The following is a 139,755-nucleotide window of genomic DNA, read 5'->3' as shown; positions in this document are numbered from 1 at the left end:
AGATACTATAAAATATTGGCTATATTACCTGTGTTGTGCAACATATCATTATAGCTTATTTATTTTATACATAGTAGTTTATACCTCTTAATCTGCTACCCTTATCTTGCCTTTCCTCTCTCCCCCCCTTCCCACTGGTAACCATGATATTGTTCTCTGTATCTGTGAGTCTGTTGTTTCTTTGTTGTTATACTCACTAGATTGTTTTATTTTTTAGATTCCAAATATAAATTATAACATACACTGTTTGTCCTTCTCTGTTTTATTTCGATAAGCATAATACCCTCCAAGTCCAACCATGTTACTGCAAATGGCAAAATTTCATTCTTTTTAGTGGCTGAGCAGTAGAATTCCATAGTGTGTATGTATATATATATATGTGTGTGTGTGTGTATATATATATATATATATATATATATATATATATATTTCACATCTTCTTGTCCATTCATCTGTTGCTTTCATATATTGGGAATTATAAATATTGCTGTTATTATTATTATGTTATTATGTTCTTATTAGTGTTTTCACTTTTTTCAGATATATACTCAGGAGTAGAATTACTGGCTCTATGTTTTTTTATTTTTAGTTTATTTAGGAACTGCCATACTGTTTTTCACAGTAGCTGCACCAATTTACATTTCTGCCAGCAGTGTAATAGGGTTCCCTTTTCTCCACATCCTTACCAACATATGTATTTGTATTCTTTTTGATGATAGCTGTTCTGACAAGTGTGAGGTAATATCTCATTGAGGTTATAATATGCATTTCTCTGATGATTATTGATGTGCCTATTGGCCATCTGTATGTCTTCTTTAGCAAATGTCTATTTAGTTCCTCTGCTCATTTTTAAACTGGGTCGTTTGTATTTTTGATATTGTGTTGTATGAATTCTTTATGTTTTAGATATAACCACTTATGGATATATATATATCCTTTGCAAATATTTTCTCCCAATAAGTAGGTTGTCTTTTCATTTTTTTGATGGTTTCCTTTGCTGGGCAAAAGTTTTTAAGTTCAATTTAGGTCCAGTTTGTTTTATTTTTGCTGTTATTTCCTTTGCTTTAGGAGACATATCCAAAAAAATATTGCCGCAATTTATATAAAAGAATGTTCTGCCTTTGTTTTCTTCTAGGAGTTTATGGTCTTACATTTAAGTCTCAAATCCATTTTTTTGAGTTTATTTTTGTGTATGTTATGAGAAAATGTTCTAATTTCATTCTTTTTTTTTTTGTCTTTTGTCTTTTTTGTTGTTGTTGTTGTTGCTATTTCTTGGGCCACTCCCGTGGCATATGGAGGTTCCCAGGCTAGGGGTTGAATCGGAGCTGTAGCCACCGGCCTACGCCAGAGCCACAGCAACGCGGGATCCGAGCCGCGTCTGCAACCTACACCACAGCTCACGGCAATGCCGGGTCCTTAACCCACTGAGCAAGGCCAAGAATCGAACCCGAAACCTCATGGTTCCTAGTCGGATTCGTTAACCACTGCACCATGACTGGAACTCCTCATTCTTTTTTTTTTTTTTTGCCTTTTCTAGGGCTGCTCCCGAGGCATATGGAGGTTCCCAGGCTAGGGGTCTAGACATCCAAGCTATAGTCTCCAGCCTACACCACAGCTCACGGCAACACCAGATCCTTAATCCACTGAGTGAGGCCAGGGATCGAACCCACAACCTCAAGGTTCCTAGTCAGATTCGTTAACCACTGAGTCCACGACAGGAACTCCTCTAATTTCACTCTTTTACAAGTAGCTGTCCAGTGTTCCCAGCACCACTAATTGAAGAGATCATCTTTTCTCCATTGCCTATTTTGTCATAGATTAATTAAACATTTTGTGTGGTAGTTACAATATCACCATACAAAGATATTATATAATTATTGACTATATATATATATATTATATATATATATATATATATATATTGGTTTTTTTGCCTTTTCTAGGGCCGCACCAGCGGCATATGGAGGTTCCCAGTCTAGGGGTCTAATCGGAACTGTAGCCGCCGGCCTATGCCACAGCAATACTGGATCCTTAACCCACTAAATGAGGCCAGGGATTTGAACCTGCAACCTCATGGTTCCTAGTCGGATTTGTTATTCCGACACTTTATAATTCATACATATGTTTCATTTATTTTGCAACTGAAAGTTTATACCTCAACTCTCTTCACTTATTTCTTTGGTCACCTACCCCATTTCTTCTGACAAACATCTGTTCATTGTCTGTGTCTTTGGCTCTGTTTCTGTTTTGTTATTTTTTTTTTTTTTAAGATTCTATATATAAGTGAAATCATACAGTATTTGTCTTTCTTTGTCTGGTTTATTTCACTTAATGGACTACTCTGTCAGTCCATCAGTGTTGTTGCAAGTGGCAAGATTTCATTTTTTAAGGCTAATATTCCATTGTGCATATATACCACATCTTCTTTATCTGTTCTTCTCCTGATGTGCCCTAAGGTTGCTTCCAAATCTTGGATATTGTAGGTAATGTTGCAGTGAATATGGGAGCACATATATTTTTGAATTAATTTATTTTGTTTTCTTTGGATAGATACCCAGGAGTGGAATTGCTGGATCATATGGTAGTTCTGTTTTTTTTTTTTTTTTTTTTTTGTCTTTTTGCTATTTCTTTGGGCCGCTCCCGCGGCATATGGAGGTTCCCAGGCTAGGGGGTGTATCAGAGTTATAGCCTACGGCCTACACCACAGCCATAGCAACGTCAGATCCAAGCCACACCTGCGATATACACCACAACTCACTGCAACACCAGATCCTTAAGCCACTGAGCAAGAACAGGGATTGAACCTGCAACCTCATGGTTCCTAGTTGGATTAGTTTCTGCTGTGGCACAACAGAAACTCCCTAGTTCTGTTTTTAATTTTGTGAAGACTCCCTACTGTTTTCCATAGTGGCTGCACCATTTTACGTCTCACCAGCAGTGTACAAGTTTCCCTTTTCTCCGTATTCTTGCCAACACTTGTTATTTCTTAGCTTTTGGATAAGAGCATTCTGACAGATTTGAGATGATATCCCATTGTGGTTTTAATTTGCATTTCGTGGGAGTTCCCGTCGTGGCGCAGTGGTTAACGAATCCAACTAGGACCCATGAGGTTGCGGGTTCGGTCCCTGCCCTTGCTCAGTGGGTTAACGATCCGGCGTTGCCGTGAGCTGTGGTGTAGGTTGCAGACACGGCTCGGATCCCGCGTTGCTGTGGCTCTGGTGTAGGCCGGTGGCTACAGCTCCGATTCGACCCCTAGCCTGGGAACCTCCATATGCCAAGGGAGTGGCCCAAGAAATAGCAAAAAGACAAAAAAAAATAATAATAAATAAATAAAAATAAATAAAATAATTTGCATTTCGTGATGATTAATGATGTTGAGCATCTTTTCATGTGCCTATTGGCCAGCTGTATATCTTCCTTGGAAAATGTCTATTCAGATCCTCTGTTCATTTCTTAATTGGGTTCTTTTTTTTGACATTGACTTTTATGAGTTCTCTATACATTTTAGATATAACTCCTTACTGGATATATTATTTACAAATATCTTCTCTTATTCAGTAGGTGGCCATTTCCTTTTGTTGGTAGTTTCCTTCACTGTGTAACGGCTTTTTCAATTTGATAAAGTCCTATTTGTTTACTTTTGCTTTTGTTATCTTGCCTGAGGAGACATATCTAAAAAAAGTAATATTTTATTTTACTATTTTATTATAAAATATAAATATTTAAATAATTTAATATTTAATGTAAAATATTAAATAATTTAAATTAAAATAATTTAAAAATATTAAATAGAAATAATATATTTTATATTAATATTTTAAGACCTTACCACCTTGTGTTTTATTCTAGGAATTTTAATGTTTCAGGACTTACATTTATGTTTTTAATCCATTTTGAGTTTATTTTTCCACATAGTGTGAGAAGTAGTCAATCTGATTATTTCGTACGTAGCTGTCCAGTTTTCCCAACACCACCCACTGAAAAAGCTATCTTTTCCCCATGTATGTTCTTGCCTCCTTTGATGTAGATTTGGGTTTATTTCTGGGCTCTCTATTCTGTTTCATTGATCAATGTGCCTGTTCTGTGCCAGTATCATACTATTTTGATTATTGTATCTTTATAGTGGAGTCTGAAGCCAGGAAGCATGATACCACCTGCTTTGTTCTTCATTCCAAGATTATTTTGACCATTAGGGGTCTTTTTTGTTTCTATACAAATTTCAGAATTTGTTCTAGGTCTGTGAAAAATGCTATTGGTATTTTGATATAAGTAGCAATGAATCTATAGATTGCCTTGAGTATTATGGGCATTTTAACAATATTAATTATTTCGATAAATGAGCATAGTATATCTTTCCATTTCTTGTGTCATCTTCAATTTCTTTCATCAATGTCTTATAGTTTTCTGAGTACATCCTTAGATTTACTCCTAGGTATTTTATTGTTTTTGATGGGATTACAAATGAAATTGATTTCTCAATTTCTTTGATAGTTTCTTGTTAGTGTATATAAATACAACAGATTACTGTATTAATTTTGTATCCTGCGATTTTACTGAATTCATTGATGAACTGTAGTATTTTGTGGCATCTTTATGATTTCCTATATAGTATCATGTCATCTGCAAACAGTGACAATTTTACTTCTCTTCCAATTTGGATGGCATTTATTTCTTTTCCTTGAGTAATTGCTGTGGCAAAGACTTTCCATGTTATGTTAAATGAAAGTGCTGAGAGAGTTTGTCTTGTTCCTAATCTCAGAAGAAAGCTTTAAGATTTTCACTATTGAAATGGTAGCTTTGGGCTTATCATATATAGCCTTTATGAGGTATGTTCCCACTATACTGACTTTGTTGACAGTTTTTATCATAAATGTTGTTGAACTTTGTCAAATGCTTTATCTGCATCTATTGTCGTAATATGATTTTTATTCTTTAATCTGCTTCTGTGGTGTATCACACTGAATGATTTGTTAGTATTGAATCATTCTTGCATCCTTATGATAAATCTCACTTGATTATTGTGTATGATCCTTTCAATGAATTGTTGAATTTAGTTTTCTTTTTTATTTTTATAGGGTTTGTTTGTTGGTTGGTTTGTTTGTTTATTTATTTATTCATTTATTTATGTCTTTTCTAGGGCCGCCCCTGCTGCATATGGAGGTTTCCCAGGCTAGGGGTCTAATCAGAACTGTAGCCGCTGGCCTATGCCAGAGCCACAGCAATGCCAGATCCCAGATGCATCTGCAACCTACACCGCAGCTTATGGCAACGCCAGATCCTTAACCCACTGAGCAAGGCCAGGGATGGAACCTGCAACCTCATAGTTCTTAGTTGGACTCATTAACCACCAAGCTACGACAGGAACTCCCTTTTTTTTTTTTTTTTTTGTCTTTTTAGGGCTATACCAGAGGCATAAAGAAGTTCCCAGGCTAGGGGTCAAATCAGAGCTGTAGCCACTGGCCTATGCCTCAGCCACAACAATGCAGGATACAAGCCATATCTGTGACCTACACCACAGTTCATGGCAATGCCATCTTTTAACCAACTGAGCCAGGGATAGAACCCACGTCCTCATGGATGCTAGTTGGGTTTTTTACCACTGAGCCAAAACAGAAACTCCTGAATTTGGTTTTCTTTTCTTTTGTTGTTGTTGTTGTTGTTATTGTTGTTGTTGTTGTTGTTGCTATTTCTTGGGCCGCTCCCTCGGCATATGGAGGTTCCCAGGCTAGGGGTCGAATCGGAGCTGTAGCCACCGGCCTACACCAGAGCCACAGCAACTCGGGATCCGAGCCGCGTCTGCAACCTACACCACAGCTCACGGCAACGCCGGATCGTTAACCCACTGAGCAAGGGCAGGGACCTGAACCCGCAACCTCATGGGTCCTAGTTGGATTCGTTAACCACTGCGCCACGACGGGAACTCCTGAATTTGGTTTTCTAATGTGTTGTTGAGGACTTTTGCATCTGTGTTCCTCAGTGATGCTGGCCTGTAATTTTCACACCACAGCTGGATCCTTAACCCACTGAGCAAGGCCATTGATCGAACCTGCAACCTCATGGTTCCTAGTCAGAATCATTTCTATTGTGCCACGATGGGAACTCCAAGATAAGCATTGTTAATTCCCTCCCCACATTTTGCGTTTTTGATATCATATTCTACATCTTCATGTTTATGCCTATAATGATTACTGTAGTTTTAGTTGATTTTAGATTCTTTTGGTCTTTTAATCTTTATACTAGCTTATTTAAGAGGTTGAGCCACAGTCTTTTTTATATATTTTTGCCATTATCTGTGAATTTTTCCTTTTTTATGGATCCTTACTTCTTCTTATAGCATTTTCTTTTCCACTTAGAGAAGATAATTTACCATTTCTTTTAGGTAAGTTTAGTATGGATGAACCTTTTAATTTTTACTTGTCTGAGAAGTTTTTTCTCTCTCTTTCAGTTCCTTTTTATTTTTGGCTGAGCCCACAGCATATGGAAGTTGCTGGGCCAGGGAGCAAACCCATGCTACAGCAGCAACCCAAGCCATTGCAGGGACCACCTCAGATCCTTAACATACTGCACCATAAGGGAACTATCTCTCCTTCAGTTCTAAATGATAATGTTGCTTGGCTTTGGCTGTGGCAGGTGCTGGGGTAGTCTCAGGAAACTGGCCAGCATCCTGACCTCTATATCCTGTTTAGAGATTAAGCATGTCTGTGCTCCTGGAGTGGAGTCTAGGCTTCCTTCACCCCCTCCTGTTAGTCCCAATAGCCTTCAACTAGCTAAAAAGACCTGTGTTCCCAGTGCCAGATCCCAGGGTTGGAGTGCCTAATATATGGCTTGAACCATTCTCAGCCCAGGAGGATCTCCTCTCGTGCAGTCAGCCTCTTCTTCTCATTCTCCTTCCAGGGGCACAGGTCCCAACCTGCTCCTTCTCTTCCCTTACTACCTGAATCTGTGTAGAACTTTCTTACAGTCTTGGTTGTACAGGAGACTTTTTGCTAGTCTCTAGTTAGTTTTCAGTGAGAATCGTTCCACATGTAATGTAGTTTTGATTGTTCAAGGGGGAAGGTGATTTCTACTTCCTCATACTCCATCATCTTGATTTCTTCCCCAATGGGACCATAGAGCTTTAATACAATAATTTAAACAAGCTAGTCAGCCTGAGGTATCTGGGATAGTATGACCAAAATTTGAGTAGCATCCTAAAGGTTGAATGGGAGTTTTTCAGGTGAAGAAATGGACAAAAAGCTCTTTCAGGTAAGTGGCACTGCATGAGCAAAGAAATAGAATTATAAAAGGATGTGGAAGGAAGATTTGGAGAAGTTACTATGGCTATAGTTAGAGGACTGAGAGTGGTGGCTGCTATTATATTGGCTGGTCATAATTCAATTGTTAATAGCTATTATAACATGTTACTTCCATTTATGATAATGCAAGACTGGAATGTAGGTTGAGAAACAGTGAGAGAGAAAATTTCTATATATGATAGAGGTTATTAAGATAAAATAAGGAGTTCTATAGAGAATGATATAACCAGGTTTATTATTTCCAGAGTTTAAGGAAATCTCTACAACAAAGAGATAGCCAAATGGATTATTTCTCCCTGAAACAGCAGTGGCAAGTGCTTTTTTGAAGACCAGATGAAACTCTGAGAAACTGGAAGCAAAATATCATTGAATAAACAGAAAAATTTGTGCAATCCTCCCGGATTTTCTTTAAAGAATATGTCTAGGGAAAAGAGTATGGCATTTGAATTTGAAAATCAGGTTTGAATTTTGGCTTTGCAGTTTACTAGCTGGTGGCTGTGGAAAACTATCTTCCAGAAGCCTCGGCTACTTCACTTGGAAAATGGGGACTGAAGATGTGCCTTGCAGAAATAGTGCAATAAAAGGCCTAGCACAGTTCTTGGCTCATGATGTGAACACTCCAACAAGACAGTTGTTATTGCTGTGATCTCAGGGGTATTGCTTTGACATATAGCTGAATTTGCTACTTTCTTTGAAACAGCTCTAGAGTAAACCCTTTGAAATAAGCTATGTTCACCATGAACCATCTGTGTAGGGGAGTTGTATTTGGAGGATGTTTGTCTATGGATATGTGAGCAACTGCGAATGAACTTGGGATGAATACATCTGTTGAAATTGGCATTCGATGTTTACTAATGCTTTGACCTAAGATCTCTACAAGTATTTGCTTGTATTTTACTTTTGTGGGTGGTGTTCGAGCCACCTGGGACAATCCTTGTCAGTCCACATTCTTCTTTCAGAGCACTTTTAGAAGTAGACCTTCTTTTCTTTAATTTTTGTAGCATTCTAGGCCAAATAGCAAATATACGGAGTTACAGCTTTCTTGGGCTGGTCGTGAGTATATACATTCTGCTTCTTTAGCTGTGGTGCCAAGTTCTTCAGGTAGAAACTAAGAGCAGTGCTGGGCCCATCTAAAATGTTTAAGAGAGAGTTTTTCATTGAAATAGTTTTAAAACAAAGAAAAGGAAAATTCTACTTTACACAGTGGGTGAATGTCAACTATGACGTGAAGCTTTTTACCACTTGATGTTATATAGTGACTGCTAATTCTTAGTGAAGTCACAAACGCTGTAAAATGTAAGCCCCACAAGGGCTAGGTCATCTTCATCTTGTTCATCGTATCCCTCCTGCTGAGCACTGTATCTGACACATTGCAGGCGCCAAATAAATATCTGTTGAAGGAAGAAAGGAATAGTATTGAATGGTTCAGTATGATGAGCCTTAACATAACCCAAGGGAAAGTTGATAAGTATTTTGCAGATATACTGGCTTCTTTATGTTGATGCTGATGTAACAACTGTCATACCATCCCACTAAATATTCCTAGTACTATTTTCAAAGAGAATATTTCACTGGATATTTCATCCTTGAGCAGACGAAGTTCTTAGAAATTCCAGGTGGGTACATTTATAGTTTGCATCTGAATGGACATGGTTATACAAAAAGATTGAAGGAAGGAATCGAAATGATAGTGAGGCTTTACACTCCTTTGACATGAAACCTAAGAACCTTCAGACTTCTGTACTCTTTTTTTTTTCTTTTGTCTTTTTTGTTGTTGCTGTTGTTGTTGTTGTTGTTGCTATTTCTTGGGCCGCTCCCTCGGCATATGGAGGTTCCCAGGCTAGGGGTTGAATCGGAGCTGTAGCCACCGGCCTACGCCAGAGCCACAGCAACGCGGGATCCGAGCCGCATCTGCAACCTACACCACAGCTCACGGCAACGCCGGATCGTTAACCCACTGAGCAAGGGCAGGGACCGAACCCGCAACCTCATGGTTCCTAGTCGGATTCGTTAACCACTGAGCCACGACGGGAACACCAGACTTCTGTACTCTTTTACATTTTCAGCCACAATAGATAGATTCTTTCTACATCTCTCAAAATTTCCCATTTGTTGCCTAATTTAGGAGCCCCCCCTCAGAGCTTGCCTTGTTGTTAAGCAGAAATGACCAAAGGTGATTTTTTTTCTGTTTAATGCAGAGCTTGGAAGTTACCAATTGATCCACAAACAGGGCTGAAAGACAAATGCTGGCATCATTTTCAAGATTTTTTTTCCCCCTCTAATTCCTGTCTCTAAATGTTAGCCTTTCAATAGCAGCCGGTTGATAACTAAGGTGGGATCATGTGCATTGGTAATATTTCTTTAGAAGACAAAAATAGGCTTTTATATTTTGTTTTCATGACATTTAAGAAAGAATGCTTCACATCCACATAAACAAGTAAATCCGGAAATTCCATCTTGGAGTTTCCTATTCAAAGTGTCATGGCATCTTTTTTCACTGTAAGAAATCTCTGATGAAAAATACCTCTGCAAATTTAAGAGGTTCTGGTCAGTATGCAATTTTGATAACATAATTTTCTAGAATGACATCTGTTTTCAGTGATATTTCACTGTCAATTTTCTCAATCTCAAATATATCTTACATAATGATTTAGAGCATGTTTATACCATCCCATTTAAATTTTATGAGGGGCAAAGGATCTGTGGATATGGGCTTTCCTGGGGAAGGGGGTGTTACTTTGGGTTTATGGCTTTCTTTAGCCAAAGGCAAGTCCCAAAGAGGGACTCAGCCAAGAGATGTTGGTTGCAAACCTGCCAGGAGCCGGGAGTGTGTGCTTCAGATTCAGGGTGGGGGATCTTGCTGGCAAATCGTGGCCTTTACTAGAGATGGAGGTGAGGAAGTATGTTTGACTACTGATAGCTCTGGCCCCTTTCACTTTTTCTTTTTTCTTTTTCTTTCTTTCTTTCTTTTCTTTTTCTTTTTTTTTTATCTTTTTAGGGCTGCACTCATGGCATATGGAGATTCCTAGGCTCATGGATTCGTTTCCACTGAGCCACGATGGTAACTCTCCTCTACACTTTTTGATCATGGCAGTCCATATTTAATTTTAAGTTAGTAAATCACAGAGTTCCCGTCATGGCGCAGCGGCAATGAATCTGACGAGGAACCATGAGGTTGCAGGTTCGATCCCTGGTCTCGCTCAGTGGGTTAAGAATCCGGCGTTGCCTTGAGCTGTGGTGTAGGTCGCAGACTCAGCTCAGATCCCACGTTGCTGTGGCTGTGGTGTAGGCTGGCAGCTGTAGCTCCAGCTGGACCCCTAACTTGGGAACCTCCACATGCAGTGGGTGCGGCCTAAAAAAAAAAGTAAATCATGACATAAACATACTAGAGAACGTATAAGACATGTATAACCAATAGACCATTTCCAATACCTTGGAAGCCTCCACGAATCTCCTTAATTGTTTTCTTTCCAGAGGTAACTGCTGAGTTAAGTTCAATGTTAATCATTTACTGGCTACTCTGCTACTCTTCATGGTTTTTTATTTTAAAGATTGGGTTAGGGTAGTCGTTCCCGTTGTGACACAGTGGTTAACGAATCTGACTAGGAACCATGAGGTTGCGGGTTTGATCCCTGCCCTTGCTCAGTGGGTTAACGATCCGGTGTTGCCGTGAGCTGTGGTGTAGGTCGCAGACGTGGCTTGGATCCCGAGTTGCTGTGGCTGTGGTGTAGGCTGGCGGCTACAGCTCTGTTTCGACCCCTAGCCTGGGAACGAACCTCCATATGCTGAAGGAATGGCCCTAGAAAAGGCAAAAAGACAAAAAAAAAAAAAAGATTGGGTTAGGGTATACAATTTAGTCTACAACAAGATTTTTTCTTTCTTACAAACATCTTTGTTACAAGTATTCATAAACACTTCTCTGCATGCATTACAGATGGGCCGTCACTTCCATTCATAATATAAATTGATGCAGCAAGCAAGTAGCTCTCCTACAAACATCTTTTTCACGTGTTAAACACTTCTCTGAATGTTTTCTTTTTATAGCTTTTTAAAGCCACATTAAGTATCTATTCCTCAGTAATATATTTTTAAATTTAGTTTAGTTTTTGAACTTTATATAAATGGAATCACCCCACTGTATGTTGTCCTTGTAAAGCTAGTCTTTTTCTGCTTAACGTGATTTAATTTAGGTTTATTTTCATGGATGCTTGTAGCTGTTGTTCATTATTATTTATTGCATATCATTTCATTGTATGATGGTTTATTATGTTCTGTCATTGATTTGTTTCATACGGCCTTCTGTTGTTGATTGGACTTTTGGTGTTACCTTTCCTATGGAAGTTTGTATTTTAAGAGATTCTATGTATAACCAATGCCTTAATCTGTAATTGTTGACTTCCAGGCACTGTGACAAACCAGATATAAATTTCTTATTCAAGTAGGAAACTTTTTAATAGAAATACCCTTAGTCAGACTCCTCTGGCCCACAAAGGATGGCTGGTTTATGTCAGGTTACAGTTAACATTATAAAATTCAACACTTTCAACTGTGACTCTACAGTTGAAAGACTCTATTAGGTTATACTGTTTTTTAAAAATGAGATCAAAAGGGTAGCAAAGAGTCAATCAATAACTGTGGTATATAGAAAAAAAACTTTGTGTATGGGCACCTCATGAACAACCCTGAACATCATTTCTGAGTTTTATTGCTATGATTGTCAAATGTTTGGTCTTAGCCCAGAGCACATCTATTCAAAATAATGAATCATGGGCAGTGAATCAAGAAATGTTGAACTTCAGCCCACAGCTCTAAGAATGAGGAATTCTGCTAATTGCTTGGGTTTTTATATTGTACTTGCCAAGGTTAACATTGCTGGAAATGGCCTTTCTGTATTGATTTTCCTGATGCAGAAGAAATTCTGACAGGAAAACTTGGCCTTCAGTGTAATTTCCAATAGCTAAAGGCAGAACAAATTAATGGCTTTAATTACCTGGTCACCAAAATTTAATCAAAACTTAAAAGCAAAACCCGCAGTAGAGGCTTGTTCAAAAATGATTTTAAACCTCTAAAACTTCTAAATATTCTTGATCCAGGAAAATCTTTTTGAAGTAGGATATTAAAAAATATATACATCCTTTATAAAAAGAAGTAATAAAAATTTATAATTTAATTTAATTTTTTATTAAAAATTTATACTTTTTAATAAAATATAAAAAATAAAAATACAAAAATATTTTACTAAGTAGGATATATACCTTTGATTTCCCATGAGCTCAACTCTAGTAAGCTCTCGGGTACAATGGTTTTTACTCAGGAGGGAAAAAGGAAAGCTTTTTGTTTTGCTTTTCCTTTTTTTCTTTTTAAGGAATCTTGTTCTCTAATTTTTAATTATTTTAAACTTTTTAAAAAAATCAGGGCCAAAATTCAGCAATGTCTATGTGATTTTAAAAAAATATCTGTGTCTATGTGACAAAAAAAATGGTGGCTAAAGATAGAGGTAATAGAATAAAGCATAAGAACATTAATCACAGAGTTCCCGTTGTGGCGCAGTGGTTAACGAATCTGACTAGGAACCATGAGGTTGCAGGTTCGATCCCTGCCCTTGCTCAGTGGGTTAACGATCCAGCGTTGCCGTGAGCTGTGGTGTAGGTCGCAGACGTGGCTCAGATCCTGCGTTGCTGTGGCTCTGGCGTAGGGTGGCAGCTACAGCTCCGATTTGACCCCTAGCCTGGGAACCTCCATATGCCTCGGGAGCGGCCCAAAGAAATAGCAAAAAGACAAAAAAAAAAAAAAACAAAAAAAACACTATGTATGTGTTTCCTTACAGAGTTCAATTAACTGTAATCAGGAAGGAAAGAGATTTGCAGTCTTGCTTGGTGTGCATGATTGTGTATGTGTATGTGTATGAATAAAGAATTCACCCCATCTAAGACAATAAAATGTTAGAAATTGGGTAATGGGTCTAGGTAGCAAGAAAAAGCATGTGCTCAAAATTCCTACACTCTAAGAAGGATAATCTGTGAGAAAAGGCAGGGGGCGGTAATCTGTGGTCTGTGAGGCTTGGGTGGAATCAAATGGAACCAGAGCCCGGACTCCTTGTCTAGATCTGGAATCTCTGACTCTAACCAGATTAGAGATGGCATTTTGACCTCAAATTTCATACCAAATGAACTGAGCTGTCTTGAAATGGTAACTCTGCTTTTCTTAGCTGCATAAGTGACTTTGTACCCTGCAAAGACTCAGAAACTAGCATAGAAATGATGATATAAATCAAAATAATAATTTTATACTTTAATTCTTCTATGTGTACCTGGAAGTAAATTTTAAAATCACCATTATAATCTGCCTATATTTTCTATTTAACACATTTAATCCATTTAAGAGAAGCTGACATTTTTTACTCATGATATTTAAAATAATTTTTATGGCTGCACCTGCAGCTTATGGAAGTTCCTGGGCCAGTGATTAAATCTGAGCCTCAGTTGAGACCTATGCCACAGCTGTGGCAACACTGGATCCTTTAACCCCACTGTGGCAAACTGGGGATTGAACCTGCTCCTCTGCAGTGATCTGAGGCACTGCAGTCGGATTCTTAATCCATTGTGCCACAGCAAGAACTCCTATACTTGTGATTTTAATTTGAAATATTTAATTAATATTAGTCTTGTGATTTTTATGAAAAAGATATTTGTTTTATTTAGTTTATGCATTGTATTTGAATGTCTAAAGAAATCAGATATTTTAAGTCTCATGTCCAGGTTTCTAAGCACCGTTTAACAACTTAGGAAAGTTTAGTTTGCTAAATATCTAGGTCTACCCTGTTAGATATATGGAGGCCCTGAAATACATTGATATTTTGGGATTACAGTTTACCATGATTAACTAAATATAATTAATTAAGGTGTTAATTAGTTGGGATTAATTATTCTATTAAACTTATTAGTCATTAGAATATTAATCAAAAATCAATTAAATGCTTATAGAAAAATTACTAGATTTATATTGAAAATGACCAAGATATTTAATTATTCTTATGTTTAAGAAATACAAATCTGGAATTCCCCGGTGGCTCAGCAAGTTAAGGATCTGGCATTGTCACTGCTGTGGCTTGCGTTCAATCTCTAGCTCGGGAACTTCCACATGCTATGGCTGTGACCAAATAAAAAACCAAAAAAAAAAACAAAAAAAACAAAACTTTATGATTTATGACATACACTTTTAACATTCAACAACTCCGTTGACAAAATTAGGCTCTTCTGGAAAATGAATTCCCCCAATTCTTAGAAAACTAAGTGATTGGAATACTATATCAGGGTTCGGTTCAGAAAACAGAATTCGCTCTAGCTATTTGAGTAGAAAGGACTTAACACAGGAATTTAGGTATTTATACAGTTGTGAAAGAGCTGGAGGAACAGAAATCAGGAGACCAGCTGCCATCACATCTGTTACTGTCAGAGGTGCCAACCCATAAAGTGGTGACTAGACACTGGTACACCTGCTAGGACCTGCTTGACCACAACAAGAGCAACTGGAAAACATCTCCGCCTTCCTGCCCAACTATATCATCCTTGTAGAACCTAAACTGTATCCAAAATCCTAGCTATAAGAGAGTCTGAAAGATGCAGTTTTTTTGTCTTGCAGCTTGTATGATACAGGAAAGAATTCAAAAGAGGTGGGACCGGGTGCTGAGTCCCTAACGATAAGACCCATGAAGCAAAAATTCCACAAACCCATTTGGTCTATTTATTATTATGACTTGGTAATGTTTCCTCAGTACCATGATACGTAGGTCAGAAATTGGATACCTTTCATCAAATAGAGCCCCTGTGAGATACATGGTATTAGGCAGCTGTGGATGGTTTTCCAGTTGACCTTTTAAATATGCTTACGACTTAAGTTAGGTGTCGACTTAAGGCTCTTTTCATTACTTAGAAACTGTTTTCTCTTGACATTTGCCAGCAAATACATTGTAGAAAGTAGGCTTTACTAGTCAGATTTGTGGATTGTACTTCAGGCACTACATTCCCCCCTAGGCAATATGCTCCTGTGGAAATCTAACACAATAAGGTCAAGCCAGAGCCTTTATTTATTTTTCAATTGGGTAGAATTAATTCCACAAGATGGCTGAAGGGGTGTGAAGTTCAAAATTAACTCACTGAATTCACTTCCCTTTCTCTGTACTTCGTTTTTGTTTGTTTGTTTAGGGTTGCACCTGTGGTGTACGGATGTTCCCAGGCTAGGGGTTGAATCAGAGCCACAGCTGCTGGCCTACACAACAGCCACAGCAACTAGGGATACGAGCTGCATCTGTGACCTACACCACAGCTCGTGGCAACCCTGGATCCTTAACTCACTTATCGAGGCCAGGGATCAAACTAGTATCATGGATACTAGTCAGGTTCATTTCTACTGAGCCACAAGGGGAACTCTTTTCTCTGTATTTTTGCTAGCAGTTTAACCTTGTAGTTTGCATTTTGATCTAGGACAGAAGCATTTTATCTTTCAGTTTGAACTTTTCTTTCTTTCTTTTTTTTGACCATGCCTTCAGCAAGCCCATTCTTGGGCCAGGGATTAGACCCATGCTACAGCAGTGACCCAAGCCACAGCAGTGGCAACGCCAAATCCTTAATCCACTGAGCCAGCAGAGAACTCTGAAATTTTCTTTTTTAAAATTTTATTTTGCTCTAGATAACAATGTCAAGAAATAATAGCTAGAATTAAGTTTGTAAGTTATAAAGACTAAAATAATGGCATAAACCCCAGACGATTCTGTTTTTCTCTCACGTGGGCAGTGTATGAATGTAAGAGATCTAGAGCTGGTGTGATCAGGTTCCATTCAGGTCACTGTGCTGCCACACCAGGGTGTGGCCTTCATCCTTGTGGTCCAAGTGGAGAGCATCAGCCTTCCAAGAAGACTGGATAAGGGGGACAAAAAGAAGGTAAAAGACACATGCCCACTGATCCTTAAGGTTTTGAGGAGCTGTTGGATTACACTTCACTTACTTTCCACTGGCCAGCACTTAGTTGCAAATGAGGCAGAGAAATGTGGTGTTTATGCCAGGTACCACGTGTCCTGTTAAAAATCCTACTGTGTTGGAAAGAGGTGAAGAAGGGTAGAGTGGGTGATGAGCAGCCTGTGCTACACCCAACTTGCATTTCCCTTTTTTTTTGCTTTTTAGGGCCACAGCTGTGGCATATAGTTGTTCCCAGGCTAGGGGTTGAATCAAAGCTGCAGCTGCCGGCCTACACCACAGCCACACTGGATCTGAGTCGCATCTGCTTCTGCCTCATCTTAGCTTGGGGCAATGCCGGATCCTCATCCCACTGATCAAGGCCAGGCATTGAAACTGAGTCCTCCTAGATACTAGTCGGGTTCTTAACCCACTGAGGCACAACAGGAACTCCTGAACATTTACTTTTGAAGGGTATCAGAATACTGTCCAAAAAAATCACTTTTTTTTCACAGAAAGAAATTAAGCTTCACTGTTTGACTGACCTGACACATTATTTACCCTGGGTTGAACAAATTATTTTCATAGAAAAACATTCAGTATTTCCCCTTGGGTTAAGAACACATTGTCTCCTGTGGCAACCCAAGCAGCAAAGAGAGGAGTCATTTCATTTTGTGCCCCTGGAGGTCTCCCCTAATTTGAGTGCCTCGGGAGGATGGAAGTGTGGTATAAAGATGGGCAGAGCAAGGGACTGTGGGTTGGGGATTTCAGGTCTGCAGAATAACTGAGCAAAAGCTGGAGGCAGGAGTAGAGGCTGGTGGGGGTACGGAGACTCAGCAGATAGGTTTGCCTTCCTCTCTCTTACACCTTCCTGTTTTACCACTACAGAATTTTCTTTCCACTCTAAGGTGATCCCCGGGACACTGTGACAAGCAGAGGAATAAAAATGAAGGCAGAAACTGAAGACTGGCTACCTCTAGGCAGCAGCCAGATCTACAAGAGGGAGGAAGTAATTGCTACCTTTAAAAAAATGCCTAGGAGTCAGGCATTTTGAAAACATCATCTCATTTTATTCCCTCGACAATCCTGTAATCAATAATTATCAACTCCATTTTACTAGTGAGGTAATACTCAGAAAGCTAAAGTAACTTCCCAGGAGTTCCTGCTATGGCACAACATGATCAGTGGCATCTTGGTGGTGCTGGGACTCAGGTACCATCCCTGGCCTGGTACAGTGAGTTTGACCCTGTATGGCTGAAGCTATGGCTTAGGTTGCAACTATGGCTTGGACCTGAGCCCTGGCCAGGAACTCCATATGCTATGGGGTGGCCAAAAAAGAGAATAATAAATAAACAAAGTATCTCTCCAGAGTCACACAGCTATTGAGAGGTAAATTCAGAAGCCAAACTCCATTTTCTCTATGCAGCTAAACTGATATCTCATTGAAGTGACTGGACATTATCCAACAACCTCAAGCTCACTTTCTTCCAAGATAATGTAGTCAGTGAAGTACAACTCGTGTTCCATAATTAGTAGTTGAAGGTGAGGAATGGAAGATGTCAAGAGAAGGAGCTGCAGTAGTTTCTTTTTTTTTTTTTTTCTGCAGTAGTTACTGAGATGATTTTATTCCACTCCTATTGTTCAATTGAGCATCATCTTTTTTTTTACTATTATTTTCCTAGAAATCATGATTATTGGCTTAACTGCAGTTCTTAGCTCTCCCATGATTCTTTAACCATAAACTTTCATGGACTTTGTCCTAATTGCAATGCAACGGCCATCGTAGGAAAACTTGCTCTTTCATTTGCAGCATTTTAAAGAACAGTTGTCTTTAAAACGCTGGTGAATGCCACGTGAAACCAGTATGCTAAAAAACGTTGAGTTCTTTTTTTTTTCCCAAGGGTCTCTACATAGGGCAGGCAATATTGGCTAACTATTCTGTAGCCTCCCTGCCCTTTACCTTGCTCAAGAAAACCCTGACTCTGTTCAACCATCCACCATTCCTGAGTCTTACAGAAGGCAGCCCCAGCCTTGGGTGAAATATGATTGGTGTAAGAAAGGAATAGTAGTTTTGTTTTTCTCACTAGAATTGATTTGGGAATGGAATTGATATAATTCTGGCAATATGAAATGAGGGCTGTCTGGCAGAGGCATCTAGGAAATTTTTCATTATTTTTAAAAGGATGAAAAAAGGAATGTTTACTTTTCTGGGCTTTAGACATGGCTCTGTGAATGTTTGGATGTTTGGAGATATTGCAACCATTTTGTCAACATGAAGAAGTCAACCTGGGGATAAAACCCAATATGGTGAAGATGACAGAGCAGAGAGATGCAATGAATCTGTGTTCTTGATGACTTCAATGAACTGCTAAAATAACCAAATCTGTGCCCAAACCTGGTGTTCATGAGATACATGAGATAAAAACATTTATGGCCTAAGCCGTTTTGAGTTGAACTTTTTGTTAGTCAAATGCAAAAGAAGCATCTTAAGTGATAAACTAAAACAGGAGAAATAGAACATGAGATGAGGAATTAGGTCACTTGAGGTATGAGCCACCAAAAGTGGGAATGTGTTAATATGCTATTTAATATATTCACACATGATTCTTTTAAAAAGCCACTTTGACAATACCAGGAAAATAGATTACTCATATTCCTCAAATTAGGAAATGCAAAAATCTCCAATTAGAGCAAAGGGTAAAAGAAACAAGTTCCTGAGGAAAATAAATTCTGTCAATTTTCTAAATATTAGAATTTTCATGCACTCTTATTACAGGCTGTCAATTCTGACTTAAGTCCTTCTGGCTAAAAGTGAAGGTATCTCCTTAATCATTCTGTTTCCCACTCTAACCATTTCTTTTTATAAGAGATGTCTATTCTGGAGGACTTGTATCAGTTGAGAGTGACTTAACCCTCACCACACAGTTCATGACTTTATTTCCTAGGTGAAGCAAGGGCCAGTGTAAGCTGTGACAGTGTTGCAGTGAAGTCAGTTTCATGAAGAGCTGTGACTGCTTCCTCAGAAAGATGCATCTCATGTGTCCTCAGCTCTAGGAATAAGTGCTTAATACATATATGGTGAAAGATATCCAAATTGAAGATGGAAATCTCTTAACTTCTTTTCTAAAACAAGAAAACACCCAAAGGTCTCATTGTTACTGGGAAGAACATCCTGCTATGATGCTAGGAAAACCTGCAACAGTTTGGGCTTATTTTTTAGTCCTTGCCAGCTGTATTGGGTGTTAGCAGCTTACAGGTGAAATTCAGGCTCCTGAGAGATTTGGCTGTGGCTTGAAGTGGGATTGATGAAGAGATCTGATCAGCCAGATGTGGGAATGTCTGTCACTGCCTCGACTTGCTCCTCTGGGCTGATACTTCCTCCTTAGTTATCATCCCGTCTGCAGATGAGCAGCACTCCACGTAGGAATGAGACAAATGTTCAGGAACCAGTCCTGAATCTATTGAAGTCACTGATTTTCAGATTTTACTAAATCATGACTAAGCCCAGGTTGGTTTACTGGTAGTCCAGGCTTTAGCAGGATGACCTGGACTAGACTGTGAATAAGACAAACACTTTTTGTTCTCTTGTCTGTGGCTTAGATCACTGATGATCACAGTGTTTTCAGCAGAAGCACAGTTTCAAGAGTCATCTAGGAAAAAAGGGGTTTATTGATTCAAGCAAAAGGCTTGTGACATGTAGCATACTCTTTCCCTGTTGATTTCACCATGCACACTGCATATTAGGGACTCTGAGGAGTCTCGTAATCCAGATCATTTCAATCTTTGTATAACACAATCCTCGAATTTATGTGAGTATGGAATATTTATTTTCTCTTATATAAATACCCCCAAAAAACTTATGTCTGAGGAAGAGACATTCAGAATCACTTGTTTCTACCTGGCCTTCTTTTACTTTTATTTTTTTTATATTTTTGGCTGCCCTGTGGCATGAGTTCCCAAGCCAGCAATCAGATCTGAGCCAGAGTTGCAACCTACACCACTACTGCGGCAACATTGGATACTTAACCACTGTGCCAGCCAGGGATTGAACCTACATCCCAGCACATGAGAGATGCCGCTTATCCCACTGAACCACAGCGAGAATTTCTCTACCTGGCCTTCTGAGGGATGGGTCAGGTGTGTGTGTGTGTGTGTGTGTGTGTGTGTGTGTATAAAATGGTGACCAGGGGGAAGATTGTGGGTATTAACTAAACCAACCATATCTGAAAAGAGAATTTCAAGAGATGGGTTTAAAAAGAAAAGCAAAGGCCCCCAAACCAGGGAACTCCAAATAATTTAGTCAACATTTATTTTTTTGGTTTTTTGGCTGCCCCTGTGGCATGTAGATGTTCCCAGGCCAGGGATCAAACCTGCACCACAGCAGCAACCTGAGCCACAGCAGTGGCAACGCCAGATCCTGCACTGCAAGGGAACCCCTAGTCAACATTTATTGAGTATATTGTTAGGCACTGTTTTAAGTGCTTTATAATTATGAAACCATTCAATCCTTAAAACAACCCAATAAGGTAACTACTACTGTCATTCATGTCTAGCAGATATGGGAAGCTGAGGCCGAGAGAGTAAGAAACTTACCCCAGCTAGTAAGTAGAGCAGTTACAACTTGAGGTCAGGCTGGCTGGTTCTAGAATCAATCCTCCTAACCATTATGTCAGATTGTCCTCTTAACTCTCCAAAGAGAGATAAGCCCAAGAGATCCTCACATTTCCCAGCACGGAGACACAGGCCCTCCATTCCTGGCTCCTGGGGAACCCCAGTGAGAAGCCATCCCACCTGGGATCCCCATGCTATGCAACTTCGGAATGTGACTTAACCTTTCTCTGCTTCATCACTTGCAAAATGGAAAAAAAGGAAAGAAAAGAAAAAGACAAAAGTGTATACTTCATGAAGAGGCTGTGAGAAGTGCTCAATATAAGTCCATTCTTATTCAGTCAAAGCCAATCAGACAAGCCTACACCCACTGACCCTGGTCTGTCCTTTACCATCAAAGGAAGACCGGGTCATCATCTAGGCTGGGGTCTTTCAGATATTTAAAGACAGGTAACATGACACCCTTCTCCAGGCTGAAGATTGCTGGGTTCTTTAACTGTGTGTCCCAGACTTTTTACATGCCTCCTCTTGTTGTATTTAAAATAACTCCTAAGCTATCATGTAGCATTTTGGTCTCTTTCCTGAATAGATCATGAAAAGAGTTTTTCTTTTAATTTAGTCCTTAAAGGTTTGAAGTTCATTTAGTAAGAGATGCAACTGTCTGCACCACCATAAATAAAATGTTAAATCTAAAGCATAATTTTACTTCGTAAAGTCTGTTTCCTTTTTTATCTGTTTTCACTCTCACAACAAATACTTTAAAATGCAACAGTTACTGAGTCATATAATGGGCCATTTACACCATCATGTTGGGCAATAGTTGAATGAATGATTGCATATTTTTCTTCTTTGTCACTTTAATAAGAACTGTCTTTTCTGATACGATACTTTAAAGAGGACTTGACCAGATGCCCTCTAAATTCCCTCCTAATCCTCAGTGATTTGAGGCTTCTGCAATTTTGTTCAATGTACACACATACTGAAGTCCTCCTCATTCCAGTACAGTGCCTTCATTAGACACTGTATTTAGAGGAAATTTCATTTGTAACTATAGTATATAAGTTATATAATTATACATAAATTATATAACCTATGTATATATAAAGATACACACACATATTTTTTTCCCTAAGGAATTGCTTCTTCATAGGGTGATTAAATTGGTTTTAAAGTGGTTTATCTACCCATGCTGCTTATTTTCCTATTTGACATGTTAATCTCCTCTCTATCTTCAGATAACCCTTTGGTTATTTCCATCAAGTGTAAACAAAGTTTCTAGCTGATAGAAATCCAGGGCAGCAATCGCCCATATTCCAGAAGACCATTAAGAATTCTTGACAGGGCAGCAAGGCCTTTTGAACACTGAGCACAAACGCATGCAAAGGCCCAGCTCAGCCTGTCTGTTCCTTTGATAACATGGGTACAGTCTGGGACACAAACAGAAAAGAAAAAAAGATTTGTGTATAGACCTGTGATCAAAACTGATTCTCAACCACATAAGGACCTCACTCAGAAGTGTTCACAGATATTCAAGTAGGTTTTTATAAACAGATTGGACAAAGCAGGACATGGGAATCAAATGTAGTCTATCTTTTCATGGTCAAAGACCCACTCAATTTACTGAAATCTAACAATGACTAAATTTGAATGTCTCTCCATTTTTTACATGTTTTAGTTATTAGCTAATCCCATCTTTCTTATAGAAAGTGCTTCTTGGTAAAAAATTTAGGACTAATTTGAGAAGAAATATAGGCAATTATAAAGCATTAAACCGATGGAACCAGAGACTCTCATACTAAGTGAAGTTCAAAAGAGAAAGACAAATACCAAATGATATCACTTATACCTGGAATCTAATATACAGCACAAACTTTTCCACAGAAAAGAAAATCATGGACTTGGAGAACAGAATTGTGATTGCCAAGGCGGGGGAGGAGGGAGTGGGATGGACTGGGATTTTGGGGTTAACAGATGCAAACTATTGCCTTTGGAATGAATGGATAAGCAATGAGATCCTGCTGTATAGCACTGGGAACTGTATCTAGTCACTTATGATGGAGCATAATAATGGGAGAAAAAAAAATGTATATGTGTGACTGGGTCACCTTGCTGTATAGTAGAAAATTGACAGAACATTGTAAACCAGCTATAATGGAAAAAAATAAAAATCATTAAATAGAAAAAAATATAAAGCATTAACCCTTAGTAATTAAGGGTGATTTTTTTTTTTTTTTTAAGGGCCATTCCTGTGGCACATGAAAGTTCCCAGGCTGGGGGTCGAATTGGAACTATAGCTGCTGGCCTATACCACAGCCACAGCAATGCCAGATCTTAGCCGAGTCTGCTACCTACACCACAGCTCACAGCAGCGCTGGATTCTTAACCCACTGAGTGGGGCCAGGGGTTGAATCCACATCTTCATGGATACTAGTCAGGTTTGTTACCACTGAGCAATGACTGGAACTCCTAAAGCTGACATTTATAAGGTCAAATCCTCAAATGTCATGTCAATCATAACACATATACCAAGAAAAACAAATATATCAGATATACACAGATACCAATGCAGGCAATATTTTTGCCTCATTTTGTGTTTAATATTGTTGAAGCCTCTACTAATGCCTTAAAAACACAGAAATTTCTTGAATATACATTAATTATCTGGAGGAATAAATATACTCCAAATGCTTATCATCAGAATTCTAGAAAAAGATATAATTTCTCTCTTCAAAATTATAAAAATTAGTACCTAAATAATTTCATTTTGAACTAGGTTAGTAACCTAAGCCTTTTTTATTGAGCTTTGAAAACTGAAAAAAACTTTTTTAAGTTCCAAACAAATCGTACATATCGCAACACAACAATGGGAGGAAAAATTATGCATACATGTATGTGTAACTTGGCCCCCATGCTGTACAGTGAGAAAAAAAACCCAAAACTTAAGTACACATTCAAATTCAAAATGGCAATTTATTTCCTATTACACTTTTCTGGCCAAAAGGAGTTGAAGGATTTTTTGTTGTTGTTCTTACTTTCTTATAACAAATATTTTTTAAAAAAGCAAAATATAACAATTATAGTTAAGAAGACTAAATCTATATGAATGACATGAATCACACCCCAGTTAAAATAACATTTAATATAGATTCACTTCAATAGATGATGTTTTCAACCTTTTTTTCTTTCTTTTTGGCTGCACCCATGGCATATGGAAGTTCCCAGGCCAGGGGCTGAACCCATGCCATGGCAGTGACCCAAGCCACTGCAGTGATAACATCAGCTCCTTAACCCCCTGCACCACAAAGGAACTCCATCAACTTTTAAACAGTATTTCTTATATCACTTCTGGGTGGTCTAGGCACATTTTTCTCAATATATCTTCATTTTTTTTTTCCTAGTATTTCCTTGACTTAAAATAATGACCTGAGGAAGATCACATGAGATTTAGTGGTTCTGTAGGTTTTTTTTTTTTTTTTTTTTTTGCTTTTTAGGGTTATACTGTGGCATATGGAGGTTCCCAGGCTAGGGTTGAATCAGAGCTACAGCTGCTGGCCACAGCAATACAGGATCTGAGCCGTGTCTACCACCTACACCACAGCTCACAGCAATGCTGGTCCCTTGATCCACTGAGCAAGGCCAGGGATCTAACCCGCATCCTCATGGATACTAGTTGGATTTGTTTCCACTGCACCACAATGGGAACTCCCAGGATTTTTTAAATGTTGGGCAAAGTAGGGCTAGTTGATAATGTAATTCATTAAAATGAGCTGTGTTTTCAGGGTCCTGGCTAGTGCAGCAGTCTGAGAGGCTGGGTTCAAAAGTAGCCAAATAGTCGAGTCCATTCTTCCACCGGCCCACTTCAGTGGCTGAAGAAGTCCAGGAAATAGATTACACTGCATGCTACTGTCAGAAGAGATTTGCATTTAATGGTGTTATAGGTAAAGCACTTCCTTGAGCAAAAATCCCATTTGCTCAGGGTTTTACAGGAAACACTGAATTTCATAACCATAGGTGCCTTAAATTTTGCTATGATCACTTTTCATTTTTACTTTTTTGGCTCCCCCGAGGCATAGGGAATTCCCAGGGCAGGGATCAGATCTGAGCCACAGCTGAGGTGGCAACGCCAGATCCTTTAACCCATTTTGCCGGACCGGGGATCCAACCTGTGTCCTCATGCTGCAGAGATGCTCCCATTCCATTCTGCCACAGCAGAAACTCCGATTACTTCTTTTCAATTTCTTTTGATTACAGTCATGCATGCTCTGTGATCTAAATTTCTTAAGTTCATTGAAAATCAGAGAAAAAAATTTCAAGAGTATAAAAACAAGCACAAAGTAAACAAACAAGGAATTCTGCCATTAAATTTTTTTTCTGGATAACTCCATAAATATTTCTTGTTGTTTCCATTCTGTTTCAGCACTGCAGAACAATATACTCATGGCTCAATGGTGAAGCATCATGCATGTGAGTGACAAAATATGGAAACCAGAAAAGGAACACAAATGAAAATCAAACTTTTAAAATCCTAGTAATATGAGAGCTTCCTTCCTTATTCATTCTGTTAATGTCCATTCCACAGTAATTCACATTTTGATTCCAGGAGGCCATGCCCTGTCAGCCCTGATCAAAAAGACCACTATTTGTAGAGGGTAAAATCGAGCCTGTTGCCAGTATCTACTGGTGGCAAACTTGCAGAAGTCTTCTGGAAGACTTAAAAAATTACATTCTGCTTATGTGTTTTCTGGATCCTGGGGACTATGGAAATAGAAAAGGATAGAAACAGGGCATGCGTTTTTAAGGTTTTTTGGGCTGGGCAGTAGAAAAATAGGTGTTTTCCTTTGGGGCTTTTTGGGACTGAGAATGATGAAGTTCATGTTTCTGAGAGCACTTTTTCATCCATGTTCTTCAGTCTTTCAGGGAGTGGTAGGCTTTGGCCGTCCGGCTGTTGACAAAATCTGTCTTCTTAAATTGAGCCTTTGGAATAAGCAAACAGAAATGTGAAAGGTAAAAACATTTTCACACAAGAAAATGCAGTTTTTAGTGATTTCTCACCAGGGGTCAAGTGGAACATTATTATCTAGCTCTTTTTTTTTTTTTTTTTGCATTCTTACCTTCTTATAGGCATTATGGAGCTCTGTGTGCGTCCATAGAGAATATAGGAGAACAGAGGCAGCTTTACTTGCTTTGTTGGAGGAATAGCTGAAAAGATAGAAAAGGACATTTTCCCAAGATCAGTGAGAACATCTGAGGCTTCCGGATGCTGTCTTTGGACTGTCCACACATCTTCTTTAATTGCTTTTGCTCAGGAGCCATCAATTAAGTCAAGCCACTCACCATGACAAGAGAATTAGACTAGAACTTTTGGAAGCCAGAGGCCATGGTGGCATTTTTGTTTTGTTTTGTTTCTTTTTCGGCTATCTCTGTGGTATACGGAAGGTTCCAGGCCAGGAATCGAATCCAAGGCAGAGCTGTGACCTAAGCCACAGCTGCAGTGACTGTGGATCCTCAACTCATTGCACTGGGCTGGGGATCAAACCAGCGCCTCCAAAGAGGCAAGCCAGATCATTAACACACTGCACCACAGTGGGAACTCCTGGTTTTGGTTTTTAAAAAGTCTTTTTTTTTTTTTGTCTTTTCTAGGGCCACTCCTGCGGTATACGGAGGTTCTCAGGCTAGGGGTCCAATTGGAGCTATAGCTGCTGGCCTGCACCACAGCCACAGCAACGCGGGATCTGAGCCATGTCTGCAACCTACACCACAGCTCACGGCAACGCTGGATCCTTAACCCACTGAGCAAGGCCAGGGATTGAACCGGCAACCTCATGGTTCCTAGTTGGATTTGTTAACCACTGAGCCACAATGGGAACTCCAGTTTTTTAAAAAGTCTTTTTAAGCTACTAGCCAAGTGCTAACAAATAAATAGTTTGAGAAGTAAATTCCTGATATTTATAAGGAATATATCCTTATAATTTTATAAATCCTTGAATTTATAGAATAAAATTTATAATTGTACACTTATGTTATATATTTGTAAAATATAATTGTATATTTATAATACGTATTTATTGAATACAAATGCTTGAAAGTATTACTGAAAATATATATATACCTCTTAGACCTTGTAACTCCATGAATGTAGGAGTTATGTAGCTTTTTCAAATAAATTCTTGTTGGAGCATTTGTTAAAACAGTTTAAAAATTTCTTTATGTTTTTGTATGTAACAAATGGAAAACATATTGCCATGACAAATCTGAGGCACAAGTGAACTTGACATTGTACTTAGTTTTTGATGCTCTGCTTTAAAATGTGTTGCAAACTTCCTATTTTTGGCTAAGGATCAGTGCTTCCTTAGAGTTCTTTCTCTTCTATCTCTTGAGTTAGCACACAGCTAAATTTTTTTTCTTTTAACAAAGAAACAAAAATTTTATTTTTCATGTCTTAGGAGTTTGTAAGCATGCAACCAAAAATAGAGGATGCAAAGCTGTATGGTAAAGCCCACACTGGGTTCATTCGTAAGCTAAAAGACTTTCTCTTACATACCAGCATTGTAGGGAGGGTAAGTCAAATCAGCACCCTGTACATTTTTTAGTGCTGGAGGGACTTTCCAGAGTCACTTGCTATTAACTGAAGTACTTATAAATCCATGAAAGTTATGGGTCTCATATTCAAATTGGAAAAAGTTCTTAAATTGCAGGGGTGTTTGTTCTTAAATTGGTTGCTGAGCACTTGGAACTCATTTATTCAAAGATGAAATGTAAACGGTGATTGGTTATCAGGCTAGCTCATAAATTATGGGTTAGATATACAACACACAAGTAAGGAAGGGGTATAGGAACAATTGGTAGACTGGCTCCTTGTTGACCTTTTTTTTTTTTTTTTTGAGACAGGGCATGGGAGGACTGGCTTACAAATGGACATTCAGTACAAGAAAAAAGCAACAGAAAAGTGCACCTCCACAATTTGCTAGGCTACAAGAAGTTTCCAAAATTGATGGCATATTCCCATATGCTTATTACATCTGAACACTGGAATAATTACTTTCACTGTCTTATGGAGATTTACTTAGAAGTCTGGATGACTACTTAGAATAGTCATTTCTGCTTTGCAGCAATAATTCACTCTTTCCACAAAGGCTAAACGACTGTTACCTGGGAAGAGGTGAATAAAATATTCCCTGTTCTTGGGAAACTTACATTCTAACTAGCGCTCCTTTTAGTCCTGTGACTCTGAATATAGCCCTCCTTCCCCAGGGGCTTTGCCAGAGGGGAATTGCAGAGCACAAAGGACCTAAATTGGGTGGGGCTGTGGGGAGGGGAGGACTTCTTTCCAGGATACTAGAGATCCCACTGCCAGCCTTGGAGCAGCGAAGCACACAACTGTCTACTACAAGTGAAGCCTGTTTGCTTTGCAACTCATTAGAACTGGGCTACAATAACATTTCTTTTTGGCTACTTATCAAACTAACTTAGGTCAAAGGACTCACAGATGTATAAAGAGAAAAAATAAACTTTGTATCCCCTTCAGATCACATCACTCTAAATGAACAAATAGTAACCATTTGGTTACCCAATGTTTTTCATTCTCATCTTCACCTTTTTTTTTTTTTAAATGGGGAAATTGTGAAGACACAGAAACAGGGATGTGGAATGACTTATATGCATTAAACCTTCTATTCTCAAAAGAGAATACGAGGTGGAGGAGGTGTGATAGAGAAAACAGGAATTTCTTGTTATGCCGCCTCTTCCTTCTCCTTGGTGCTATTACCTGGGGTGACATCAGTTTCACATATTTAAGTGCGGAGAAGGGCATTCTTTGTCCACAGGACTCCAATTTACCTACATTCTTCTCTTCTTAAATCATAACTGTGGCTCTGGGAAACATTAGGTCAATAAAGTGCTGGAATGCATGACCCAGTGTTTGCCTATAGCGTTTGACTATTGCTGGATATTTTAGACTAGAAGGAGCAGCTATTTGGCTTAGAGGATCAGTTTTTCACTTGCGGATCCCTGGATCCCCAAGGACTGGATCAGATGATCTGGTCCAGTTTTATAATCTTATTTTTGGCCATAGTACCCATGCCCACAGTACTCAATGACTGGACATTCACAACTGCATTATTTACATAAGGGACTGGTGATGGGGAAAGGGGAGAAGGCTGACAGGCAGATGCTAAAGGACTTACCTGTCACCAGTGCTTATGGTCATAATTTTCTGTAGGCCTCCAGTGTTTAGAAGATCCCGTGCATTCTGGTAACTATTTTGGATTATGTTATTCAGTGTGTAACAGGCAGAGGCTGTAGTTTCAATGAGAAGGTCAGTACTTGGGACTGTGTCGGGAATTATGGAAACCAAATCAGGCAGAGTTTCTTTGGCTACAAAATGAAAGAAAAAAGAATACTTGATTAAAAAGATTATTTAAGATCAAGACCCCCAATAACATTTTGGCTAAAGAACATTTAAAAAGAAACATTTGGTTAACAAACATGGAAAGATGTAAACTCTCTAATACTTAAAAAAAAAAAAAAGGATTTTTAAAAAGATAAGTGCACTGGAAATCTTTCCAGAAAGCAATTTGACAGAAATGTCAAAAACTAAATTTTCACAGGAGTTCCCCTCATAGCTCAGTGGCTAACGAATCCAACTAGGAACCATGAGGTTATGGGTTCAATCCCTGGCCTTGCTCAGTGGTTTAAGGATCCAGCATTTCCATGAGCTGTGGCAAAGGCCAGTGGCTGCAGCTCTGATTGGACCACTGGTCTGGAAACCTCCATATGCCAAGGGAGCGGCCCTAGAAAAGGCAAAAAGGCAAAGAGACAAAAAAAAAAAAAGAAAAAGAAAAAATTAAAAAAACCCCACAAAACTAAATTTTCACAATCTTTTATTCAATATTTCCACTTCTGAGAATTCATCCTGAAGACATAACTTGAAAAATGGAAAAAGCAGATCTTTATTATAGTATTATTTATAGTAGAAGTTTATAAAAAGCCTAAACATCCCAATAGGAATATAATTAACTAAAACTCATCTGCAAAGAGTACTATATACCCCAAAACATATCTATGAAGCATTATATAATAACAAGAAAATATTTGTTAATATTTAACATATGTTAATATTAATGTGAAAATAACTGATATACTTAAAAAAATATACACAAGAAACCTGAGAAGAAATACACTAAAATATCAAGAGGATTTGTTTTTCTACAACAGTATTGATGGTGACCTAAAAATAAACAAGAGGTGTTAATATTTGATGATGCCATTACAAATTATCCTATGGTATATATTTTAGGCAATATGAATTTGTACCTAATATTTTACAAAAATTCTTTTCATGTGTGGTTTCTTCTTTTTTCCTCTAATTAGTTTGGACCTAAAAGATAGTGTGCTTCTATTGCTTTTGTTTTTCCTCACAGCTCTTGAATACAATGTTGCATTTACATGGTTGTACAAATACTTCTGCCTAATTTTACTGTTTCTTCATCTGAGTTTATGCAGCACCATGAATTGCATTCTCTCTCTGACACTGGATTCTAATTATGTGCCTGTCTAAATTCCAAATGGGGCTGTGAATTCCCTGAGGACAATTAGCGAACTTGTTTCTGGATTTCCAGCATTGATCGCTATGCCTAAAATAGAAAGGTACTCAATAAAAGGGGCTGAATCATCTCTCTTCCTTTGATAACACCTGGACCTGACTGACAGGAAAGACATACCTTCTGCTTAAAGGCCTGAAGATTGCCTTTTTTTCTTGTTGTCTAGGTGTTATAGAATAGTGTTAGCAGCTTACAGCTCAGTCTCTGAAGCTACACTTTTTTAGTTTTAGTCCTGTCTCTGCCACTTAATGGCTGTGTGGCCTGGGCCAACTTTTTTATACTGCCTTCCCCCAATCTGTAAAATGGGATATTTGGGAGTTCCCGTTGTGGCTCAGTGGGTTAAGAAACCAACTAGTATCCATGAAGTTGCAGTTTGATCCCTCACCTCACTCAGTGGGTTAAGAATCTGGTATTGCTGTGGCTGTGGTATAGGCTGGCAGCTGCAATTCCAATTCAACCCTTAGCCTGGGAACTTCCATATGCTGCTGGTGTGGCCCTAAAGAGAATAAAATGGGATATTTACTTCACAGGACTGTTCTGAGGGATTAAATGAGTTACTATGTGCTAACTATTGTATCACAGTACCCAGCACAGATGTGAGTTATTACCAGAAGGTTTTTAATGCAAACCACAGAATTAAAGGCCTTTGAGAACCTGAAATTTCCTTTTGTTGCATTTTGGTCAACAGCAAGAAAATAAGTCTGAGACCATCAAAAAAGAAAACGCCCAATCAATCTCTCTGCAGGATGCAGCAATGGCTGGCTGAGACCAGGCAGCCCCCACTGACCCCACTGAGAGTTCCGTCTCTCCTCCCTCTGCACGACCAACAATTCTAGATCAATTTTAAGGTTGAAACTTCAGGCTATGTCTGAGGAGGAGTAAGAATTAGAGAAGTTAAGAGACTTTAATATTTCATATATCATGTTTGTTTTTCTTAGAAAAACTGCATATATAACTGTTGACATTGACAAAATACTACAGTAGAGTAGGGGAGGGTCATTCAGTGTCGCTCTCTGCACACACACACACTGTGGGCCTGAACACATTTGCCTTGAGACACTTAAAATTAGATCTTTAACAGTGAAATATAAAATTATAGGCCCTATCTTGATATTGGAAGGTTATAGCTCAATGTCATATGGTTGAGGGAGATTTTATTTAATGCTCATGCTTGCACATATATTACATTATCTGACCCCTGGAAAAACACTGTTAGGTAGTGATAACTAACACTTGGTTTAGAGCAGTTAGGTGACTATCCAAGGTGACATGAAGCAAAGCAGCATTGTAGGATGCAGACCAATGTCTTCTGCATGAGACCTATTATTCTGTCCCCATGCTAAGTTGGCTATAATCAAATTTTTAAGAAAATATAAGTTTCAAGTTTATTTCTATGAATCTAAGGAAAATGGGATGGTCAACACATGACCTAGAAATCTCTCATGAAAAACACAAAGCATATATTTCAAACTGATTTTCATTTATTTCCAGCTATTAAAACCCTGAGTCAAGTGACTGGGACACCTTGCTGTACAGTAGAAGATTGATGGAAAGCTGTAAACCAGCTATAATGGAAAAAATAAAAATCATTATTAAAAAAATAAACTTACATATATGGGAAAAAAAGGCACTTTCACTCAAATTAAATATTTGACAGAACGCCCGTTTGGAATTCAAAAATTGTATTTATCTTGCTGAAGCCTCTTCTCACTATTGTCCTTAACATGAGGTGAGATTTATCAGTGAAACCATCTTCTGTAAACAGTGGGGCTGTACAGCTGTACTGTCCCAACACCTGGAGGATGCAAGAGCCCTTGACAACTACATTTATGCCCTGAAGGCACAGGTGTACCAGGTTAGAGTGCAGCTCCTCTCATCAGCCATGTTCCAAAGAGGGAGTCAACACTTCATTTGAGAAAAAAAAAAAAACAAAAAACCTCAAAGGATAATGTACCTGACTGAAGCATAGCACAGTCCATGAAAGACAATGAGGAGAACCACTTTCATAATTTTGAGACAGTGCCTTTGGCAAGGTTTCTTTCAGATTCACTGAAAAATTTCCAGGCTCTCTGTATTTATGGGCACAAAACCATTGTGTGAAATGTCCCATTCAATGCTGTGCTGTTGGCTGTTGGAAATGACATTATTAAAACATAACCACGGACTTCTGGACTGTGTGTGAGTGTGTAGGTGTGAATTCCAAAATAATCCGATCCACTCAGAAAGGAAAAAAAAAATTAGCAGAATTTTGTGAAAACCTTTTTTTTTTTTTTGGCTTTTTAGGGCCACACTCATGGTATATGGAGGTTCCCAGGCTAGGGTTTGAATTGGAGCTACAGCTGCCGGCTTACACCATAGCCACAGCAACTTGGGATCTGAGCCATGTCTGGGACCTACACCACAGCTCACAGCAACACCAGATCCTTAACCCATGGAGCGAGGCCAGGGATTGAACCCACATCCTCATGGATACTGGTCAGATTCGTTTCCACTGCGCCACAATGGAAACTCTATAAAAAACTGAATTTTAAATGGTCAGAAATGACCAATTCATGGAGCGTTAGGAAGCATGATTAATTTTAGCATTATCTTCCTATTATTTCATAGTTTTAATTCACACTTAGATATGTCTAGGTACAAAGAAAGTGAATGAAGAATTATGTTACTTGATAGTGTAAAACAGTTATCATCTTTGTCAATAATATAGACACAAAAAAGAGCAAGTATGTTTCATCATATTTATTCTAAAACCATTTATACCAAATCTGCTATGTTCAGTGATTCCTTCTTTTTGTGATTATCTGTCCATCCACTTTTTTTCTAACACAACAATGGCCATACTTCTGAAGTGAACAAACCATGTCTCTGGGTTTGAAGTTTTAGAAGAGTGGTGCTCAAGCAGGCCATGCGGAGAACACTCTGAAAAGGCTACACTGGATGGGCTGCACTGGATGGCACAGCTGAGGGCTGAGAAATATCCTGTTAATTATTACTGTGGTCCAATATTTCCCATCAGAAGGAATTGGAACAACAAAAAAGCTGGATATTAAGAAAAACCCTATTTGAAACAAGGAAGCCTATCCTTGATGTCTAGGTATACAAAAACCTGTTCCCTTTGTCATATGTTGCCCTTTATTCACACTTGCAGTTCATCACTGTAAACAGAATGTGATAAGGACAATGCTGTATTTTCAACATATGCACGTTACCTGCAGACACTTAGACTGACTTACCAATTTCATTCTGCAGAGTAAGATTCCGAGACAGATTCCTCAGCAGGGAGACTGCAGTCTTTTTCACACTTAGATCACCAACATGCAGCATCTTTCGTGTGTGCTGAAGGCCATTTTCCTTCTGGACAACTGTCTGAGCTACCGACGTTGGCATCTGTTTTGTGAGACATGTCCTGTAAATTCTACTGTATTTTGCTTTGTGGTAAAATTCCTAAGTTTCTATAGATTATTAGAGATTGAGCAAGATGTTTTAAAAATTAGGGCTGTTTTCTTTAAATTCTTAGGCATTCAATTTAATTACTGGATAAAAACATTTCATTCAGTATTTTAAAATAAAATATTGCATTTGGTTAACTACTATGATTTTGCATTTGTTTATACATAAAATGGGTCTGTCTTTTCCTTTCTTTTTATCATTCTGATTTTTATTCACATTTTCAATTCACCACTGTGAAAAGAACGGTGTTTTAAAATCAAAGTTACACTAATATCATACAGTTTGTTGAATAAGTGGTTTTCCTTTTTCTACTTTCTTAAACTATTTGTGTAATACAAGAATAATCTCAGCTTTGTGAATTTGGTAGAATTTAGCTGTAAAGTCAACTGGGTTGAGAAAAATTTTAAAGGGAGGCGTCTTTGATTACTATGTCAATGTATTTACTGGTCATTGGCTTATCTTTTGTTTTACTCTTCAGGTTTTGTAATACATATGACATTTTACATATTGTAATACACTTATTTATTTCTAAAAAGCTAGTTTATTCTGAAAAAGACATTGAGTTTTTAAAGAAAGGAATGTCTGGCTGGTCAGCTTAAGTCTGTAACCAGAGGCTGCATGTGCAAGTTGTTGGTCCAGGTCTGGGTTCACCAGAGGCAAATTTTATTTGGAATTAGGCTGGCTACCTACTTTCACGGGGTGTGAGTACCAACTAAGTACTGAGTTCCTAGCATCAACAAAGCTGTAATGATACTGGGGCCTTAGCTTGTGTCTGTAACTTTACATATATACACCACAGCCACAGCAACGTGGGATCCGACCCATATCTGCGACCTACACCACAGCTCATGGCAATGCCAGATCCTGAACCCACTGAGCGAGGCCAGGGATCAAACCCGCAACCTCATGGTTCAGAGTCGGATTCGTTTCTGCTGAGCCACAATGGGAACTCTGACTTTACATATTTTTATTTGAAACTAGTAGGAAGCCTCTGTGCCAAAGATCCATATATTACTAACCATTCTTCAGAATCTTCTATCTTCTCTACCTCATCTAAACACTGCTTGCTTCCCCTACCTCCTGCAGATTGCTCTCCTTACATTCTCCACTGCACCTTCTAGAGAAGGGTTCTTTTTCTTTGGCTTCTTAGGGCTGCACCTGCAGCATATGGAGGGTTCTCAGGCTAAGGGTCGAATTGGAGCTATCTATAGCTGTCGGCCTACACCACAGCTACAGCAACTCAGGATCCGAACCACGTCTGCGTCATAGCAACACCAGATCCTTAACCCACTGAGCAAGGTCAGGGATTGAAACTGCATCCTCATGGATACCAGTCAAGTTCATTAACTGCTGAGTCACAAAGGGAACTCCCTAGAAAAGGGATCCTTGATATTGGGTCCAGGAAAGGTTCAGGGAGGGAATGAGAGGTCCTTAAATTTTTTTTTTTTTTGGTCTTTTTGCCTTTTCTAGGGCCACTCCCATGGCATATGGAGATTCCCAGGCTAGGGGTCTAATCGGAGCCGTAGCCACTGGCCTATGTCAGAGCCACAACAACGCAGGGTCTGAGTCCCGTCTTCGACCTACCCCACAGCTCATGGCAACACCGGATCCTCGTCCCACTGAGCAAGGCCAGGGATCGAACCCACAACTTCGTGGTTCCTAGTTGGGTTTGTTAACCACTGAAAGACGATGGGAACTCCTATTTTTGTGTTTATAATAATCTTTTCTCAGGGAAAGAGTCCATGATTTTTATTAGATACTCAGTGTCAGTGACTCAAAGAAGTTGAATAGTCACTGTTTTGGAATGTTTGTTTTATTTGTAAACAAGTTATACTTTGTCTTTCACTACTTGGCAGAACATTCCATTAGACTTCTCTCCTCTGAGAATTCTTCTGTAGCCATTCTCTACAACCATTCCGTGCCCTAAACATGGAGGCAGGCTTAGCATTCCTTTCTCTTCCTAAAGACTCATCTAGGTAATCATGTCTTCCCTCATAGGAAAAGCTGTGTTCTTCTGAGTCACTGCCATTCAGTTCTATCACTCCCACAGCACTATCTTTGTCATCTCAAGGCCTATTATATATAACAATGATCCCTGGAAATAGGAATTCTGATTCTCTGAGGAAAATGGGAGAGGCTGATGTGGAATGGTCTTTGGAATTTGCTCATTAGGAAAAATAAACAATCAAGTTTACCAAATAGAGATTTCATATTCCACCTTTAGGGGAATTGTGAGAATGACTGTTAATTAGTCAACTATTCACAAATAGCACTTCCAGTTTATAGTGTCCTGATTATTAATAAGATTGAGTACCTTTTCAAATGCTTAATGGACATTTCTGTATTATCTTTTGAGAAAAGGGAACTCTCCTGCACTGTTGATAGAAATGGAAGTTGGTACAACCACTATGGGAAACAGTACGGAGGTGCCACAGAAAACTAAAAATAGAACTACCATATAATCCAGCAATCCCACTCCTGGGCATCTGTCTGGAAGAAAACATAATTTGAAAAGATACATGTACCCCAACGTTCATTGTAGCATAATTTAGAATAGCCAAGCCGCAGAAACAATCTAAATGTCCATCTACAGAGGAATGGATAAAGAAGATGTGGTACATAGATATAACGGATGTTACTCAGCCATAAAAAAAAGAACGAAATCATGCCATATGTAGCAACATGGATGGACCTAGAGATTGTCATACTGAGTGAAGTTAATCAGACAGTGAAAGACAAACATCATATGACATCACTTGTACATGCAGAACAGAAACAGACTCACGGACACTGAAAACAAATTTTTGGTTACCGAAGGAGACAGATGGTAGCAGGGGATGGACTGGGGGTTTGGGATTGGCATATGCACACAGTGAAATATGGAATGACTGGCCAATGGGAACCTGTTATATAGCACAGAGAACTCTACCTATTATTCTGTTATGATCTATACTAGAAAATAATCTGAAAAAGAATGGATGTGTATACATGTGTAACTGAGTTTATTTGCTATACAACAGAAATTATCAAAGCATTGTAAAACAACTATACTTCAATAAAGTTTTTTAAAATGAAAAAAAGTATGTGGTGTGTGTCTGTGTGCATACAATGGAGTATTACTCAGCCATAAAAAAGAACGAAATAATGCCATCTACAGCACCATGGATGGACCTAAAGATTATCATACTAAGTGAAGTAAATCAGACAGGCAGACAAATATCAGATGATATCACATATATTTGGAATCTAAAAAAAAAAGATAATATGAATTTATTTATAAAAAATGAATTTATTTACTCACAGATATAGAAAATAATCTATGGTTACCAAAGGGGAAAAGGGGGGAGAGATAAGAGTTTTGGATTAATAAATGCACACTACTATATATACAACAGATCATCAAAAAGTATATTAAAAAAATGGGATTCCTGCTGTGGCACAGTGGGTTAAGAATTCAACTGTAGTGGCTCGAGTCACTGTGGAGGCACAAGTTTGCGCCCCAGCCTAGAACAGTGGGTTAAAAGGATCCAGAGTTGTCACAGCTGCAGTGTAGGTTGCAACTGCAGCTTGGATTTGATCCCTAGCCTAGGAATTTCCATATGCCATGGATGTAGCCATAAAAAATGAAATAAAATGAAATAAATGAAATAAAATAAAATAAGGACCCACTGTACAGCACAGGGAACTATATTCAATATGTAGTAATAAACAATAATGGAAAAGAATATGAAAAAGTATGTGTGTGTATACTTGAATATACATATATATACTTGAATCACTTTGCTGTCCATCTGAACCTAACACAATATTGTAAACTAAGTATACTTTAATTAAAAAGTAGCAACATAGATGATTTTAAAATGAAAGGATGAAAAAAAGTAATAATGCAAATAGAAACAAAAAGTTAAATCATGACTCGAAAAGAGGTATGTACTCCAATGTTCACTGCAGCACTATATGCAATAGCCAAGACATGGAAACAACATAAATGTCCATTGACAGAGGAGTGGATAAAGAAATGTGGTACATATACACAATGGAATATTACTCAGCCATTAAAAAGGAAAGAAATAATGGTATTTGCATCAACATGGAGGGACCTAGAAATTATCATGCTAAGTGAAATTAGTCAGTGAGACACCAATGTCATATGCTATCACTTACATGTAGAATCTAAGAAAAGGACACAGTGAACTTTGCAGAACAGATACTGGCCCACAGACTTTGAAAAACTTACGGTTTCCAAAGGATACAGGTTGGGGGGTGGGGGATGAATTGAAGGTTTGGGATGGAAAGGCTATAAAATTGAGTTTTGATGATTGTTAGGCAACTATAAATGTAATAAAATTCACTGAGTTAAAAAAATAAAAAAATAAAAATGAAAGGATGATGAAAAGTAATAGAATAGAAACAAAAAGTAAAGGAAGAAATACTGAATTTCAAAGAAATGATAATTCAAGACAAATCATTAAGATAATTTTAAATCAACAAGTATGGTTCATAATGATGATATAATAGTCATGAACCATCTTAGAATATATAACCTTAAAATATTTCGTGTAAAAAGGTGTTAGGAATATACAGATGATTTTATAGAAACAATAATTGTGGAATATTATAAAATGCTCACCTAACTAAACAAGTTATACCCAAAGGCCAGATATTTGTATAACAAAGTCAATCATTTTAAAACGTGTATACATTTAAAAAATAAGTTCCTATGCACAATCACCTAAATTACTTTTGGATGTAAAATAAAATAAAATCCAAACTAATCGGAGCTGTAACCGCCGGCCTACGCCAGAGCCACAGCAACGCAGGATCCGAGCCGCGTCTGCAACCTACACCACAGCTCACGGCAATGCCAGATCCTCAGCCCACTGAGTAAGGCCAGGGATCGAACCCGCAACCTCATGGTTCCTAGTCAGATTCGTTAACCACTGCGCCCTGATAGGTACTCCTCCCTGAATTCTTAATGGAGCTATTGGGAAAATAGTAGTTTCTTGTGGGGACATAGGGCTGGATAAAAGGAAAGCCTGAAGTCATTGGTGGTTATCTTTGCTGTAATAGGAGGACAACCTTTGAAAATGAATCCAACAGAGGAAAATAGAGTGCAGAGAGAGTCATAATTATAATCATGGGGGTATCTTTATCCCACATGACAGAAGACTCACCCTGGACTTTTCAATTCTATGAGCCACGAAATTCTTCCTTTTTTTTTTTTGCCTAGGCCAGTTTAGGTACGATTCTGAGACTTGTAACTAAAAGAGCTCTGACAAATACTCCTAAATACCAATGCATCTTTCACTCACAGTTTGACTTGGCGTTGCAGATGCTGAGGCTGGAAGTTCTGGAAAGCTGGAACTCTGGCAATTCCTTGACTGAAGCAAGAAGACTTTTGTTCTCCCTTCACTGTCATTTCTGAACTTAAGATAGGTGTGTCTATAATGTCACTATTTTATTTATTTATTTTTTGGCTGTGGTGTACAGTGGCTTCATGTGGGATCTCAGTTCTCAGACCAGGATTGAACCCAGGCCACGGTGGTGAAAGTGCCAAGTCCTAACCACTAGACTACCAGGGAGCTCCCTGTTATTATTTTTAAAAGTGGAAGAACAGGCATGATACTTACTGGTCCACTTCCTGCTGTGAGATTCTGGAGAGCTCCCAAAGATGCTTCCTGGGTGTAGTTTCGGGCGCTCTTGGCAATCAAGGACAAATACATCCGTATCACAATGGAGTGCCACAGCCACTCCACACCCTTGGGGTTGCTCTTTTCCTCTGGCATTGGCATGTCTTGGTACTGCTAACCACACACATGATGAAATCCAAAGTTAATACCTTCAAGTGATTTCTACAAATCCACACCCAAACCAAGAGATCAGAAGAATTGTCTCGTCTAGAGAGACTTATAATCTACATAAGAAAAAGCTCTTAAAGTAAACATGAAAACGCAAATATGTATGATTTCTAGTCACTTAACTTCCAGCCCATGATGATTATTTCTCTCTCACAATACCCCGTACTCAGAACTTTATATTTCATAGTGAGAGAGAATGCAGAGAATTAAGCATAGCCTGTTATAGAATAGTTTTCAGGCTGCTGTTAAGCTAAATTAGTCACAACTGCTCTGAAGATAAGACTTTTCGCTCAGAGTCTAGTGAAATTGTCCAGGATAGCATCAGGATTCTAAATTTACCAGTTGTTCTCCAAGTCCACAAACACCATGATACTCTGAGGAGTAGGAGAGGTCACATTCCTCCAGTTTTCATGAAATGCCAGTATGGACAGTAGTCCTTCCTATGGGGTTTGTTTTTAGAATGTTTCAAGCTGAATATGAGAGCGGCTTTTAATGTGAAGAGAATGCCATACCACTAACGATGGGACATCAAGCTTATTTGCTACTCTGTAGGGCAGAAAGCAGTATGGTTTGATGGCTAACAATATAAATTGGGCCAGAATGCCTGGGATTGAATTCTATCTCCTCCACTAATTTGCTGAATCACTTGGGGAAAATTAATTAACCTTTCTGTACCTCTATTTCCTTCAATAAATGAGGGTGTTAATAATCTCTCATAGGGTTAATATAAGGATTAAAAGAACTTAAAATAGATTTTGTCATATACTAGTACTCAGACACACGCACGCACGCACGCACGCACGCACATTCTTTCAAAGACCTCCCAATATACCTCTTTTACTTTCCGGCTTCGACTGCCAAAACACCCAATACTTTTGTTGTTGTCAGGCTGGATATTCCGGTTTTGAATATAGATACTCTGGGAATATTTTTCTGGGAGCTCTGCCTCCAGCTGGTAGGAGAGGTTATGAAGAATGCACACACAGTTCTCTGTGGCCTGAGAAAACAGGACATGAATACTGATCATATATATATAGATATCCCTTTGCAGGTGTATTATCATAGGACTTCTTAGGCTTTCCATCTTAGAAGGTTAACTGGACGTAACAGAGTGTGTCTGGACTGCAGGGTGCCTGGAGGTGTGCAATGAGTATGGCTAGAAAGGCTATGGCTAAATCATAAGTGGTCATGAGCACAATGCTAAAAAGTACAGGCTGAATTTTTTAAAAATATTGGAGAGTCTTTCTAGTTCACTTTTTAAAGAATGTTCAGAATGACTCTTTGTCTTAGTAGATATGTTACTTAGTAACCATGTGGAAGTGGAATATAGGAGGAGATTTGCTTATAGGGACCAGTAAGCAATCAAATCTAACAGTCAGTATGAAAGATGCACAACTAGGACAGCAGCAGTAGCATTAAAGAGGAGTGGTTAAACTAAAGGGCATTTTGGAAGTGGAATGCATGTGATTTGTTGCCCAGTGGATGTGAAATGTGAAGGAAGGAGGGCAAGTTCAAGATTACTCAGATTTCTATTTTCATTTACTAGATGGTAATGATTATTAAGTAGGATTATACAGAGGAAGAGCAAGTATTGGGACGAGGGAAGAGATGAATTTCACTGCTGAACATGTAGCACTTAGGCTCCTTCCAAATATCCATGGAGTGGTTAAACAGTTCGAAACTCGGGTCTGGAAAGTAGAAAGCAAAATGGGACTAGAGAGATTTTACTATTTACAAGCATATATGGGGAATTCCCATTGCGGCTCAGGGGTAATGAACCCAACTAGTACTCATGAGGATGCGGGTTCAACCCCTGGCTTCACTCAGGGGGTTAAGGATCTGGTGTTGCTGTGAGCTGGGGTGTAGGTTGCAGATGTGGCTCGGATCTTATGTTGCTATGGCTGTGGTGTAGGCTGGCAGCTGCAGCTCTGCTTTGACCCCTAGCCTGGGAACTTCCATATGTCACAGGTGTGGCCCTAAAAAGACTATATATATATATATATATATATATATATTCGCTATATATATATTCGCTATGCATGTATATATATGCATATATGGAAATCTTAAGCCCAGCAAATGAGTTAATGAATAAAGCCAAACCTAAATAGCTACTTCAGGAATATTTGAAGAGTCTTAGTAAGACAGAATAAGTAATTAAATATGTGAGATTAATTCTTGAATCACCTTGTCATCTGGCTGGTAATCTGCAATAGTTCCTCTGACATAATGGACCAGTGAGTCAATCAGTCCTTCACACCTTCTCATCACTTTCCTCCCTTCAGGGCCAGCTGAACTCATGTTTCTATCAGGAAAAACAAACAACAAACAAAAATTCATAAGACTTAGGCTATGTCTCTAGTAGGTTTTCTTGTTTCAACGCTTCTTCCAAGGGTTTGGAAAACCAGCAAATATGTCAATATAATAGACCTGTCCTGGGGTCAATAAATCATCAATAGCCTATGGTCACCAAATCTGGGCACAACTTGGAGTTCCCATCATTGCTCAGCTGTAATGAACCTGATTAGTATCCATGAAGATGTGGGTTTGATCCCTGGGTTTGCTCAGTGGGTTAAGGATCTAGGGTTGCAATGAGCTGTGGTGTAGGTCACAGACTTGGGTCAGATCTGGTGTTGCTGTTGGTTGTGATGTAGGCTGGCAGCTGCATCTCAGATTTGACCCCTAGCCTGGGAACTTCCATATGGTGAGGGTATGGCCCTAAAAAAAAATCTGGACACAACTTATAAATATATTCATAACATATCATTGTCTTAATGAAAGTCTTCTACTTTATTCCAAGTACCATGGTCACAGCATTATTTACTTAATCTTCACTCCATTTTTGAAAGAGTATTGAGGATAACATTTTGCAGTTAAAAGGAGAATGAATGGCACATTAGACATAGCAATACACTAGATGTCCAAATCCCTACCAGTTCCATGCCTTAATTCCAACAAACCTAAAGTTACTTAAATTTTCTGGGCCTCAGTTTCCTCATTTGTAAATACCGGTGTGAGGCTGCAGTATTTGGAGGTTTTTGTAGGTTTCATCATACATTGCTATTGATAAATATTAAACCAAATATTCTAAAATGTGATGATTCTATGATTAAATGGCAGAGAGATATAACAAAAAATGCAGTTTCACAGTGTGTAAGACCTAAATTAAAAGCAAGACCTATAAATATCTTTGCACTTAGTCTATTTCTAATTTGGCTAAGCCATGACACCTTTCTATAAACAGTGACTAAATCTACAAGTGAAAGTTGCTTCCTGATAGAGAATTGAAGCTTATTAAATACAGCAAAGTATTGCATCTGGGGATCTTGTTTCAGATTCAGATCATGTTCATATTCTGGCATTATTATTATTATGTTCCTTTGCAGTACGTTTTTCTTAACCATTTAAAAATATTTTCCCCCCAAATGTTAACAGCTCTCTCAACAAGAATGGCAAAAGAACAATGCCTTCAGGTTTTTAGAATTTTGAGAACCACCTTTATTCCCTTTTGCTAATTTAACTTGCTAAGAACTATTCTTATAAAATTTAACAGACCAGTTCCTTTCACTGGTAGGTGGAACATTCAAAGCAAATTTAAGATAATTTAAGTCTTCTTGTATTTAATGTCTCCGTGTCATACTGAACATCAAAAGAACTACAATTCTGAAATTCCCTCATGGCTCAGCAGGTTAAAGATCTGATATTGTGACAGCTGTGACTCTGGTTACAGCTGTGGCAAGGGTTTGATCCCTGGCCTGGGAACTTCGGTATGCTGTGGGCATGGCCAAAAAAAAAGAAAAAAATTACAATTCTGAGAACTTTCTGGATCATACTTTTTCATCTTTAAAGTAACATATTGCACTGACTTAAAGAAGCCTTTCTTTCCCCAAATACTGCTTTTAATGTGTACTGTCAAAGAGCAAATGTGCCCAGCATTCTATCAAGATCTGCACGGAGCAAGGGGGAGGTACCCAGCACTGCACTCTGATCTCAGAGAGATTACATCTGTAATAACTGACTATTTATTTTTTATTTTTTTGGCATTTTAGGGCTGCACCCATGACATGTGGAAGTTCCTAGGCTAGGGATTGAATCGGGGCTGCAGCTATAGGCATATGCCACAGCCACAGCAATGCAGGATCTGAGCTGCATCTGTGACCTACACCACAGGTCACGGCAATGCCGGATCCTTAAACCACTGAGCATGGATACTAGTTGGATTCGTTACCACTGAGCCACAATAGGAACTCTCTATAACTAACTGTTTTTAACCTATGAAAATGCAATGTTATAACCCAACCTAATAGTTGAGGTGATAAGACAAATACACCTAAAACTAAGGCTATACTAATAAGTTAATGGTTGCTGAACTGATACAATGAATTTATTTATTTAATCTTTTTAGGGCTGTACCTGTGGCACATGGAGGTTCCCAGGCTGGGATCTAGACCACAGCCCACGGCAACGGTGGATCCTTAACACATTGAGTGAGGCCAGGAATCGAACCTGCGTCCTCATGGATGCTAGTCAGATTCACTTCTGCTGAGCCACGATGGGAACTCTGAATTTTTTATTTTAACAAAATCCCTTCTACGACTTTGGTTCTCATTTGATGCTTCTAATGTAATTAATAAATTTAATTTCCTTATTTAATTTTTACTGTACCTGAAAGACTTTAACACTTTGTCCATTGAAAAAAGATAATAGGCTCATAAACTGTAAATAAAACCTAGAGCTTCTTTTCTCAAGAAATAATCATTTGAACCAAGAACCTTGATCTCTCTGAGTAGATCATGGGATCAAAAATACTTGACAAAACTGAAAAAGCATCTTTTATGGTCTTATTTTACACATGGAAAAACTGAGGACCAAGGAGTTTAAGCTACTTTTCTTGGGGAGATTAAATGAGTGGAAAAATCAGGAGAGAAAAGCTGTTCTTTTTTCTGTGCTGAGGGCAAACCTCACCTAACATTCATTCGGTCTGCCATTTGCTTAGCAAGTACCATATGTCTCCCAACTCCAAGACAATGTTATCGCATTTTAAAGCTTCCCTTTGACCTTTTCAACCTCTGGCTTGGAGAAAGGGCAGTAGTTTAGTTACTTCCCTAGTATGCCCACTACAGACCTTGCAGATGGATGACTCAGCTTTGTTTAACTTTAGGCTATTTATTTTGGGTGAGAATTCAATTTGGCAGTACTGCCTGTTCACACACACTAACTGTTGTCCTGTAGTTTGGTATTATCCAGACTCTACTGGCTTGAAATGGACTTATCAGGGGTTCCTGGCAGTTGATACCTTTGCTGACAGAAAGTGCACGGAACCCCACTGCTTCAGTATTTGCTCTTGCATATCAAAAATAGTTCCCACCTTACTCAACTACCCAGAAATATAAATAATAAGGGTGGATTATTTTACAGCAATACATCCACAAATAGAGGTCACTAATCAAAAGGAATTTGTTACTGTATCACTCTGAAAATAACCACTAATTTTTAGAAAATGATACTTCCATCTTAAATACTTTTCAACCACTAATACTTAAGTTTGTGGGAATCAGAGAATTAACATGGCTAATCTTAAGCAGAACTGATCCTTTTTCCTCAGTCCTGAGAAATATTTATCTGTAATGGTTTCCTGTATGTAGCCCAATAGAGGTTTAATGTAGAAAATGATCTCAAAACTATACATGAAATATATCAAAACAATTATCTTGTTGAAAAGAAAAAAGAGAGCATGCAGACCACAATAGTTACTCAATAAAAGTTCATTATCAGAGTTACCAATGACATTGGAAATGTTTAATTTAGTGTCTAGTTTGAATTTGATTAAATGATCTTTATTTCCCTGGTATAATCTAGCAGAAGTCTGAGTACATCTGTGAGTAACTTTTGGGAAATTAAAACTGCATGCTTTGTATACTGAAATTTTAAAATAAGGTCCTTGGGGCCTCAGGAAAAAGTGGATAGAGGAGGGCAAGGACTACTCTAAACATAAAGACAGGACTGTTTGAGGTTCTTCACTTCCACTGGGCCTGAGTGGGAGGATGCCAGCTGGAACTGTGGCTTGTGTTTGATATTCGCAAGAATTTTTCTGGTGATATGACTTTGAAGGTGTGTTAAAAAACAGAATCTGAACCTCTGTATGTCTCCAAACAAAATTTCACATATTTAGGAGACTTCAGGTGCTTTATCTTAAAGCAAATCAGTGATTCATGACTCTCCGGGACCACTTATCTCATACATTCCTGCGTGTCACAATGAAAAGGAGAAAAGAAAACCAAACATTCTGGACTTTGCTAGAATTAATAAAATTGTCACTGTTAAGATTAATGACAGTGTGACTAAACTTTAAATTCATATGGTAAACCAAAGAATGAACAGTGTCAAATGATAAAAATAACTGCAATTTAGCCTATGTGCTAGACTGTTTGCAGATAATGTTTTCACAAAATTCCTGGAATTAGGATATGCTAGAATCTCATTGAGAATCCTAACCTGTGACTGTTGTTCAAAATCAGAATTACCTGCTTCTAATGGGATTTTAAATGACCCTGCCATAAAAATTTATCTGTGTGTGGCTATGTGCAGGAATACTGTCAAAATACAGCTAGTCTGCCAGCAGTGATAGGAAATTTGTTACAATATGGAATGCCCAAACTCGGTGTAAGGACAACTGGCCTGGGGAAATGATGAACTAATATGCAATGTTTAAAGTAAAAGACTATAGGTTAGTTACCAGGGCATGAGAATGGCAGGCAGTAATAGGGTAGGAGTGAAACTTTTCAAGACATTTTAGCAATAAGTCGATCTGAGAGTTAGAGGTTTTTTTGTTTTTTCTTAAATGGGGCTATTTCTACTAACACTATTTATTAAAGTATAGTTGATTTACAATGTTGTGCCAATTTCTGCTGTACAGTAAAGTGACCCAGTCATACCATATATACATTTCCTCTCTTACATTATCTTCCATCGTGGTCTATCCCAAGAGACTGGATATAGTTCCCTGTACTAACACATAATTTATATGTGCATTATATGTAAGACCTACTGCCTATGGAGCCAGTCTTCAGGGTCTAACCAGCATATTGAGATAGTGATCACCACAATGGTTTTTTAAAAAAACTGTGGCTGCATCTTCATGTTTACCAACAATTAATTACAGGCTTCCTAATACTGTGTGTTGTAAATTATACCCTAAGTGGTACCAGTCAATTAAGTGCTGGGTCTGAGTCCATTTTAAGATCCAATAGGCACTTGATAAGACATCGGCTGATAAGGAGGCATCCTTCTTCCTCTTGTTATTCGAGATTTAGGTCTGGGCTTTTGTTGAACTCTCAGCTGACACATATCAAACAGTGGGGCCTTGTCTGTGATTAACCTAGAGAAAGCCAGAGGCACCCTGTGGTTGCACAAAACAAAAGAGGAGCCTCATTTGAACTGGCAGAGGAACAAAAACTCTGTGCCAAAAGAAGGGCTTGTTTGTTACTCTGAAGTCAACATCAGATCCTGCAGGTATCCGCAAATATCAGCCAAAGTCAGCTGTTCATTCTGCAAACAGAAGCAACATTGGGAGTAGAACAAAGCTCACAACCTACACGTCTTATTGCTTCCAGGACAAGGAACATTAACTGAACAGAGATATGTCAGCATCTATTACGCATTAAGACACTAGAAGGTGGAGGAGGAGAAAACCTATCCTTAAAAATCCTTCAGTTCTGCATTCCTACATTTTCAGGTCTTCCAAAAGCATTCTAAAGAGTCAGTTCAGCCAGAGATCCTCTGGTTGACAGGCAAAAGTCATTTCCTCTTGATTTAGGCTGTTCAAGGTAGAGTGCCACATTCCATTTTAAATGAATTATAGACAGCAAACTAATTTAAACAATATGCCCAGGAGCCACTGGAACTTGAGCAGACATTCTTAACAGCTAAAAGAGAAGTTTGAGATGGCAGGCCATGATGGATGAAATGCTCAAGACCTAGAGGAGCATAATACTCTGTTAGGTGCTCAGATAGCCTGTACCTCCAAGATAGCATACATTTTTAAAAATTTATTTTTTATTGAGGTAACACTGGTTTATACCAGTATAGAAGTTTCATGTGTACAACTTATACTTCCACTTTTCTACTTCTATATACACTACAGTGTGCTCACCAACAAAATTAGGTTTTCATCCTTCATACAGTTGACCCCCTTTATCCATCTACCCTCCCCCATTCCCTTCCCCTCTGGTAACCACTACTCTGTACTCTGTTATCTACATGCTTGATTTGTTAGGTTTGGTTTGTTCACTTATTTCGGGGTTTTTTTTTGGTCTTTTTTTGTTTTGTTTTGTTTTTTTGGTTTTTTTTGGCTGCACCCGTGGCATGTGGAATTTCCTAGGCCAGGGGTTAAACCTGAGCCACAGCAGTGACAATACCAAATCTTGAATTGCTAGGCCATCAGGGAACTCCCTGTCTGTTTTTAGTTTTTCAGCTGAACTCATGGCATATGAAGGTTCCTGGGTCAGGGATCAAATTCAAGCTGCAGCTGCAACCTATGCCACAGCTGCAGCAACACTGGATCCTTAACCCACTGCGCATTACTGGGGATTGAACCCGTGCCTCAGCAGTGACCCAAGCCACCACAGAGACAACACTGGATCCTTAATCCCCTGTACCATCACAGCAGGAACTCCCTCCTTGTCTGTTTTTTATGAGTGAAATCATATTCCACATATAAGTGAAATCATACAGTTCTCTGTCTGACTTATTTCACTTAGCATAATACCCTTAAAGTCCATGACAGGCATAAACTTTAACCACAAGATAGCAATAAAGTCATCAGTGGCTTTATCCAAATATATCAACTCATTTAATTTTTTTTGATTATGAATTAAAAAAATTAATAGTAGTTCCAACTATGATGAAGATAGTATTATTATTTTTTTTTTGGAAAAAGACTTTGTCATAAGATACAGCTAATAAAGCACTACCTCCAATTTAAGACATGCACATAACTTTTAAACATGAGGATGCAATTAAAAAAAACCTCTTGCAGGAGTTCCCATTGTGGCTCAGCAGTAATGAACCTGACTGGTATCCACAAGAATACAGGTTTGATCTCTGGCCTTGCTCAGTGGGTCAAGGATCTGGTGTTGCCATGAACTGTGGTGTAGGTTGAAGAGGTGGTTGGGATCCTGAGTTGCAGTGGCTGTGGTGTAGACTGGTAGCTGCAGCTCCAATTCAACCCCTGTCCTGGGAACTTCCATGTGTGGGCGTGGCCCTAAAAAAAAGCAAAAAAAAAAAAAGGAATTTCTTTGGCTAAGGGAAATGCCATATAATTTCTGTGAAGTACAACTTTTAATTAGAGTCCATCTGTTAAGGGAACAAATAAGATAGTGGAAAATTTAGTCACAAGAGTGTGTGGGGGATGCTTTGCAAGGGGACTGCTTAACATTTCCATTGAGATACCCTTCAAAATGCTGGGTTCAGGGAGACCAGAGAAGGGTGACCAGGTAAGCCTGACCATATTTGCCTTCTCTGCTTGCTTTGTCTGCTTTAACAACTTAATTATTGTTGAGAGATTTAAAAATAATGACCTAAAACCCATGAGGCTTAGTTTATAAAACAATAATTTAAAAAAATCACTTCCACCTTTTAAAATTACTTAGAGAAATTTACACAACAATTTAACTCATTAAACCACACATTTGTTTGTATATCTCAAATACTGAACACATCAAATATGATTATGATGAATAGAATAACATTACTAGAAATATTACCAATTCCATTATTTATGGACTTTATATTGGCTATGTTTATACATCAAATGCAAAGGGTTTAAATAATTAACCAAGTAACTGAGGCTGAAGTTGATAATTCAATTGCTTTTATATTTCTGGAAAAATCATTCTCCAGAATGAACTATTTGGATACTTCTATCAGGTTTCTCTGTCATTTTTACTGTCTTAGCTAACAGTCTTCTAGTTTATGTTAAATTATTTTCTAGAAGTACATAACCACATTAAGATTGTGGTTTTAAAAATAAGTTCTAGCTTGCTTTTAAATCTAGCCTTACAAAAAAGAAAAATAGTTACTTGATACCAGGGGAATTTAGACCCTCATATAATTATCAAGTTCTTAATTATTTAAATTGGATTATGCACAGAAATAGACCAAATAAATCCTTTTCTGTCAGGAGTATACAGAATAAGGGATACTTGAGCAAAGGTAAATATAATGAAAAGCATAATTAAGGAAGTACAGGTTCAGCAAAGTTCTGAAGTTTGATATCCAGACATCCATAAAAAATGAAATTCAGGAAACAATGATATGTTTTATTACATAGGAATAGATAGATATAATTGAATATACTAAAATTTTACATAGAAATATTCTTTTTTCAGAGAGTAGCAAAAAAACTTGCCCTTAATGCAGAGGCTCATCAGGAATAAGACTGATAATTATAACTTTTCTTCCTAAAGGTACAAGTTGCTTCCTCTGACCACCTTCTACGTCAGCTAGATTTACAGTGATAAGTGACAATGCAAGTTTCTTTCAAGAGAGTCATAAATTTTAGTACAAATCATCACATCATATATTCATCAAATCATGTGTAGGGAAGAGTGAAGTTTAAGTCACTTGGAGGAGAACTGCATTACCATTTGCTTTTCCTCTTTAACTGGTATAAACTATAATTAAGAAAAAGAAATATGTTTCATAATGTGCTATAGTAATATTTTGTCATTTTGTCCTATTATCGTAAACACAACAGCAAATTCTGGGGTGGCCTTTCCAACACAGAAACAGTCTTTTCAAACCTCTTCTGTATTTCTTATCATGTGGATTGTGATTATCTTTTCCGGTGCCTTTCTCCTACTAAACCTGGAGTTTCTTTGAAATTTCCGAGATTTAAATAGTGCTTTGGATGTAGCAAGCACTTGGGGCCTGGATAGGATTGGATAAGGACAAAGAGAAAAGACAGACCAGAGTAAAATCCCAAGAGGGCTGGATTAGCTGCTTTTCTGATAACTGCTCCTATCACTATGGAAGAGTCACTGGCACTTAATTTCTTCAACTGAAGAATGAGAATGTAAACAGAGGCTGCCTGAGAAGAGTCTGGGATTGGCCTGAAGTGTTTTCCAAAATTTTGAATCTCACTGCTTTGAGGGTAAACATTTCTTTCTCATTCTCTAGTCTGATAGCAACCCTGACCATAGTCTCAGAAGGTCCACTTAAGTGCCTGCCTGACCCCTGGAGGCATTTTAATTTTTGACCTCTAACCGGTTTCCACCTTTAAGAGAACAAAGAAGATTGAGGGGAGTGGAGGGAAGAAAGGAAAGAAGGAAAGAAAGAGAAGGAAATAAACTATGGGGGAATGGAGAAATAATGATAAATCTTTAGTAGAAATTTTGAACATATACCCTGATAAGGACATTTGTTTTATTTATGTCACATCCAAAAGTTTTCCAAAAATGTGGCGATCAGTGAGGAAGAACACAGAGATTTGAGAGCTAGGCCATACCAACTCCCAATGAGTTACCCATACTAAACAGGAAAGCAGGGGCTCACAATAAGTGTGCGTGTAGGAGGGGTGTGTAATCAAAGAAGGCAGCTAATGCTTTTTGGTAGTCACAGTTCTCTGTCACATAAATATTTTGGAGTTTGAAATATTGGGAAGAGTATCCTACTAGTCACAACAAATTGCTAAATATTTTGACTGTTATAATTCTTGCCCTAGGTAAATGAAAATAATTTTGAAAAAGGGAATGGGGCATTAAAATGCTAAAGCAGGTTTTTAGCCATTAAAAAAGAAAAAGAAAAAAAAAAGGAAAATGTTGAAGCTTCCTTCAACATAATACCTTCCAAGAAAAGAAAATAATGATTTTTTGAAAAGGAAAAATACGCTTTACCCTAATTATCCACATCTTGATGTTAATCAACTAGTGGAAATTCAGTGCCAGTGGTGTGTTGGTTTAACAACCAGCTTTCTGGAGGGTGGAGGAATGGGGAGAGCTCTGATTTGCAGCATTTGCCAACTTCTATGGTGTAAATACTTTCTTTGACCATGGCTGATTTAAACTACCAGCAGGATGTCATTTTCTGTGGTGTAAATCCTTCCACCTTGGCTAATTTCAAGCTACCAGCAGGATGTCACTGCATTTTGAGGTATAAAGAGATGCTGACAATTGCTCTTGCTGGCTCCAGCACAAGCTAGAGTGTATAAATTTACACTTGATCTTAGCCAAAAGGCCGAGAAGCAGTGGAGTGTATAAACTTATTTTTCCTCTCCTAATTTGGATTTTGCTTTTCCTTTTGCCAGTATAATATTGTTTAATAAAAAAATTGAAACTTGCAGTGAAGATTGTTTTCCCTATTGCAAAATGTGCATCACTTATTAGTGAGAAACTTCAGTCATGAAATGTATGGAATTCCAAAGGGACCTGAAGAAAGCACCAAGGCCCATGGTAAATGCTGCTGCAGGCAAATGCTAACTAATCCTGAAACAAATAATCTGATACCTGACAGATATGGTGTACCTGACAGTTTCTGAAGGATAAGCTGTGCATGTTCTCCTGCCTGAATGTGATCTCACTGCAGCAGCCCCTAGAATGGGCAGAACTGGAGTCACTGCCACAAGTTTGTTAGTGAAACAAACATTTTACCTACAGAGCAGATTCACTTTGCACCATTGCTAAATAAAGACCAGGGAAGACCCTCTCAGAACTGATCTCACTGTCAAGTCAGTAAAGGGACAAAGTGACTGGTGATGCAGAAGTTTTACTCCAAAGCAGACTTAAGGAATTTAGATACACTAACTAGCCTAACTCAATCACAATGCCAAAACACTACTCATGTTGCCAATTCTTTATTGACTCTAAACCCAGTGGGGGAGATAATACCTCCAACGAACTTGTAGCAACCAAGATATCTGCTAACATTTATGACCTTTTTCTGTAGTTAAGATTCGCTCTTATTAGAAATAGTCAAAACCTGTCTTAAAATCTTTTTAGAGTAGCCTGGACTCATAAATATGCAACTATTCAGAAGACAGATCTATTGTCACAGAAACAAACTATTGGATTGCAGGTTCCTTATAGGTCTTTTATTTTTTTTCCCTTTTAGGGTCACACTTGAGGCATACGGAAATTCCCAGGCTGGGGTTGAATCAGAGCTACAGTTGCTGGCCTATGCCACCACCCCAGCAACGCCAGATCTGAGCTGTGTTTGTGATGTACACCACAGCTCACAGCAACACTGGATCCTTAACCCCCTGAGCAGGACCAGGGATTGAACTGGCATCCTAATGGATAACAGCAGGGTTCATTTCAACTGAGCCATAATGGGAATTCCCAGCAATAAAATATTTTTAAATTAAGGTATGCATATTGATTTTTTTAAAGATATAATTCCATTGCACACGTAATGGACTGTAGCATAGTGTAAACATACTTTTATGTGCACTGGAAACCAAAAAACTCATGTTACTCACTTTAATGTGATGGTCTAGAACCAAATTCACAATATCTCTTAGGTTTCCCAGTAAACAGAAGGAGACCAAGGGGCAGGGATGCTTAAGTTTTTGTCCCAGTCCTTGAGGCCATAGTTGCTGGTGCACTTCTTTCACATCCACAAGTGACTATCAACATTTCAGCCATATGAGCCACTTGGATTAAGCAAGTTTTTTTTTTTTCCTTTTTTCTTTTCTTTTCTTTTCTTTTTTTTTTTTTTTAGGGCGGTACTCATAGCATATGGAGGTTCCTGGACTAAGGGTTGAATTGGAGTTACAGCTGCTGGCCTATGCCACAGCCATAGCAACGCAGGATCCAAGCTGAGTTTGCGACCTACACCACAGCCCATGGCAACACCAGATTTTTAACCCACTGAATGAGGCCAGGAATCAAACCTGCAACTTCATGGTTACTTGTCGGATTTGTTTCCACGGTGCAACAATGGGAACTCCTGGATGAAGCAAGTTTGAGTTGTGTATCTGCCATTCTCAAACGAAAGAGTCCTGACTGATATATCTGCCACACTAAGATGCACACGGTAAGTTACAGAAAAATTTTAAGATGCAAAATGTTTTTAATGAATCAAAAATACATTAAAAAGCAGTTCCAGTGCACTGAACAGCAGATATGTTTCAGGGGATACCATTTAGAGAATTTCTGACTGTTGAAACGGTCCACCAAGGCCAGTTCATTTGGCACCTTCGATCCCACTCAGCTGGCATGAATGGTCCTTTGTTCTGCATTTCTGCAGCACTTTACTTGTTCCACTGACACGTGGTCCTGAAACTTCGGCATGCATCAGAATCACTTAGAGGGCTTGTTAAAACTACGTTGCTGCGCCCCACCCTGAGAGCTTCTGATTTAGTAGGTCTGGGGTAAAATTCAAGAATTCTAACAAGTTCCAGGTAGTGTACATGCTATTGGTCTAGTGGCCACTCTTTGAGAACCACTGCTCTAACATATTTCATTGTACTCTGGTTCATTTGCTCATCTGCATCCACTGCTATATTGAAAGTTCCTTAAGAATCTTCTTCATAAAACTCTCAGTGGCTAACATAATGCTTTATAAAACAACTGGCATTTGATATCCATTATTGTATGATTAACTATAGAGACAAGATAAACATTTAACTATAAGGAATTCCCTCTGTTATCATCCAAACAGATTCCCTCAAAAAGTGAACTGTGTAACAAAAACAAAAAAACTAATATTTCTTCCTCCTGCATGTATTTCTATTTCCTCTCAGTTTAGCTGGCATTTGACAGCCCAGGGGAGGAAACAGTGCAAGTATTTTTTCAACCCAGTATTTAGAAATGCTGATCAAACTAACTTCTTTTGTAGAGGTACTTATAGAAAGACATTCTGTTCCTTTAGGCTTTCTTGTCTAATTAAAAACACCAGGTTGCAAACTAATTTTTAAACCACATCATTAAATTATATTTTTGTGAACTAAAAAAGCATGAAGCCTGGCTTAAACCCTGTGAGATGGGTAAGGCCATCTGCATGGACTTCTAAGTATTCAGATTGGATTTCTAGTTTCTCTACGGGAGCTGACATGCTGTCTCTCACAAGCTAATGGGGATGCCTTCTGGAATCAAACATGTCTGGAGAAAAACACTCCATTGACATTTGACCTTTCTCATGGTGCTTCTAGTATTTAGAGTGATCTTTATAATTCTTACAATATCTCCAGGTAATTGGGTAGAGTTTTAGACCCAACTACAGTAGTTCAGGCATGTAGAGAAAAGGTTGGGGGTGGGGGTTGTAGAGTATTACCTTAGGCATCCTGTGACATTGTAGAATATATCAAAATCAAGCAAACCATTCGCTTTGGGGTAGTCTCCTTCTGGCCATCCCGAAAAGGGGATGATGATATTCTCAGTCATGGTAAGCAAGGCTTCTGTTATCATGAGATTCTTAAGTTTGTCGTTAGAGGACAAATTCCACAGCAAACCTAGAAAAGCAAAGAGTATCATCAAAACAGTGCATGGTTGGGTCAAAACAACTGCCAAAAGATCAGTTAAGACTATCATTCTCAGAGCTATGCCTAGTTATAGAAAGAAAAAAAATAAGGAAGGGGGAAACAGCTCTTTTTTCAGCAGAAGGAACGCACTTGTATACATGTGTGTATATATGTGTGTGTATACACACACATATATACAAGAGAAGAAGAAAATTTACAATGTAAAACTATGCAGGTTTACATTAGTCAAGAATGTGAATGAACACCAGAAATCCTTATTGCTGTTTCTCTTAAAAGACCCTACCACAAAGCTGACCTCATTGGTATAATAAATTCTGGGCTCACCAACAGGAAAGCTTGAAATGATCCTACTGTAACTAAGACTTCAACATTTTTTCTGGCTAGGCCTGTGGCATGCCTAAATTCCAAGGCCAGGGATGGACCTGGGCCACAGCAGTGACCCAAGCCACAGCAGTGACAAGGCCAGATCCTTAACTGCTAGGTCACTGGGGAACTCCAAGACTTCAACATTTTGAGCAACATATTTTTCCCCTTAGTTACATGGAGAGAATATCTCTGTCTGCCTCCTATTCCCCACCTCCTACTACTCCCACCTGACATTTATCTTCCAATAACAGTAGCAAGGGTCTGTAGAAAGCCTTTGCCTATGCCTGCTAACAGCAGGCTGATCAACATCACCAATTAATATTTATTTATTTATTTACTTACTTATTTTTGTCTTTTTGTCTTTTCTAGGGCTGCTCCCACAGCATATGGAGGTTCCCAGGCTAGGGGTCTAATCGGAGCTAATCGGAGCTACAGCTGTCAACCTACACCATAGCCACAGCAACGCAGGATCTGAGCTGAGTCTGCAACCTATACCACAGCTCACGGCAATGCTGGATCCTTAACCCACTAAGCAAGGCCAGGGATCAAACCTGCAACCTCATGGTTCCTAGCCAGATTCGTTAACCACTGTGCCACGATGGGAACTCTCAACCAATTAATATTTATTAACTCCTACCCAATGACAGACTTTATGTCCTTGAGAATTTATGCCACCTATTTCTTATATTCCAGTTTGGCAGAGATGGAGAGATAAAAGTATTTTATCTGCCAACTTGCATGGTCTGAGAATTGTTCTAAGACTGCTACCACATTTGCTCAACTTTCCCTTTTCTTCTTGAATCCTCTCCACCCCTTTCCCCAACAATTAAAGAGAAAGGCCATATAAGTCAATGTAGGAAGACATTAAGAGAAGAGAATACTGTACTTTATCAGGGCATTTGTGAGACTGTGACTGAAGTTGGGAACTGAGAGAATACAAAGTGCCATATACATTTAGTATTTGGTTTTCTCACAAATTTGGTCCTCAAACACTTTTTTTTTTTTTTTGGTCTTTTTAGGGCCACACCCGAGGCATATGGAGGTTCCCAGGCTAGGGGTCTAACCAGAGCTGCAGCTGTGGGCCACAGCCAAAGCAACACCATATCCAAGCCACATCTGAGGGCAATGCTGAGCAAGGTCAGGGATCGAACCTGCAGCCTCATGGTTCCTAGCCAGATTCATTTCCGCTGCACCACAACGATGGGAACTCCTCAAACACTTCTGATTCAGTGGAAGGACTGTATACCTATTGCTTGCTATTCTGTGACTCCCAGCAGGAGTCAAACTGTTCTGTCATCATTCCTCAGTAAGTTAATTCTAACTCATTATCATCCAGGAAAGGAGAAAGAGAGGGGCAGGAAGAGATGGGATCTTTATTTCTTCCTATTCACACCCTCACCCCACCCCAGTCAGTAATTCCTACTTCTTTAATTTCCTGCTTTGTCTGCTTGAAGGAAAGAGGAGCACAGATATACAGGATGTGAAAAATGCAAACTTGGTGGTCTTGGGAGAATTATGGGGCAGGTGACATCACCTCCCCTGATTTTAATGACAGAAATAATAATCTGAATGGTTAAATCTGGGTAATTACTCAACAATACTTGTATTTGGCTCATCAATTAGAACACTGTAGGCCTGATGCAGTCTTTGGGGCTTAAACAGTTTACTTTGGCTGTGTACAAGTAACTAATTTTTTCCTGTTAATATGTCTTTTATTAGTTTAATTCACAGGTCCCCAGTATAGAACGTGAGGTAGAGGAAAAGGTTTTCCTTCCCAACACATGAATTCACTCATTTAATTCTCCTAACAACCCTACTAAGGTAGGTGCAATTATCTTAATTTTACAGAGGAGGAAGCAGGCACACAAAGAGGTTGTGTAATCTGCCCAAGGCTGCATGGCTGGTAAATTGTGTAGCTTGTGAGATTTAAACTGCTCAGGCATTCTGATTCAGTGGTTCATGCTCTTAGCCTCTGCTTAATGGTAAGTAGTTTTTACATTAGCTAACAATAAACTGTAGTTATTTTCAAGGTTAAGAATCTATACCTTTGTTTACCTATTTATTTTTATAAAAGTATAGTTGATTTACAATGTTTCTTCAGTTTCTATTGTACAGCAAAGTGCTAATTTTTTTAAATAATCACATTTCCACTGCAGCCTACACCCACCTTCTATTACCTACAACAATGCTGGGTCTAGTGTCTAGATTCTGGCTGATGAGGAAATAACTGGCATTTGGGGTAGTCATGAGCAGTGTCCCTCAGCCACAGATTTTGCAACACAATGACTTCATTGGCCTTGGAAGGGGGAGAGACAGAATAAAACTCCAAAAAACTCCTAAGGTGGTTGAAAACAATTTTAAGGCAGGTCTGAGGTTGAGTTTTGGTTACTAAGCTACAAAAGAAAGCAAAAAGAAAAGAGAGAAAAGGGGGGAAAAAAGCTTCCTGTTCTAAATAAGCAAACAAATTAACAGTCTCTGCCTGCCAGGGGCTTAAAAATGTGAAGCATAATGACATTTCCTCTCTTTAAAAAGGACCACACAGAGCACTCAAAGGAAAAGTACACCTTACAATAAAAACCAAAGAGGATTAATTTGAACAAAGGGTGTGGAATTTTCCTTCAACAGTCAATGTCCTTTGTAGCTTGGCATGCTATATTATTTCCACAGAAGTATAAGGTTTGGGAAGTTTTACTGTAATTTTTGAATTTTTAATGTAGGATACTGTATAGAAATGTCATGCCTGCCAAATTTCTCTATGGTACAAAGCTAGGAAAGAGCTTAAATGTTCACTAGAGATTTGGTCTTATATATGCTTATACACACACATCCTCACACATATGCACAATAAAATCAAAATGGCCAATTACAAATTGGGACAATGTGATGCCAATATGGGACAAGGGGTTAATGCTCTTCTTCTTTTTTTTTTTTGTCTTTTGGCCTTTTCTAGGGTCACTCCCGCAGCATATGGAGGTTCCCAGGCTAGGGGTCAAATTGGAGCTGTAGCCTACGCCACAGGCACAGCAACGCCAGATCCGAGCTGCGTCTGCAACCTATACCACAACTCATGGCAATGCTGGATCCTTAACCCACTTAGCAAGTCCAGGGAGTGAACCTGCAACCTCATGGTTCCTAGTTGGATTCGTTAACCACTGTGCCATGACAGGAACTCCATAATGCCCTTAATATGTAACAGTTCTTATAAATTATTAAAAATTCAAAATTAACCCAAAGCTTAAAAAGTCTAATATACACAGGAATGCAGGCTCTCTAGTAACTAAAGAAATGAAAATTTAGCAGCTACATATCATCTTCTGCGGAGGCAAAACCAGAACCAATGATTGGAAATTCTAGGGAAGATTTTTGGCTCCCTGAAAGTATAAGCTTCTAAGAGAACTTTGAAGAAAACAGAAAGATCAGTTGTATGATCTAATACTACCTCTAGAGCCAATAAAAATGAGTTCACCTTTATCGAAAAATCGACAAAGGGTTTATCTTGAAACTAGAGTGTTAGATGAGACTAGTAGTTTCTTTTTTTTCTTTCTTTCTTTTCTTTCCTTTTTTGCTTTTATGGCCTCACCTGCAGCATAAGGAAGTTCCTGGGCTAGGGGTGGAATTAGAGCTATGGCTGCTGGCTTACACCATAGCCACGGCACCACCAGATCTGAGCTGCATCTGCAACTTACACCACAGCTTGCGGCAATGGGATCCTTAACACACTGAGTAAGACCAGGGATGGAACCTGCATCCTCACAAACACTATGTCGGGTTCTTAATCTGCTAAGCCGTAATGGTAACTCTGAGACTAGCAGTTTCCAAATGAGCCTAGCGGCAAATCAGAATCACATATTCCTGGCCACAACCCAAATTTACTAAAAGCCTGACTCTCAGGATGGGTTCCAGGAATTTATATTTTTAAAATGATTCCCATTTATGGCATTGAGAAGTTGATGATATAGATAATCCTAAATAGATAGATGTCCCTTTCAATGACTAGATTTATATTCCCTGATAGACTATTTAGCATTTAGGTTTTCATTTATCTCACCTTTAATTTCTGATCAATTTATTTATAGTGCCTAAATTTCTATTATGGTTCTTTGTTGTAGCTGTTCTGTCTGTAATTTCCTATCACTAAGCTCTCATTCTGGCCAAAAAAGAAAGGGAACTGGTTTCTGGTATGGGATATATTTTGAATAATCAGCAATTATAAGAGAGAATTATAACTGCATTATGCAGGAACTTATTGCCAATTGATATTCACAAAATATAGCTTCCTAGTAAAGGAATCTTACAGATATTAAAACCCATGTTTTATTAATATTGTCCTTTAGAGCTAAATCAACTAAATCTTCATAATGTTTAGTAGCAAAACTCGTAAATTTTGTGATTAAATGAATCCTTATCTTCAGTACAGATGGAGGAAAAGGAGGAGCAGGAGGAGAAGAAGGAGAACTAGTTCTTTCTTTCTTTCTTTCTTTTTTTTTTTTTTGGTCTTTTTAGGGAAGCACCCAAGGCATATATAAGTTCCCAGGCTAGGGGTGGAATCAGAGCTGCAGCTTCCGCCTACAGCACAGCCACCAGCAATGCAAGATCAGAGCTGGGTCTAGGACCCACACCACATGGCAATGCCAGATCCTTAATCCACTGAGCAAGGCCAGGGATCGAATGCATATCCTCATGGATACTAGTCAGGTTCATTACCGCTGAGCTACAATGGGAACTCCCCACACCACCTATTTTTGTATGGTCTGTGAACTATGACAGGAACTTCAGAACTAGTTCTTTTCAATTTCATTGATCAAAGTGATTACAGAGCAGGAGGAGTATGTTTTTACAATTTCTCTTGAACGGACATACTTACTCCTCTTTTCACCCAGAATATTATATTATAGCAAAGGCCATTTATTCAAAAGTTATAAATAAACCCAAAAAGAACTTGTTGCACCATTACAAATGTAGAATAAAATAATATACATTTAAAGAACATGCATGGAATTCCCGTCATGGTGCAGTGGAAATGAATCTGACTAGGAACCATGAGGTTGCAGGTTCCATCCCTGGCCTTGCTCAGTGAATTGAGGATCCAGCTGTACTGTGAGCTATGATGTAGGTCGCAGACGCAACTCGGATCTGGCATTGCTGTGGCTGTGGCATAGGCCGGCGGCTGAAGCTCTGATTGGACCCCTAGTCTGGGAACTTCCATGTGCTGTGGTTGCAGCCCAAAAAAAAAAGACCGGAAAAAAAAAAAAAAGGACATGCATAATGAATATTTTACATAGTAAAATGTTTTTAATATTTTATGAAAATATAGAAATTCAATGAAATAATTCCATAAAATATGCAGAGATCAATTTGCATTTTCAACAAATTTCACTGACAATCATCCCTGACTCTTCTTTGTGCCAACTGCAGAAGAGGGACGAAAATCCCCTGCTTCATTCTTATCATGACCTGTTTTAACCCAAGGTGGAACCCTACTCACTCCAGTAAGTGCTCATTTTCAGTGACCTGAAAGATGAATTTCTGAGACTAGTAAGTACTATTCTCACTTCAGCTAAAGAAATTACCACATTCACTTTGGTAAGGGAGGGGGAACAGTCTTTGATCCTGAAGTCTTTGCATCAGAAGAGGGAAGAGTTTTCCTCCTAGGCTGATACTGAAAATGCTGGAAAAACGTTTCGGGAGTTAACCTTCTTTTCCAGTGAACAAAGCTCTGGTGCTGAATTTCTTATGCATATATAGAAACACATATTTTTTTAAGTATCTTGGCCAGAAACATAAGGGTCTTATGTGAAAACACACCCGATTTTCTTATGTGTGTAGTTTAGATATTCCTAGGCCTTAAATCTCTCTCTCTCTCTCTCTCTTTTTTTTTTTTTTTGGTGCGGGGGAAGTCTGCATCCAAGGCATTGTAGAAGTTCTGGGGCAAGGGATTAAACCTGCACCACAAGCCACAGCAGTGACAACACTGGACCCTTAACCTGCTGAGCCACCAAGGAACTCCTAAGTCTCTCTTTTATATTCAGTCAGGAATCCGCAGCTGTTGACAATTTACATGAAGAACCACAGTTATTACTGGAATTACATACTAGCGTGAAACTAAGTGGCAACAATAATAAAGGATGCAAAGGTAGTTCAGGGAAGCCCTTTTCTTCAAAACTCTGCTGAGAGGAGGTAGGGGACTTCAAGCAAAGTACCAAAGGATAGTATTAGAAAATGTTTCAGGAGTGCCTGTCATGGCTCAGTGGAAATCAATCTGACTAGCATCCATGAGGAAACAGGATTGATCCTTGGCCTTGCTCACTGGGTTAAGGATCTGGCGTTGCTGTGAGCTGTGGTATAGTTCGCAGATGTGGCTGAGATCCAGCATTGCTGTGGCTGTGGTGTAGGCCAGCTGCTACAGCTCTGTTTCAGTCCCTAGCCTGTGAACCTCCATATGCAGTGGGTGTGGCCCTAAAAAGACAAAAGACAAAAAAAAGCTTCAGAAAGAAGTCATATTTGAGCAGCTATTGATGAATGGGAAGGTCTACCAGGTAGTCTAGGTGTGGTAAAGGGTTCCACTCCAAGATAACAGCAGAGACAAAGATACCAAGACAGAAGAGACATGGAACAGACCAATAAATTCTTTAGGATTTCAGAACCTGGGCTAGAAGGGGATGAAAAGAGACACTGCTGCCAATGGTCACCACTCACATCATAAAATCTTTGTGTGGGATGCTACAGAGTACAGGTTTTGGGAGTTCCCGTCGTGGCTCAGTGGTTAACAAACCTGACTAGCATCCATGAGGATGCAGGTTCGATCCCTAGTCTCTCTCAGTGGGTTAAGGATCCAGCGTTGCCTTGACCTGTGGTGTAAGTTGCAGCCGAGGCTTGGATCCCATGTTACTGTTGCTGTGGCATAGGCCGGTGGCTACAGTTCCCACTGGATCCCTAGCTTGGGAAGCTTCATATGCCTCGGGTGCTGCCCTAAAAAAAAAAAAAAAGAGTACGGGTTTTAACTATAAGCTAATGGGGAACATAATGGGACACTATTTTTATTTTAGGAAGAAATCACTAGAAGTGGAGTAGTGGATAGATCGGGAATGTGCATCACTGAAGGACAGAGCCAGGCACAAAGTACTACAAGAGTAGACTAGGGTGGGGAAGAGGGTTTGAACTAAGGCGGTGGCAAAGGGAGAGAGAGCAAGGGCTGAGGAGGAAGAAGAGAGAGCTCTTTGATCTGGCATGAAAAAGGCGAGCCCTTTGCCAGGGAAGTGTAAAATGAGTAACTCTCTGCCCCAAAAGTAGGAGGTAGGAGCCACTCTGATATAGCAAAGCACTCAGACAACACTTAGTTCAAACTTGGGCTTTATTTTTTGCAACCTTTGTGCAACTTTGGGTAATTCACTTAACCCTCCACCCCACTAAGCCTCACAATGATCACATGTAAATAATTAATAATAGCATAACTTATGGAGGTGTCAGGAAGAACAGAGATAAAATATAGAAAGCCCTAGCTTATGACTAGCACTAGCCTAAAGGCTCAATAAAAAGATGTTTACAAAACAGGCAAGAAAAGATTCACATATAGGGTTACTTGTTTTGTGTTTCTCAACAAAGTTAAACACATCTAATGGAAGCATCCTAAATGTCCATCCACAGATGAATGGATAAAGAAGATATGGTACATATATATGATGGAATATTTTTCAGCCATAAAAAAGAATGAAATAATGCCATCTGCAGCAACATGGATGGACCTAGGGATTATCATACTAAGTGAAGTAAGCCAAAGACAAATATCATATGATATCACTTATATGTGTAATCTTAAAAAAATGGTACAAATGAACTTATTTACAAAACAGAAATAAACTTACACTGAAAACAAACTTATGAATATCAAAGGGAAAAGGTGGATGAGGTAAGGAATACATTAATTAGGAGTCTGAGATTAACATACACATTATTATAGATAAATAACCAACACGGACCTACTGTATAGCACAGGGAACTATACAGTATACTCAATATATTGTAATAACTCATAAGGGAAAAGGATCTGAAAAAGAAAAAAAATATATATATATAAAACTGAATCACTTTGCTGTATACCTGAAACTAACACAACATTGTAAATCAACTATACTTCAATTTAAAAAAAGATATAGGAGTTCCCATTGTGGTGCAGTGGAAATGAACAACACGACTAGTACCCATGAGGATGTGGGTTCAATCCCTGGCCTTGCTCAGTGGGTCAGGGATCTGGTGTTGTTGTGAGCCGTGGTATAGGTTGCAGATGCAGCTCAGATACTGCATTGTTGTGGCTGTGGTGTAGGCTGGCAGCTGTAGCTCTGATTCGACCCCTAGCCTGGGAATGTCCATGTGCTGCAGGTACGGCCCAAAAATCAAAAAATAAATACATTAATAAAAAGACATAAACAAACATATCTGTATTAAGTAAATAATTTATTTCTGAGGCCTATAAAGCACTTCTTTTAGTGCTTCTATCAATAAAGTTATTTAGAAGGATTTGTATCAAACATTCATGTATTGACTCAATTCAATTAATATGTAATGAACACCCTCTGGTAGGGATGTTTGGCTTGTACTAGGAATCCTGGGAATTGTACAATCAACCTCCATTTATCAGCTCTGTAGATTACCTAAAGATGACTGAATGGTTTCTATGGCATCAATACAATAGAGAATTCTCTCTTCTTGTTTCCTATTGCCTATACAAAAGAAGAGCAAGTTCATAAACAATGGATTATTTCCTTGACACACACCCACACATTCTCCCAAGCTTTCTAACCACCACACACTCTAACATCAATCATTTTATTTCCCAAGTTTCCTCTAAATGATCAGTAGCTTCTTTGCTTTGCTGATGATGTATGTTCACTTTGTTGGAAGTACTTTCATTCTCCTTCAAAATAGCAATCCAAAGCCTAACTCTCTTTTATGGTCCACTTTGAAACTTATCTCAATAATAAAGTCCTTTCTGACTGTAAAACAGGATAGTGTTTCTCTTTTGTGGTTCATCATTGTATTTTAATGAAGAAAACATTAAGTTCTAAATGTGAGGTTTGGTTGCTATTTTTTGTTTTGTTTTTAAATGCCAAGCATCACATGGTTTGCAACCAATCATTCATGTTTCAGTGGATGGAAAATAAAATGTACATCCTCCTAGACTATGATTCACCCTACTTGGCACTTGGAGGCTGCTCTGAAAATGTTGGCTGAATAAAGGAATGAATAAATGAGATCACTCTTAATTTCTACAGGTATTTCAATATAAGTCATAGATATGAAAGGAAATCTCTCATGGGACATGGCATCATGGTGGCAGAAGGGTAGTATTGTGCCACTCTTCATATACTTTTATAAAATTGAAATATATCAAGGTAGAAACTCAAAATGGCTTAAACACTTAAACGTAAGATAAGACATCATAAAACTCCTAGAGAAGAACACAGGCAAAATATTCTCTGACACCAACCATACAAATGTTTTCATTGGTCAGTCTCCCAAAGCAATAGAAATAAAAACAAAAATACACTAGTGGGACCAAATCAAATTTACAAGCTTTTGCACAGCAAAGAAAACTATATATAAAAAAAGATAACCTACAGAATGGGAGAAAATAGTTTCAAATGATGCAAACGACGAGGGCTTAATCTCCAAAATATACAAACAACTCATACAACTCAATAGCAATAAAACAAACAACCCAATTGAAAAATGGGCAGAAGATCTGAATAAACATTTCTCAATAGAAGACACACAGATGGTCAACAGGCACACGAAAAAATGCTCAACATCACTATTAGAGAAATCCAAATCAAAATTACAATGACCACTTCACACCAGTCAGAACGGCCATCATTAGTAAGTCTACAAATAACAAACACTGGTGAGGGTGTAGAGAAAAGGGAACTTTCCTACACTGTTGGTGGGAGTGTAAATTGGTACAACCACTATGGAAAGCAGTATTGGAAGTGCTTCAGAAAACTAAATATAGAACTACCATATGATCCAGCAATCCCACTCCTGGGCATATATCCAGACAAAACTTTCATTGAAAAGACACATGTACCCCTGTGTCTCACTGCAGCACTATGCACAAGAGCCAAGACATGGAAACAACCTAAATGTCCATCAATAAATGAATGGATTAAGAAGATGTGGTACTGGAATTCCTGTCATGGTGCAGTGGTTAACGAATCTGACTAGGAACCATGAGGTTGCAGGTTTGATCCCTGGCCTTGCTCAATGGGTTAAGGATCCGGCGTTGCTGTGAGCTGTGGTGTAGGTTGCAGACACGGCTCAGATCCTGCGTTGCTGTGGCTGTGGCGTAGGCTGGAGGCTACAGCTCTGATTCCCCCTAGCCCAAGAAATGGCAAAAAGGCAAAAAGACAAAAAAGAAGAAGTGGTACAAATACACAATGGGATACTATTCAGCCATAAAAAAAGAACAAAATAATGCCATTTGCAGCAACCTGGATGGAACTAGTGAACTAGTCAGAGAAAGACAAATACCATATGATATTACATATCTGGAATCTAAAATATAGCACAAATGAACCTATCTACAGAAAAGAAACAAATTCATGGACATGGAGAACAGACTTGTGGTTGGTTGCCCAGAAGGAGGGAGAGGGAGAGGAATGTTCTGCGAGCCTGGCGTTGGTAGATGCAAACTATTGCATTTGTAGTGGATAAGCAATGAGTTCCTGCTGTATGGAACAGGTAACTCACTGTTACCTGTTGTAACACTTGTGATTAGATATGATGGAGGATAATGTGAAAAAGAGAATATATATATAGAACTGGGTCACTTTGTTGTACAGCAGAAATTGACAGAACATTATAACAAAAATTAAAAATAAATAAATAGCTAAGGCAAAAAAAGAAAAAATATGATAGTTTGGGATATAAATGGATAGAGAGGATATAATGACATTTTTTTTGGCCACTCCTATGGTGTGAGGAAGTTCCTGGGGCAAGGATCAACCCACACCATAGCAGTCCCAAGCCGCAGCAGTGACACCTAAGCACCAGGCCACCAGGGAACTCCCAATGACAACATTTTATAGAAACAAAAGAAAACTGTTGGATAACATAGGATGGCAGAAGTGCAACACATATTCAATTCAATTTAAAAGAATATTTATGGAGTACCTCTTTTAAATAAGTATGAACACTGTCTACTATTACCATCGAAAATAACTTTTATATGATATATTAAAAGGGTTAACTTCCACGGACCTTATTTCCTCATCTATAAAACTGACATCTAATACCCAATAATACCTAAAAAAACCCTCAAAACCTAAGGTTTTTGTGAGAATAAATTAAAAATGTCTTATCACCTGGGATACTGAAGATACTTAGCAAAAGTTTCCCCCAGACAATACCACTAATGATTACACTCAGTAATGCTTTGCGTACTCTTTGTAACGTGTTCAGGGAGCTTTAGCAGAGAGGTGATGAACCATTTTCATTTCATTTTCAATGAACCACTTTCTCTCCACCACATGCACTATTTGTTTAAATGAAACCTGGCCTCCTTCCTCATGCTTCAAGAATTACTAGATAGAACCATTGCTTTAGTTCTATCTGAATATTTTATTTTTCCAATCCATGGACAGAGAGGAGATACTTATTTGTTCAAATTAGATTTGAACAGAAATATGAAGTGGAAACTGAAAAACATATTCAGTATGCTTTTTTTGGGGGGGAGTGGAGGGACAGGTGAGCTAAGGAGCTGGTATTGAGAGGGTTCCAGGTGATGGAAGGTACACAGAATTTCCAATTAAAAATATTAACCAAAAACCTCAGAATAATTTCCCCTTCAGAAAAAAAGGAATTCAAACTTGACTTGAATCTGGGGTCTAAGCCAGCAGTGCTAAGGCTCCTTGAAAGCCATCTTTCAGATAACAATGAGCCCATCCATCATTTGTTCCAGGAAACTTTAGAAAAACTGATGATACAGCACATGTGGCTGGGGTGCACAGTGCCATGCCCTGTAATAGTCATTAAGCACTACCTGTTATCTGCTTCTTAGTCTCCAAGTCTCTGGTTTGCTTCAGCACCTGGAGCAGCCGAGGTACTCCATTGAGCTCAGCCACCTCCAATTTGTTGTCATTGTCTTCAAACACCAAGTTTCTCAAGGCCCCACACACAGCTCGCTGGACATCTTCATTTTGAACTTTTAGGAGCTGTAGAAGCTTGGGGATGCCATGAAGCTGATTAACCTAGGGAAGACGTAGATGCATATTTCAGATATTTATTAATTTTGATGTGACATTAAAGGTATTCAAATAACATGAACAAGCAGATGAAATTCACTGATTTTGATGCTAAGTCCTATCAATCAATGTGTAGCGCAACCTGAGACTCAATATATAATACATCCTGCTATAAGGCAGTATCTGTCATCAAGGAGCTTAGAATAAACCTGGGAAGTAGGGAGTTCCCGTTGTGGCACAGTGGATTAAGAACCCGACATAGTGTCCATGAGGATGTGGGTTCCACCCCTGGCCTCACTCAGTGGGTTAAGGATTTGGTGTTGCCACAAGCTGCAGTGTAGGTTGCAGATTTGGCTTAGATCCATTGTTGACTTGGCTGAGGTGTAGCACCAATTCGACCCCAGCCCAGGAACTTTCATATGCCACAGATGCGGCCCTAAAAGAAAGAAAAAAAAAAAAAAAAAAAAACTCTGGGATGTTAAGACTGAAACCTATGAAAAAACTGAAGGGCTAAGTTAAGTGAAAAAGGGTGGATAAGTGATAATTAAGTGAACAGAAAGAGTTAAATTAATAAAAACCTTAATCATAAGAAAGATGAAGAGAAGAATGTATATTTTCCACTTTGGGGATGGAAGGTTCTATAAATATCAGTTAAGTCTATCTGGTCTAGAGTGTCATTTAAGGCCTGTGTTTCCTTGTTGATTTTCTGTCTGGAAGATCTGTCCATTGATGTAGGTGGGCTGCTAAAATCCCACACTACTATTGTGTTACTGTTGATTTCTCCTTTTATGGCTGTTAGCAGTTGCCTTATAGAATGTGATGCTCCTATGGTGGGTGCACCCTATGTTCATTGCAGCACTATTCACAAGAGCCAAGACATGGAAACAACCTAAATATCCATCAACAGATGAATGCATGAAGAAGATGTGGTACATATATGCAATGGAATACTACTCAGCCATAAAAAGGACAAAATAATGCTATTTGCAGCAACATGGATGCAACTAGAGATTCTCACACCAAGTGAAGTCAGTCAGAAAGAGAAAGACAAATACCACATGATATCACTTATATGTGGATTCTAAAATATGGCAAAATGAACCTCTCTATAAAACACAGACTTACGGACATAGAGCAGACCTGCAGTTGCTGGTGGGGAGGGGGGAGGCAGTGGGGTGGACAGAGAGTTTGGGGTTAGTAGATCAAACTATTACATTTAGAATGGATAAGCAATGAGGTCCTATTGTACAGCACAGGGAACTATGTCCAATCTCCTAGGGTAGGACATAATGGAAGACAGTATGAGAAAAAGAGTATATACATACACACACACACACACACACACACACACACACACACACACACACACATATGGGACTGGGTCACAAAGCTGTATAGCAGAAATTGACACAACATGGTAAATCAACTATACTAAAAAAAAAGAAAAAAAGATGAAGAGAACTGGGAATCTGAGGAATAAAGGAAATTTTATGGAAGAATTCTGTATTACATGAGCATTTTTTTCTAGGACAGAACTTTATAGTCAATATAAGCTGAACAGACACCACCTTCATCAATAGTAGAAATAAAAATTCATTTAACATAGCAATTGTAGTAGCAATGCAAAACTAACCCTAAATGCAAGCTATTTTTTAATTGAGGTATAGTTGACATATAACATTTTAATACTTTCAGGTATAAAACCTAATGATTCATTATCTGTATATATTGTGAAATGATCATAACGTCTACTCAATATCCATCATCATACACACCTACAATTTTTTTTCTTGTGATGAGAATTCTTAAGATCTATTGTCTTAGGAACTTTCAAATATCCAAGACAGTATTATTAACTACAGTCACCATGCTGTACAGTACATTCCCATGACTTATTTATTTTATAACTGGAAAAATGCAAGCTATTTTTATGATCAATTTCTTTGAATATTTAAAAACAGTTAAATAAATTATGCAAGCAGTTCATGTAGCTTAACTTTACACTTTTTAATGTGCTATTTAAAAAAATTTCTTCTATACAAATATAAGGAAGGGAATGCTATTGGAGAAAGAAGCACAGGGTCAGAATCAAACAAAAAGTAAATGGTTTTTGACTCTGAGACCTATGGCTGTTTAAGAAGAGGCCAAATAATGGCAGTCTGACTTTGTGTCTTAGCCTGAAAATATTATCAAAAGAAATCAGGAGGTGGATGTAGCACTGCTGAAGAGAATTGTTAAGTTGCAGACTGAGGGCTTTTTCTCTCAGAGGCTTTCATTAGCACCTGATTAAATTTTTTTTAACTTGATAAGTGATTTTTGGTAAAGATCTCAGTCATTTTCACCATCTTAACACAGAAATTTTTAGGAGTTGCCATGAATGAGCAAAACTTTCATATTCAGATGAAGGTCATCACTTATGAATGATACCCTGACTGCACAACAGCTCACTGCACACCTGGTCCAGTGGCACATTTCACATTTTCTATGTATCTCATAGACAGATAAATGCAATTTAAGATACTGTCTTCCAATCTTACATCTTCCTTTGTTAGGACGGGGAGTAAACTAACAAGTTAGGAATAAAAGTCAAGGTTGTAAGGTAACCTACATAGTAAAAAAAATAACCATAATAATAGTGATAATCACAATAACAATAATAAAAATAACAACTCTTGCTCCCACTTCTACCATTAGGTGGTATTGATATATATTATCTAATCAATAGCTTGCAAGAACCTGAAGAGGAAAGTATTCTTTTGGTCCCTTTAAGGATTCATTGGCAGCAATAAGGAGAAATACCTCCACTTGCAGCTCCCTTCAGAGCATATATTTGCAGAACAAGGAGACCGGCTATAGCAATTTTGTTGGGTTATGGCTAAAGCTATTCTAATGTATTTGTATGAAAAAGCTATGAAAGATATCAATTAAATCTGGTCCAGAAGATCATCTATCTGATCACTTCATCTATTCCTATTATTATACCTCCCTAAAAGCAGAAAGGCACAACTTATTTGAAAACAGCCTGTAACTCACGTGTTTCCCTAATTCTGTCAATTTCTATTTCATAGTTAGCTTTTTAAGTTCAGCCTTTAGCTTGTTTATTTATTTATTTACTCACTGGCCATGCCTGCAGCAAATGAAAGTTCTCAGGCCAGGGATTAAATCTGCATCACAGCAGTGGCCCAAGCCACTGCAGTGACAATGATGGGTCCTTAACCCACTGTGCCACCAGGGAACTCTCTGTAGTTAGCTTTTATGACAGTTGAATTCATACTCTATAAACTTCATAAAGAGAAGCTAGATTATGGAAATATCTTAATATTTAATTTATATTTATATTTATTGGCTTCTTCAAAACATGATGTGGTATGGCTTACTGGCCAAAAGGCATTTCCAACTGTGATGATAGCATGAGTGAGAAGTGGACACACAGAAGCCTCCACTGCCCTGACTGGGAAGCATGAATGGCCAGCTTCTACTAACAGACTTTTGCTTTGACCCATTCCCTGACCCTGTCACCTTTATCCCTAGTGGCTTTCAGCACTTGCTCCAGTTGGGAAAGAAGGAACTGCAGACACACCGTACTCAGATAAATGCTGAAATTCAGCTATAACTCTACTCGAAGTAGAATTTGACTCCCTAGTGTCTGGCACCTGCCCCACACTTAAAAATAGATTTTATATATCTTTATCCATTTTATCAAACAAATGGATATAAATCATATTAAATGCAAGACATTGATGATATCCTCCTCACTACCTATGACTAGGGCAACTGGTAATGCCTTTTGTATGCATTTGGTCCAAATATGTTGTTTCTTGCCCCTTTAAATTCAGGAAAGCAGGTGGGACCAGAGAGGTTGTATGTGTTCCCTCTATACTGAATCCTCAGGGGATTTATTTCTCCTTTGAGGAAAGGAAAAAAAAACAAACAAACAGATTAACACGAACACCTCAGAACTTCAAAAAAGCTTCATTTGAAATAGTTTCTAAATATATGAAAGGACAGAATCACATATTAGAATTTTAACTTTCTCCTTTATTATCCTAATTCTTTTCACTATCAACTCTAAAAGAATTAAATGGTGAGGGCTTCTGGTGGCAAATAAGAAGAGAAAACAGACCAACTCTGTTGGGACACAAAGGTGCCTTCGTACCCTGGTGCCTTTGCTCTCCCTTCCCTTCCTGTCTGGAGTGCTCTGCTCACTCTGCCTTTCTTCTGGCAAGCCCTACTCATTCTGCATAAGCCAGTTCAAATGTCACCTCCTCTATGAAGTGTCACTGCCTTTCTCTCCATTCCCTCCCATCAGAATTAATCACTCCCAGTAAACTGGCATAATCTTTCAGGAAGGAAACTGGCAATACGTGTTATAAACTCTTTAAAATGTTCACTTTTGGTGAACTTCATTAGGAAATAATTTGAAATGCAGACACAGCCTAACATGACAATAGCAACTATATTATTTATAATACTGAAAAATAAGAAACCATAAATTAAGATGGGGGAGGGCTGGTTAGTGATTGTCACTTAGCCATATATTGAGGTATCCACGTGAGAGGCAGAGCAATGTTTGAACTAAGAGACATTTTATTAGTCATACAGTTCCCTCAGCAGTCAAATCAGGATTGTGTAAAATCAGCAATTGCATGCTAGACCCAGAGTAGTCATTCAACACATGGTAGCTACTAGCCTATGCTGCAGCCACAGCTTGTGGCAACATCGGATTCTTAACCCACCGAGCAAGGCCAGGGATCGAATCCACATCCTCATGGACACTATGTTGGGTTCTTAACCCATCGAGCCAAAATGGGGACTCCTGTATTTTTTTTAAACAACAAGCATGTACTTATGCATGCTTTTTAAAACCAAACAAAAAAATCCCCATAAACAAAGCTACATATTCAATTTGACTACAGTTATGTATATGTATGCATTAAAAAAAAAATCAGAGAAAAAACCAAAATGATAACAATAGAGGGATTGTGGATCTTTTCTTTCTTAATCTCCCAAATTTCTTATAATAAATTTGTATTAGTTTCATAATAAGATTTTACAAGACAGTTATGGTAGTCACTGCTTCAGGGATGAGATCTGAAGCAAGTATGGAAATAAAACCAGCTCAAGAAGGGTCTTGCAGATTAAATTAAGGGATTTGTCTTTTATACTGCAGGCAAGGCAGGTGGGGCAGGCAGCTATGGGAAAGGTCTCACTGGGTGCTGTGAGGAAAGTGGATTGAGCCTGGGTAAGAAAGGAGGCAGGGAGATTAACTAGCAGGCAGCTGGACTAACAGAGAGCATGGTGAAAGGGATCAGCACAGAAGTACTGGGTAGGGAGGGAAAGATGTGGGTAGATTCAGGACACTGTTTTTTTCCTTTTTACAGCCACAGCTGTAGCATGTGGAAGTTCCCAGGCCAGGGGTTGAATTAGAGCTGCAGCTGAGGCCAAAGCCACAGCAACCCTGGATCTGAGCCTATATTGCAGCTTGCAGCAACTCGATCCTTAACCAGCTGAATGAGGCCAGGACACTATGTGGTGTAGGCCACAGCAGCTACAGCTCTGATTTGACCCCTAGCCTGGGAACTTCCATATGCCATACCCAAGAGCCTTAAAAAATATATATATATATATGTAGTATTTAAAAATTTTCCTTTTGATATATGCAAGTTCTGTAGTGATATTCCCTCTCCCACCCAGATGTTGATAATTTGTGTCTTATTTCTTTTAAAAATTTTTTTAAATTTATTTTTTATTATTTTATTTTCTTCTTTTTTTTGTTGTTAGTCTTGCTAGAGGTTTGTCAGTTTTTTTAAATCTTTTCAATAAAGATCAACTTTCCATAAAAAAAGAAGACTATGACAGTAGAGAGAAAAAAAAAAGCAAAGAAGATAATGTATTCTTTTTTAGATAAGTTGATAAGTTGATAAGTTGATAAGTTCAGCAGGATGTCCAGGAAATAGCTGGACATGTGGGTTGGAACCTGGGGGAAAGATAAGGGCTGGAGATGCTGTGAGTCGTTGGCACTGAGATCACACATTAGTGGAAGCCAGGAGGGATGGGTGGGTGGGTGAGGTGGGTGAGATGGTGTCCGATAAGAAAAGTCCCAGGAAAGCATGTAAGGAACATAAACATTTAAGGGACAGGTTGAGGATAATTTTTTTTGTTGTTAAACAGAAGGAACCTAAAGGAGCCAGAAAGATGAGAAAAGAGCCAGGAGATTCTGGGCCAAAAGAGGTTTCAAAAAGGAACAAGGGATTAACAATGTTAAATGCTGAATCTTAAATCAAATAAGGATTGAAAAGTTGTCATTGGCTTTAAAAGTTCATGATTTAAAATTTTGATCTTAATATCCAAATTATAATTGTTTTTTATACACTCATTAAAAAACTATGGTACCACTGTTAATATTAATTGGATTTTGACACTGCCCTTGGGTTATAATATCACAGTTCTTAGATTTTCTACCAAGCATATGTGTGTTTAGGTTTCATATAATTTTCATGTTTCATTATTCTTAAAACCAGTCTTTGTTCTAGCTTTATCACACCAAATAAAAGCTAAGAAGGCAAGCACAGGTTTAATCCTATATAAGCTAAATGATATATATGTTCAAACTAGTAATTTAAAAGATAGTGGAAATCTATCCCAATTTGGGTAACAAGGAGAATTTCATGTAATTCCACATTATAAAATTGAAGCACATATCAAAATGCCCAGTTTAGGGAATTCCCGTCATGGCGAAGCAGAAGCAAATCTGACTAGGAACCATGAGGTTGCGGGTTTGATCCCTGGCTTTGCTCAGTGGGTTAAGGATCCAGTGTTGCTGTGAGCTGTGGCGTAGGTCACATATGTGGCTTGGATCCTGCGTTGCTGTGGTATAGGCTGGAAGCTCTAGCTCTGACTGGACCCCTAGCTGGGGAATCTCCATATGCTACGGGTGCAGCCCTACCTAAAAAGCAAAAAAAATTAAAAAAATTAAAAAATTAAAATGCCAAGTTTAAACATCTATCTGATTTAGCCAGAAAAGCACTAATTTTAGCCCAATTTTTCACCTCTATATATAAAGAAAGTTTATTACTAGCTAAATATATTATTTTTAAAAGTCCTTACTTCTTTCTTCCGTGGAATAAATACAGGCAAAGGGTCACAAGAATTGTGTAATTTTAAAACTAAAAAAGATGTGGGCACTTTACTGTACAGCTGAAATTGACACAACATTGTAAATCAACTATAATAACAAATTTTAAAAAAGATATGGGGAGAGGTCTTTCGAAACAATGCATAAAATTGATACCATGAAGAAAAATGTTGACAAATTTAATTCACAAGAATTTTTTTTTTTTTTGTCTTTTTGCCTTTTCTAAGGCCACTCCGGCGGCATATGGAGGTTGCCAGGCTAGGGGTCGAATTGGAGCTACAGCTGCCGGCCTACGCCAGGGCCACAGCAATGCCAGATCCAAACTGCACCTGCGACCTACACCACAGCTCACGGCAATGCCAGATCCTTAACCCACTGAACAAGGCCAGGGATCGAACCCGCAACCTCATGGTACCTAGTTGGATTCGTTAACCACTGAGCCACGACGGGAACTCCCTCACAAGAATTTTTAAATCATGCATATGAACGATATCATAAAGTCAGAAAACAACATTGCCACACGTGTAGCCATGGATTCATATGTATAATTGATAAAGAACTTCCACAAATAATTAAGACACATATCTTACAAAAAAGTCAATGAATTTAAAAAATGACAAGTGACTGAATAAATACAGTCAACAAAGTACCAAAAGATGCTCATCTTTATGAATAATTAAAGAAAGGCAAATAAAAAAAAACCAGTGGAAGCTCTTTTATCTGACTAATTGATCTGCGAAATCTTTTCCTCTGTGAAATCTTCTGATTTTGAAAACTATCAAAACTGGTAGGTTACTATACATTGGCCTTTGCACTCTTCTTTCTTCTAGTTTACCAAGAATAACTTAGGTTTGTCAGCCAATACATTTATGTCAACCCTACGTGTTACTATAATTGTGTAATTTATTTACTTATTTACTGAAAAAGCTCTGTCTCTTTGAAAACTTTTTTAAATGCTTTAGAAAGACCTGATAAAGGTGAAGAGTTTGTAACAACTCTGTAATGAGTTGTAAAAGAAATTAATCTAAAAGACTAGGTGAAATATAAGAATCTAGAAGGATGTGAACTCAGATGAATTAGTGCCATTATGTTCTCATTTCGCTCCAAAAAAACTTAAAACTAAAAACGGCAAATGAGGAGTTCCTGTTCTGGCTCAGAGGATTAAGAAACCGGCTAGTATCTATAAGAATGTAGTATCTATAAGAATGTGGGTTCGATCCCTGGACTCGCTTAGTGGGTTAAGGATCCAGGGTTGCCACAAGCTGCAGTGTGTGTCACAGATGTGGCTTGGATCTGGTGTTGCTGAGGCTGTTGCATAGGCCTGCAGCTGCAGCTCTGAATCAACCCCTAGCCTGGGAACTTTCATATCCCGTGGGTGTGGCCCTAAAAAGACAAAAACAAACAGTTGCCTTATATATTGTGGTGAACCTATGTTGGGTGTGTAGATATTTAAAATTGTTATATCTTCTTCTTGGATTGATCCTTAGATCATTATGTAATGACCTTCTTTGTCCCTTAAATATTCTTCATTTTAAAGTCTATTTTGTCTGATATGAGTATTGCTACTCCAGCTTTCTTTTGATCCCCATTTGCATGAAATATTTTCTTCCATCCTCTCATTTTCCATTTGTATGTGTCCCTAGAAGTGAAGTGGGTCTCTTGAAGACAGCATATATATGGGTCTTGTTTTTGTATCCATTCAGCCAGTCTATGTCTTTTGGTTGGGGCGTTCAGTCCATTAACATTTAAGGTAATTATTGATATGTATGTTCTTATTGCCATTTTACTAATTGCTTTGGATTTTTTTTTTTTCTGCTGTGTAGGACCACACCTGAGGCATATGGAAATTCCCAGGCTAGGGGTCAAATTGGAGCTACAGCTGCTGCCCCACACCACAGCCACAGCAACTCAGAATCTGAGCCACATCTGTGACCTATATCACAGCTCACTGCAACACTGGATCATTGCAACACTGGATCCCTGACCCACTGAGCGAGGCCAGGGATCAAACTGCCAGCATTCTGGATACTAGTCAGATTCATTTCCACTGCACCACAATGGGAAATCCCCAGACATATGTTTATACAATGGTTTATAGAAAAAAAAGAATCTGAAAAGAATAGATATGTTTGTGCATATAACTGATTCACTTTGCTGTATACCTAAACTAACAGAGCCTTATAAATCAACTATACTCCAATAAAAATTTTTAAAAAGACCTAAAACCATAAAGATCCTAGAAGAAAACATAGGCTGTAAGCTCCTTTACATTGGTCTCAGTGATATTTTTTTGGATTTGACATCCAAAGAAAAGGCAACAAAAGCAAAAATGAGTAAGTGGGACTATATCAAACTAAAGAGCTTTCGCACAGCAAAAGATGTCAACAAAATGATAAGGCCACTTACCGAATAGGAGAAAATATTTGCAAATCATATATCTAAGGAGTTAATATCCAAAATATACAAAAACTCATATAACTCAACATCAAAAAAACCCAGGAGTTCCCGTCGTGGCGCAGTGGTTAACGAATCCGACTAGGAACCATGAGGTTGCAGGTTCGGTCCCTGCCCTTGCTCAGTGGGTTAACGATTCGGCATTGCCGTGAGCTGTGGTGTAGGTTGCAGACGCGGCTAGGATCCTGCGTTGCTGTGGCTCTGGCGTAGGCTGGTGGCTACAGCTCCGATTGGACCCCTAGCCTGGGAACCTCCATATGCCGTGGGAGCGGCCCAAAGAAATAGCAAAAAGACAAAAAAAAAAAAACCCAAAGGGACCTGATTTTAAAATGGGAAGAGGACATGAAAAGAAAGAAAAGAAAGCATGCAGATGGCCAATAAACACATGAAAAAGATGTTCAACATCACTAATCATTAAGGAACTGAAAATCAAAACCACAATGAGATTATCACCACACACCTGTTAAAATGGCTATTACCAAAAACACAAGAAATGACAAGCCTTGGCAAGGATGTAGAAAGAGAAAACCCTGTGCACTGTTGGTGGCAATATAAATTGGTGCAGCCACAATGGAAAATGGTTTGGAGGTTCCTCAAAAAATAAAAAATAGAACCACCATATTACCCAGCAATTCTACTTTGAGGTATTTATCTGAAGGAAACAAAAACACTGACTCATAAAGATATAGGAATCTTCCATCTTCACTGCACCATTATTTATAAGAGCTAAGACATGGAAACAACCATGTCTGTCCGTCAATGGACAAATAGATAAAGAAGTTGTGGTGTGTGAGTGTGTGTGTGTGCGTGTGTGTGTATGTATATAATGGAATATTTACTTGGCCATAAAAAGGAAGGAATTACTGCTATTATGACAATATGGATGGACCTTAAAGGCATTATGCAAGTGAAATAAGTCAGGCAGAAATAGACAAACACCCTACGATCTCACTCATGTGTGGAATCTAAGAAACAAACAAAAAACCAAACCAAAACAAAAAAACTGAAATCAGAGGTACAAAGAAGAGATTGGTGGTTGCCAGAGGTGGAGTTTGGGTGGGGGGATGCCGTGGATGAAGGGGGTTAAAATGTACAAACTAACAGTTATAAAATAAATAAATCCTGGGAATGTCACAGCATGGTGACCATTGTTAACGATACTGTATTAAGTTTGGAAGTTGCTAAGATAAAGGATCATAAAAAGTTCTTATCACAAAAGAAAAAAAAATTGTAACTATTTGTGATGAGGAATGGTACCAGACTTATTGTGATGGTCATTTCACAATATATACATATATCGTATCGTATACCTGAAACTAATATAATGTTATATGTCAATTATATCTCAATTAAAAAACAAAAGGCAGGAAAAATGTTGTTAAATATACTAATTGTAACCTTTTTTCATTTCTTCCAAAAAATAAGAAAAGGAAAAGAAAAACCATAAATATTCCCCATATTAAATACCTCAAAAACAAACAAAAAAGCCTTATAGGTAGCATCATACTTAATAATGAGAGCATGACTGAATGCTTTCCTCTAAGATAAGAACAGGACAACATGTCCACTCTCTAACGTCTTTTTAACATTGTACTGGAGGTTTTAGCCAATGCAAAAGAAAAAAAAGAAATATAAGTCATCCAGATTGGGAAGGAAGAAATAAAACTGTTTTTATTCACAGATGACATGACTGTCTATGTAGAAATGTGATGAATCTACAAATATGCTCTTGAGCTAATATCACAGATATAAAATCTGTGTAATATCACAGATACAAAATCAATTTATAAAAATGAACTGCTCTACTGTATAGCACAGGAAACTATATCTACTAACTTGTGATGGAAAATGATGGAGGATAATGTGGGAAAATGAATATATATGTACACACACACATATGTACATGACTGGGTCACTTTGCTGCACAGCAGAAATTGACAGAACATTGTAAATCAACTATAATGGAAAAAATAAAAATCTTAAAAAAATTGACTGCACTTCTACTTACTATCATTGAGCTATCAAAAACTGACAAAAAAAACCCCCTCTAATCATTTATAAAGTAGACCTAAATAAATAGTGAAATATACTATGTTCAGAGGTCAAAAGACTCAATGTTGTTTAGACATCGATTCTCCACATATTGATCTATAAATTCAATGCAAACTCAAAACAAAATTGAGACAGCTTTTTAAAATATAGAAATTTTTTTTTTGTCTTTTTAGGGCCACACCCATGGCATATGGAGGTTTCCAGGCTAGGGGTCTAATCGGATCTTTTGCTGCCAGCCTACACCAGAGCCACAGCAATGCCAGATCTGAGCTGCATCTGCAACCTACACCACAGCTCACAGCAACACCAGATCCTTAACCCACTGAGCGAGGTGAGGGATTGGACCTTCGTCCTCAGGGATACTAGTCGGGTTCATTACTGCTGAGCCACAAGGGGAACTCCCCCATAGCAGCTTTATTTGTAATAGCCCAAACTCAAATGTCTACCAACAGGTAAATGGATAAACACATTATGGTGTATCCATACAATGAAACATAACTCAGCCACACACACACACACACACACACACACACACACACACCCTTTTGATACATACAACATGGATAAATCTCAAAAGATTTAAGCCCAGTAAAAGAATCCAGACAAAAAAATGCACACATACTCTATGATTCCATTTATATTCAATTCTAGAAAATTCAATTAATCTATAACAGAAAGCAGGTCATTGGCTGCCTGGGGACTAGACATGGGTTGGGGAGGGGTGGGATGTTCTGATTACCAAGGGGCACAGGGAAACTTTGGAGGCAGTGGATATGCACATTATCTTGATTGTGATGATGTTAAAACATACATCAAAACTTTTACATTTTGTACCTTAATAAAACTATTTTAAAAATGAACAAAACTGGTACATTTGTACAAGAGAAATCTAAGCAGTAATTTTATTTTATTTAATTTATTTTTTTGCTTTTTAGGGCTGCACCTGCAGCATATGGAGGTTCCCAGGCTAGGGGTCGAATTGGAGCTACAGCTGCCAGCCTACGCCATAGCCACAGCAACGCCGGATCCTTAACCCACTGAGCAAGGCCAGGGATCGAACCTGAAACCTCATGGTGCCTAGTCGGATTTGTTTCCACTGCACCACGACGGGAACTCCTAAGCAGTAATTTTAAAGAATGAAGTAAGGCGAATATGTATGGAAGATTTCCAAGATGCAGTGTTAAATGAAAACGAAGAACTGTAAGTAACCTGCTACCATTTGTGATTTTATTTTAAACAAAAAAGGATATTCAGCTAACTCATCCAATAGTTGTTTCTACATGCATAAACTATCTCTGAAAGATACCCTCAAACTGATGAGAGGGACAGAGAGACAGAGAGAAAAGGAGGAAGGGAGGGAAGGAGGGAAGGAAGGAGGGAGAATGTGAGGTGGAGAGAGAAAGAGGAAGATGGGTGGACTGCGGTCTGTGGCAAGAGAGAAACTTACTTTTCACTGGACACTTTTTGAATTATGTTTTTCAAACAAGTATACGACTTTTTAAAACAAACATAAAGTGACCTATTTGGAGGATCTATCCTATAGGAACACCTGAGGAAATGCCAAAAGACATACATACAAAGCTGTCCATTGAACCATTGCTATAATATGTTAATGAAACTGTTAAATGAAAACAAAAACTGGAACACACTGCTTACATTTAATATAATTTTTAACTATTAAAAAAATAGCCTAAAATGAATACTCACTTTCTCTCTCAGAAAAATCTGAAAGTACAGACTGTTATAAACAATTATCTCTGGAGATGGTTCTAAAGGGAGAGGTCAGATAAAGAAGGGAGAGGTTTGTGTAGTGATTTATTTTCTAAGTTTCTGGATTGCGAGAAATTTTTTCATAACGAGTGTGTATTTCCTTTAAAAAAAAAAGGCTCAGTAAAGATTTTTACTTTATTTTATTTTATTTTTTCGTCATTTTAGGGCCACACCCTCCCAGGCTAGGGGTCAAATTGGAGCTGCAGCCTCTGGCTTATAGCCACAGAAACACGGGATCCGAGCCTCATCGGCAACATATACCACAGCTCACGGGCAACACCAGATCCTTAACCCACTGATCAAGGCCAGGGATCGAACCTGTTGTCCTCATGGATGTTAGTCAGATTCGTTAGCCAAGAAGGGAACTCCCTATTTAATCAAATTTTAAATTGAGTTATGATTGACATAACTCCATAAAGATCTTCAAAAATTAAAATCGGTTTTGGTTTGCAGGATCACCATAATAGACGTGTAAGTGTGCTAGTTTTGCACTGGACTTTAGATGATATACTCACCCTTTTCCGTGCTTCAGATTTCTGGAAGCACTCATGCTGTATGAAAGTGGCTGCAGCAGAAATCCTGGATGGTAGCGTGTGGTCTGCCTCAAGCATACTCACTGCTCGCTCCAGAGTCATCTCCACGTCTGCATTCCTAGACAAACAGTCACAGATTCAGCAAAATTCCAAACTTGCTCCTTCTTGCCTGTCAACCTGATCCTCTAGAGATGATTTAGCTAATATTGGAAACCACCTAAACATCTAAGCCTTGGCTCCTCTTTAGCCAAAGGAAAATCAGCCTCTGAGGTTAGAAGGTATAAGAAGGTAGTGGCAGAAATACTCCAGTCCTGGTCAGACCAGCCTCTGGAGGTACCACTGAATTGAGAGGAAACTTAGCTCTGTTTAAGATAAATATGTATAGAACAATAATTACATCTTATAAAGTAATTTTTAAGGTACAGTAAGACTTTACATGGAATTTTAAAGGAAATTTGGTCACAAAAACTAAAAATTATTTCTACCCTGGTAAATGCCACACCTGTTAGGTTAAACGGTTTCCTTCAAAAATCATTAGATTTTCCTAAAGCTGTTCCGAATCTGTTATTTCACCTGAAAATAGGTTTTAAAAGCAATATTGTAAAAGTGCTCTTATTTTATGAATATAGTCATATGTAAACAGTAAAAGACAGGAAAATGAGTTTGGCTAAAATAAGTCATGCTGGTGTGGCAGAATCCATCAGGAAAGGTAATGATTAAATGCAATTATAAAAAGCCTATTTTTTAAAAATAATTTTAAACACATTCTGTTACTGTTTGTTTTGCCATTGTGACATTCAGTTTATGTCTATCTAGTAGCATTCTTTGTCCTCTACCAACTGCAGGTACGTATAGAGTTGATGAAATCTGATTCAGTTTGATACAGGGGACAAATGAAATTGCTACGTGTAAAACAATAATTCCCAGAGTTCCCATTGTGGCTCAGTGGTTACGAACCCTACACTTGTATCCATGAGGATTCGGGTTCCATCTCTGGCCTTGCTCAGTGGGTTAAGGATCTGGCATGGCTGGCTGTGAGCTGTGGTGTAGATTGCAGATGTGGCTTAGATCTGGCATTGCTGTGGCTGTGGTGCAGGCCAGCAGCTGCAGATCCAGTTCTACCCCTAGCCTGGGGACTTCCATATGCTGAGGGTGCAGCCCTAAAAGCAAGCAAGCAGACAAACAAACAAACAAATTCCCAAATGCCTCACAGAGCTGGCATTTTTTCCTCGCCTTTACTTCTGCCTAGAGGGTAACTGGGTTAGGTAGCCTATTACCAAGGTGGATGTTAGCACATTCACACTTCCTTAAGTATAGCCTCAGAGAAACCATACCAAGGGTGGCTAAGGACATGCCTTAAAGGTGAACTACGGCTCTTTCTGGCTTCAAAGAGGTTAACACCTGATTCATGCCAGGTAATGGAGATTCAAAAGACATTAAAGGAGGGTGTTTTCCAGTATCTGCTAGTAAGCACCATGAGTCAATTCTTTCTTGTGTCAGGCTACCCCTGACATACACACCGTGTACAGAGCTGAGCGTGTATATGTTGCAAAAGGCATGTCTGTGTATGGGTGGATGTGGCACATGTTCAAACATAGAAGTGTTACCTCATGAATATAAGGGTATTAAAAATGAAGCAGAACAGTTCTGGCATCTATATGGAGAATTATATAATGATCTCATATTTTAAAATGTTGTGCCTCAGGAGTCAATTTAATTGGTAGAAAAGTAGGCTATTACCATTAAAACCAGAATTTGAATCACTTGAATTTAATATAAACACCCTTTTTAAAAGAGATGGAACAGAATGTATATATGTATGTGTGACTGAGTCACCTTGCTGTATGGGAGGAAATTGACAACACTGTAAACTACCTGTAATGGAAAAAAATAAAAATCATTAAAATAAAAAAAAATTAAAAAAAATAAATAAAAGAGATGGAAGCATTTCCCATGCCTGGACACCAATGGATACCTTTACAGAGAATTCAAAAGTCAAATAATTTTGTCTTTCACCATCTACCACTACAGGTGTTTTAAATGATGAAAGATCATGCATAACATAAGAACAACCTTCTATTTAACACTTTTTTAAAAAAAAGATTCAGTCATTAATCCACTTCATAAGTCATAAATGACTCAGGAACGTTTGAATTTCCCAAGTCTCTAACACCCACAAATAATTCCATTACTCTAATCATTTATTTTGCTGAACATGATTCACAAAGAAGCTTTACATTCATTACTAGCTGACCTAATGCTACCTCACTTTATCCCAAAAAACAAATCCCAAACAGAACCAAGACTTCTTCAACAAGGTCTGCCACAGCTGTGAGGGCATCAGTTTTCTGTTTTGGTATTGTCTGTAAAGTCCAACTCTGTATCCAGGCCTGAGTTCTGACCTCAGTCTGATTCTATTTCCTGCCATTCTCCACCCATCTCTTCCCCCTCTTCCAATTGACCAACCCATCTTCCAATCACATTGGACTTTCCATCTTTCTCTAAACACTACACACCTCTTCACAAGCCACTCTCTCTGATTTTTCCAGAGAGCCCATCCTTCTACTTCTTTCTTATCCATTCTTTAAGACTCAATTCAAATATCATCACTTCTGTAAAATCTTTCCTATGCTCCTATCCCCATCCAGTGCTATTCATTTCCCCTGCTATTCTCCCACAGCATTCCTCCCCCCTGTTACCTGAACTAGAAGTCTGTTTGCTCAACCAAATCACAGAAGCCAATATAATGACACCAGGTTGTGGTGAAGGAAAGTACAGCATTTATTGCAGGGCACCAAGCAAGGAGAGTGGGCAGCTCATGTTCAAAAGACTGGATGGCTTTCAGAGAAGGGTTTTTAAAGGCAATATTAAGGGTGAAGGTTTCAGGGTGTCTGCACTCTTCTCATTTGGTTTGTGGACATTCTTCTCATTGGCTGGTGGTAAGGTGACAATCCAGGAATCTCAACAATCAACCTTCTGGTTCCGACTAGTGTGATGATCAGCAGGTAGACACCAGCCACCAGAGGTAAGAGTCTTAGTTTCTACAGAACAACTCAAAGATATGAATCAGAGTGTTATCTATATCCCTTCAGGAGGAACTAGGAGTTCTGTGACATTGCTGTCTAATGATTAACTGCTAGAGCCAGTTCTTTGGAACTCAGAGAAGGCTTAGGAGATTAAAGCCTTTTTTCCTTCAAACAAGAAACAAGGGACAAGGAGGGGATTTTGTACCCAGGTAAGGTCCGGCAGAGTCCTGCTTGGTTTCAACTCAACCTCTGTCTTCCTCTCTACTTCCTTCCCTGACTCCCTTTCCTCTTTCCTTCTTCCCTTCCCATTTACTCATAAAACACTACCTGAAGTCTGTAGAAATGTGGTTTGGGAGATGGAATTGGGGAGGGGAGGATCAGGAAGAGCAGTTGCAGAAGTGAGTATTTTCAACAATTTAAAAAGTTAAAATGATGTCAGTATACACAATAAATGTTAAGAAGAAACAGTGTAAAATATCATTGTCAGAATATGAAGTATTACAGGAAAAAATTTAAAACGGTATTTTTTTTAGGTGTTAAATTCCTCATCAACTGCATTCCTGACAGTAACAACACAGCACTACACCAGCCAGTTCCCAGATACATGAATAGGGCTATACAGCTCTGAAGATCAAGAAAACATCAGATGATGAGTGAAGAGTTCCTGAGTGTTGTCAGATATTTAGGAAATGAAAATCTCCCTACTTCACAAAGATTTTAAGTGTGATAAAAGAGTTGTTTGGAAAGATGACTTTGGAGCAAATATGTGTTTCTAGAGACAGTTTTGAGTGCACTACAAGAGTCTTAGCTGAAACAATAAAGTTGTGAACTGGGCCATTAATGGAAATGGAAAGACAAGTTGAAAGAGGCTTGATGAATCGAAGAACTAAAGTTGGTAATTAAGAGGATGTGGAGGGAAATTAATATGACATCTTTTCTGCTCTGTGCTGCTCTATGTCACAAACTTGACTGATGATAGTACCAGAGATACAGGCTCTCACTTCAGCCTCCCTCTATTAATCCTAGATCACTCTCTAATCACTCTTTTGTTCTCTGAATTCCTATAGACACTAGTACAATCTAGCACTTATATGTCTTATTTTCATTTTTGGTTATCCTCCTTAGACCTTCATCTACTCCACTTAATTTGTATATCTAAGGTGCTTACTGCACTATTGGGTACACTGGAGGAACCTAATATTTGTTTCCTGAACCACCAGTTGCTTACAGATACAGAAATCATATTTTAAGAAAAATTGATCTAGAATGTTTTACTCGATGATTTCTTAAAACTTTTTCATTAGTCTGATTTAGAAGAGGTATTCTATATCTCTTTTATTCCAATGTCTTGATTTTCAGCTGCATTAGTAACTATCTGACCAGCCATTCTTCTTTTGGAAACAAAGATCCATTGTTTAATACCTTATATCATTATGTAGGTGTAGATATGTTCCATAAATGTGGAAGAATGCTTCTTTACACATGGGACTTCCACTAGACATAAAAAAGTAGGTTCCAAATATAGGGATTGGATAGAGTTTGAAATGTGAAATGGTGCCAGGCAAAGAGCACAGAATGTACTCTCAGGAGCAGGGCTCTCGGGGCAGCCTATCGAACTGAAACAAGCCATGGGACACAACAATGGAGAAGAAAATCAGGCATGGATGCCACCTTCATCATTCTAGGAAATATACCTGACCCCCTTTCCTTTCCATACACAGCAAAATTGCCAAAAAACGTTCATGCCTATGATTTCTGGTGTCCAGCATGTTATCTTTGGGGATCATCAGGAATAGATTTCTTGCCTTTTTAAAATTAATTAGTTAATTAATTAATTTAAATGTCTGTCTTTTTAGGGCCATACCCATGGCATGTGGAAGTTTACAGGCTAGAGGCTGAAACAGAGCTATAGCTACTGGCCTACAACACAGCCACAGCAACGCAGGATCCGAGACGCATCTGCGACCTACATCACAGCTCATGGTAACACTGGATCCTCAACCCACTGAGGCAGGCCAGGGATTGAACCCACATCTTCATGGATACTAGTTGGGTTCATTCCTGATGAGCGATGACAGGAACTCCATTCTTGCCCTTTATTTTAAATTTCTTGACCCTAAGTATTTCTTCTATTCTTTGAAATATGATTAATTGTTCTAACAAAATCAGCCTATCTGTTAAAAAAAACTAAGTCAAAATAATATAGTTAATCTTTCTAGAATTGGAGCAACAAAAAAAACCTAGATAGTAAGAAAAAAAGTTTATCTTTGATTTCTTCCTTCTTCTTCTTCTTCTTTTTTTTTTTTTTTTTGCTTTTTAGGCCCACACCTGTGGCATATGGAAGTTCTCAGGCTAGGGGTCGAATCAGAGCTACATCTGCCAGCCTATGCCACAGCCAAAGCAATGCAAAATCCAAGTCACGTCTGCAACTACACCATAGCTCACAGCAATGCCAGATCCTTAACCCACTGAGCGAGGCCAGGGATTGAACCCACATCCTCATGAATCCTAGTTGGGTTCATTACCACAAAGGGAACTCCGTCTTCCTTCCTCTATTTCATTCTTTCACCACACATTTATGTAGTGCCTATCATGGACCTGACTCTGTTTTAAGGAACTGAAAATACAGAGATGATAAGACACTCACAAGCAGCTCAAGTCTAGAGGGAGAGCAGGTAAGTTAATGAATAACCACAATATGTTATTCTGGTAGAGACATCCACACGATGCAGCTCTCTGAGACACCTAGATTGAGAGGGGAGTGGTCAAGGAATCACAAGTAGCCAGGCAAAAGCATAGCTACTGGGAGGAAATAGATGAGAGAAAGAGGGAGAGACGAAGGAAAGAAGGAGGAAAAGGAAGGTAGGAAAGGAAGGAAGGGAGAAAGAAAAAGAAAGAAAATATGTGAACAAATATTTTTCACTAAGGAAAGTGAAAGAGATTCGAAAGATGGTTTGAGTGTTTGGAGGTGTGTTGGGGGATGGTGATGAAGGGTGAAGGAGAATAGAAGGAGATGATGCTAGAGTGGTAAGCAGAGGTGAAAACATGGACCTTAAGTGCTATGCTAAAAAGCACCCAAATTTGGTGGAATTATGGAAAGGTTATAAATTGGAGAGAGAAATCATCAGATTTGGAAAGATCATTTTAATAGTCCTAGAGAATGGTTCTGAGTGAGCAAGACCTGAGGCAGAGAGACCTGTGCAATAGAGACAGAAAGAAGGGTAAAAATGTTAAGACCCATTAAGGGAGCACCAAGACCAGAAGAGAAGGGTAGCCGAAGATGACTTCCTTGGGCATGCATAAAAGTCTTCTCAGAGAAGACTGAGACATGGCTAGAGAAAACCAAGAGAAGCTGGTGCCCTGACAACCAAGGGAAGACAGACTTGCACAGACAGTGGTGTCAAATACTATCCACAGACAGAATAACAGAAGGACTGAATATGTCTCTGTTTCAGATGTAGCATTAAGGTGGTCATTGGTAGATCTGTGGAGTGACTATTTCAGTGAAATGGTAGGGACTAAAGCCAAACTTCAGTGGATTGATGATAGACTGGGAAGTGACAAGGTGACTGAAGCAATATGGGGACACAGAGATGGAAGAAGAGAACGCCAGCTGCACAATTTCATTTAAAGGGATGATAAAAGGTAATAACTTCCATTAAGCAACTTTAGAAATTTAAAAAAAACACATATTTAATGTTTTACCACAATGATACTACATCATTATTTTAGGAGTTACTGATGTAATCATTCATTCATTTCTCAATCTCTCTCTTTCTCTCTTTTTTTTTTTACCTTTTCTAGGGCCACTCCTGTAGCATATGGAGGTTCCCAGGCTAGGGGTCCAATAGAAGCTACAGCCGCTGGCCTATGCCAGAGCCACAGCAACTCGGGATCCGAGCTGCGTCTTTGACGGACACCACAGCTCACCGCAATGCCAGATCCTCAACCCACTGAGTGAGGCCAGGGATTGAACCCAAAACCTCATGGTTCCTAGTCGGATTCATCAACCACTGAGCCACGACGGGAACTCCTCTCAATCTTTCTCTTAGTAAGTGCCTCAGTTGATGAAATTTGTGCTCTAGCATTAAACATGAATAAAGGTTAAATTCCAAAGATTAGATTAGTCAATAATCTCTTATTCATAAAGTAAATAGAAGAGGCAAAAAAATGACTTTGAACTTCAATAATTTTAGTTTTGCAAAAACAAAAATCTCCAAATCACTGATACTGGAATCAAAAAGTAATATTATCAGGTATCAAAGAAAGGAAAGAGACAGCTAGAAATTAGCTCTCTATCTTTTTATGGTAGTAGTTACCAAAAGAGAAGTCGAGGGTCACTCTTAGCATCAGAAATAAACTTTCACTTTTTTTTTTTTGCCCTTTTCCTTCCTTTATTTCAAGAAATGACTGAGAAAAAGCATGCAATGATCATTTCTTAGTCTACTTTGGAGTTAACTCTCATTCAAAGCAGATTTTCACACAGCCAAGGAGTAGCCATCCCTTTAGCCAGCAACTGATTTGGAACAGATGGACTAAAAGTCACATTTCTTACAAAGCTGCCCTGGGAGCAGGTCGCTTGGCCCCTGTCCCTGAGGTAAATAGGCTAATCTGTCAATTAGGCGGCTGCCTGAGAAGTCATTATTTTAATCACTTATCTTGGGAAGCCTTTCTCTGCAGCCCCAGAAGCGCCAGCTCACGTGGTGAGGGCTTTGGGAACAGAATGTGCTGGCATTCACAGCGCCACAGATTGAGAAGGGGACTCACCCAAGCTGGGCATCGGTGAAAGTGCTTCTCTCAGAGAGCATGTTCCCACTTCCTCCTGCTGCCACTTGGCCCACGGTCATGTGCGTCTTCCTGTTGCCCGACTCCACGGCTGGGGCCTCCCTTAGCGTGCGCGTGCTATGGAAGGAGCTCTGGTGCCAGGACGACCGTGCCGCCCGGCTCTGCGTGCCCCCCTGCGAGGGCGCCGGCCGGGCCTGCCCCGCGGCCGGCCCGGAGGTCACGTAGTTTTCCTTCTCCAGGAGGTTGCCCAGGCTGTGGCTGGTGCCGGGCCTAGGGTGTGTGAGCACCATGGAGTGGGCCGGGGCGCCGTCCAAGACGTCTTGAAAAGCCCCATAGTGGTACCGCCGGTGGTAGGTGTCGTAGAGGCGCTGGCGGCTCGCTGCCCCGGAGTGGCTGAAGCCCACGATCTCCGAGCGCGCGTACCTGGGCGGCGCGAGAAGGGTGGACCTCCGGTTCTCCTGGTGCCGCAGGGTGAGCCCCGCCTGGCTTCTCTGGCTGTACTGGTGCTCACTGTGAGGGTACGGAACCCTCTCGGGGCTGCTGTCCGGGGAAATCTCAAGCCTCCTCAAAGGCTGCCTCAAGGACCTCTCTTCCACTGACTTCTGGGAACTGTACTGTGAAGTTCCTCTCCCCCAGCGACCTTCGTAAGTGGCGGCCGTGCCTGTCTGCACCAGAGAGAAATACAGTTTAAATGACACATGAGGTGGTTTACATCTTTGTGGAAGATTCACTCTTCCAGGACTACAACACAAGGTGTTGGTTTCTCTGAATCCCCTGGGGAAGTCGGCTCCTTTCTGGGTAAAATCTGTTTTTAAACGAGACTTGGTTGACTGGGTATTTGCACCAGGATTTGAGATTGTTTAAAGTTTCCAGTTTTCTGTGGTGTTCACACAAAACCAGTCTTCTCATAATTCATTTAGGAAAAGGTAATACTTGAGAATGGTCAACATTAAAAAATAATCTAAGAATGTTTTAAAGTTTATTTATTTAATTTTTATTTTATTCTTTTAGGGCCATACTTGCGGCATATGGAAATTCCCAAGCTAGGGGTCTAGTTGGAGCTGCAGCCACTGGCCACACCAGATCCCAGTGGCATCTTGAGCTAAGTGTCAGCTTGCCACAAGGGCTGGATTCTTAACCCACAGAGTGAGGCCAGGGATAGAACCTGAATCCTCACATATACTGTGTTGGGTTCTTAACCCCCCTGAGCCACCATGAGAAGTCTAAAAATGTTTTTAAAAATGTTTTCTTGGTAATCTGGTAACTGAGGTTATATTCTTTTGTATCCTACCTTTAGCACATCATAAGTTTGAGTAACAGGGTAACGCCCACCAGCAAAATCATTTTCAACCAAGTGTAGATTGTAGACATATTCAGGAACACTGCTGGTTCGGTGAAGATTTCCTGCAATCAAGCAATATGAAAATAATGTAAGTGAGCCAATCACTCAAAAAAGACTGTATAGCAATAGTATATTTTAAATTTAAATAGGTAAAGTCAATGACAGGTACTGGATTTATAATAGCGTTTTTTAAATTCTACGTTAACATAACCCTTGGATGTGGCAAATGGTTGCAGGTTATCACAACATTCTTCACAAGCTTTTCAAAATAAAAGCTGAATTAAAAATATCTTAATTTTTTTTTTTTTTTTTTTGAGGAAGGGGAAGAAAGGCGAGAAGAGATTTTTCACAAAAATCTAAAAACATTTGTTACAATGCTGAAAAATTGGGAATCGCTCAACTGGCTTAGGTGGTCAGTACTATAAAAGTTCAGTTTAAGTCAGAGTAGGGGACCAAGGCAGGAACTCTGAGGCTTCCCGAGAAGGACGTAGGTGAAGGCAATAAATATAATGGGTTGGTAGGGTCAAAGAAAACATGGATCAGCTTGACAAAGACCAGCCCTGGGCCTGAGGCACTTGGCAATGTGAGAGTTAGGCAGGAAAGGGAATCAACTTCTGCACTACAAAGGAATCCATCAATGGCTCATTCTTAATTTGGGATCTAACAGTCAGCCCACCTGCAGACACTGCACAGGAGGCAGCCCTTCCTGCTCAGCTCTGTGGGGCCTGCAGGGAGTCTCAATTGAGGTAAATCTTAAAATGCTCCTCTTTGAGGAGGGGGCAGCAGAAGATGGGGTTGCGATGCTCTTCTACCTGCTTTATCCTTCCTCCATCTTTTTATTTGTTCTTTTGTAACCGCCTACTGCCTTACTAAAAAAAAAACAAAAAACAAAAAATAAAAAACAAAACAAAACAAAAAAACAGCTAATCAAAGTAATTGACGATCTCTAAAACCTAGGTAACTTCTAGTAACCAAAATTACTCTCACAGAGCGTTCTTTTATAAATCAAAGGAAAAAATAAAATACTCATTTAACTCTTCTAGGCTTCAGAGACTTGTGAAAGATGTTGGGAATAAAACAGAGAGACCCTTTCCAATACAACTGGAACATACCAACATACTTTTCCAATAAATTGTTATAGAGTCTAGTAATAAATTCACAAGTTCTTTTGAGACTAAAATAGATTCACAAGTTCTTTTGAGGGGGAGGGGGAATGGAGAATGTTGTTGTCAAAAAGCTGAAAAGAACGAATCCATCCCAAATTTTGTTTGTACATGTGTCTTATTTCCTGAAGCCAAACAATCTGGCTGGTACACAAGTTTCAGGCCTCAAGGGGTCCTGGGCGAGGCAGCTGCAGACTTGTAACTGTCACCTTAAAGACCAGAGGAGTTGAGCTAAGCCAGGCATCTCCTGTTTCTAGGGGCCTGATTTCTTCTCAAGGATTAGCAAAAGGTCAGGCAGCCCCTTAATTTTTAACCTCAATAACAGAGGATGCCTGGAACTTGGACACTGAATGAGGGAAGGAATCTTCTGCACAACCCCACAGCAAAAGTTGTGAGAGGCTTATGGACTCGGCTCCCATTGCCTGCCTGAGGTTCCTGCTGAGGCTGCCCAGGCTGTCTGAAGCCCCCACCGCTGGCCCCACAGCTCCTCTCACCCCACCCCCATCCCAGGCTAACAGGGAGGCAGGGCTGCAAGGGTCCTGCTGGTGTGGGAAAGGAGGCTAAATGTTTAATTTACATTCTTTAACTCACATTGTTGCTGGTGGTGGTAAGGCTTTTTAAAACAACTTGGATAACTCCTTACATTTCAATATTACTTTTCTTTAAGGAGCTCAAATTATTTTATTTTTCAATATTCTGTGATGCAGAGTTAGCTATTATCCTGTCCCTTAATAAAGAGGGAAACTTAAATTACTTGCTTTAAACTGGAAAGAGATTTAATATCAGATTTGACCTCTGGGTTCATCCTTCCATAGATCTCTGCTATTTGACTGCATGTGTTTCTTCTGAAACTGCCATCTATCAAAGACTTGGAGAGTTATTATCATAGTTGTTGATACGAGAACCCCAAAACAGTCATTCTCTTTCCTCTAGAACCTTTACCTGGGCAACTCCAAATACTCTATGAATTTAATTCTTTATTTGATGACATAAATCCTTATAAGGAAGCTTCTTCAGTTTTCAGACAAATGAACTGAGACTGGTTTACTGATTCCTAAAATAACTACAAGGTAGTTGGTAAGAGGGAATAAAACAGGAATAGATTTTTATACCATGGACTCTTGTGCAAGAAAAGCTGTGACTCCTGATATTTAACCTGCTGGATGTGTCAATAAATAGAAGTTTCTCTGGTTAAAAGGCCAATATTAAACAACAAATAATGCACATTAATTTGCCTAAGCAATCATGAGTTTGAGATAAGGACAGTGGATCAATGAATTAGCAGCTGTGTTCTAAGATTTTTTTTTATCTTTTGGGCCACCTTGTTGCATATGGAGTTCCCAGGCCAGAGATCAGATCTGAGGTGCAGTTGCAACCTACGCCACAGTTGCAGCAATGTCAGATCCTTCACCCCACTGTGCTGGGGCCAGGGATCAAACCTGTGTCCCAGTGCTCCAGAGACACCACCCATACTGTTGCGCCACAGTGGGAACTCTATGTTCTAAGATTTTAAAGAAATTTTGAACTGGGTGGAATTAAAAAATAAAAAGGAAAATATTAATCAGGATGGAAACTAATCTCGTAAGGAAAGCCATTATTTTCTGTTCAACTAGAGAATAAAATATATAATTATTGAAAATATAAAATAACTCAGCTATGGCCTTCTTCAAAAATAGAAATAAGAAAGTAATGAAGGAAAGATTCTTTGTGGCACAGCTGGTTAAGGATCCAATGTTGCTGCAGCTGTGGTGCAAGATACAACTTGGCGTGGCTTCAGTCCCTGGCCTAGGAACTTCCATACGTCATAGGTGCAGCCAAAAAAAAAAAAAAAAAAAGCAGCAAGGAGTTCCCACTGTGGCTCAGCAGAAACTAATCTGACTAGCATCCATGAGGATGCAGGTTCACTCCCTGGCCTTGCCCAGTGGGTTAAGGATCCAGTGTTGCCATGAGCTGTGGTGTGGGTTGCAGACGTAGCTCAGATTTGGCGTGGCTGTGGTGTAGGCCAGTGGCTACAGTTCTAATTTGACCCCTGGCCTGGAAGCCTCCATATGCCGTGAGTGTGGCCCTAAAAAGACAAAAAAAAAAAAAAAAAGGCAACAAAAACATATTCATTCAGGCACATCCAGCTTCAAATAAATCCAACATAAAAATCCATATTTTCTCACATGGAAAATTAAGGAATGATTATATTTCAAAGGGTTTGTTTACATCACAAAAAGAAGTAGGTATTTTCCCTAAACTGAAGAAATCTGTGGACTTGGTCTGGCACCTCCAAATCTACCACTTTCTGTGTGTCTGGACAAATCACTTAGATTTATTTCCCATACTTTTGCAGAGATACTGAGAGAGAGGTCTACCTGAGAAAGCAAATTGTAAAGCAAAAATGAGATATGGTCTTAAAATAAAAAATTTAGGTCACAAAATTTGTTTTTTCCACATATTTTCATGAATTAATCTATCGTAGAAAGAGGGATAAACTGGTTTGTAGGCTTTAATTTACGCTGTGTTGTATCTCCAAGTTTTTATTCTTGTAATTTTACCAGTGATATAGAATTTGGCTTTTTGTGGTTATTTTTGATTGACCCAGCCACTGAGGATGATCATAATGACATTATTATGGTTTTAGAGGCCATTCATTTCACTTACCAGTGCATAATGTGCTTTTGCTGTTTCCTAAAGAAGATGATGATTTATAGGGAATATTTCAAATTACTGTTGACTCAGGCAACATGATCTAAACCTTTTCTTCTAAGAACACTGTGGATGTCAATGGAGCCCATTTAATGGGAAATGAAGGAGGTAGTTACAGAACTCCAACTTCCTCAAATAACAAGCAATTCAGGTCAAAGTGACTATGGGAGCAGGGTTGGAGGTGGGAGGCTGAGAGTGAGGGGAGTTGGTTTGATGGTAGATGAATTCCAAATTGCTCAGGAGATAGCAGACGTGTAGACCCCACAGAAAACGTTATTTTCTCCCTTTCCAAGTCAGAATGTTAATCTGCATGATGTGATCCCTGAGCAGCTGTTTTGTAGGAAAATATCTTTGTTTCTGGTCATCTACGAAAATATTGTCCAAAATAATGGAATATTTTTAAGGTTAAAAATAGTAAATTAATTTCCATAATCAGTTCTTTCTTTGTAAGTTTTGTGACCAGCTTTATTACCTAATTGGTTAAATTTGATACATTTATGAAATCAAATTGACAAGCCTCTTTTGTGACTCCATTAACCATATCTGGGCTAGTTTAAAACATCAACTACAGCTTCCCTTAAGGTATGTAGATGATAAGAGAAATGCTAAACAAACAAGACCTTTAAATTATCTGCTTATATTAGAGAGAAGAGAGTAGTATTCACATTCAGAAAAGCATCTTTTCTTTCAAGTCCCTAGCACTCTGAGAAGGGTTAAAAACAGATTTGGTTCACGCTAAGCTCTAAAAGGGGAAGGTGTAGAGATGGCAGTAGGCACAGGTATGGTTAAACGTAGGCATAGAAATCAGTAGGTGTTCACAACCGCTACTGATTTACATGCTACACTTAATTGTGCTCACAACCACAAGCAGCTGCCTTCACAGTGTGGATTCACAATGGTCTTTTTGATGGAAAGAGACTCCGGAAGTCTGAATGCTATCGTCTTTTATTTGGTCTTTCCACAGCAACCTCTGGGCAGCAACAGCTCTTTATCTCTGCATACCTTAAAAAGATTTAACTTGGTCCAATAAAGTAAAACTGGGGACATGTTATTGTAGGTGAGACATGACATCTTGAAACCTTTTAGAAGGAATCTGTATAGCAATTCATATTTAAATAGATCCTTAAAATCATTTACTAACAAAAGGAGGTACTTAAAACATGAAATATGCTGGGACCATAAACAAGGACTCCTGAGTTGGTGAAGGATTTTCTTTGCCTGCATGGGCATATAACATGAGTTCATTTCCCTGGACTTAACTTTTTTTAAAAAATTCTTTTATCTTCTACTTTTACTTTCTAAGAAAAATTATCAGATATTCATGGAAACCAAAATTCCACAACTCTGCATACAACTGAGGTAAGCACTTGCTCAGGCTGGAAGACAAGCGGAATTTATTCTTTAAAAAACTGTGAGGGAGGTTCCCCATTGTGGCTCAGCGTTAATGAACCCTACCAGTATCCATGAGGATGTACGTTCCATCCCTATCTGGCATTGTGGACAGCTGTGGTGCAGGTCACAGAGCTGGCTTGGATCTAGCCTTGTTGTGGGCTGTGGCGTAGGCTGGCAGCTGTAGCTCCAATTCGACCCCTAGCCAGAGAATTTCCATATGCCACAGGTGCAGGCCTAAAAAATCAAAAACAAATTAATAAATAACTGTGGGAAGAATTGTCTTAAAGCAGATTAAAGCCTATAGTGTTTTGCAATATTGAAAAATTAACAAAAAGTGTGCAGTGTTCTAAGCGACCAGTTAACCAACAATGAGAAACAACTCAGTGTATTGAGTGAGTATAAATGTGTAAATGCTGGCTGAGTTCTCACAGAATGGAATATGTCAGGAGTCAGTGTTGGTGGTACAGCAGTGAGCACAGCTGACTGCTAAGAAAGTTGAATATGCCAAGGATGGGCCAACTCTCTTTGCAGAATGGATCACACACTCCATGTGTCACTGTGTCAAATGGTCAATGGCTATCACCCACTAGCCACCAGAAGTCCTGATTTTTCAGGAGCCTCTTAAGCAGTTTATGACGTCAGTTTATGACGTTTTGGGGGTAATCCTCAAATTATTGCTTTAGACAACCATGAAACATATTAAAAAGGTCCTTTTATATTGCAGATGTCTAAATCATGTACTTTGAGTAGCCAGAATATGTGGTTCTAAAATGTATGACTATAAACTGGTAATTTAGTACTAAATTGATACATCTTGGAAGTTTCCAAATCTATATTAATTCCTACAATTTATCTCCTTATTTTGGCATTCCTGCTAATTCATTTGCTAAGCTATCTCATAATGATTACTTGTAAGATTTCAGAACCACAATGACAAAGCACATTACACTCACAATGACACAAAAGAGTCAAAAAGATGAATTTATAGAACTTACAAATTGAATTACTTTGTTGTTTTAAAAAACTCAGTTTTTTGTAATGACTCTCAAGTCTCCCTCTCACTGGCCAGTGTTAACCTCTTCTCTCCCAACGGATCCCCTTCTTTAAATCCAACAAAGCTGCCAAATGTATTTTCAGAAAACCCCTGCATTTTTCATGTTTCTTCCCTGCTGAAATATCTTGTGTGACCACAATGTTCAAATATTTACCTTGCATTCAGTATCTCCCTCTATACTAAGAGGAGGAAGATGGATGAGGGAAGGCTGCCTATACAAGGGCACAACTGAACTGAGTTTTGAGGGGCCTGTAAGAGTTAACCCTGCCAAGGGGAGGGAGGGAGCTCTGAGGGCAGTAGGGGTAGGGACAGGAATCCAAGCAAGATAAGCCTGGTTGGGTTGGGGAGTGGTGGTGATAGGACAAAAATTTGAGAAAATGCAGGCATTGGATCACGGAGAACCAGAATGCCATGTTGAATGAAGATTTTACTCCTGTAGGGAACAGCAAGAAACTGAATGAATATGAATCATACTCATATGATGCTCTAAGATTTGAGAAAGTTTATTACCTAGGTGGAGAATGGACTGGAGTGAGGCCAGATTAAAACAAGAAGAGGTCTTATTTTCCAAGTAAATTTTTACCCTGTTGACGTAAAGAATCACATCTTTTTTTTTTTTTTTTTGGTCTTTTTAGGGCTGCGCCTGAGGCACATGGAGGTTCCCAGGCTAGGGATCTAATCAGAGCTGTAGCCACTGGTCTATGCCACAGCCACAGCAACGCCAGATCTGAGCCAAATCTGCCACCTACACCACAGCACACAGCAATGCGGGATCCTTAACCCACTGAGCGAGGCCAGGGATTGAACCCGCAACCTCATGGTTCCTAGTCAGATTTGTTACTGCTGTGCCACGATGGGAACTCCATGTGTGGATTTTGATGTAGGATACCACCAGGGAACTCCCATGTGAATTCTTTTTTTTCTTTTTTTTTTGTAATTATAGTTGATATACAATGTTTCTTCAAGTTCTGTTGTACAGCAAAGTAACCCAATCACACACATTTCCCTGTGCTGTACAGTAGGGCTCCATTTCCCATCCATTCCATTTGGGGGGGTTTAGCATCCAAAAACCCCCCCAAATGCCCATCCACCCCACTCTGTCCCCCTTTCCCCTTGGGAATCCCAAGTCTACTTTTAATGGTAACTGTGAGTAGGGTTCTCAAGTGCTCAAGGTTTCTTGTTTCTTAATATGCATTTTCATTTAAGTCTACACATTGATTGGGCCCCTAGCTCATCTTTAAGCATTTCAGTTAGGAATAGAGGAATTGTTTTCATGCCCGATATTCAGTCACCATTAATAGTATTTTTCTTTTAGCCATACCCGAAGCATATGGAAGTTCCCAGGCCAGGGACAGAACACGATCACAGCAGTAACTAGTCACAGCAGTGACAACACCATATCCTTAACCCAGAGAGTCACCAGGGAACTCCACCATTAATGGTATTACACAAAAAAGATACACAATAGATTTTTTTTAATAATTCTAAGAGGATCTGAAATTCTGCTTATTGTTCTTACCCTAACAAGTCAGAGGAGTGAGATGGCTCACTCTAATACAAAGGTTAAGTTTTCTACGAATTGTGTCTATTCCCACTGCCTTTTACTGTTTACTTCCCCAGAAAGAATATGGTATTTATGTCTTCATACATTTGTGTACATGACAAAAATCACTGGATTCCAACATTTATCTCAGAATTGTGTAATTTAAAATTCTTGAATGTCATCTGAGATGGAACCAAATGATCTTATTAGATGCCATAGTAATCAAGTCTGATTTATAAATTCCAAAGGTTTTAGCAACATTTATTATATTTCATTATTATCATAGATGGTTTGCCAATAATATGCTTGTTCTCTCAGAAAAGAAAAAAATAAAGCTTTTAATAATTTCTGTTGATCAGACCAGAAATTCAATTGGAGTGTAAAATTAATGTTAACTTACTTTAATACATGGTAAAAATATTTAAAGCTAATATCTAAAACAACACTTCAGGAGAATGAGCCAATGTGAGCAACAAATACCTAGAATATCTAATTCAAGTGGGCTACCCTGTGCTGCCATGATTGGAACCACTAGCACAGCTATAGATAACATTAACACAGTCTTTTAAAGTCTACGTGAACCGTTCTCTTCTCTTAAGGTAATATCCTCCGTCTTATCTGGGACACATAGATCAATGTACTTTTATAATCAAACTCTGTTACAGTTCCATTGATTTTCTGTTACACTCTCATTCAAGACCTTATCCATAAAAGATATGTTTTCACCATTTCTAAGGGTAGGGAGTTAATTTTTCTATACTCACCATGTTAGTATTCTATTTCTTTTGACTAATTATAATCACAAGAATTAAGAAAACACACACACACACACACACACACACACACACACACACACACACGCCCCCTCATTGCAACTGATCTGCTAGACACTAGGCTAGATTAGGCAGATATGCTGGTACATTAAATCAGGTGGCACTACTGATACTTTGCATTCTCAGCAACATGGCCATGTACCTGCCACCGCACCATCTAACTTTTTTTCCATCTCCCCTGATTTTTTCTACTTTCTAAATGACTAGTCACCCCACTCCCAAAATTTCTTCTTCCTGGAATTCCTTTTTGGCAACAAATAATTCATACGGGATTTAAACAATGCTAACTCACCTCCCCAGAAATACCTATTAATTGCCTTTTTTGCTACCTTAGCCAATTTTCAGTCCTTTCTCCAGAATTCCTTCTAATCACAGATACATAAAACATCTTGGCCAGGAAAATAATTTAAGTAAATGGCATGCCCCAAGTTTTTATGGTAGATTTCCAAAAAAGCTGCAAATTTTATTAGGATATTGTTTGTTGTGTTTTATAAAAGTATTACACACAACAGTTTAAAATATGACTTTCTTCCTATGCAGGCACCCAAGGGGGAACTATGTAATAAATAAAGCAGTAGTACTTTCAAAGGAGTAATAAATAGGAAATGACACTAAAGATTTTTCCCTTTGCTAATACCTGCAATTCTTAAATGTCATCTATGTGATTTTTATAGAATTTAAAAAATTTCCTACAATACAGACTCATTTCATAATGCTTCTATGCACCTCCTTTCCACCCCCTGTACCTCCCAAGAGTTACAACTAACTTTAAAATGTTTAGCACAATTTATAACAACCACAAAGTTAAGAGTAATTTACAATGAAAACCACTCACTTACATAAAGGCATTAGGGAGAAGTTGATGGGTTAAAGACACTTGCAGGGTATTTATCAACAAATCAGTCCCATTTATCTCATCTCTGTTTTCAGCAGATTATCTGATGCCTCAATCTTACAGGTATGTCAACAATTCAGAATTCTCCAGGGCCCTGGAGCTAATAGCAGTTAACACCAGGGTCCTTTCTTCCTGGAATTTCTTATGTTGATACAGGATTCTTTCCAGACCCGCACTGTTTCAACAACTGCCTGTCTGTTTCAACTTTAGAGACAGGATAGTAACACCGGAAATAATAAAAACAATACTCACAACCATAAGGAACCCCCAGACTCTTTTTCAAAGAACTTTAATTAAACAACATCCACAAACCACCCCTGGTAATTGTTCCATGGTGTGCTAATGTTAAATTCCTTTGAAGCCAATTTCCTCTTTGAATCTCAGAAAGCTGAGTAAGTAGGTGTTGTTTGTTGCCTTATCTCTCTGCCTGACTTGCACTTCTGTGTAGGCTGCTGAGTGTATTTCAACTTACTGAGAAGCTCCTGTTGTAATAAAAATATTTCAAACACTTTGTTCCTTAGTTGGACTTAGGCAGTTGCCTTGAGCATTAGAGCAGAAGCATCACGGCAATGCCCTCTGTTCTATCATTTGTGAACTAGGAAATATTCCTGCTGTTCCCTCCTAGAATGCTCTTCTTCCAGCCCCTTTCTCTCCTATGTCCATCCTACTGAATTTTTGAGACCTAAAATCCCAATTCCTTCAAGAAGCTTTTCAAATTTCCTTCAGCTAGTAGTCTAACTCATACTACTAAACTCCATCATTTGTTGGCTGTTCTTCTTTTGAGTAGCTTACCATTGTTTCCTTGATAACACTTTTTTTTTTTTCAAAGAGGGCAGTTTCCTTCTACAGACTTTAAATTCCATGCTTTAAAGCAAAGAGGCTGTATGTTTAATTCAGCATCTGCATAGTGCCCTGCAGGAAGAATAGATTCACTTGATAGTTTTTGAATTCACCAAGCAACATGAATGCACCATTGTTGAGAGGACAAATCATGTGAGGGCTTGGGACTAAGTGTCCAATAAATGTTGGACACGACACATTCTTCATACATAAAATGGCTCCTCATATCTATCTCATATAATTGTTTTAAGGATATAATGAGATGCAAATATATTCCTGAACCGGGTTAGGCACATAGTAGACGTTCAGCAATGCTCCCTTTCCTTCTGTTCATTCCATGCATTTACTTAATAGCTGATGTCTGGCTGCTCTTCCTGGCTACCCACGCTCTTCCTGGCTACCCATTCTCAGAGGGTAGGAAAGAATATTTAAGGTGCAGCTCTTGTGTCCCCCATGCAGAAGCAGCTAGTTTGGCTCTAATTTAGCACTGGACCTGCACAGACTAAAGGGTGGTGTGGTGGTGGACACGGCTCGGATCCCGCGGGTTGCTGTGGCTAGTTTGGCTCTAATTTAGCACTGGACCTGCACAGACTAAAGAGCTGTGGTGTAGGTGGTGGACGCGGCTCGGATCCCGCGGGTTGCTGTGGCTCTGGCGTAGGCCGGCGGCTATAGCTCCGGTTGGATCCCTAGCCTGGGAACCTCCATATGCCGCGGGAGCTGGCTCTAGAAAAAGACAAAAGTAAGTAAGTAAGTAAATAAATAAAAATTCAGGCTTGCAGAATTCCCGTTATGGCTCAGTGATAGGAAAGGATCTGGAATTGCTGCAAGGTTCGGTGTAGGTCACAGATGTGGCTCGGATCTGGTGTGCTTGTGGCTGTTGGCATAGGCGGCAGGCGCAGCTTCGATTCTACCCCTAGCCTAGGAACTTCCATATAACAAGGGTGCGGCCCTCATATTAAAAAAAAAAAAAAAAATCAGGCTTGGGATTTTAAATACTACCAGTTGCTACAAAATCAGGCTTGGGAGTTTAAATGCTATCAGTTGCTACTTACAATCTGTGGGAACTTGAGTGTTACTTAACTGTTTAGTTTCCTCATCTGTGAGATGGGGATTAAAGGACTACCTCACAAGCTTTTTTTTTTTTTTTTCCCTAGAAACGTAAATAACACAATGAATGCAAATCATACAGTCCAATTCCTGGCACATAGAAGGCACACAAGTACATCAACTATAACCATTAAATATCTTCTCTTTACCCTTTAAGTAATTAAGTCTTGATTGCCTGATTCTTTTACACAAGGGAAAACAATAGAGCCTCCCAAGGTCGGCTGTTTTAAATCTCTGATCTGGTCTGCAAGCATTTTTCTTTTTCCTTATAGGCTCTACATTTACCTTGCCCAGGTTAACTTCCCAGAGAAACAGTTCAACACTGCAGGAAATAACAAAAAACCCAATTTAATTGTTCAATTTCTTTCCCCTTCTCTTTTCCACAATAAACTTATAATACTTTTAAAATGAAAAAATAAACACCTAATATAAGGACTACTATTTTTTCAAACTCGTTCACCTCCAAGCTTAATTTTTTTGGAGATACCAGCGCTGTGCTTACAAGTGCGTTGGTAGGGCGCAGCGAGGCGGGAGGGGCTGCTGCTGGCGGGGCCAAAGTCCCCTTTCTTCTCCTCCTCCTCATCCGCGGGGTGGTGTGATTGTTCCCCAGCCCAAAGCCTCCTACCCAATCTTTTCATTTCCTAGATCAACCACTCGCTCCGTACACTGGGTGGAGTGCCCCCAGGTACCTGGGCGAGGCACCACAATCCCAATATACAGCTTGCAGAAAACCAGTACTTTCAGGTTTTCTTTTTAAAAAATATTTATGGGGGTCATAGATCCTTTAAAATTTTAAATAAAAGCTAGAGGCACTTTCTTCCAGAAAAATGAACATACCACATTTCTGCACAGAATTTCAAAGTGTTTACAGACTCTCAGAGCCTACAGATGAAGTCCCCGGGGTGGGGGTGGAGGGCTTAGGGAAGCAGGTTAAGGGAGGGGTGAAAATCTTGGACTGAATTCTTTCCATACATACATATGCATTTATAGACATAGATGACAAGGGTGAGTAAGAGGTTATTTTAAAAAAAGAAGAATGCTTTCCCCAAGTAAGCTGGTCGGAGTCTGAAGGCGCGACAGGTCGTACAATGGGCTGGCGAGCAACAGGTGGGCAGAACACCAGGTCTCGCACCCTCAGTAAGAAGGGAGTCCAAGCAACTGGGCGCTGAGGGTGAGGAAGGAGTAGGGAATGGGTAAAAGGCACGGTGAGAGCGATGCAGAAGGCGGCGGGGCTTTACTCACCGTTGCCCACGAAATTGCGGCCCTTCCGGGCCAGGGTCTGCTGCACCTGCTCCTGGATCCGGAGGCTCTTGACCGCCTGGCCGCTGCGACCGCTGCTTCCTGCCAGCTTCAGCTTGGCCTCAGAGGGCAGGGCCAGGCTGGAGCTGTCCAGCTGCCCCAGGATCTGCTGGCCCAGGACCGTCCGGATGTAGCCGCACTCAGCCGGGGAGCCAGGGGCTGCCATGGGGCCGGAGAGGGCGACCGAGCCGCTTGCCTGCTGGAGACCTGCAGGGGAAGCTGCTGCGGAGTCCCGGGCACTGGGCGCGAGCCCCGCCCCGCCGACCCAACCCCACCGCCCCAGCCCCTCCTCCGGCCCCGCCTCCCCGCCGGTGAGAGGCCAGAGCTCCCGGGAGCGCGGCCTGGGGCGCCAGGCGCCCGGCCTTCACCCGGGAACGGGGCGCGGCTCCAGCCGGGCAGGCGCACTCGGCTGGGGAGTGGGGGGCAGGCCGGCCGCGCGCGCCGACACCTGGCGAGATGAACTCACCGCAGGGAAGCGGGAGAGGGCTCAGTCCGCCCCTGGTCGTGCACACTCTCCAGGTCACCTCGGATCCTGCGGGCCCGGCCTGCTACTGGCTCTCAATGCCTTGCCGGGCCTCGGCCCTGCCCTACGAATCCTTGTAATTTCCGCTGGATGGACGAAGGCCGCCCTCCAGGCAGGTGCGCCCTGGAGTCACTTCTGCTCTCGGGCCGAGGTTTGCCTCTGGGATCCCCGAGTGAGTAGTCTGTCTGGTTTGTCAGGCTGTCAGACTGTTCGAAATGTTTCATGGACCTGAGGTGGGAAAGGGGTGTTTGATCAGGCGGACAAGACAGTAGGAGGAAATATGACAAAAAGATGACATGTGTAAAATAAAAACTTTTTAAAATAGGGTTTTTATCCCCCTTAGCACAATTTCGGGAACCGTGTCTTTTTTGCACAGATGCACTCCTAGAAACATATGTTATTCCTCATTGAGAGTTTCGGTATTCTCTTGCATATACACAAATTGTACCCAGCACACTCTCTTTCTCACCCACTCCTCTCTTAGGATCACACCCACATAGAGAAACTCCAATAAGAGGTGCTGGGAAAGAGCACACTTTCAGTAGGTGATACTTTAACAGTCCTGCTAGCGTTGATTAAGCCCTCTTTATGGTAGGCTCTGTGTAGGGGTCCTGCGGGTGGAGCTCTTTCAGTCTTATCTTCCACAAGGTATATTTACCTTGCTATTTAAACGTTTCACATTTAGTTGACTGCTGAGAGCTATGCTCAACAGAAAGAGTCCTTAACCTTAAGGTTTACAACCTAAGCCACTGGTCCTTCTTCCCCGCTTTGGACCTGAGAGGCAGAAAGAAAAACATCTATCCCCAGTATTAAGTAAGATAGCCTTCCCTTTGATTGCTCCGGGTTGTATGTCCACTTTCCTTCAAATCACTCGGTATTTACAGAACCCCATTTATTCAAGTTTGACGTGGCTGGGGAACACAACTCCCCCATTCCCCGTTTTCCTGTGACATACCCTTCTATCTTTACACACACGCTTACTACACAGGTATAAGGCCTTACAGGGAATGAAGAGGCAATCAAGGGGCCAAAAGCCTGGACAACTGGAGTGGTGATAGTTCTGTCATTCTCTCTTGGCTGGCCACATGGCTTAAGTGAAGCCATGTGGATGGTGGTTCTTGGAAGCAATTCCTCCTATCACAGCAGGACCAGTCTTGAGGTAGATTATTCCTTGTAAAGAACTCAATTATATAGCCAGATGTAAAAACTCAAACGTGGTGCTGAGAGTCAATTGAAAAGAGAGATGAATTAAAGAAGTGATGATAGAGAATTCCAACATCAAACTCCCTCTATTCCTGCCCCCTTCTTCTTCCTTTCCCCCTCCCTCTGGCAGCCTTGAGAATGTGGCTTTGAAAGAGAATTTCAGTACCTGTTCTGCAGGATCAGCTGGTAGATTCCTTTTTTGTGTGTGCCTGCGGAGACCTAACTTACAAGGACAGCTCTGCTTCCATCTAGATTCTTCACTAGGGGAGTGGAGAGGAATTTTTCTCATTTATTTGATTGAGCCAAAACTCCATTTCTGTTTTTCCTCTCAAGTTGATTTTTTCATTTTAAGCGTGATGTTGTAATTGACTGAGCTCGAGGAAGTCTTCTGGGAAGTTGGGTGATTTGACAGGAGGAAGACGGTTAAAAGTGCAACTTGTGAGTAAGGCAGATCTGGGTTCAAATTTTAGCTTGCCCTTTGCATATAGTGTGGCTGTTAGCAAGTTTCTTCACATTTTTAAGCCTCAATTCTTTTACTTGTAAAATGGGAGCAATAAAAGTAACCTGCTGCTGTGAGGGTTAAACAAGTGGTTCATAAGGAGGATTCAATGAATACTTGTTCAATGCTTTTTAACACATATCCCCCTGAGATCCAATTCTGGATTTCCTTACCTCCTTCTGTTCTCTGCTCATATGTCAACTTACCATTTAGATGAGATTCTCCCCCCACCCCCACCACAGAGTCACTCACTGTCTCACATCTTTGGTTCGTTTTTCTTCATAGCATTTATTTTCATATTTGTACTTAATTATTTAATTGTTGGTTGTTTCCCGACTGGAATGTAAGCACCATGAAAGCAAGGATTTTGCTTTGTTCACAGCTGTCTCTAGGACTTAGAATAGTGCACATAGTAGACAATAGATGTAAGTTGAATGAATGAATGAGTTATGTATGAAAAAGCACTTAGTACATTACATGGTACTTAATGAGTGCTCAGTAACTGTTAACAATAATTATTTAAGCTTTCAAACTCTTATGGTAACTTGTTCTCATCTTTTAAAAAATCACAGGAGTTCTCACTGTGGCAACAGGATCAGTCAGTGGTGTCTCTGCCACTCCAGGACATAGATTCAATCCCTGGCAGATCCTGCATTGCTGCAACTGCACTGTAGGTCTCAGATATCGTGATCCCTGGCCTGGGAACTCCGTATGCCTCAGGGTAGCCAAAAAAGAAAATAAATAAAGAAAAAAAAAGTCACATAGAGGAGTTCCCCTGTGGCCTAGCGGGTTAAGATCCAGTGTTTTCATTGCTGTGGCTTGGATCACAGCTGTGGTGTGAGTTCGATCCCTTGCTCAGGAACTTCCACATGCCACAGGCATGGCCAACAAAAAGTCACATAAATACCATGATATATTCTAGGTATTCTATTAATTAGTCATGTAGTAGTCTCTGTAAATAAAAAACAATCTGAACTGAGATAATTTTTAATACTTTCAGAATTCAGTGATTCACTAGAACCATCCCTTTGAAAATAAGGTAAACGTAAAAAATAACTAAAAAATAACCTTTGGAGATGAGAATCCCACTGCAATAGCAATAGTTAATTACAGGGTAAGGAGTGAAGACTCAGGAATTATGCCCCAAAATGTAGTCTAGATGTGCTTCTATTCCAAAAGGGTGCATGCCCTGTCATGTTCTTTGCATTTCCTGGGAAAGCTGCCTAGATGACTTCCTAAATTGTGAACAATCCTTGAGATAATTGCTAAACATAGTTTCTAGCCAACAAATTGAAGCATGGAAATTAAATGCTACAAATACTTTTGCTGTGTTTGGCTGTTCTACAATCTGCTACTTTTTAGTATTTAGGTTCAGTTTTGAAAACTCTTCCATTTCTTTTGTCTTCCATTGACCAACAGAATCTGATAAAAGGAAAAAAAAAAAAGCAAAACCACAGGAATATTGAAGTGGAATGTAAATAACAGGTAACGATTATCAGGCTACAGTTTCTTCTTCTGGAAACCTGCAATAAAGATTCAAAAATTCTTGAGTTTTAAACTTGCGTTGTTATTTGATTTACACACACTAGCCTTAAAACACAAATCTTGTATTGTTTTCAAACTTATGATTGGCTTCCTCAGTGTAATCTTTATTCTCTTTAACCATATATAGATTCTAATATGCCAAAATCTAGGAAGTTACTAGAAGACTAAACACAGTATAAATTTTAGGAGTTCCCATCACAGCTCAGCAGTTAATGAACCTGACTAGTGTTTATGAGGATGTGGGCATGATCCTTGGCCTTGCTTAGTGGGTTAAGGGTCCAGCATTGCTGTGAGCTGTGGTATAGGTTGCAGACGCGGCCTGAGTTCTGGCATTGCTGTGTCTGTGGCACAGGCCAGACCTATGGCTGCAATTCGATCCCTAGCCTAGGAACCTCCACATGCCTCGGGTGCAGCCCTAAAAAGGCAAAAAAAAAAAAAATAGAGCACAAATAATATTTTAATAGAGAACATTAAAGAACATTAATAACACCAAAATTCTTTGGTTCCTATTTTAAAAAATAAACACATTTTCATGAGTATGAAATATTTTCCTGTTACTCTTTGTAGGCTACTAATATCTATTGCTTTTAAAAGGTATTTCCTAAATTAGTGTATGAGACCTGGCAGATAGAAAATTTAAAATAAACCATGGATTTTATTTCCTCTTTTAGTAAATGGATATGTTGCCAAGGCAATGACAGCAGGTTTATTATCAACCACATGTGACAAAACTGGGTCAAGACTGGAAAAGGAAGCTCTAAACACGTAGGCGCTGAACACCTCACTCTAAAGGGGGCTTTCAACAGCAGTGAGGGTTAAGGTCTTTATCTTTAATGCAGATGTTCATTTTGTCTGGTCTTTTGAATAGATGGTGAATGTGCAGATCTGAAAGTTATTCTTTTTAAAAGACCCCAAATATGGTGTGGGAGGTGGAAACCAGGTGGGCAGCCATGCGGACTGGCAATGAGCAATTTGTTCAATCAGAGGCTTTCAAGATAGTTCTTTTCATGACTCACGGTCTTGTGTGTGCTCTGTACCATCAGTTAGAACAATTACCTCCTGGGTGGATGACTGTAGCTGCTCCATTGATGGTTGTCAGATTTTTCATTTTTGGCTGGAGGGACTGAAGGGAGGGAGCAACTTGGTCCATTTCCACTATTTATTCTTGGCTTCCTAGGAGACAATGTTTCTCATCTCTTTGTCTCTGCCACAGAACCTTGCAATGAGATAACTAGCAGGTGCTCAATAGGTAAATGAATGTAATCTCTCACCTATAGGCATTTTGATTAGTTTACCTCTGAGTGGGCCAAGGAACACCTGAACAAAAGGAGCTTGGAGGAGGTGGTGTGGCATGAAAAAAAATCTCAAAGTGACTTGAGTGCCTATGGGAGCCCTATGTTAGTGTTTTTTAAAGCTTATAAATGTATCAGAGAAATTTGGTATAATTGATTTTTTTTATAACTTTGTAGTGGATCTAGCACCTCAGTATCATGCATTGTTTAAAGTTAAAAATTTTTTGCACTATACACTTTTTGAATCGTTTGGAAATCATTTGACTCTAAGATGTTGATTAAGATATGTGTATGTATATTCATTCACGAATAGATTATTTTTATTTTTAATTTGTCTCCTTTTTCCATATGCATTATTATTTTTTGCAATTTCAAAAACTGAAGTTTTATGTTCCATATAGAAAAATAATGCTGGCTTAGATTTTAAAAGCGTTATCACCCACCTATTTTCCCTTCACAAACGTTATCATAAAATGGTATTTTAAAACATCTGCATAAAACAGTAGAGTGATGTAAATAGGTTTTTGAGGCCACACAGAGCTGGACTGGACTGTTGCTTTACTGTGTGACCTTGGACAAGTTACTTAAATTTACTGAGCTTCAAGTTCTTTAATGTGGTGTCTTTCTAAATTTATTTTATTTTATTTTTGCTTTTGAGGGCTGCACTCACGGCATATGGAGATTCCCAGGTTAGGGGTCAAATCGGAGCCAGCCTATGCCACAACCACAGCAATACCAGATCCGAGCCATGTCTACAAACTACACCACAGCTCACGACAATGCCGGATCTTTAACTCATTAAGCAAGGCCAGGGATTGAACCCACAACCTCATGGTTCCTAGTGGGATTCATTTCTGCTGTGCCATAATGGGAACTCCCTAATGTGGTATCTTTAATATTGGCCTCACAGTGTTGTTAAGAAAATTCTTAGATACTAAATATACTAGTCCTTGTCCATACTTAAGCTAGCACTCAGCCTATAGTTGCAAAAAACCTATCCCAACCTTTGAGAGCTTAAAAAGATTTTTTTCCCATGATTTTTGTTGTTGACTCCACAGTTCTTCTATGGGTCTTGTGTGGGTTCATTCAGGTGACTGAAGTCAACTGATGACTTGGCTAGGGCTAGTTGTTTAAGACAGCCATTCTCCTGAGTCTGGGGCCTCAACCTGTTTGGCTGGAACAGCTAGGTTGGTTGACCCTCTCTTTCCATGTGGCCTCTCGCCCTCCAGTAGGCTAGTTTGGGCTTTTTTATAGAGTGGTCTGAGCAGCATTCTAAGGGAGCAAGAGGAAAAGCAATAGGTTTTTTAGGCTTAGGCTCTGACACTTGCCCAATGTCACTTGACCACATTCTCTTCATCAAAGCAAGTCACAAGAACAGCCCAAATTCAAGGAGTGGTGAAAGAGCCATTTTTTAAGAGAAGGTCATAAAGTTTTATTGTGGCCATTTTTGCTAACCATCTAACATCCTTACTGCTCAATAATCGGTAGCTACATTATTATCATCATTGTTTAGAATTGGCTTATCTCTTTAAGGTTGGCAGAATTTCTTGATTTTGATGGCTGGAAGAATGAATTTATTTATTTTGTTTTAAATTTTTAAAATGATAGTTGATTTACAATGTTCTGTCAATTTCAGTTGTACAGCAAAGTGACCCAGTCACACACACACACACACACACACACACACACACACATATACACATTCTTTTTCTCACGTTATCTTTCATCATATTCTATCACAAGTGATTAGATACAGTTCCGTGTACTATACAGCAGGACCTTATTGCTTATCTACTCTAAATGTAATGGTTTGGATCTACTAACCCCAAACTCCCAGTCCATCCCACTCCCTCCCCCCTCTCACTTGGCAACCATGAGTCTGTTCTCTATATCTGTGAGTCTGTTAGGAATAATGAATTTAAAGGGAAGCAATCTTGATTTACCCAAAATTAGTGGATACATGTAGCTTTATGCCTTTTATATCAGTGCAATTTAAACTCTATTCAGAGAAATCTTGGATATTCTTAGAAATGAAGTGTGGTTAATATAGACCTACTTCATTGGATGTGAAGGATTCCCTGCCAGTCCTCTTCTCTTTCAAATGTGGAAGAAATTCCAGTTTGTTCACCATCTAAGTGATGTCACTAGTGTTCCAATAATCATCATCATGGATTATATTTAGAGTACAATTGTTAATTTTTTTTCCCTTTTTTAAGGCCACACCTGCATAAGACTGGGCATATGGAATTTCCCGGTCTAGGGGTCAAACCAGAACTGCAGCTGCTGACCTACACCACAGCTACAGCAACACCAAATCTGAGCAAGCAGCATCTGCAAACTACACTGCAGCTTGTAGCAATGCTGGATCATTTAACCCACTGAGGGAGGCCAGGGATTGAACCCACATCTTTATGGATACAAGCTGGAGTCTTAACCCATTGAGCCACAGTGAGAAGTCCAATAATTTTTAAAATTAATAAAAATGCACAATTGAGCCTCAAAAGCGACTTGTAGTATAATTTTATCATGGTATTCCTACTTATAATGATAAAAGAAAAATACATGACACCCTTATAACAGTAAGAAAGAAAGTGTACTATTCATTTGGAGTATAGTTGCTGTAGTCCAAAGAATAGCAGTTGCCAAGAGAGTATGTGGATGAGAAAGAATAGACAATTGTTAATCCAGTTGATGTGCAATTGCTATTTTATATTGTTTTTCTATTATTGTTGTAGTCTATTCAGGCTGCTACACAAAATGCTATAAAAAGGTGGCTTGATAACAACAAATATCTACCTCTTATGTTCTGGAGACTGGGAAGACGAAGATCAAGAAACCAGTGGATTCAATGTCTGGTGAGGAACTACTTCTGGATCACAGAAAGCATGTTTTCATTGTGTTCTCACATGACAGATAGGGAAGGGATCTCTCTGGGCTATGGTTTATAAAAGTACTAAACCTATTCATAGAGGCTCCACCTCCATGACCTAAACACCTCCCAAAGGCCTCACTTCCTCATACCATAACCTTGGGCATTAGTTTCAGCATATGAATTTTAGGGGGGTATATTCAGACCATAGAAATTATGTTCTGTTCTCTTTTTTTTAGGTCTGAAGCATGGACCCCAATTTAAAAATTGTCCAGGTGAGGTTGAGTGATGGAGTAGTATACTTTTTTTTATTTCTGATGAAATACACACGTGCATTAGTTCTTTCCTCTTCCTGGGAGATGCTTCATGGAACTAACTTCTTTCTGCCATTAGGATTTGTTTAAATAACTCCTCCCCAGAAAGAATTTTCCTGGCTAACCAGTCTGAAATACCTATTCTGTCACTCTGTACAAAGCACCTATGAGGATCTGATAGTCTTTTTATTTACAGAGGTATATATGTTCATATATGTTATTTCCTTACTAGAATGAAAGATTCATGCAGGTAGAAAATTTTCCTTGCTCACCAATTCATCTGTATTCTTAGAATCCATAATACATAGGATACACAGTAAGGTCACAGGATTTGTTAAATGAAGGCATAACAGAAATACATTTTAATTTTAGTTCTCTCCTAAATAGTTTAAATGTAGGGACATATCTTGTGTTTTTCTGAAAAAGAGATGTCTATAATGGAAAATGGGATCCTAGACTTACTTATTTTATTTCATTGGATTGAACTAAACTATTTCAAGTTCAGAACATGTTCAGGTCTGTTCTTTTCAAGCTCTTTTCAAGCCTAAAGATAGCAGGAAACCCTTTGAAGAAATATTCTGGCCATAGAATCAAAGTCAAATGAGAAATCTAGTGATTGCCCTGTGAGACAGAAGAAGGGATAAAAGCGGTCCCTCTGAAGTTGTGACTGTGGCAAGAACTTCTGATAAAATGGCTCAGAATGATTTGCTGGGTGGTTTTTTTTTTTGCTGGGTGTTTTGATTGACTTTGCTAATATTTCAGTGTTGTAGATTTCAGCAGAAATATCAAGCTTTAGGGATATAAATAACAAGACAATAGTTGACTCAAATCAAGTTTCAAAGATGTTATCAGGAAAGTTATTAAATGAAGAAACAACCCCATTAATGATGGGTTGCATAAGGGGATCAAAACAGTGTTAATTATCCTGGCATTCTAGGATCTTCCTCACTAATCTCATTTTACTAAGCTGACTTTATCTCATAGTATGGAACTCTTCAGCACAAACCTTCTAAAGCAGCCAGGTTAAAATTCTTATCACATCTTAAAAATTGTTGGTGCTTATTTCCTCTTATTTTCAGTGGCTGCCTAGTTTATTTCTACCTATCTTTTGAGGACCAGTTCATGCTTCATCTCCTTAGCAAGACTGATTTCATTTGCCCTCATGCCCTCATTACTCTTTGCCCCACCCCCCAGACTCTTTAGATCACTTGCTGATCCCGAGGATGAAATGAGATGGCATTTTTAAGAACTTGGTCTCTTTCCTGAATAAAGATAACTATTTTTTGTTCATTTATATATATCATGTACTTAAAATAAAAAAAATCTTAGGATAAAAAAGTGAATAGCAAATGTATGTATATTTATAGAAATAGAGCACAATTATTCAGAATTTAGCCTCCAGAATTAGATAAACCTGGATTACTTTTCATACTCTGCCACCTAATACTTATTTAACCTTGATCAAATTGTTAGACTTCTCTAAGCCTTAGTTTCTGGCTTGAAGCGAGGGCTAATAAATACTAGCACATTTAATAAGGCTACTGTGACAAGTGAAACAACAGTTATAAAAATTGTTTATGAATCATAAGGGGCTAATGTGAATGTTAAATCATCTTGCATATTTTAGAATTTTTAGCTATGTGCCATCATATAACAGATTGTTTTAAAGCTAGCAATATGTAAGACAGTAGCTGGGAACTTGGTATCCAAAAGAATATGGCATTGGAGTCCTTTCCATTGTAGAAGTGAAGATAAAACTAAAATACGTGAAAAGTTAAATAATGATAGAATGTCAAAACATTAAAGGAAGTGGTACAGGATGATGTGCCAATAAACCAGAAAGATAAAACCGTATTGCTGAAGCCCCAGGAATAAGAGATTGCTTTCCAGTTGGTACAGTCAGGAAGGAGATTTATAGAGACTATGATTATTAATTGAGATACATATTGAGGGTGGGTAGGATTTGATTAGGTGGAAAGTGAGCAGAGGGCATAAGAAAGTGGGCAGCAGACAAGTGGAAGTGGAAAAATTTGATAGTTGGAAGGCTGACTAGGAAAGCAGTCCAACCGGAGTAACTCTAGCTCATGTTCCCAGAAATAGTTGAGCATTAGAATCAAAGAGAGAACTTTAAAAATTATATAGTTTCCAATTAAAATTTAATTTTAGAACACCAATTAAATCAGAATTTCTGAGGGGTGACAACTGGAATCTGTAGATTAAAAAGCCTTTCAAGGTGATTCTGATAAACAGATTTGTGAACCACAGGTAAGAAGGATTAGAGAAACATAAAGCAAGACATTTAGTTAAGATACAAATTCCAAAGGCCTTGAGTGTTAAGAGTAACTCTTGTACTTTATACAACAGCATTTCTCAAGTTAATAATGTATAGGTTTTTTTCTAAGAGAAAAATGTCTCTAGGGACTCTGAGAAAACTTCAGGATTCAGTGGGGAATCAGAAAATGCCACCAACCATCGAGAAGTGAATTGACAAAAATATCATTATTCAGATTTGGGTAATTGGCAGGTATTTTCTTTTTCTTTTTTTCTTCTTTCTTTCTTTTCTTTTCTTTTTTTTTTGCTTTTTCTTTTCTTTCTTTTTTTTTTTTTTTTGCTTTTTTTAGGGCCACACACATGGCATATGGAGGTTCCCAGACTAGGGGTGGAATCAGAGCTACAGCTGCTGGCCACAGCCACAGCCACAGCAACACAGGATCCCAGCTGTGTCTTTGACCTACATCACAGCTCATGGCAATGCTGGATCCTTAACTCACTGACCGAGGCCAGGGATAGAATCTGCAACCTCATGGTTACTAGTGGATTCATTTCTGCTGTGCCACAATGGGAACTCCTGGCAGGTATTTTCTTAAAGGGAGTCTGCCAATTCAAGGATAGTAACTACAAGTGTTTGATGCAAATGACAAGATTCAAGATTTAAGTAAAACTTACAATTTTGGTAAACATGTATCTGCCACCATCATGACACAGACCTTCCCATATTTTCTAATGACATTTATGGCAATATTAAGAAAGATGATTTTTGGAGTTCTCCTTGTGGCTCAGTGTTAATGAACCCCTCTAGTATCCATGAGATGCAGGTTCAATCCCTGGACTCGCTCAGTGGGTTAAAGATCTGGTGATGCTGTGAGCTGCAGTGTAGGTCACAGATGTGGCTCCTATCCCATGTTGCTGTGGCTGTGGCATAGGTTGGCAGCTGCAGCTCCAATTTGACCCTTAGCCTGGGAAATTGCAAATGCCATGGGGTGCAACGCTAAAATGATCAAAGAAAAAAAAAAAGAAAAAATAAATGTGATTTTTTTTTTGTTATTGTATAATATGATGTATCAACATTTGGAGGAGATATATGTCAGTAAACCAATATTTATAATGTTAAAATCTTGCATGTTTGAAAGAGCTATTCAAAGTTCTTAAATAGACAAATGGATCTTAACGTAACCAACTAAGAAAAATTCATTAATATAGTTTCTAATACCACATCACAACTAACCTTTTAAATTCTACCATTTGTTAAATTTTAATATGTGCCCGTAAATATATGAAAAAACTAATTAAACCACTCCATTCTTTTCTAACTACATATCTGTGTGCAGTTAGATTTTCTTCCTATACTTCAATAAAACAACTTAACACAACAGGTGGAATGTAGAAGCAGGAGAGACTCCAGCTTCTTACCTTAGCTGAAAATACATAAAAATTCTAATCTTGTCACAAATATTTTCATTTTTAGAAAATACAATTATTTTTCTAAGAAATATATTATTTATGTTAATTTATACTGGCTCCATTATTTTAAAAAATTCCTGGTTTTAATGTCTAATACAATATATATTGATAGACATGGCCAACACAATCGAAAGCTCTTGCAGTTCCTCAAAAATGTTTGAGAATGTAAAGAGTTACGAAGACGAAAATGTTTGAGAACTGCTGGTTTAATTGAATTTGTCCCACAAACTCCTACAGTTTTCTGTCTCAGTGGTGGCTGATGGCAGCAGAAGGGGTGTGCTACAAAAAGTTATTACATTGCTCCTCAAAGAGTTAAACATAAAATTACCATAGGATCTAGCAATTCCACTTCTTGCTACACCAAAAAGAATTAAAAATTGCTACTCAAATATAGGCACACAGGTGTTCATCGCAGAACAGCATTATTCAAATTAGCCAAAAGGTGGAAAAAAACCTAAATGCCCATCAACAGATGAATGGATAAACAGAATGTAATAGGTATATACAATGAATTCAGTCATAAAGAGGAAGGAAGTACTGATGCATTCTCAACATTGACAGACCTTGAAAACATTATGCTAAGTGAAATAAGCCCAACACAAAACAAATATCTGGAATAGGTCAATCCATAAAGATAGAAAGCAGATTGGTGGCTGGCAGGGCCTGGAAGAGAGGGGAATGGGGAGTAAGTACTTGGTGGGTATGAGGTTTCTTTTTGGGGTGTTGGAAATGTTTTGAAACTGCGTTGAAGAGGTGGTGGCTATTCACCATTGCAAATGTAGTTTATGACACTGAATTGCTCATTTTAAAATAGTTAATTTTATGTTTGAATTTCACCTTAATTTTAAAAAATCATGGCTGAGTGATCACTAGATATAAGAACTGGCACTTGGCATGGATTCGAAATCTCTTTTTCAGCTTTACTCAAGTAAGTAAAATAAACAATATCTGTTTTCTTTCTGTTGGCAGGGTTTCAAGTATTTGGTGCTAGTATAAACATTATTTTGGCTATTATCAGAATTAGCAACACAATTTTTTCTTTGATCTTCTTCCTAGCTGTTTTGTCAGGAAAAAGGCAGAATTAGGCAGTAAGCTAAAATCAAATCAGTATTTCTAATATAAATGATTGGTTTGGGTGAGTCTGTTTTTAGTCAGAAATCTCCTTTGAAATCTAAAAGCAAGCAAGAAACTTGATATTGTTGATATTTTTAAAAGAAGAGCTGGAGAAATGCACTGTTATTGAAAAACACAAGAAAACATAATCTTCATGTTATCAGCCAAAGATGGGGCCATTAAGTTCTTTGTCCAAAAGATAGGTTCTTCTATCCCTCAGTTGGGAAAATTTTGGGAAATGTCCTATATGTGTTGGATTGGGGCAGAGTTGCTGGCTCACAGTTCTGGGGGTTGCCATCTGGGCTTCTTCTCTGGTAGCTAGAAACAATATGATTCATTAAGACTGCATATTATACCATTATGTAGGACTCCTTATTTTTAACTTGTAGTCTAATTTTCCTTGAAGTCTGCACATTGGGCACAAAATAAATTGGTCAGTAGCAAAGTGATTATATTTCCGATAAGGCAAAGCAGCATCTAAAGGAGAGTGCAAAAACCTCAGAAGTTATTTGAACTAGGATTTCTGACCATCCGACAGAGTAGGATGTTGGGGGAGAGGAGGCAATATTCTGTCTTCAGTTTCTTCATTTGTAAAGATATGTTAGTTACTACTGTAATGTTTGCAATGTTTTATGACATTTAACAATGTATAAATTTGTTTGGGTTTGTTTTCATTATTAGGAAAATATTGGAACTAGGATAGTGCTTGTCCTAAAAGGGAGGATCAAATAGCAAAGGGAGGTGGGAGTAGCTCAGCTTTCCTTCAGTTGAAAAATAGGTATATAAGTACAGTAAAATATGAAATTATTGCTTTTAAGGGAATGTATGCTGTGTAATATTTAAAGAAGGGAAAAGTAAAGAGACCATATGCCAAAAAGAAGATGAAAGAGGAAGTTCTCTGGTGACCTAGATGTTAAGGATCTGACCTTGTCACTGTTGTGGTTCCAGTCACTGCTGTGACCATGGGTTCAATTCCTGGGTGTGGCCAAAAAAAAAAAAAAAGATGAAAGAATGTTGAATGAGAGATGAAGTGCATCTAAAAAGTTCTTTTTGAGTGACAGAGGAGGATTTGAAAATGTAAAATTGTTTTAATTATATAGAATATCAGGTCAGTTTATGTTCTCTAATATTATAAATTAGGAGAAATGTAGGGTAAAGTGGAAGAGATTTCCAGTCCTTACTGATATTCAGGATCACATTGAAAAACTTATAAACTTAAATCCCTATGCCCCACGCCAGAGATTCTGATTCTGTAGTTCTTGCGTAGAGTCCAGTGGCCTATGTTTTAAAAAGATCCTCAGATGAATTTTGATGCATAGTTCCATTTGAGAACTGTAGACGTGGGAATGGAATATTTGTCTTTGTCCAGTAATGTCTGCTCAGTCCCTTCAGGTAATCACTTCTTTCTGCAGAGCAAGAAAAAGAAACAAGGTGGTATAACCCAATTTAAAATGGAAACAATCACTTCTTTTAAAAATGCCCATAAAAATATTAAAAAAATATTTGTCCAATTTATCTTTTCTGTTGATTTGGGAAGGATGCAACTCGTATGGAGACGAGCTGCAGCAGTGACATCAAGTGGTCATTATAGGGTATTTTTCTCATTATAGGGTATTTTTCTTTTTATTTGAGACTGATATTTAAACAAATTAACTTCAATAATGTGCTGTTTTCCTTTATATCCTCCCAACAATTAGAGAATACATTCTTTTTTTTTCTCCAAATATCTTTATTTTTTTTTATTAATTTTTTTTAATTTTCCCACTGTACAGCAAGGGGGTCAGGTTATCCTTACATGTATACATTACAATTACGTTTTTTCCCCCACCCTTTCTTCTGTTGCAACATGAGTAACTAGACAAAGTTCTCAATGCTATTCAGCAGGATCTCCTTGTAAATCTATTCGAAGTTGTGTCTGATAAGCCCAAGCTCCCGATCCCTCCCACTCCCTCCCCCTCCCATCAGGCAGCCACAAGTCTCTTCTCCAAGTCCATGATTTTCTTTTCTGAGGAGATGTTCATTTGTGCTGGATATTAGATTCCAGTTATAAGTGATATCATATGGTATTTGTCTTTGTCTTTCTGGCTCATTTCACTCAGTATGAGATCCTCTAGCTCCATCCATGTTGCTGCAAATGACATGATGTCATTCTTTTTTATGGCTGAGTAGTATTCCATTGTGTATAGATACCACATCTTCCGAATCCAATCCTCTGTCGATGGACATTTGGGTTGTTTCCATGTCTTGGCTATTGTGAGTAGTGCTGCAATGAACATGCGGGTGCAGGTGTCTCTTTTAAGTAGAGTTTTGTCCGGATAGATGCCCAAGAGTGGGATTGCAGGGTCATATGGAAGTTCTATGTATACATTTCTAAGGTATCTCCAAACTGTCCTCCATAGTGGCTGTACCAGCTTACATTCCCACCAACAGTGCAGGAGGGTTCCCTTTTCTCCACAGCCCCTCCAGCACTTGTTATTTGTGGATTTATTAATGATGGCCATTCTGACTGGTGTGAGGTGATATCTCATGGTAGTTTTGATTTGCATTTCTCTTATAACCAGCGATGTTGAGCATTTTTTCATGCGTTTGTTGGCCATCTGTACATCTTCTTTGGAGAAATGTCTATTCAGGTCTTTTGCCCATTTTTCCATTGATTGATTGGCTTTTTTGCTGCTGGGTTGTGTAAGTTGTTTATATATTCTAGAGATTAAGCCCTTGTCGGTTGCATCATTTGAAACTATTTTCTCCCATTCTGTAAGTTGTCTTTTTGTTTTCTTTTGGGTTTCCTTTGCTGTGCAAAAGCTTTTCAGTTTGATGAGGTCCCATGGGTTTATTTTTGCTCTAATTTCTATTGCTTTGGGAGACTGACCTGAGAACATATTCATGATGTTGATGTCAGAGAGTGTTTTGCCTGTGTTTTCTTCTAGGAGTTTGATGGTGTCCTGTCATATATTTAAATCTTTCAGCCATTTGGAGTTTATTTTTGTGCATGGTGTGAGGGTGTGTTCTAGTTTCATTGCTTTGCATGCAGCTGTCCAGGTTTCCCAGCAATGCTTGCTGAATAGACTTTCTTTTTCCCATTTGATGTTCTTGCCTCCCTTGTCAAAGATGAATTGACCATAGATGTCAGGGTTTATTTCCGGATTCTCTATTCTGTTCCATTGGTCTGTCTGTCTGTTTTGATACCAGTACCACACTGTTTTGATGACTATGGCTTTGTAGTATTTCTTGAAGTCTGGGAGAGTTATGCCTCCTGCTTGGTTTTTGTTTCTCAGGATTGCTTTGGCGATTCTGGGTCTTTTGTGGTTCCATATAAATGTTTGGATTGTTTGTTCTAGTTCTGTGAAAAATGTCATGGGTAATTTGATAGGGATTGCATTGAATCTGTAGATTGCTTTGGGTAGGTTGGCCATTTTTACAATATTGATTTTCCCAATCCAGGAACATGGAATATCTTTCCATTTCTTTACATCTTTGATTTCTTTGATTAAAGTTTTGTAGTTCTCGGCATATAGGTCCTTTACCTCCTTGGTCAGGTGTATTCCGAGGTATTTGATTTTGTGAGGAGCAATTTTAAAAGGTATCGTATTTTTGTATTCCTTTTCTAATATTTCATTGCTGGTATACAGAAATGCAACTGACTTCTGAATGTTCATCTTATATCCTGCTACTTTGCTGAATTTATGAGTCAGTTCAAGTAGTTTTGGGGTTGAGTCCTTAGGGTTTTCTATGTATAGTATCATGTCATCTGCATACAGTGACAGTTTTATCTCTTCTCTTCCTATATGGATGCCTTTTATTTCTTTTGTTTGCCTAATTGCTGTGGCTAGGACTTCCAAAACTATGTTGAAGAGCAGTGGTGAGAGTGGGCATCCCTGTCTTGTTCCTGATTTGAGTGAGAAGGCTTTCAGTTTTTCCCCATTGAGTATTATATTTGCTGTGGGTTTATCATAAATGGCTTTGATTATATTCAGGAATGTTCCCTCTATACCCACTTTGGCGAGGGTCTTGATCATGAATGGATGTTGGACTTTGTCAAATGCTTTTTCTGCATCTATTGAGATGATCATATGATTTTTTACTTTTTTCTTGTTAATGTGGTGTATGATGCTGATTGATTTGCGTATGTTGAACCATCCTTGTGAACCTGGGATGAACCCAACCTGGTCATGGTGTATAATTTTTTTGGTATGTTGTTGGATTCGGTTGGCTAAGATTTTGTTGAGAATTTTTGCATCTATATTCATCAATGATATTGGGCGATAGTTTTCTTTTTTGGTGGTATTTCTGTCTGGTTTTGGAATGAGGGTGATGGTGGCATCATAGAATGTCTTTGGGAGTATTCCTTCTTCTTCAACCTTTTGAAAGGGTTTAAGGAGGATGGGCACCAATTCCTCTTTATATGTTTGATAAAATTCACCTGTGAAGCCATCTGGTCCTGGGCTTTTATTTGTAGGGAGTGATTTTATGACCTCTTCAATTTCATTTCTAGTGATCGGTCTGTTCAGTTGGTCTGTTTCTACTTGATTCAGTTTTGGCAGGCTGTAAGATTCTAGAAAATTGTCCATTTCTTCCAGATTGTCAAACTTGTTGCCATATAGTTGTTCATAGTATTCTCTTATGGTTTTTTGTATTTCTGCTGTATTCATTGTGATTTCTCCTTTTTCATTTATAATTTTGGTTATTTGGGTTCTTTCTCTCCTCTTTTGAGTGAGTCTGGCCAGGGGTTTGTCAATTTTTTTTACCTTTTCAAAGAACCAGCTCTTGGTTTTATTAATTTTCTCTATTGTTTTTTGAGTCTCTATTTTATTGATTTTTTCTTTGATCTTTATAATTTCCTTCCTTCTGCTGCCTTTAGGACTTTTTTGTTCTTCTTTTTCTAATTCATTTAGGTGGAGGGTTAAGTTGTCCATTTGGGATCTTTCTTCTTTTTTGAGAAAGGCCTGCATCACTATAAATTTCCCTCTGAGCACTGCTTTCGCAGCATCCTATAGATTTTGAGCAGTTGTGTCTTCATTATCATTTGTCTCAAGGTAGTTTTTAATTTCCTTCTTGATTTCCTCATTGACCCATTGGCTTTTTAGTAGCATGTTGTTTAGTCTCCATGCAGTAGGTTTTTTCTCTTTCCTTTTCCCATGGTTGGTTTCTAATTTCATGGCATTGTGGTCAGAGAAGATACTTGAGATAATTTCTATGCTCCTAAATTTATTGAGGTTAGCTTTGTGTCCCAATATGTGGTCGATTCTTGAGAATGTTCCATGAACATTTGAGAAGAATGTGTATTCTGCTTTTCTGGATGAAGTGTCCTGAAGATATCAATTAAGTCTAACTTTTCTATTGTTTCCTTTAGGATCTCTGTTGCTTTATTGGTTTTCTGTCTGGAGGATCTGTCCATTGATGTGAGGGGGGTATTAAGGTCTCCTACTATGATTGTATTCTCATCAATATCTCCCTTTATGTCTGTTAATATTTGTTGTATGTATCTGGGTGCTGCTGTATTTGGGGCATATATGTTGATGATAGTAACGTCCTCTCCTTGGATGGATCCCGTAATCATTAAGTAGTGTCCTTCTTTGTCTTTCTTTATGTCTTTTGTTTTAAAGTCTATTTTGTCTGATATGAGCGTTGCGACTCCTGCTTTTCTGTCATGTCTATTGGCGTGAAATATTTTTCCCCACCCTTTCACTTTCAATCTATATGTATCTTTTGTCCTAAGGTGAGTTTCTTGTAGGCAGCCTATTGAAGGTTTTTGCCTTTTTATCCACTCAGCCACTCTGTGTCTTTTGATTGGGGCGTTCAGTCCATTGACATTTAAGGTGATAATTGATAGATGATTATTTATTGCCATTTGAACCTCGTGTTCCAGTTGATTCTATGGTTCTCCATTCTTCCTTTCTTTTTTTTTTTTTTTTTTTTTGGTTGGATGGTCTCCTGTTATTATCTGCTTGAGTGTATTTTTTTTCATTTTTTGCAAATGCAATATTGGTTTGGCTTGTGGTTGCCCTGTTTTTTAAGTATGCTAACCCCTTCCCATAATTGTGTCTTTTAGCCTGATGGTCCTGTAAGTTCAAACACTTCATTACTATATTAAAATTAAGAAGAGAAACATACAAACAAACAAACAAAAAGGGTTATTTACTTCCTAACATCCCTTGTCCACATTTTATGGTTTTGATGACTCTTTTTAATTTTTTTCTTTTTAATTTTATTTTGTTTGAGGCCTGTTCATGATTAAATCTGTATGCTGGCTTAGTTGAGTGACTCCTCTCTGATTGCGGTTTCCTCAGTCCTAGTTCTTCCTCTTCTTCTTTTTTTTTTTCTTTTCTTTTTTCTTCCCTTTCCTTCCTTTCTTTTTGGTTTAGAGAAGCCCTTTCAATATTTCCTTTAACCTGGGTTTTGTGTTGCTGTATTCTTTTAGTTTTTGTTTGTTGGAAAACATTTTTATTTCCCCTTCTATTTTAAATGATATTCTTGCTGGATAGAGTATTCTAGGTTGCATATTTTTTCCTTTTAGCACTTTAAATATCTCTTGCCATTCCCCCCTGGCCTGTAGTGTTTCTGTAGAGAAATCAGCTGATATTCTTATGGGGGTTCCCTTGTAGGTAACATTCTGTTTTTCTCTTGCTGCCTTTAGGATCCTCTCTTTATCATTAACTTTTGCCATTTTTATTATGATGTGTCTTGCTGTGGGTCTGTTTGGGTTCAGTTTGTTTGGGGCCCTCTGTGCTTCTTGTATCTTGAACCCAGCATCCTTTAGATTTGGGAAGTTTCCAGCGATAATTTCTTCAAATATATTTTCTATCCCCTTATCTTTTTCTACTCCTTCTGGAATTCCTATTATGCGTAGATTGGCCCGCTTTATATTATCCCATAGGTCTCTTATATTGCTTTCCAGTTTTTTGATTCGGTTTTCTGTCTGTTGACCGGATTGAGTGATTTCCATTATTCTATCTTCCATATCACTGATTCGTTCTTCTGCATTATTCATTCTGGTTTTTACTGCCCTTAGTTCCGTTTGCATCTCTGCAAATGAATGTTCTAGTTTTTCTTGGCTCCTCCTTATATTTTCTAGTTCCTTTCTGAGGGTATCTGCATTACTGTTCATATCTTCTCTTAATTCCTTCAGTATTTTCACTATTTCTCTTTTGAACTCCAGGTCTGTCTGACTGCAGAGATCTGTTTCATTGTTGACTGTTTTAGGTGAGTTCTCTTGTTGGTTTGACTGGGGGTGGTTTCTCAGCTTCTTCATCTTGCTTGTTGTTTTCTTTCTCCTGAGGGAGTTGTACTCTCCGTTATCGGGCAGTGTTTGCCTTGTCACTGCCGTGGAATATTTCCTGAGGGCTGGCGTTGTTGGTCAATCTTTGTTGAGGCAGTGTGGCTTTTATGGAGTGTTGATGGAGCTAACAGTGTTTCTTTGAAGCAAAGGAGGACTTCCTGAGGGCCGACAGGACTGGGAGGTCCACACTACGATGGTAGCAGATTTCACTTGGTCATTCAGAGCTTGCTCTGGTGGTTTTAGGCTGTGGGGTTCTTGCAGGGGGTTGGTGGTGTTGGGCAGCTGTTCTTCAGGAGTGCAGCACCCCCTGGGGGCTGGAGCAGCTATCTGGGTCACTGAGAACCTAAGAGTCTCTTCCCTAGGGCAGCCCAACTCAGAAGTACGGCCTGCGAATGTAGGCGGATCTTTTCACAGTCTGGCCAAGCTTGTTGCAGCTTTTCTGGGCTGCAGGGGGTCCTCCAGGGGGCTGGTGGTGCTGAGCAGCTATTCCTTGGGAGTGGGGCACCCCCTGGGGGCTGAGGCGGGTAGCAGGGCTGTTGGAAACCCGAGGCTCCTCCCTGGGGCAGCTGACTCAGAAAAACTGTCCGAGAATTAGGCAGATCTATTCACGGCCTGGCTAGGCTTGTTCTAGCTTTTCTGGGCTGCAGGCCTTTTCTCGGGGGCTGGTGGTGTTTGGTGCTGCTCTGCAGAAGTGTAGCCCCTCCAAAGGGCAAGCAGACCTGTGCAGGGACAGCCCCTGCAGTGGTAGGCTTCAGGCAATTGTTGAGGGCAGCCCTCCTGGATGGCAGGCAGCCCCAGGTTTGGCGAGAGTGTAGGGGGTGATGGGGGTGGGGGGAGGGGATGCACTGGGAAGCACAGCTTTCAGCTAGCTAGTGGGCCTGTAAGCTTGCTGTGGCATGGGGGGTATTCTATGAGGACCCACCCCTTCTTCTCTCCCCTCCCCAGCACGGGTGCAGACCAGGCTCTTCTCCCAGGTTCCCTCTGATGCGGCTTTCCACTTCCCCGCCCCTAGAGTATTGCTCCCTTCCTCTGCGACAGCTTTGTTTTCTAGTCTCCCAGGCAGTTTCTGCCCCATCAAATGGTTTCTAGACCTCCCAAGCAGTTTCCGCTCTGCCCCGCCCCCCCAGCCCGTTCTCGGGGACTAACCTCTGGAGCCGAGGTCTTGGTGCCCAGCCCCCACCCAGGCGTCTCAATTTTTGGTGACTGTGCCCATAGTTCAGATGGTCCGTTCGGTTCTTGATCGGCTTTTCCGTACTCCAACTTACTGCTACACTCTTCTCTGCATCTGGAGATTCCTCTGGTTCGTTTGATCTTTCCTCCGTGTAAGTGACTTTCCAGGGTGCGGGATCCCTTTCTCCTCCGCAGTTCCCTTTCAGGAGCGCCCATCCCGCTCGGATTCACCTTCTCTCACTCTCCTCTTTTCTCCCGTTCTGCCCAGTAATGTCATGAACTTCTTGCTGTTATTGGAGTTTAGGTTCCTCTGCCAGCAATTGGTTGCTGTTCTGTGCGAGTCATTTATTCTGTAGATGTGCTTTTTTTTGTTGTGTTTGTGGGAGAGGGCGAGCGTGTCCCCCTACTCCTCCGCCATCTTGTCCTCTCTCCCCGAGAATACATTCTTTAGTTCTTGCACATTTTACTTGTCAGAAATGGTAAAAGGATGAAAAAACAACAACCAAAATTCTACCCTGACATCCTTTGAGTGATCCTTTGAGTGCTAATAAACACCTTTATTAGTTTTTTATAAAACCAGGTGGTTTCAGCAAAGTGAAAGAAAGCCTGAACTAAACTCTACATGCAGAAACTATGATAATGCAGATGGAATGTCAGTGTATTTAAAATAACTTGAATCATAAGTAAGAGAGCACAACAAACTGGACTAAAGTGAGAATACTCTGAGCTGATGCCAAGAACTCAATAGATTATCACATAGGTGAAAGCTCCCTTCCTAATGACCTATACTGAGCCAAAGCTTGGGTTTTCAAAGAATAACAACATTTAAAATATCTTAATTAAGCAAACAAACAAAGTAAAAGCAGATCTGGAAAACTTTAAACTCTAAAGACCAAAAAAGTTTATTGATACGTACCACTTTATGCAATGAGTGCAAACCAGATCTTATAGGAGAGAAATTAAGGAGTGGCTCTTGGGATTTTTACTTTACAATAGCATTCATTAAGGATTCCCTTTAAACAGCTACTTCATCAGTGTATTTCCAGTATGACTAAGTTTATAAAAATTTTATATACGCACTTTAAATAAAAATACATTTGTTAAACAGAGTAAGACACACCCAAATTACAAACAAAAGAAAGAAGAGGAAGTTAGGCAATTGTTTGCCATGTAGACAAGAGAAATGTACTTAGTTACTCTGACTGTGACTCTTCCAAACACTGGCAGAGGAAGAACACAATTATAAAGAAGAAAGTATAAAGGAAATGGGATTATTCTTGGTCTCAAGGACCATTTTGTCTATGGAACCAACCAATGTATTTGGTTAAAGAATCAACAGTATGCATGTAGCTTAACCACTTGTCCCAGGCTACCCATGCCAGTGTGAGAACTGCAGAACAAAGTCACCAGTTTATAGGAAGTGCTCATTACATTTCCTTCTGTGTTTTTCAAATGTCAGTTTTCTTAGTTTTTATTCAATATGTCTATCCTATAGTTAAAATATGAAAAGGAAAGGAAAGATGTTTTATTTTAAAATGATAGATTTAACCATCTTCTAAATTTGGAAAAGGACTGGCCCTCAGTTTAATTCCTAGATGCTTACTCATTTTATTTTATTTTTATTTTTATTTTTTTATTACTCAATGAATTTATTACATTTATAGTTGTATAATGATCATCACAATCCAATTTTATAGGATTTTCATCCCACAACCCCAGTGCATGCCCCCACCCCCCGAACTGTCTCCTTTGGAAACCACAAGTTTTTCAAAGTCTGTGAGTCAGCATCTGTTCTGCAAAGAAGTTCAGTCTGTCCTTTATTCAGATTCCACATGTAAGTGATAGTATTTGATGTTGGTGTCTCATTGTATGACTGACCTCACTTAGCATGATAATTTCTATGTCCATCCATGTTGCTAAAAATGCTGGTATTTTGTTCATTTTAATGGCTGAGTAATATTCCATTGTGTATATGTACCACATCATCTTGATCCACACCTCTGTCAATGGACATTTAGGTTGTTTCCATGTCTTGGTTATTGCAAATAGTGCTGCAATGAATATTGGAGTACATGTGTCTTTGTGAGTCGTGGTTTTCTCTGGATAGATGCCCAGGAGTGGGATTGCTGGATCAAATGGTAGTTCTATTTCTAGTTTTCTGAGGAATCTCCATGCTGCTGTCCACAGTGGTTGCACCATTTTACAACCCCACCAACAGTGTCATAGGGTTCCTTTTTCTCCACACCCTCTCCAGCACTTATTGTTTGTAGACTTTTGGATAATGGCCATTCTGGCTGGTGTAAGGTGGTACCTCAGAGTGGTTTTGATTTGTATTGATCTAATAATGAGTGATGTTGAACATCTTTTCATGTGCTTTTTGGCCATCTGTATGTGTTCTTTAGAGAACTGTCTGTTTAGATCTTCTGCCGATTTTTTGATGGGGTTGTTTGTTTTCTTGGTATTGAGCAGTAGGAGGTGTTTATAAATTTTGGAAATTAATCCCTTGTCTTCTGTATCAATTGCAAAGATTTTCTCCCATTCTGTGGGTTGTCTTTTCATTTTGTTTAGGGTTTCCTTTGCTGTGCAGAAACTTCTAAGTTCGATTAGGTCGAACTTGTTTATTTCTGTTTTTATTGTCATTACTCTAAGTGGTGGATTGAGAAGTTGCTGTTGTTTATGTCAGAGAGTGTTTGGCCTATGTTTTCCTCTAAGAGTTTTATAGTGTCTGGTCTTATATCTAGGTGTTTAATCCATTTTGAGTTGATTTTTGTGTATGGTGTTAGGGAGTGTTCTAATTTCAATCTTTTCCATGTGGCCGTCCAGTTTTCCAAGTACCACTTATTGAAGGGGCTGTCTTTTCTCCATTGTGTATTCTTGCCTCCTTTGTCATAGATTAGTTGGCTGTAGATGCTTACTCATTTTAAGTCACTGGTAGAAGACTGTCACATTTAGAAAATTGGCAGGGGAAAAATTTTTATAAAAACTGAAAACAGCAGTAGGCTGATACAGTGGGTACAAACTTGCTGCCATAGACAATTTAACAATCAGAAATTATAAGCAGGGAGAGAACTTTTAGGAGTTATCTTCTATTTTTGAGCTAAATGTTCTAAAATTTGAATGACTAAGTGGTGAGGCATCCCTCTGTATTTTGCATTCATATGTGAATATTAGAGAGAGATTAATGAGTATGTTTCTTTAGCTTCTGAGTAATAAACAGTTTCAAGATGAGAAAGAGTGATTTGCCTTGCCTTAAACCAAGAGTTTCCCTGGATTGAAATAAAGGGAACTTTTATAATTCTCTATGGGAGTTCCCCTTGTGGCTCAGCGGAAATGAATCTGAGTAGTAACTATGAGGATGCAGGTTTGATCCCTGGCCTCACTCAGTGGGTTAGGATCTGGTGTTGCCATGAGCTGTGGTGTAGGTCACAGATGTGGCTTGGATTCCATGTTGCTGTGGCTGTGGCATAGGCCTGCAGCTGCAGCTCCAATTCAACCCCTAGTGTAGGAATTTCCATATGCCACAAGTGCGACCCAAAAACAGCAAAAGCAAAAAAAAAAAAAAAAAATCCCAAACCCCTAAAACTGTACGAAATTACCTAAAGGCCCCATATTAGAGGATGGCATTTTGACATTAAAAAAAATTTTTTATCGGTGCATAGTAGAGTTACAATGTTGTGTTAATATCAGGCATACAGCAAAGTGAATCAGTTATACATACACACTCATTGCTTTTCAGATTATTTTCTCATACAGGTTGTTACACAGTATGAGTAGATTTCCCTATGTTATACAGTAGGTCCTCATATATAATGTATATAATGTATATACATTATTCCCAACTCCTAATTTATCCCTCCTCACAATGTTTCCCCTTTGGTAACCATAAGTTTGCTTTGAAGTATGTGAGTCTCTTTCTGTTTTATAAATGTTCTTTTGTATTATTTTTCACTAGACTCCATGTATTAGTAATCTCATATGATATTTCTTTTTCTTTGTCTGCCTTACCTCACATAATCTGGTAATTTCTAGGTCCATCCATGTTGTTGCAAATGGCATTACTTTTTTTTTTTTTTTACAGCTGAGTAATATTACATTTTATATATGTACCACATCTTTATCCATTCCTCTGTTGATGGATGCTTAGGTTACTTCCATGTCTAGGCTATTGTAAATAGTGCTTCAATGAATATTGTGCTCCATGTATCTTTTTAAATTGTGGTTTTCTCTGGATGTATGCCCAGTAGGATTACTGGAGAGACAGTAGTTCTACGTTCAGTTTTCTGTTTTCCATGGTGGTTGCATCAGTTGTAGGAGGGTTCCCTTTCCTCCACTCCTCTCTAGCATTTATTGTTTGTAAACTTTTTGATGATGGTCATTTTGGCTGGTGTGAGGTCATACCTCACTGTAGTTTTGATTTGCATTTCTCTAATAATTAGTGATGGTGAGCATCTTTTCATGTGCTTTTTGGCCATCTGTCTGTCTTTGGAGAAATGTCTAGATCTTCTAACCATTTTTAAATTGGGTTGTTTGTTTTTTTGATATAATGCTATATGTGATGTTTGTATATGTTGGACATCAGTACCTTGTTTGTTGCTTTGTCTGCAAAAATTTTTTTTTTCTCATTCTGTGTTGTCTTTTGGTTTGTTTATGGTTTCCTCTTCTGTGCAAAGGATTTTAAGTATAATTAGGCCCCATTTATTTATTTTTGCTTTTTATTTTCATTACTCTAGGAGGTGGATCCAAAAATATATTGCTGTGATTCATGTCAAACAGTGTTCTTCCTATGTTTTCCATTGGAGTTTTATAATATCTGGCCTTATGTTTAAGTCTTTAATCCATTTTGAGTTTTCTCTTTTTTTCTTTTTTCTTTTCTTTTTTTTTTTTTTGCTTTTTAGGGCCACACTTGTGGCATATGGAGGTTCCCAGGCTAGGGGTCTAATTGGAGCTACAGCTACCAGCCTACACCACAGCCACAGCAATAGCAACGCCAGATCCAAGCCGCATCTGTGACCTACACCACAGCTCATGGCAACACTGGATCCTTAACCAACAGAGTAAGGCCAGGGATTGATTCGTTTCTGCTGAGCCACGACAGGAACTCCCCATTTTGAGTTTATTTTTGTGTATGGTGTTAGTGTTCTAATTTCATTCTTTTACATTTAGCTGTTTAGTTTTCCCACCACCATCTAGTGAAGAGAATATTGTATATTCTCCATTGTACATTCTGACCTCCTTTGTCAGAGATTAATTGACCATAGATGCAGGGATTTATTTCTGGGCTTTCTATCCTCTTCCACTGATCTGTATTTCTGTTTTTATGCCAGTACCATACTGTTTTTTTTTTTTTGTCTTTTTAGGGCTGTACCAATGGAAAATGGAGGTTCCTAGGCTAGGGGTCAAATTGGAGCTGTAGCTGCTGGCCTATGCCACAGCCACAGCAATGCCAGAACTGAACCGTGTCTGTAATCTACACCATAGATCACAGCAATGCCAGATCTCTAACCCACTGAGTGAGGCCAGGGATCAAACCTGTGTCCTCATGGATACTAGTTGGCTTCATAAACCTCTGAGCCATGATGGGACCTCCAGTAGTTTTGATGACTGTAGACTTGAAATATAGTCTAAGGTCAGGGATCCTAATTCTTCCAGCTCCATTTTTCTTTCTAAGATTACTTTAGCTATCTGGGGTCTTTTGTATTGCCATACAAATTAAAATTTTTTTTCTAGTTCTGTGGAAAAATACCATTGGTAATTTAATAGGGATTACACTGAATCTGCAGATTGCCTTGGGCTGTATAGTCATTTTGACATTACTGATTCTTCCAGTCTAAGAGCATGGTATATCTTTCCATCTGTTTGTGTCATCCTCAGTATTCTTCATCAGTATCTTATAGTTTTCAGAGTATAAGTCTTTTGCCTCCTTAGGTAGGTTTATTCCTAGATATTTTATTCTTTTCACTGCAGTAGTAAATGCGATTATTTCCTTAATTTCTCTCTCTGATCTTTTGTTGTTAGTATATAGAAATGCAAGTGATTTCTGAATGTTAATTTTGTATCCTGCAACTTTACTAAATTCACTGATGAGCTCTAGTAGTTTTCTTGTAGCATCCTTAGGATTTTCTGTGTGTAGCATCATGTCATCTGCAAACAGTGACAGTTTGACTTCTTTTCCAATTTGGATTCCTTTTATTTCTTTTTTCTTCTCTAATTGCCATAGCTAGGACTTCCAAAACTGTGTTGAGTAAGAGTGGTGAGAGTGGAAATTCCTGTCTTATTCTTGATCTTAGAGGAAATGCTTACAGCTTTTCACCATTGAGAATGATGTTAAAAGTGGGTTTGTCATATATGGTCTATATTATGTTGAGGTATATTCCCTCTATGCCCATTTTCTGGAGAGTTTTTTTTTTTTTGTAATCATAAATGGGTGTTGAATTTTGTCAAAAGATTTTTCTGCATATATTGAGATTATTATGTGATTTTTATTCTTCAGTTTGTTATTGTGGTGTATCACACTGATTTATTGGTGGATATTGAAGAATCCTTGCATCCCTGGGATGAATCCCACTTGATTATGGTGTATGATCCTTTTATGGTATTGCTGGATTTGATTCGCTAATATTTTGCTGAGGATTTTTGCATCTATGTTCATCAATGACATTGGCCTGTAATTTTCTTTTTTTGTGTGGTATTTTTGTCTGATTTTGGGTGATGGTGTCCTCATGGAATGAGCTTGGGAGTATTTGTTCCTCTGCAATGTGCGTTTTTGCTTTTATTTTACCAGACTATATGTTAAAATGCATTGAACAAAACTGTGTCTACTTGGACAACAAATGTACCACAAAAATTTATATTGTGCCATTAATAATTGTGCTTTTGTCAGTCATTATATACTCCTCCCCCCCCCCAATAAGTATGTATGAAGCATCAACTGATCATGAGATAAAGCTGAAAGAGTAGACTGGATCAGAACATGATTGGCATATTTTCTTCAGCAGTAAATGGGTATTATCAAGAAAAAAAAACAGTTGATCAAGTCTTGAGAAGATACAATGGTAGTGGTGTGTAAGACATATTGGTGGAGGATGAGACCAAAGGTAGGGAAACTGGCTAATATCATTGCTGGAGAAATGGAGAAGAGGGTAGAATTAATGGAGTTACATTGTGTGAATTACTGCCATGTAGTTTTTATTTAATTTAAGAAGACTGAATCCTCAAAAAAAGTTAGTTGAATACATGTTGGTACACTTATTGAAAAAAGGAAACAGTGAAAGATGATAGCAGTTCCCTCATGGCCTAGCAGTTAAGGACTTGGTGTCACAGCTGTAACTTGGGTTACTGCTGTGGCTTGAGTTCAATTCCTGTCCCAGGAACTTCTGCATGACATGGGCATGGCCAAAAAGAAATAAATAAATAAACAAATAAAGGGTGAATGCTCAAAAAAAAAGTTAGTTGAATACATGTTGGTCATTTGCTGAGGAAAGGAAATATTCAAAGATGACAATAAAGTCTCAGTCCTAACTGGGTTAAAACTAAGCTCATTTAATTCCTGTCAACACTGGTACTGTTGCTTGTGCTACTGCCAGCCTATGAAATTTTTGAATGAATTATAAAAAGTTATATTTTAAAAAAATTGTCCTAATATAGTGATATTCTTTGGACAAGATCATTTACTGTTTTCAGTGGAAAAGTCTTATAGTAAATGCATAAATGTGATGTCTATGATTGGAATATGCCCTTTGAATGTGGTGGGTTGGGCAAAACCCACGATACACTATCATATGCAATGGTCTTAAGAGTTGCTTGCTCTTAAGGAAATCACAACTTTTCATTTACATCAAGGGAAAGAAGAAAATGTGGTCAAGAGTGACAAATGCTTCAAAGGCAAAGGAAAATGAGTAATGACTAGAGAATACTATGTTTAACAATTAAAAGGTTTATTGGTGATTTTTTTGAGATAGAAATTTCATAAAATTATAAATCTCTGGGGCTGAAAAATACTACAGAGTTCTAACTCCCCTTTTCCTTCCAGTTTTAAAAGTGGAAAAATAGAGACCCAGTAATTTGAGGGATTTGCGCATTCTCTAGCAGCACTACCTGCTACTCCACATTTCTTTTGGTTTTGAACTTGTGTCTTGTATTCTTCTATCTTTATTAATCTACCATAAAGATTCTTCTAGGCTAAGATATTTTCCTAATCACTTCAATATAGAGAATGTGAAAGTCTAAATTCTGATAAGCAAAACTGGCACTGTGGAATGAAGGAGAACATTACTGACAGCATTGGATATACCAAAGGTCATCTATACATTTTGGGGAGGAACTTAGAATTTCTTCCAACATCACCTTTCCTCCAGAGAAAGGCTTTCTTGTACATTTTACTGGAATAAGTTTATATGCCTTAGTGTAGATGAACTAGAGAAGAAGTGGGTTGTAGACTGACTTCCAAGAATGTTTTCTTTTCTGTTCTTGTCTGGCAGAACAATGAAGACAGATAAATTTCCCAGAATTGAATAGTCACTAGGAGGTGAGAAGTGGAGGCAGTGGGGAGTGACTATTTATAAAATAAGTTTGTTAGAGAGTGACAAGAGGTTGCTAGCAGAGGAAAATGATGACATTAAGGAAAAACTAAGAAGGGGTCAAAACACAATATTTACTGGACATTCCTGATTCTATTTCAGTCCTTCTCTGGGTGTTCTCCTCATTCATTTCCTTATTTTTTTTTCTTCAAGCTCCTTTTGAAATTTCACATTTCATAGGAAGTCTTTCCTAAAAATAATTATCACCTCATAAACTACTATACCCCATACATGCCTTTTTAGCTATAAGTTTTAATTATTCCATACCTTTATACAGGTTGTATATTTTTACTCAGTTTAGAAAAATTCAGTCTTTCAAAGATCAGTGTGACTCATGTATTTAACCCTAATACCTCTTATTGCACATAAACGCCACACCTGTAGGCAATAAAATATTGTTCCTGTTTTTTTGCCATTTTCCTTAAGTCATCATTAAGGCTTTCATCCATTCAAAATATTACTGGGCACCCTGTGTGATGAAGGGATGGATACAGAGTGAGGCAGATAGGACTCTCATGTTGCTGGTTCCTTCTCCTGGAGGCTTGGGTGACTTTGTGGGCAATGCAGCTATTCATCTACCCAGCAATTGTTGTCTCTCTGTCTTCTTGCTAATTGAATCTTGCTTTTGTTGAGGTATTAGACAGGCAGCAATAGGCTCAGGGAAATTATGCCTGTCCCTTGATGCAAGAAGTGAACCATAATTGATTAAATGAGTCACATTAATCTCATACTTCTCTGCCAGTGGGAAGATGGTGGGCTTAGTTCTAGTTATGGGAACAGAATATATTTGGTGCAGAGGTACTTTCTTATTCCTCTCTATTGGTACACCAGTGGGAGGAAGTACCAATTGGAACTATACTCTCTTGTGACTTAGCCAAGAGAATCTCCCAGACTCTAACCTGAAAAACTGACAACTTGAATCACTAAACTGCTTGGAACAGCTTACTTCTAGACTTTTTGTTAACCATAAGTTATAACGTTGTGGTTTAAACTTCTGCTTGTTAATCAGATTTGTTGTTGTTGATATTTGTATCTGAAATCTTCTTAATAGAAGCTCTGATAAATACCCTGTCCATGAGGGCAGGATAGCTAGGTGGGAGAAAGGCAAGTTCTAAAGATGAGTCAGTTGAGGGAAGTTGTTTGTTAAGGAAAAGGTGAAATAGTGCAGCTCATAGTGGAGGAAGAATAATTATTGAGGGCTGAGTAAAGAGACATGGAGACTGTCCCCCAAACTGAGCCACTGGAATGGAAGTTCATAATAAATACTTATTAAATCTTGAATAAAGACAGTGCAGATTGTCAAATTTAGCATATGTGATAAGGATAAGGAAAGTCAGAGGCCAGGAAAATAAAGAGCAGGATGACTGAATTTTAATAGACACTAATCTCATCATATGGGCTCCATTTTCATGAACTTATCCAAACCAATTAACACTCAAAGGCCTCACCTCCAAAGAACATCACCCTGGTGGGGGTTGGGTAAGGGCTTCAACATATAAAATTTGGGGAACACAACATTCAGTCCATAACACTCTTCAAGTTTTAATTTTCTTGGGAGTTTTTGTAGTGTCTCAGTGGGTTATAAACCTTACCAGTATCCATGAAAATGCAAGTTTCATCCCTGCCTCACTTATTGTGTTAAAGATGTGGCATTGCTGTGTAGGTCATGGTGTAGGTCAGCAGCTGCAGCTCCCATTTGACCCCTAGACAGGGAACTTCCACATGCTGTAGGTGTGGCCCTAAAAAGAAAAAAAAAAAAAAAGTTTTAGTTCTCCTATCTGTAAAAAGAAGTAGCTAATAATAGCTACCTTACTTAAAAAGTTGTTGTAAGGATTATTGAATTAATATATGTAAAGTATTCAGTCAAATAGTAAGCAGTCAATACACAATAGCTATAGTTATTATTATTAAAAAATAATGCGATAATTATTTTAACCTTTGGTGTTGACTTTTTGGTATTTGGCCTCTTCTTATCTTTCCAAAGCCACATGACCCTGGCTAGCATATCTCAGTCAAGAGGTGGTAGCTATTGGCAGATCAGTTAGCCGGGAGTCTGGGACTTGGTTCAAATACTAATACTAGTATTTTGAATGCTTACTTTGGACACTTTATTCAATATCATCTTCTTGGTCATATCCCTATATACATTTTGATACAATTGTGTAGGCTGGGCCAGTAACAGTTTATCCCATACACAGCAACAAATATGTACTAAGTGGGGTCTGCTACATAAAGAACTCAGTATTTATAGATGTTATGTGTAAATAGCTTAAAACTGTACCAAGGTAGAATAGAATGAGACTTCAATTCACTTTAAGTCAAAACCAACAATAGCAAAATTATGGAATATTTATTTTGTGTTAAACATGCTAAAAGACACTAGGAATATAAAGATGTAAAACTGAGAGCTTATTTGCAAAGAAGCAACAATCTGAAAAAAAAAGTGAAACATGCAAACAAATGAATTATGATGAAGGATTGCAGGCATAGGGATAGGAAAAAACATTACAAAGTAGAGTGACACCACATCATGGGGCAGGGGGAACAGATTGACCATCTGGTCAGGCTGATGAGGGCTTCTTAGGGATGGCGACATCTGGTCTCAGAAACAGATAATTGGGCATCACATGAAAGAAATTCCCGAGAGTTTTGCATGTATACGGGGTTAATAGTGAGATGCCAGCTAAGAAAATGGAAATGAGAAAATAGATTGCTGTTTTAAATTTTAGTGGTAGATCAACACATAATGAATTAGAGCATAGATTCAATTGAATACATCTGGGATGGATTCTGAGATTCTTTTTTTTTTTTTTCTTTTTAGGGCTGCACTTGCAGCATTTGGAAGTTCCTAGGTTAGGGGTTGAATTGGAGCTACAGTTGCTGGCCTATGCTACAGCCACAGCAATGCAGGATCCAAGCTGTGTCTGTGACCTACATAACAGCTCACTGCAATGCTGCATCCTTAACCCACTGAGAGAGGTCAGGGATCGAACCTTCATCCTCGTGGATTCGTTTCCACTGAGCCACAATATGAAATCCCTGGATTCTGAGAGTCTGAATTCTGAAAAATCTCCCCAGGTGATAGGGATGCTCTGTGCTGAAATAATCTGATGTACCCATCCCATGGAATAATCTTGCTCAGTATTTTCCAAGCCACTGTTCTACAAAAGACTGATCCTTAAGCTATGGTCTGAAGGAAGGAGAAGGGGCAGGGGTTGGGGGCCTCAAAAGGAAGGAAGGGGGGGTTCCCGTGTGGCTCAGCAGTAATGAATCTGACTAGTAACCATGAGGATGTGGGTTCGATCCCTGGCCTCATTCAGTGGGTTAAGGATCTGGTGTTTCTCTGAGCTGTGGTGTAGTTCAAAGACATGGCTCAGATCCCTCCTTGCTGTGACTGTGGTGCAGGCCAGCAGCTACAGCTCCGATTTGACCTCTATAGACTGGGAACTTCCCTATGCCACAGGTGTGGCCCTAAAAAGGCAAAAGAAAAAAAAATATAAAGGGAAGGAATGCAATTTACAGGAAGATGAGAAAGAGCAAATGTGTGGTAGACGTTTGCTGGACCATGCTGAGGTAGTAGGACACAGAGAGGACTAAATTTCCCCCAGTCTACCACACCCTGTTCATATTATTCTTTAGTTATCTATGGTGATAGTTCTTCTTTTTGGGATAGGCCCTGTATCCAAATTATTTTAGGCAATTAAGGGAAAGAGGTAAATGCTCTTCTGAGCCTTTGTTTCTTGAAAACTATCAGCCCCCCAAAACTCTTAAGGCCAAGAGATATGTTTTGGCGTGGCAAGTTTTGTTCCATCCCAGTGTCTGTGTAAGTTTGTGTATGTCCACCTGCCTCTATGTGTGTATGTCTGCCTGTGTGGGTTTTCTCTATTTGGTGCTTCTGTGTACCCATGTATGAGGTTGTGTCTGGATGGAAGGGGAGGAAAAATATTTTTCCTTCTACCCTCCTAGGTTGTCAATGGCCTTTAGCTCAAAGCAATCAGTATGTCACAGAGGCATTTTTTTGGAGTGACATATTCTCATATTGTTCAATGTGTTTCTGTTTGTCCTAGGATGATATCTGAATGTACATACGGAGGAGGCCAAAGTGAAATAAAGGTAAAAAAAGGAAAGCAGGTATCACTATGAATCTGGAAAATTTCAAAAGAGTATTGTAAAAAGTAAGATCATATTGAGTAAAATGGGTTAGATGTTCAGTATGTTTTGATTTAAAATGATAATTCAGTCAGTTCATTGAGTACTATGTGGAATGATATTTTTCTTTCTAAAACTAAACTTGGTCTCCTTAAGTATGATAAAGTAATTGGTCCAAAAATAAACAAACTCACTTCTCTGAATAAATATTCAACAAATATTTATTGAGTGTTTACTATGTTAGTCATAGTTCTAGATGTTGGCTATATTCTAATAAACAAGATAAATCTCTTGCTGTCGTAAAGCTTGCTTTTGTAGTGGGTAAAAGGGACAGTAATCCAATAGTTATAATAATAAAATGTGGGGTTAAGTAGTGATAGAGCTGTAAAGAAAATCCAGCAGATTAAGGGATACGGAGTTCCAGAGTTGCTATTTTATTTATTTAAAGCATTATGTGGTGTCTTGGTATAATTTTCTTCATGTTTCTTTTACTTAGGGTTTGTTGAGGTTTCTGGATGAATGAGCTTATAGAGTTCAATAGATTTGAAACAATCTTAGCCATTATTTAAATAATTTTTCTGTCCTCTCCTCTCCTTTAGAAACTTCAATTACGCATATATTAGGCTGCTTGAAGCTGTCCTGCAGTTCATTGATGTGTTGTTCCAATTCTTTTTAAGCTGAATTGTAATTGTCATATAATATCTGTTCCAATTTTTTTGTCTTTTTCTCTGTCAGTGATTCATTTTAAATAATTCCTATTATTATATCTTTGTTTCTAATGTTTTCTTTGTCAGTGTCTAATCTGCTGTTAATCCTAAATTGTATATTTTTTACTGAAGACATTGTTTCATCTCTTAAAATTTGACTATTAATATATTTTTATTTCTCTACTTAATGCGCTTCATCTTTTCTCTATTTCCTTGAACATAAGTAATATACAATATATTAGACATTTTGTTTAATATCCTTTCTACTAACTCTATTACTTGCATCTTTCTGTGTCTTTGTACTGATCGAGCTCCTTATTATTGGTGGTATTTTTCTGCTTTTTGGATGTATTGGAATTTTTTTTTGGCTCCACCCATGACATTTGGAAGTTGCAGGACCAGGAATTGAACCCATGCCACAGCAGTAACCCAAGGCACAACAGTGACCATATCAGATCCTTAACCTGCTAGGCCACCTGGGAACTCTCATCATGTATTACAATTTTTACTTGATGTCAGACATTGTGAATTTTACCTGTCCAGTGCTGGATATTTTGTATTTTCTATTAGTACTCCTGAGCTTTATTCTTGAATGCAGTTAAATTACTAGATACAGTTTAATTATTTTGAAGTTTGCTCCTAGCCTTTGTTGGGTTGTACCAGAGCAACACTTAGGCCAGGGCTAGTTTGGCTCCATATTGAGGGTTTTTGTGCACTCTAGTAGGTGGGAACATGAACATTTCCCAGCCCCAAGTGAGCTCTGAGAATTGTTCCCTCCACTGTTTTTTAGTTATTTTCCCCTTGATCTCAGGTATTTTCCTCAAACACATGTGCTGATCAATATTCAGCTGAAGACTTGAAGAGGTACCTCCATAGATCTCTAGAGTTCTCTCTATGTAGCTCTCTCTTCTCTGGTCCTCTGGCCCTTGAGCTATAGCTGCCTTGGCCCCCCTGGATTCCCAGCTCTATCTCTTCAACTCCAGATAATCCCTAGGCTTCTCTTGGGTTCCATTTCCCTGTGTT

The 139,755-nt window shown here is 38.8% G+C and overlaps 1 protein-coding gene across 1 annotated transcript; it reads right to left on the bottom strand.

The window, feature by feature from the left end:
- Nucleotides 1-24,755: 24,755 nt before the first annotated feature.
- PKP2 (plakophilin 2) lies at nt 24,756-104,019 on the bottom strand. Its single transcript, XM_047787240.1, has 13 exons — nt 103,699-104,019; nt 90,888-91,000; nt 89,579-90,261; nt 81,768-81,903; nt 67,640-67,847; nt 55,032-55,209; nt 41,949-42,066; nt 40,594-40,758; nt 39,534-39,707; nt 33,687-33,840; nt 29,038-29,227; nt 25,966-26,053; nt 24,756-25,828 (listed from the first exon to the last, which is right to left on the bottom strand). Exons 1-13 carry the CDS (start codon nt 103,919-103,921, stop codon nt 25,760-25,762), a joined length of 2,499 nt encoding a protein of 832 aa, XP_047643196.1. The 5' UTR covers nt 103,922-104,019; the 3' UTR covers nt 24,756-25,759.
- Between the last annotated feature and the right edge of the window lie 35,736 nt (nt 104,020-139,755).

This window comes from Phacochoerus africanus, chromosome 7 (genome assembly GCF_016906955.1).
Source record: "Phacochoerus africanus isolate WHEZ1 chromosome 7, ROS_Pafr_v1, whole genome shotgun sequence".
NCBI classification, from domain to species: Eukaryota; Metazoa; Chordata; class Mammalia; order Artiodactyla; family Suidae; genus Phacochoerus; species Phacochoerus africanus.
Note: the sequence above shows the minus strand (reverse complement) of the source record. Positions and strands in the feature narration are given on the sequence as shown.

Excerpts from the sequence above, each read along its gene's own strand:
- PKP2 (XM_047787240.1), bottom strand. The coding sequence starts at position 103,921 with ATGGCAGCCCCTGGCTCCCCGGCTGAGTGCGGCTACATCCGGACGGTC. Across the intron at positions 67,848-81,767 it reads AATCTGAAGCACGGAAAAGG|GTTAATCAGCTTCATGGCAT; the intron begins GTGAGTATATCA and ends CGTCTTCCCTAG. Across the intron at positions 26,054-29,037 it reads ACCATAAGCACTGGTGACAG|CTATTCCTCCAACAAAGCAA; the intron begins GTAAGTCCTTTA and ends CTATCTTTTCAG.